Source organism: Diorhabda carinulata, chromosome 3, assembly GCF_026250575.1.
Source record: "Diorhabda carinulata isolate Delta chromosome 3, icDioCari1.1, whole genome shotgun sequence".
In the NCBI taxonomy this organism is placed as follows: Eukaryota; Metazoa; Arthropoda; class Insecta; order Coleoptera; family Chrysomelidae; genus Diorhabda; species Diorhabda carinulata.
In genome coordinates this window covers 21,078,434-21,222,612 of record NC_079462.1, presented here as the reverse complement: position 1 = coordinate 21,222,612, position 144,179 = coordinate 21,078,434, and the positions used below count along the sequence as shown (strand labels likewise).

The window sequence follows — 144,179 nt, the reverse complement described above, 5'->3', positions numbered from 1 at the left end:
ATATGGCTTTTCTAACAGTTCCGAGTTTCTAGGTTAAACTGACATTCATTCGATTTTTTCTAATTCCTCGTTGAAACTGTAAAATTGATTGAGCGATATAATATGATAAGCAATATCTTCGACGTTAACTTTTTAGAGAAAAGACGAACTATTAATTCTGCTGTTCTCTGAATTCATAGTTGTAAGCCGATATTTTTTACCCAAAATTCAATTATAATAACGAGTTACAAATGGGAAGTTGCATGAAGTGATCACTCATAATTTTGAGATTGGTGCAGGGAAATAAATAATTGAACATTTTCAACAGACGCAATTAAGTGTTAAAAAAATTACAAAACCTGGCTAGGAAATGACTATTAATGGTAACTATTTTCAAAGTCGTTTTTGGAAACTATGAAAAATTCGTTCAGCTGTAGAAGTATTAGAAATTCCGTTTCTAGTAGCTCCTCTCAAATCATATTTGGTCTTGAGTTTTTCTGCATAACAGTAATTTTTCAGGAAGCCCCATAAGAAAAAATCATACAGGTTTAAGTCAATTGAATACGGGGACCATACCTATACCTAAGTGGGCGAAGCCTTATACGGTAGGGTAGAGGGGGAAAGAGATGCATATAATTTAGGCAACTTCCTATATATCACCGAGTATAATGAGGTTATTTAATGTAATTACTTGAAATCAACATTTTATTGATAATATGAAAAAATAGATTATTGTAGAGAGACTCACTAACGGGTTACATATGATCTTTCGAGTATACTTGACATATTCGTAGTTTCCTGGAGAATTTTATTCAAACAGGTCATCTACTGATGTAATACAGAGGCTAAGGTAGGCTATAGGAAATATTCAAGAGTATATAATAGTTAAATATATTTTATTCGTATATTTCCATGGGCATTTGACAAAATTTAAATAGAGAAGCTGAGTAAACCTTCAACATATATGAGAATCCCATCCAATTTAATAAAACGGATAGAAATAACCATTGAAACTCAAATACTAGAGTGACAACACGATATGGAGACATTAAAAAATTTATAATTACTGAAAGGGTAAGGCAAGGCGATGTACTATCAGCCTAATTATTTATCTTGACCCTCGATAACTTATATCAATAAAAAGAAAACAATTAGAAATAGAAAGGAATAAAGTAATATAGTATGCGGACCATATAGCTGTAGTCGCAAATGTAAATAGTGTGATGAAAGAAATGATGGAAGAATTGATGAAAAACGGTGTAAAAAAAGTGGATCTAAAATGCTGAGATGATGAAGTGTATGAAATATAGAGAAAACAACGAAGATAGAACAGAAGAAGTAAGAGAGACGATACAAGCAGCGAATAGCACATACGGCGCAAACAGAAAAAATGAAAAGAAAAACAAATTTGAAAATATACCAACCAACAATTATGCTCTCCATGACTAATGCTGGCGAGACAATGAGTATGATAAAGAAAGATCGCCATGTGACATACCGGAAGTTAGAGGCACTCTTGGGCATTAGCTCCACTCGCATACATCCAACTACTGCGTGAATATTAGGCAGTCAAAAAGATTTGTTCCTGTTGGATACAGCATAATTGGACAATCGCTCAAAAATAGTCGTCTATAAAATCGTGACAGGTGACGAATCGTGAATCTGCTCATATAAACCCGAAATGAAACAATTACGTAATAATAATTACGTAAGAACTGTCCCCACCGTTCCGTAAAAGCAATGTAGAACCGTCAATTTTTAATGGTACATCAATATTTGTTTACCAGAAGTATTTGTAAAAATCAGTGATATCAATTATAGGAGATGAATCATTCTCCATCACGACAATGCGATCTCTCACAGATCAAACAAATAGAAACGTTTTTGAACAGTGAAAACACCAAATTGTTCGGTTGTCTGCCGTACAGTCCTCGATTGGCACCCAATGATATCTTCTTATAGTGGCAGATAAAATTAATTGAGGTGTTAACATTTTTGTACGTCCGAAGAAGCGATTGATACGTTCAAATCACATTTTTCGGATGTACCTCAATCGGAATGGAAAAATTGTTCAACAATTGGTTCAAACGCATGCAAAAGTGTAATAATCTCAATGGAGAATAATTTGAAAAACAATAAAGCCATATATAATTATAAATAATTGATTTCATTTATCTATCTCAAAGCTTAAGTAGCAAAACCCATATTCAATATATTCGAAGTAGTTAGAAGGATATTATTCAACAATCTCGTACTGAATCACTTTTGTAATACATTTTTTGATAAAAGTAGGAAACGTATTAGAGAAAGGAGAGAAAAGTACAAATAAACGGCAATACAGAGTTGCAATTAAGGAACTGAATGAATTCCAAAAGAAAAAGGAAATAGCATATTTTTGGTTAAATAAGTAGAATATAATAGAATGGTAACATTAGCATTGGAAATGAGTATCTCAATGATCATAAATCGAAGAAAATGAAAAATATTAATTAGGACAAGATAGGGAACAAAATATGGAGATGAATATTGATCAAAAAGCAAAAAAGAAGTTTCGTAGCTTCCGCTCAAGACCTTTTTGGAAAGATACAAAAGATACAAGTGTCCTTAGTCATAAAACTAAATGAAAGATATAAAGTGATTGCCTATTGTAATTTTTGTAATTTATCTTTACGAGATTCTTTAAGAAATTGCTATTATGGAAATGGATACTCATATGAATGGATCACGATCATCAATAACCTGTGAATTCATTCTACTAAATTTTATGAAGACACGAGATTGCGCAAATTTCGAGTTAAGAAGAATCATAAAAAAATCCTGCCAAGAGAATATCTATATAAAATAAAAATGTGAAATAAAATTTCGCTCAGATGTAACAAAAAAGAAGCGTATTTTAAGAAAATCAAAGAACTGATGTTCTTCACGGAAAACTCAAGAAGGTAGCTAATGATGAGGTAATAACACGCATTTCCTTGATTATAATGGATAAATGCTATGTTATTCCTCTTAATTGTTATCTAATCGAAAACTGTAGTATCTCTATCACTTTTAGCAACCATTAAACAACTTTTAAAGAATGTGGTTTCGCACAGATGAAAAAGACTATTATCAAACAAATAAAGAAATTATGTCATCCAATTGCTACTATATCTAGTATATTTTAACTCGGTCGATCGTAAATTACTATTTAATCTCTAGTTTTTGAATTGGTTTAACGTCAATAAAATTTTATTATGTAATTATTAAAATTACTTTTTTTAACGGTTTCACTATAAATGTTGATATTTGTAGATTTAAAACTTAATTTATGACTCTGAATCGGCATGACAATCTAATTAAATATAGAGAAAATAATAAATGTTTCCAATATTTGTGATGATTTGCTTATTGCCTAGATTTCTATCAATTTGATTCGAATATATGGATCAAATAAACAATCAATATATATATAAGAAACGGTTAATCACCTTTTTAAGCACTTTATCTAAATTAATACCTTCATTTATGCTTGCAATTTATAGAATTTCATATTAGGTATATTAATTATCCATATTAGAATGAATAACAAAGCAATTCGATCTCTATTCATGATTGTAACTTTACTCAGGTCATAACTGCATACTGCTGCTAAAGTTTGTCCAAAATTATTAAAGTAGTTATCATTGAATGAGATTCTCATGTTTGATTATTAGAGCCTTATTAATAAATATATCGCTTGGTTTCATTATTCACTAAAATTGGTTTACCAGAAAAGATTCATCAGAACACAAGTTTTAAAAATGAAAAGTTTATGACATGACATGACATTAGGCTAGATGTCGTGTTTCGAGCTCAAGATCATCCGAAGATCAAAAACTGTTGTGCCAAGACGGGATAGAAAAAAATTTTTTGAAACAAACGAAAATTTGAATTTTTTCAAACGATTTCGAATAACTAAATCCACATTTACGGCGTTATTGAATCAAATTCGGGATTAAATAGGTAAAACACATTATTGCCACAATTGATGAATTGTTATCTTATTACACTATGTCATATTATTATTTAACCTCGTAAAATCTCCTGCAAGTCGATTAGTACGAAGAATATGTGCAGTGGCACGATTGACCCGACGTTTATATAAATACCTCTCCCTTCTACGTTTCATTTTGTCTCTTTTTCTAACGACATATATTGGAAGAGGACAGAGTACTGTCCGTTGTACCTAACAACTAAATTAAAGGGACCGTTAATCTAAAGGAACTTTTAGTTAAAGTACCAGGGTGGGATTATGAAACCGGTCGTTAACGCAATAAACGTTTTAAACAATATAAGTGGATAATAGGAGATAAAAGACTTACCTTGTAGTTGTTCAGATAAAAATTAGGCGATATCAAAAATGATTCAGTAGCATGTATCAGTTTATCAAATCTTTATATAGAATATATCATTTTAACAGCAGCTGGAAATAGACGTATCTCGCTGTTCTATACGTATAACTTATAATCTACTGAGTGATGAAATCAAAATTTTGGGTCCTCATATACTTTCTTTATAGGTAATTGCTACTGTAACTTTAAAGGGCTATTTGAAAGGTGAGGAAGCTTTTTAGATTAAAAAAGAGGAAAGGGTAGAGGAAACAAATTTATCATATACATTAAAACCTCTATGAAATAGCATATGAAACCCACTGCAAAAAGAGGAGAATATGATTAGAATAAAAGAAAAAATAATTTTCGGGCGATCTGAGGTCGAGAAGGGAAAGGCCGTGAGTTTTTAAGGGTAAAAAACGGTTGATCTTGATTGCTGAGGAAAGTATAAGTCCTATGGAAAAAAAATTAAAAAACCGAGTTTTTTATTTTTAATTTTCATCTTTTACAAAAAACGAAATATGTATTTTTGAACCTCCCGTCAAGTCGGTGAGATTTTTGTTCGTTGAAATCTCTACTTCCTGATGGTATAAGAAATATTACCATCACCATGGTAAATTTTCTCAGAAAAGGCAAAAAAAAAACGAGAAAAACTCGCATCCGAAATTTTTTTTTTAATCATTATGTACAATTTGTAGTTATTTATTGACTTTTTCCACTCTAATTAGACGAAAAATATGAGATTCCATGTTAAATTGATAAACAGTTATTAGAGTCTATAGAGACTAGACTTTTTTAAAAAAAGCTGATATTTTGACGGAATAATTTTCGTTTGATAGTTAGGTTGCTTTTTTGATATTATGTCAAAATAAATATTTCAAATCCAATAAATTACAGTGTAGACGGGACATAAGGAGGTAAATTTTAAAAAAATTTTCGATCCACTAAGTTACAGGGAAACCGCAAAAAACCTGCAACACGATAGGTATCGAAAACATGGGCAACGTTGAAATATTCTAGCGATAACTGAACTGATATATCGTGCATGCAAACAGTCAAATGGAGATATTATTTAATTGTTTTTTGAATAGTCCCCGTATTTATTAACTAACCATTTAAGGACTTAACATGGTACGGAAAGTAGGCATAAAACTATAAATACCATCTTCATCAATCTAATTAAGTGAAAGTGTTTTCAATCAGATGACACTATAAATTGATATAATTAGATATCATTTTATAACGACGGAAAGTATTTTGTATACTTAACTGATTCTTTTCACACTGATTTCTTAAATGAAATCAAAAGTCCATTCTGAAATATTTTAATGGAAATAGAATACGATTTTTCATTCAACCCACCTATTACACTATTTTACACAGTTTTTATTTCCCAGATGAAAGTTACTAAGTATTGTTCATTTAGGTAATGGTTAGCCAGAAAAAATAATAAAAATATTATGTCACATTTAGCTTTATGAATATCTACTTTATTACTATAAAACTGGATCAACTTAATATGAACACTAACAAAATGACTCAAATGATAAATTTCAACCGTTATTCTATAGTTTTTCAGATAAATTCCTATTGATATGAGCCAAGATTAATTTCCTAGCATTTTTTCATCCCTATCTCTACTATCTCTACTGATGTTTCTCAAAAATCTTAAATCTTGATATAAACGCTATCCCGGCTCATCACTCTTAAGTTATGAGGAAAAAAATCAAATCTGAGTACAGAAAATTGTGACTTATTCACTCCTTGGAATTGCCATGATAAGTCTTCATAATTTTCACTTTTTTATTTCCAAAAACTCTATTTTGAATTACTTCCAAATAACTGTTTCATGAACAACTATAAGAGACTTTCAAATTTTTGTCAACTTTACGGATTTGTAAGTCGACAAATATTGTTTTTCCTTTGTTATATTTGAAAATATTGTTTGCGAATATCGGAATGCATTGAGATTCACTACTCTTGTTTGGCACCTTCATAAAGTTTTCAATAAGTCGAATTTAATGTGTAAATGGGGTGGAATAAGGCTTTTTAAGATCTGCAAAAGACATATTTATTATTCATTTTACCTGAATGGATAGGTCTTCATTTTTTTACATATTGATGCTCCCTGGCCATCGTAAAAAAGATTATTTGGTAAATCCACCACCCAATAACAAACCGATGACTTTAAGGTCCCATTTTACATTCAAGTTTTTCATACTTTATAAATTTCAATTAAATACGCATTGATTTATAGTTCTCTTCATAATTTACTGCATGTTCTATTCGTACAGACGGTTTATTCATTTCTTCAGAAAGTCCCGCGATCTAAGTACAGCTCTTCCAATATCAATTGTAGATTGTAAACATCCTTCCCGACAATTTTGTTTGATCTACCATAGGCGTAGATAAAAGAGATGCACTTAATTGTAGTCCTACTTGGAACTTAAGAAAAAATTATTATTATACCTCGTTAACTTGCTACAACTAAATATTAAATTATAAAACGTAAATAGGCGAGTAAAATGTACTTGCCTGTAAGGGCGTTTGGTTTAAACAGGGTACTAGACGTGAACTGAACCCTTTTTATACCCAATTCGTCTATTAGAACTTCGGTAATCTTTTATCTGACGCAAATAATCTTGTCGCCATCGAACTATCCTTGACGATTCGGTTATTGCCATCCGTTTATTCAGTTTTTTTTGTTTAAAACCACATGCTGATAAAACTTGACGCAATGTTTCGAAACTGGTATTATTGTATGATAATCTGCTACCTTTTGCTGTATTACTTCGAATATCGCAACCCTGTTCTCCTTATATAAACTATAAATTGTCCTACGTATAAAATCTTGAGTAGCTTTATTAAATGGAAAATTTTCGGTTCCACAGCAACCCCTTTCGTGACTACTCGGTAAGTGGAAAATTTGTTTACTCTAGTTAATTCAGCAATTGTTATTATGAATGCATTACCAGATTGCTGAATATTTTCTTTTTTTAAACATTCAAATATATTTAAAATAACTTGCTGTGTTTGTATATATAAATATTTATTATTCTTTATTCTATTATTGTCTATTCTCACTACACTGTGGCTTCATTCGCCCATGGTCTAAAGAACGTCATATTTCTATTTATTTAAAGAAACTTAGGAATTAAATAAATATCAACAAAAGAACCCACTAGTCGCAAACTTTCTCTAGCAGGAATATTTCGAAGAAATTGTGTACATACACCCTTCGACAGCTTCGGCCAACAGAAATTCATTAATGTTTACGAATCGATGTTTTCATTGGTAAACAGTGGAGATGAGAGACTGACGGTTTGTTAGATGAATACCGAGTTTTATACGGGGAGTACTTTATTTGGGTATGAGTGCAGTGCATATTCATGAAATATTAAATGAAGAACTATACAATAACCTTATAGCCCTTCTCTTTTCGGTTAACCTTAATTCACTTTCTGGACAAGAAAACTTGTGTGGTGTTAACTAATTCCACTATCATAAGTGAGATCCAAAAAGTTCTGTTTTAGATACTGATCATTGAATTAAACTTTATTAATTGAATGAGGAGTATTTTCTTGAAAAAATTAGAAATAGATTAAGCTTCAATATCTCTCTGGAATTACCGATACGAATTGAACATAAGACCTTTCGAATGTACAATAGGCTTAGTAATAGTCGGAACATTGGCTTCTACAATACTTGCTTCATTTATTATATTGATCCTACTATCTTCGTATGAAAAATGTAACAGTCTTTCAGTATTTTCCATGATTGCTAGAAACTATCCATTGGAGAACCAAATGAAAGGTATATACGTTATCTCCAGCTTCCACAAAACACTTTTCATGTTTGTTCGCAATATAATATCCAAAATATTGAAGATATGCACCTTTCAAAGAATCGATGGGTTCTCTTTTTTGAAAATATGACTTTTCCTCAATGACAACAAAAACGATAAGAGCTTAGGTAATTCGAAAAAAAATTTTCGATTGAAAACAAAATGTGACGTGATAGAGTATATCTTTTAGATTTGAAGATGGCAGGTTGACACATTTACAACATTCAGAATATATAAAAAAGGTTAAAATGCGTAAAATATATACTGTTAGTAAACAAGACACGAAACAACATATATGGTAAATATTTACTTTTCATAGTATTTTGTCTTGAGAATAGATAAACAGAATTTCCATTGAGTTGAAATTATATGGAAACGAGTTTCTTCTTGATTCATACCTGAAACCCACATAGTCATTTTTCCGAATAATGCATTTTCAAAAATTTATAAATTTCTTAAAGTCGAAAAATCGACGATTTTCACTAAATTTCGATGTTAGTAACTTTTGACCAACTGAATATTTTGTAGAATTGAAAAATCTTACTTGTTCTGTGAACCTTACTCTTCAAATTGGTATACTTTATTATTAGTGCAGGTCCGGCGTTTAGCACTTATCGCGATTGACAATTAAGCGCTTTTTCAACGTTATAGTGTATGGAGACAAGCCTCGATCACCGCGCGCCGAATGCAGGCGGCTCTGTTCTGGCTCGCATTTTATGTCGTTAACTTACTATCTCTGAGAACTTTTGAATTTTCATATTTATATCGAAATCCTGTATTAAATACTGTCATTAGTATTGTCCAATTTCCACACTTCCATGTTATAATGATTTTTCATTATTTCATATTAATGATTCGAACAACTAACATTTCCATTCAATTTCTCAATTGGATTAATGAATTTATAAAGTAATAACAATAAAATCAACTTACTTCTTAGAATAGGACATATTTGCATAAAATAAATCCGAACCGAAAAATCATTTGTTCATAATTTGTTTAAACAATTAGGTTTTTCGCAAAAACTGAGGGCATATTTGGATTCAGCGGCTCAAAATACATAGGAATACCATTGTTTTATCCCTGGCCTTATGATTGTATACGTCAGCATTGACCGCTACCGGACTAATAATACAATCGACAGATACAAAATTTTTCAACCATGCTATATTTTTTTCTGGAAAAGAGAATTCTATCTTTAGAAATATCGAAAAAAGGTGATTATCAATCAATTGATGGGCACTTTCAGATATCCATTTGCGGTGATACCTGAGGTAATGACTAATTTTGTCTATAACAATAGAAATCTATATAATCTTAGTTTCTCTTACAAGAATTTTTTGAATAAAAATCTAAATATTTCAGTTATGCTTTTCGCTTTCATTCAAATTATATAAATAAGGTCATTTTCTCCTAATGGACCTTACTAATGGGTCCGGGGATTAGAAGCAGATTTATGGTACATTTGTTATCTAGCTTATCGAATACCTTGTAGCATTTTAGAATCTGCTTTGATTCAATGTCCATGCTTTGGAGAGTCATTACTGTCCGTGCAGATACACTCACTAATGTTGTTATTATTTTGTGCAGCAAGATAGGCAGCGAAGAGTATGGCCACTTTTATTGAGATATAACATTAACAGCAATAAATAAAATGGAATGAATATCTCAAATAATAGTATTTGGATGGAAATAACAGAGAATGACCACCGAATTTAACCGAATTAATAGGACAAGAGAATCTCACCATGGCTATGAGTATAACAAGAATCAGCAGTTGAGTCTAGCATCTGGAACATACTCGTAAATACAGACATGGATCATTGGAAGAATGGACTCAACCGGTACACCACCAGCGAGAATACAGATGAAAATTACTGAAGAAGGATCGAGTAGGTAGAACAGATTTAAATAAAAAGGAGCTTGTGCTGTGACATAAAAAAACTGAGTTCAGATTTTTTTAAAATTATAGACCCATACATCAATCTGTTTTATTCTATTCGTTATGGTCCCCAATAAATAGAAAATACGAATTCACACGAAAATAATTGTACAAAAGATAACCGAAATTTTGTCAGTACAACATAAAAAACAACGGTAAAAAGAGAAAAAAGGAAGAAAAACTTTAGATAGATAGATAGAGAACGATTTAGCAACGAAACGAAACAAATTAATTTCTTCAAAAACTTGAATACTAGAATTAAAATAGTGACTACTGAGCCACAATACGTGAACAAAGGAATATTCAAAAGGTTTGAAGAAAAATGTAACAAGCCGAATGGCATGCTACAAATTTATAGATACGCCACTGGTCTCAGTAGCAGGGCACGCTTCTGTTACAACTCGTTGATCTTATTCGATGTTAATTTTACATCTCTAATCTGAATTTTTATGAAAATAATTAGAGTGAGAAAACGTTTTAGTTTCATATAACATTTTTATAATTTATCCCGTTGTATTTGAAAAGAGCAACTGTGTTTTGCTGTGGTGATCATTATTGTGTAAAAATCATTTTATTATCTATACCACTCACTACGCACACTAATTATAATAGAATTTGGACATAAGAAATTTATAAGAAACTCTTTCATAAAGTTTTCCAATAAGAGATGTTATTTTGAACAGCCCGCTATTTTGGTAAATGTCACTTTTCAAACTGTCATTTTTTGACATTTGACAAGTAGAAACCACGCCATTAATGAAAATGGAAAGATACACGCTTCAACAACGCATTGAAATTATTAACCGCAATACAGAAATTGGTGGAAAAATTTGAGCTGTTGGGACAAGTTAGTGATGTGAAGAATAAAACCCGTGCACGTCGCTCAAGAACAACTGAGAATATTGCTGCTGTAGTGTTGAAGAAAACCCAGGTTTGTCCATTTCTCGTCGTTCTTTGGAATTAGCCATTCCACAAACGTCATTACACCGTATTTTGCATAAAGACTTGGGTCTTAAGGCCTATAAAGTTCAGTTAACACAAGAACTCAAGCCAGCCGATGATCAACAACGTCGTGTTTTTGCTGATTGGCTCCTTGAAATGCACGAAAATGATCCGGAATTTCATCGAAAAATCATCTTAACTGATGAGGCCCATTTCCACCTTGGTGCATACGTCAATAAACAAAATTGTCGAATCTGGGGCTCGAAAAACCCAAGCGTTATTGTTGAAAATCCTCTCGATCCTCAACGCGTGACTGTTTGGTGCGGTTTATGGTCTGGCGGTATCATTGGACATTACTTTTTCGAAAATGAGGCTGGAGCAACAGTTACGGTGAATGGATTGCGCTATCGAGAGATGATTAATGATTTTTTATGGCCGGAATTGCCATATCGAGGACATAGGGCAGCCGCTTTGCAATTTGGTTACGGAAAATTTCATGAAAAGGATAAGGTCCTGTAAGCGCAGTCGTGGCGGTCATTTGGCTGATGTTGTTTTCCATTATTAACGACATACCTTCCTCTTTATAATGAAATAAACATACGTTCATTTATCTCAAAAAATGGCATTTTTTTTGAATATCAAAATAACACCTCTTATTGGAAAACCCCTTATAGACCTAAATAGGTGATATATTTATTTTTATAATTGAATTATTCATTTGCTTCAGATTTTATCGAAAATATATTCGGTTAGGTTATTTATATATATATATATATATATATATATATATATATATATATATATATATATATATATATATATATATATTAGGTATATATGAAACGATTTTCTGTAGAGTGCTTTTTATTTGGTAGATATGGAAAAAAAGTACTGGGAAAAGTTGTTAATAATCAAAGTATTGGCCCATATTCCAAATTTTTACTGTCTTGACAGTAATAAGTTATAATTGAATAAAATTAATCTAAAAACCTCATATTAAATGTAAAGTTTTTCTAAACGTTGTGGGAATCGTCCAATAGCTCCCCTACGTTTTCTATAGTAAGTGATTGAACTGCGCGAGTTATTTTGTTTTTAGAAATTTGATAAATTATCTGTTTCACCTTTTTACATACAAAAAAATCCATTTTTATAAAATCTGCACTTTTCCTCCCAAACCACCTTTACTAAACTGATATTTTATGTAGTTGTAGAATGAATAAGGTAGCGGTCTCGTTGAGAGAAATGTGTCTGTCGAATAGATAGTTAGAGAATGAGTAAGTATGCTGATTTTCTCATGATTCTCTAAGAAAAAATTCAGGTGATTGTTCGTATAAAATTAAGATATCTTCCTATAACAAAATTTCCTCAGCCCAACTTTTTCCGAAATATTGCCTTTAAAAGGTGGTGACTTTGTTAAGTCTTTTTTTCTAGAATTTCAGTAAAGCTAAAACATTGAAAATTTGTAATGTTCGTGAACTCGCTAAGGACTAATCACAGATATTTTTCCAATATTCCTGTTACATTAAACGGGAGTGAAATTAGCAACCCTTATTTTATTTCATGTCAAAAGAGATGAAGTTTAATTACATAAATGTTCGCTTTAAGTCCTTGTTTTATTCAAAAATATTTTTTATTCTGAATTTTTTTTTTCACAACCAATAGCTGCAGAGAAAAAAAAACATATTTCATAATTTTTTCAATAAATTGAGTTGTAAACAGTAAAGATGTAACATGTAATACGTTTCATAATATATGCTCAAAAGTAGGGGTTGATTATTTCACCCCCGTATAATGAAAGAGGAATATTGAAAAAATACTTGTAGTTAGTCCTTTGCGAGCGCCAGAAAATTACAGAATATCAAGTTTCAAGCATTACTAAAATTTGAGAAAAAAAATAAATACTCAATTTTAGTCACAACATTTCAAGGATGATATTTTGGAATATGGCGGTCGGAAAAAAATTTGTTACAGAAAAGAAACACCTCAATTTTATACGAGCAATCACCTCCTGAATTTTGTCGTATGAATTTAGTAACACCCTATATGTTTATAATTACGCTTCCATTTCTCAGCGGCAACCAATTAAATCAGTTTTAACTGAAGTTGTTGTATCTCTCTTCTCATAATAAACGCTTGCTGTCGTAAGAAATCTCTTGACATAATTTGAATCAGTATTTGTTTTTTGCATTATTGGGATCAAAGTAATAACCATATTTATGGTGATTTTACCATTTTGGGACCTCGAAGCACATAAAAAAGTTCTTTTTTTGTATAAAAATATAATATTTGACAGTTGATTATAACAGATTAAAGATTATATGAATACAGCTTTGATTTTCAGTGGTATCTTTTATTACAAATATTAGTCTTCGTTTCGTGAAAAAACAAAAAAAAAGTTATAGTTGAGCAATTATTTTGAAGTTTTGTATAAATGTTGATTGTTAACTACTTTTCTCAATAAATTTTTATGACACTGTGTTTTTGTCTATTTGCCACATAAAAGACACTGTGGTTTGAAATAAACTGTATACTCTAAATTAGATATAGATGGTTAAATGTGATTAGCTTATAAGTATGGAATCTTTTGTAACTGATCAGAATGTTGTCACTCCAGTTTTTATTTTATATTTTATCAAAGATCGCAACTTACAAGAACTTCAGCCAAATGTATAGATAGCATTGCGAATATTATTAACTATAGCCGTAGAAATTACTAATGACGCAATCTACAATATCTAGATTGAGATTGAGAAACCTCGTTAATCGAAAATTTAAATGCTTTGATTACTCATTAAAAAAGTTCGCTGAAATGAAATTAAAAGAATTATATTCCATTAGCATTCTAAAACGGGTATATGGTTACTTCAGCATGCTTGTTTTTCCGGTGTAGGTTTGGATAGCAGTTAAGGAATGCTTTCATTGAATGAATTTTGAAGATATATGAGGGCTTGTTCAATTGATAGAGATAGAAAGAACATGGGTATATTACTCTCTATCTAGCTCTACTCTATTCTGATTGGATAAAATACTAATCAGAACGGAATAAAGAGAAATATAGAGTGGTAAACTGTGGCTCTTTGTCAGACTTCTAATACTACAATACCACTTACATACCGCTTTCTCTATCTTTAATATTAATTCTATGAGTGCCGAAGAAATCATACCCGGTGTGCAGGTGTTGTTCAAGCCGACAATAGCTAAACCTATAGGAATTGATACTAAATTGATACCATTCATAAAATATTTACCAAATTGTTGCCCAGAACTCGATAACAGCAAGAATTTTTTTCCTAGAATTTATATTATAAACGGCTCCTGGAATATATCATAAGGTAACTGCTGTTGGCCTTAATTAATAGAGCATATCACATGCTCGTTTTTTTATAAAGGTGAATTGAAAAATTGACATCAATCTTCACGAATCCTATTTCTACTTACTGCAATATTTCATGGAAATTACGAACAGTACCGGTAGAATAAGAGAGATTTATTATAAGCATTTTCACTGAAAGTGTCTTACTTAATACGTGGTATCATCACGGTAGATTATGCAAATTATAATGAAATATAGAAACTTTCACTTTTGTCGTCCATTTAATTCTTGGTTTCCATGACAAGATTTTTATTAGAAAATATATTTAATGATGCCGTTACTTTGCAGAAAATGGTGTGAATATTATTATATTATTTCCCCATTCTTAAGCACAATACTTATAAACAACATACAAAAATTTCTTATTTTAATTATTGGGCATAATCAGATTATTGTGGTAAACACAAAATTAAATGAATGTACTTTTTAATTTATATTATACTCCATCAAATCTATTTTTACCTCGATATCATATCGAACCAAAACACGAAGTGGAACACTTTCCATAAATCTACATCAACACACGCCTAATTTCTAGGATACACAAAATAAATTCTACACTATTAATCATTCTACTTCAAGATTTTTTAAGTGAAAGATTTGTTAACAGCTCAAATGAAAAATTTGGTTTGACATAGAAAACTAATTAAAAAATAAAAAAAAATACCTGAAAATTTACTCTTCTTGAAATTATGGATATTGATACTACTTATTAGGAGCTCAACTAGAGAATGGAACATTTTATTTCCATCTAAATCGAAGATTTTTGTGAAAAATTTACACTATATAATTTCAGTAACATGGGATTCTGAGTGAATCCATTTCGTTTCCAAATACAATTTATAATAGTAGAATTAAGTATTAAGATAATGTCCTCGAAAGTACTTCACAGTCTTATTTATATAGGCATCGATAAGACATTTTTCACGATGACAACGCATGTTTACATTTTGAATGGAGCGTCTTCAAAACACCAGTCACGGGGTCTCCAAATACATATTATTTTTTTATTTACCTATGTTTGTAAAATTTATTGCATATGTTTCATTTGATTTTTGATGCAAGACTATCACATTCCCAAAAACTTATTGTTGATAATTATTCCATCTGGGGGTTACAGTCGAATATATCAATGTCTCGATTGATCTAATTTAAGACCTATGAGCGACAGTGGGTAGCATTACTTTCTCAACAAAGAAGAAAATTGTGATTATTTTGAATCTGTTGAGGATTGCAATGTCAGAATACACCATCGATGTTTCCACAGATGTGCGTATGCTTGAAAACAAATTATCAGCTTCGAATGAACGATTTTATAGGATATATCAGAAATGCTCGATAACTGTCAATATTACTAAAAATGACTGCTATTACCACGGCAAAATGAGTCTTGATAATAGAACCATATTGGGCAATTCAAGAAAACAGATTATTAATGTCAAAATGACGGCTTTGGGGCCAACAATTGACTTTCTCCTATATACCCATGTTAGTTTTCCTGATGTTTTTGATAGTTCCGTTGTTTTGTATTGTTTTTTGTTTTATGGTGTTAAGAGGACTGAGATTTCTGCAGTTTGTTTTATTAGTCTTCAAGTAAGCTTTCAAGTAACTTACAAAAGTTGGAACACAAGTTTATTTGCAAATTAATAGCCAGTGTTGCCTTCAAGTGTATAAAACATGAGTGAGTACTTTTTAATGTTACCAAGTAATAACCAATCATCTGGAAAGTACAAAGATAAACTTATACCTTTAGGTGGTGTTCACCCATTTCCATTAGATTAAAAGAGCTTTAGACAGATTTCTGCATATTTTCCACTCAACCAGTTTTCAATATACTTGCTTTTCAGATTATATTTACCGTGAGTCTACACGAGAAAAAACGAAAAAACCTCATTTCTGGAAGAAACTCCAGCAAACCACACAAAACTCACGCCAAAAGCATTTTGATAATTCCTTGGATTGCTCAATAGTTACATGGATTGCTACTTCTATTCTCCCGAGCAAAAGTAAAGTGGCAAATCTATTATGCCTAACTTCAATCCTTAGGTATTTTTGATTAGCTTTCTTAGAAATCAATCTAAATCAATTCATGTATTCCTATTAAACTTGAATTTCAATTATCAAATATAAACCTTATTTTGTTGTTTCTCTTTTTTATTTCGTTTTTCTTTATAAATTGATAATCGATTTCAATTAGTTGAAAATAATAAAAAACTTGGAATTTTTGGAACCGTTGGAGATATTCATACTGAACAAACCACCACTACACCAAGCACTCACAATTACACAGTCTGACGTGCATTTCGATAACCAAGTTATCATCTTCAGAGTCAGTGTAATTGTGAGAGTTAGTGTAGTAGTAGTGTAATCAGTGTGTTAAGAAATAGTTTATGATTATCCAAATACTCAAAATTCTCATCAAAACCAGCTAAGAGTATAGAAACCTGCATAGTCGCATAAAATCTTTTTGTCATTAGTCCTTTTAGATGTTTTGCTATTTTCTCGGCCAAAGTAGCAGTTTATGTAATTGTTGTTCTAAAATAGAATGTTGTTTGTCGCTCTCCTTTCAAAATTATAACGGCAAGTAAATATTTGTCATTACCGACATGACAAGTTAACATTTTATAAGAATTTTTGTCGATTCTCTATAGTTTGAATTGTATTTTGTTTTGATTTTCAAAATATAATGAGGATGAAAAACATATTTATGTTGATTAAAATTTCCAATAGTTGAAAATGGTTTTATTAAAATTATTTTGAATAAACCTAAGTGAGAAATTATTAAGTAAACAATTTCCCTTGAACTTTTTTTGGAATGTATTGAAACTTTCGTTTAATTATAGTCCTCCGGTCGAAAGATAAATTTTCTGTGAGTGAAATTGATTTGTTTCTTAAGCAGTTATTGATATATATAACCATTCATTGACAAATTAGAAATTTAATTTCGCTTTTAATAAAATAAATAAAAATAACCAATATTCCCAGATTTTGAGGTTCCACATAATGTGACAAGTACAACTTTTTTTAAAATTTTGAATAGAATTAACATAAGAAATTAATTACGACTCATATATACAAATGACAAAATGATATATAATGTGTCAAGAGCTACACGAGCTTTGAAGCGAAGTTACACGAAATTTTTGAGGTATATATGTATATAATCGAGAAACTTGCGATTATCGAATACGAGATTTCTTGTTAGAGAATGTTTACATTAAGATAAAATCTCGTAGCTTTTTTTCGAGTACAGAAGGTGAGCTTCCAAACAGTTAGTTTTTGTGGATTATGATATACATCAATATCTATATAGTCCGGTCAATTTATGTAAATTTGGTATAATTGAATGCTGAAATCCCTCATCGATTTCGTGCCTAGAAAATTCAATGTCAACAATTTCAAAAAAAAGGTTTTCACAGTTTCTAGGGAATCGATCATAAAATCGAAAATAAAATTTAGAATATAATTATCATTAAAAAATAACCAACAACTTTTCTTCCTTTTAAGATAACTATTCTAATACTTGAAAATTACACTACGTAATAGTGTAGCTAGAGCATTTCTAGAAGTAGTAGGTCTAATTAACAATCTATTATGATCCTATTCTGTTTAAAACTATTGAATAATGGAAAATAGTTGTGGGGAATGATGGAAGCAGTTTATATTTTGAAAATCTGGTGAAAATCAATCATCAGATCTATAATTACATAATCCCTTTACTGTCTCTTCGAATTCTTCTTGCTAGTTGCAATTAAGTCTTAATAGAGTTGTCGAGTTAATTATTGGTATCATTCTGAACACCTTCTGTTGATGTTTTAATATCGGAGCATAAGCGACTTTATCAACTAGTAGTACAAAGCAGTACATTTACCTTAAATTTTTGTTTCTTTCCGGCTCAAGTGGAAGTAAAATCTGGACTGGTTCGAATATGTTGTCGTTTAACTTCGAACTCATGAGTACTGGTTGAAAACCAATTCATATTCGAACATGATAATGTACCCAAAAAAGGTGTTGATGAGTGATAGTAGATGTTGGAGGAATTGCACTCGTTTTTTATTACGAGTATTTTTAAAGAAAAATTGAAAACTAAGCAAATTCCGTTAGCGATAATTTCTTATTTCTCCCTTGATTCTTGTTGCAGCGAGTTTCTGACTTTTAATTCAGTAGATTTTCCAAATGAATAGAATAATGATTCTCTTACCATCTAGCAATCTCCAACAATTTCCTCGATTTGTTATAGTAATTAAACTCGTACCACAATTATGGATAGTATCGTTTACATCTTTACATCAACAATTCTGTCGAAAGACATAATTCCTTGAAGGCTAGATACGAAAAATGTAAATCCGCTTTTAAGTTATATATTCTTAATGTGAAAGTTACCAAAATATCTGGGCCTCAAATTATTTGAATAGAATAAGGTTTTGTCGGAGATATTACAAATTTAAACATCTGTTGTTTTTAGTAAACTTATGCTAATAATTGGATTTGTGAGAAAGTTATTTTTTCAATTCTCAGGAACAACATTGTGATAAATAAGAACATTCTAACGTCTATTTTTAATTGAATGATGAAAATCGGTTTGAAAGTGAAATAGTGATAAAATTATAATAATATTGAAATGCTATGTGCGATAAAAATTTAACAACGAATTTGAATTTTTTGTGACGTTAAAGATTTCATAGTTAATTGGAATATATAAACAAATAACGAAAATTTTGCATTTCCTAATATTTGGTGGAGAATAACCCTAAAATACCAAAACATTTAGATTGATCACAAATCATAAATACGCCGATTGTTTGTGTTCATTCGCCCTGTTTATTTGTTTACGGTTGTAGTCAATTTGTCAACACACGAAACAACATATTCTTTTATTTTCCTCCTACTACCTGGGGTAGTTATAATTGGTTTATAGTTTTGTTGGTTTATATCTTGCATAATCCAGATTTTGGGGGTTAATTTTTAATAAGCATGTGAATAAGCTTAATATGTCATATTTGTAGCCTAGTTATATTTGCCTGGAGTGATCTTTCGCTAATTGACTAGGACCAGGGTTTCACTTCCGGTTTCACATTGCGTAGTTTCGATTTGGATGTTGGCCTCAGTTTTTATACTTTTGATTAAAGAGCTAGTTTAATATCGTGGTACACTACTGTTTGCAATTCACTTGCTTCAATAATAATTGATTATCAGGTGTTGTGATCAGCTTTTCCTTTCCATTGTTGGATGTGTGGGATAAAGTTGTCTAATTGCATAGATTGAATTAAGTGAGTCTGTCATTTTGAGGCATTTCTTTCACAAAATTTTTCTGATTCAAATAGATTAACTAAAAGTAAAAACATTTGTTATTTTTATATTTCTCTGAAGATAATCTCTTCTTAAACCTCAGTAGTAGTATTAACATCTCTCGTACAACTCAAAGTAATCGGTTTCCTTGTTTGTCAGTAAAACCACTTAGGATTTCAGGAAATTTTTAAGATAGCTCTTTAAATAAGATAATAAAGCGATAATTACACTAGCTCACAAAATTGAACTATTTTCTGTACCGCAAAATAAATGTATATAAATATGTTGTATCTACCTTCTTTAAACATAATAGTGTTTAGTTGAAGGAGAATTATTTTAGTACGTTACAATTTGTTTCCTGAAGCCAAATGTTTTTTCAACTACCTAACTTGGTGATGACAGTTTATTGTTTATTCCTTCGCTTCAAACGACAATTATCTTGTTTCGGATTGATTTAAAACGTGAATATCTTCATTATTTTTGATTACTTGTTGCAAATCAAGATTAAAAGTGGGTGCCTTACGTGTTTCGCGAAAGCTGTCTTACTCCAGTGGTCATTGGGATATAATAAAAATAATAAAGTAAGTATTATATACGACGAAGTTCCGTCTGTTACTAAGTCTAAATTATATTCGATCTATCACATCCAGTGTGTCACGAAGATTCGAGTGCAAATATACTAAATGACAATGAAAGTAATATTAAATTCAAATCGATTTTTAGTGATTCAGACAAGTTGATAAAGTATGAAGAGCATCAATGGACAGAGTGCGGCTACCTCAAGGTCATCGGTATGTTATTGGGATTGTAGGGTGGTTATACAAAATACTGTAAAAAAATGGCCTTTTCCGAATGAATATAATCCAAACACATAAAACACGAGCTGTTGATAGGTCCTAATAATATCACTCTACACTCTTTAAACATTAAATTGGAGTTCCTGAAAAATTTTGAGAAGCCGCTGGACAAAAACATTAATGCTTTCCGGTGTTTACAAAAATCTTTTCAAATATTACAAAGGGAAAACTGAAAGAGGGTATATATGTTGATCTCAGTTGGTCTTAGAGATTGCTAACCTTCAGTCTCTGAAGACGATAACTTGGTTATCGAAACGCGCATCAGACAGTATAATTGCGTGTGTTGGTGAAGTGGTGGTGTTAACAGTATATTCGGTACGAGATCTGAGATACAAGATTACCTGATTGATACAGTTGTGGAGCAGTGTACTAAGCTAACGATTATTATTACATACATATAATTCTTAATAAGTGTATTACTAAGTTGTAGAATGAACATCACTGAAGGACAATATTATTCTCCTTTAGCCTTTCAATTTATTAGCCGATTTACTGAAATTATATCAGAATAAATTGTCTCCGACGACCTACATTATATAAGCCAACTGCTCTCGGTTTAATCAATATATTTAAGTCTTTGTTCACTGACTGACTGACATACAAACCCTTACTCTGAATAAATATTATTCTGTTTGAAAACTATTTTAACTACATATTTAATATAAAAGTTTTGATATGAAATTGTGAAATTAGAATTTAAACGACATCAGCTGAACATTCCTAATTAATTTTCTTAGTATTTGAATCGACACATATGATATAAGAATACAGAATTTATTTCATTATTACTGTAGTTTTGGAGGTTGTCTGACCTCAAGAAATTTCGAATTGCTGGTTTTCAAGAAGTTGGATTGTCTATTCAAGAAAATGCTGGTAGAATTTATAGGATAGTGACAGATGTTATTAGGCATGCCACCGAGAAGGCTCAACATGAAGAATTAAAGACAAGAAACAACGGAGAGCCAAGCCCATTGTGTAAATTTATTAGCTCTCGTTGACAAGGGTACTAGCAACATAGTAGTTTGCAGAGTTCTATAAATGCGACATTAGTTGATGTTAATTTCATCATCTTACAAATCGCGTTCAGTGGTATCAAGATCAACTAGAGTGAAGTAAGGGATGAATCACTTTCGTCGTCGGTGATGAATCCCGGTGCGTCCTACGCATTCATGTAGATCGAGTATAAGTAAGGAGACGAAGCGGACTAAATAACTTTTATAAATATAAATTCTAATTGAGCTACATGCAGGAATTATTAATGACAATATGAAGGCACAACTTCTATATCTATGTTAGAAGAGGTTGGGGGTAAGTAATTAAGTATATGAATGGATATAGATAAATTTAAGAAATATTGGTACTTCATCTGATTCCCTACATCAGAACACTCGGCAAGACAATGCTCAACTATATGTAGCTAGACAAATATTGGACTATTTCATCTTCCATGTTTGCCCCTTAGATTATCTAATTTAGCTCTTTTTAAAATTAGTTTTTTTTAATAATTTTTGTAAAATAAAATTTGAACTTTCAACTTCTCTTCCAGTCTTCATAATTAACATCATTAATATATCAGAAGGTTTAAGAAAGCTATATATCTATTTATCTATATATAGGATATAATCGATAAGTTTAAGAAATTCAAAGTGTCCTTTCCATACCCTGATGATTCTTTGAAATGGCATAGAGGAGGCCTTAAATGATACTTGAGGAGAATATTGTTCACTGGACGCTTTTTGGAATAATTATGAAATCTTTGAACTAAAATTTTTTACAGTAAATATTTACAAAAATCTTAGTTATCAAAAGAATTTTCTATAAAAAATGAAATAAGAAATATCACAATAATTTCATTTTTTAACAGTTTTGACCTCATTATTTCTTGACAATTCTGAGAATAATTGCTTTATGGAATGAAAAATGACATGAATCGATGTCCATTGAAGCCAATTGACGTCTATTGTCATTTGATGTTGATCGATGTCTTATTAACAGGAGTTCTATTGGGGCACTGTCGCCTCAACAAACACCTGAAGACGCTAAACCTAGCACTAAATAATGCAGCGTGCAGATTTTGTTGCACAGAGAACGAATTCTCTATCCACATTTTCTCGATGTCTGGAAGACTAAGGAACTCCAGAGCACTACACCTAGGAGCGCTTGAAATAAAAGACGAAGATCTTCGGTAATTGAAGCCTTCCCACATTCTAGACTTTTTAAAAGGTATGGGATTAATTGATCAGCTGTAAACACTGGGTTCCCCAGTAACGCAGCATAAAAGGGGGACACAATAGATTCTTTGAATGGCAGTGCATAGTCCATAGGATACCCCAAATTTACAGAGTCAATTTATGTATGGAACGCCTCTATTATCTCGGAAACGGCTTGCAAGGGTCTTGGGATACGGACGGTATTAAGATGGTATCTACATTGTCAGATTTTTCCTTTTTCCGGAAAAATAATGAAATTCGTTATTTCAAATGGAGCACCTTATATATTTTGTGTTTTTAGAAATCCTCAAGAAATACTAATTATTTTTCATGTGATATTCTCTATACCTAAATGTCATAATTTGCGTTATCTCCGCCGAAGTTGAAATCATACATTTATGTGACTATGACTACCATAATAACAAATTTGACGTTTCAATAAATTAGTATTGATTATTGAAAGTCACAATAAATCGTTTATCTGAAAAAGAACGAATTGACATTTTAACGATAATAGGATTTGGTGATAGGCGTAGAAGTCAGTAGGAAACGTGTAATATCTTTAATAATTTATGTCCTACCCAAAATCCCATAACGAGATCTACTGTCAGTAAATTAGTAAAAAAAGTTTAACGTTAAAAGATTTATCTAAATGAGGACGCAGAAAAACTCTATCAACTGAAAACAAATCTTTAGATGTTTATGTCCTGCTAGAAGGCGACCCACACTTGAGTACTAGTCAAATATCCAGGAAACATGATATTTCGCAAACATCTGTGATGAAAATTTCACGAGATAATAAATTCCATCCATACAAAGTAACGTTGCTTCGAGAGTTGTCAAATGACGATTTTGATAGACGTGGAGAGTTTGATGGAAAAATGTTACAATCAAAACAATCCAAATTTTTCAAGTAATGTTATGTTTTGCGATGATGCTTCGTATTAATGGAAACGTAAATTGGCATAATTGTAGATACTGGTCACGTAACAATCCTCGTTGGATGCGTGAATTCCACACCCAATATCCTGAAAAACTGAATGAATGTTTTGCAATAATATGCGACAAAATAATTGGTCCCTTTTTCATTGAGGGTAACATATACATATAATATACATACATATTATATATATTTCCAAATGCAAGTAAGTATTTTCATTTACATTGAAGAAAAACCCAAATGACAATATTTGGCTACATCAAAATGGTGCTCTACCTCACTATGCGTGTGTGGTGAGGCAATACCTAAATAATGAATTTCTCAGAAGATGGATTGGAAGGCGTGGTTTAATTGAATGGCCCCCGCAATCACCCGAAATGAACCCTTTAGACTATTTCCTCGAGGAAATGGAGATGCAGTCACCTGAAAACATCGTTTATGAAACAAAACAAAAAAAGTATTGAAAATCTTGTTGTATTGAAGTAAATGCACATTTTGAGCATCTGCTGTAATCGCCTTTAGGTACTGTATGTTTTCTAAAATTTGTAATTTTTCTACTTCACACTTCTAACATGACACAAACATTTAAAGATATGTCTTCAGTTGTTGTAGGTTTTCTGCGCCATGATTTAAATAATTATTTTACTGCACCAATTTCGTTAAACTTTTACTAACTTACTGACACTAGATCTTGTTACTATATTTGTATTAGCACATAAATTATTGAAGAAGATTCAAATCAAACGAGTTTTTTTAATCGTAGCCATCTAAATGTACAATATTTATTGTAACTTTGGTGGAGATACTGCAAATTTAGCTATAAATCCGACATTATCGCATTTAGATATAGAGAATATAACGTGAAAAAGTTCATTATTTTTCCAGAAAAAAAAGAGATCTAACAACATTGTAGATACCTCCATAACACCTCCATAACACCCTTGCGCACAAAAATTTATAAAAATCTTACAAGCCGTTTCCGAGATAACTGATGCGTTCTATACATAAGAGACTCACTCTGTAAATATACACATACATATATGATGTTTATTGACTTCAATTGTTATCGATTCACGTTAATTCATGTCATTTGAGGTCATTTGCCAATGGGATTAATGGGATAATATTTTGGTTAATGGCTACATGCTTGCTGTGAGAAGATATCGTTGCCACAGACAGATGGATAAAAAAATTTATATTATTATCGGAAAAGAGTGAAATTTTCATCATTCACACGTCACATAATCCCTAATTAACCTCCTTAACCTCCATTAACATTTCATTTATAGTTTATTTCAGAAAGGTATAGAGTAATAAAACCTCATTAGGTATGCAAAGGGACCACAGAGGGACCCAATGAATAAGCCACTTTTATAGTTTGGCATTGATTTCATTCTAAAATTCTTTCTTTTTATCAAGTACAGGTAGTACCACCCAGGTTGGGGTCAATATATTATGTTATATATATATATATATATATATATATATATATATATATATAAAAATAATAAGTTTTTCATTCACTGAATAAACATCTTTTCGTTGGTGTAAATGTAGCCATTTTATTATTATTCTTATAATACTGTGAACAATATTTGCGGCTTAACAGCAAATACTGATGCGTTGAACTTAACAAATATGCTTATAAAGGTCTAAAAATTAGGCAGATGTACTAATAGACTAATGCAAAACGTAACTGTATAATCTACTACCTAAGTAATCCTACAAAATATTTCAAGACCTACACCTATGGCTGACACCAAAATTGAGCCGTACTGGACGGAATTCCCCATTTTATTACTCTATACCTTTCTGAAATAAACTATAAATAATGTTTATATAAAATCAGAAAATTAATGAAAATGTTTGTATACATTTTTGAAAAAATTGATTCCAAGTGAGAATCTGATCTTCTATATATATATTCTCTTAACCTATCCTTCATCACTAATCCATCACTGTGATTTAAATGCTTCGTTAAGAAATATTCATTACTCAAACTTTCAATGACTATTAAACGGTATTTGTATGTTATACTAAAATTCAGTTCGACCCAAATTCAACACGGTTACTTTTTATTCAATCTTGTTTATCTTAAAAATTCCTAACGTTAATTCAGCTGTTATATGATATTCAACTATAATAATTGTTACAAACTTTAACAAATGCGAATATTCTCACAGCCATTACTTCATAAAATATTACAGGAGAAATCTATAGCAGGTTTTTTTTGTTATGAATGTTACCTAAAGTTGTACAATGAAAAACCGTGACGAGAAAAAACCATACTTTGTTTTAGCACGTATTTGTATATGTTAAAATTCCAGCGACACGATCCGAAGCTCACACTAATTAGCATACAAATGAACACAGATATAGATTTTAATTCCGTTATTGAAATGTTCAGTATTTTCATTAATACTACTGATACTTTAGCTCAAAATTATCTTGGAAATGGCATGTACGATTTTTCTAAATCTATATAGTTACATTTGCATAAATAATACGAGGATTGTTTTTAAAGACTCAGTTAAATTACAATCACGAATTCTTCCGAATTAGTCTACATCTGTTTTCTTCATTTCAAAATGTCCCGTCTGCGAAGCGCGTATTGTAACATGTTTTCTTAACCCTGTTGTATAGGTATCTTATACCGCTATAGGTTCCATTTTTTGCCGCCATTATTGCTGTGGGCGGATTTGGGTCTTGTGGTCAGTCAGTCAGCGTGTTGGGCACACCGGCAATAGAGGGATACTCTCCGTATAGCGGTGAGTTTCCTTTTTCTTGACGGGGTACACATAATTTGCCAAGATTTTTTGAAAAACATAGCATTGTCTCTGGCCTATGACTTTCTCAAAGAGAGAGAGTTTGCTAATTCCCAATATACCCAGCGAATTGAATACTTTGATATCTGCATTGGTAAAAGAGTCAGAGGATTGTCGAACGCGAAGTAGTAGAATGAGATCGTCTCGGCAAATCGAAGAACAGCAACCTGCAGCAGAAATCAGTGGTTGACTCGATAAAAAAATGTGCAAGTTTTGCCCTTATTCACTAAAAAGGAAATCTTTCTACCAACGTATTTCTTGCTCAACTCCCATCCTAGAACATGCTAAAAAATACTGCAGCAACTGTAACAAGAAACATTGCTTTTTAGATTCCTCAATTTTTGTATATATTTGTTTATTATTTTTATTCTTTCTTCCTAAGTGACATTTGTCCAAAGGAATCTACAAGGACTCGAGAATTCTTGTTAATCTAGTCTAGAGTATATTCTTTTACTGCGGTGAGAAAATTGATACTTTGTGATTTGTAGAAAATGTAGGTACCTGGTTAGAGAATACTCGTAAACTTCATTTTTTTATTTAGGTATAACTGTACTAATTGATAATGTTTTACGCTGTATAATTTTACGTTTGTATAATTTTTCATGACTAAACGACATAATTACCAACTAACTTTATACTGCGGTTAGTAAGAGAATTAGTGATATTGGGAAAATGTAGGTACCTGATTAGAGGATAAACTTTTTTTTATTATGTAGGTATGACTATACTAATTGACGCATAAAGAATTGTATTTTTGTATTATTTTAAATGATTAAATGCCGTTTTCTGAATTTTTATTCAAAAATATGTTTTTGTTCGTATTATAAACTCAAATTTTTATCCCTACTTTACCCTTTTACATTTCTGAAGGCACAAGCCATCATAAAAAGGGCGAATGCATGAGATATTTGCGGAAAAAACACGACTTTTTACAATAGCGGTGTCACATACCGATGTGTTCCCTTTCCGGACAAAAAAAGATGTGTACACAGCAGTGTTTTAATACTAGAGGCTTCAAAGCAGCTAACATTCAATATATGATGATCGCATAAACATTCATAATGAGGAACGAAGTTATTACCGTTAACTTGATGCAATAAGAATAAAAGAGAGAAGACTATTTCGTTCTTATCTGAAGAATTTTCATGTGGACTACATGTAACGTTTTGCTTAAGAATAATGCCCGCTTACATACGGCAAATCGAACCCAAAACCTTAACACTTCTTTTTTGCTGGCAACAATAGAATCACACATCATAGTCCCTATCTAACACCGAGTGACTACCATGAAAAGTAAAGCATGTTTTTTCTAATGAATAAATCATTTCTGTAAAATATTCACTTGCTTTTTTTATTTTAAAATGCTATCGTTTCGTCTTCAAATGCTTTTCAATTTTATCTGATATTCCATGTACCTGTGAGAGTAGAAAGTGTTTCTCTGTTTATCCTAATAAATGATCTGAGATTATATATTTTTCTCCCTAAATCGGCTTATCTTTTCTTTTCAACATTTTCCCGAAGAAAATGGGCAGTTGTGAGAACTCGCGAAGAAGTGAACTTGTTTTCTGGTTTCCTTGCATACATGCTATAATCAACTTCATACATCAGAAATATGTCTCAGTCCTCTCATCAAGTGTCAAGTGTGTCAGCTTTTCTATAGGTCATAAACTGGTTATTTCTTGAGATTGATATTCTCTTTAATATTTGTAGTAACTCCTTTCGGTGTTGCTCCCTGTATATTCTGTATATGCTAATTCTTGGATATATCATTAAATTATATTTCTATTTCAAACTCATTAGGTTTGAGTATGTCTTCAGCGTAAGAAGCTTCTAGCCCTTCTTTCTTCACCTGCTCGTAGTGGTGGCATATGGATTGATGTTTGTTTGAGATTTTTGTCGCTTCCCATTTGGAACAGACTCGGGATTATTATTTAATCCAATCTGTATATTGATGAGGTATGATGTTGATGCTATCAACAGTGCTGTTCAGCCTTGTATTAGAAATGATCCTGAGAAGTAGTGGCATCCGAACCCAGGGCATGATTTACAATAACAAAACACAAATCCTTGCCTACGCAGATGATGTGGTACTTATAAGTAGAACGAAAAAAGATTTAGAAAAAATGTTTTGAAAAAAAGCAAAAGAATATGGACTGCGCTTAAATAAACAAAAGACCACATATATGGAGATCGGAAGGGATCTGAATAGCAGCAACCAATTGAAACGATGACAGAGCAAAACAAGAAGTATAGATTTTATAAAGTCGTTCGAATACCTGGGGGTGGCAATGACAAACGAAGGAGGTGAAACCAGGAAAATCGTCAGAAAACTGGTGAGAGGGAACAAAACGTTTGGAGCCCTAAGAGAACTATTAAGATCAAAACATATTTCAAAAGCGGAAGAAAATAAAATAAAGATATGGGAGAGAGAGGTACTAAGGAGGATTTTCGGAGGATTGTGAGAGTTAAACGAGTGGATAAGAAGAAGGAACACAGAGATCAAAGTACTGTACGGTTAAGCTGAGATGGGATATGTGGTCACAGCAAAAAGATTCCGTTGGATGGGGAATATAGCCAAAATGGACAAAGACAGTTGGATGAAAAGAATAGGAATAGACAACTGGCGTGAAGCAGCCATGAACAAAATAGATGGAGAAAAGCAGTGGAGCGACTCTAAGCTTTGTGCTTATAAGTTGATACCTTCCTCCATAAAACTAAAATATTAAATCTGGCCAATACGTGCCAGCAAAATAATATTTTTGAAAACACAGGTAATTAATGTATCAACCTGAAATGCTCCTACCATAATACTTCTTGAAAACATATTTATGTTTTATAATGGAATGTGCCTGGATACATGACTGTCAAATATCTATTCAGCAATCAAAAGATTTCCTATTTTCTTATATTTGTTTATACGAAAGCTCCAATTTTACAGTTTCCACTTAACTTAATATTGCTTCTGGAAATTAATCTATTTGTCAAAGAAAGAAATGAATAAAAAATGAATTCATCCATTACTTGACAATTTCCCCGTGTGATACGTAACCAAAATCTTTCTCTCGCTTTGTCGTTTAAAATTAAACACAGCACAATGGTTTCAACTAACAAAATCACCATTTTATATTATGTTCCTTCTCCCTTTTTTCCGATTAAATTCATCTCTGGATTGAACACGAGTGTAATTGACATTGTGCAATTGGAATAAAGGCTTTGAAGCTTTACCGTTTCTAAAGCTTCATTTCTCGACAGTTAATTAGAATGTCTGTGTGTATCTGTAAACAAAGTGGCCGATCACTTTGAAATTTGATGTACCAATCAAGATAAACGGAACACAGGTTGACACATCAAACAACACCTACTGCTTTTACCTATACAATAATAGTTAATTGTATGTTACAATCATACACTATAGAGAGAATAAGTAATATAATAATAAGGTTGTGTTCAGAGGTATACTGAAAATTGGGAAAAACGTATATAAAGACTTCAAAGAAATAGAACAACTAGGTGTCTGTAATTACGAAAAATATCATTTGACTAGCTAAAAATCTAGTTTTTTTGATATCCTCTTCTTTTTTAATCGAAATATATGATGGGAAGCTAGTACATAATATACTTATATGCAAAAATAAATATTGAATTTCTCAGATATATAAAATTAATTGTCAAAGATTGTACACTTTTTATAAACACAGGATATCCAATAATCTTCGAATGGCAATAAAAATCTTATCAAATGGTTAACGACAATCAAAATTAACAACTCTAGTCTAAACAGTAAAATACCTAGTTTTACTTAGTTGCCAATCTGAGGAATAGGTATCTAAATTATCTATCAGTAATTTTTCTCCACATATGAATATCTGTACCTTGTTGTTTGTGATGAAACTTTCAGCTGATTTACTTTACCATATATGTGTTAGTATAACTTTATAAATCAACTCAAATCGATTTCATGTCATTTGAAATCTATATAGTTGAGTAATATTTTATGGCATTCCAATTCTCTGTAGTCCAATTCATATCCCACATTCAGATTGTTAATTGCTCAAATAATCTGGGATTTCCTGTAATTCGAATTAAGGAATTACAGGTTGTCAAGTTGATCAATTGTTACTATTTTTTTACAATAACAATGTATCCAGATGGAAATAAATAGTTGCAAATATATACAAACATAAATCCATATAAAAAGACTTGCAACTAAAGTTCTTTGTAGTGGAAATTATATCAAAGTTTTGATAAAAGATTGTCTACTATACCGTTTTTATTTACGAACAACGCGTGGAATTCCATTTTTTGTAAAGGCGACATTTTTGTTATTAACATATGTCGGTTTTAAAATCTTTGTTCAGATTATTAATTAAGTCATAAAATACTCTTCAAAACTTGGTTTGTTCAGTTCATTCATTGTATTTAAATGTATTCAGATAACGTATTTTTTTTAAATAAACTCATGTTAATTAACATTTTGTGAAGAAAGTTTGCTTTCTACTGAAAAATGCATTTTTCTTTTCCTTCTTTTATCTATTGCAGATGTCGTATGGAGATGCTTCATATAACTACTAATTTATTTGTTCTGTCCCTGACCCACTTACAATAAAAAATTGACAAAGTTATCATTTTTATTTTTCAATGTAATCTATATTTAGGTTAATATATTGTTCTTATCGATGTTAACCATCACTCGTGTGACTATCTAAGAAAAACCCATTTTTTGCCAAAAATCGATTTTATTCATCAATGTAATCTTCAAGAGCAATACGATCATTACAACGCTTCTCTAACTTCTCTATGCCTTGCTTGTAAAAAGATTTGTCTTTTGCCTTAAAATAGGATTCAGCTTCAGAAATTGCTTCTTCATTTGATGAACTATACGGTGGATGAGGAAGCAATTCGAAGAGTGATTCGTTCAATTTAAAACATCGTTGCTATCGACTTGTGAATCGGTGCATTGTCGTAATGAAGCAGTGATTTTTTCTTCGATATATTATGAGGCCGTTTTTCTTTGATTTTTGCATTCAAACAACCCAATAACTCTATGTAGTATTCGCTATTGATTGACTTCCTTTCGGAGATAGTCGATGAACAATATTCCATGCGCATCTCAATTTACTGAAGCCATAACCTTCTCAGCTGACTGTTGTACCTTTGGACGCTTCGTACGTGGTTTACCGGCTGTAGTTCACTCAGATGATGATCGTTTTAGCTCCGGAGTGAAGTTATGGATCCATGTTTCATCCATTGTCGCAAAAAATTTGATTTAATACGTGTAAATATGGCCAAACACTGCTCTGAATTATCAAAACGTTGTTTGTGATCGACACACTGCCTTCTCATATCTTTATGGCTAGAGCCTTCTTTCGATGAAGCAGAGTCCGGATAATACTTTTGATGCCACTGATGAGTTGTTTACAGTATTTTTTTGATCAAAAGCAATGATAAATTGAGACACAAAATTGTTTTGAATCCATTGCTTTGAAGTTAACAAAAGCAACCTCACTTAAATGGCTGTTCCTTTTTCTGATTAATCTAAATGTCATGAAACTTTACACATAGTCTTCTGAAAGCTGGTACTTCATAAACGTCATATTGAGTGATGTTATATGATATTTCAAATACACCTTGAAAGGACCACTGATTGACCGCCTTAACCTAACTTAACCATTTAACTTCATCATCCAAAAAAAAATGAGTCAACTCGCCAAAATTTTTCAAGTTTTTAGAACAACCGGTACTCGTTGTGGGTCAAATATAGTCGATGCTCAACTAATTAGAAGCCTGCCTGAGCTATTGCGGTTGTACAAAGACGTACCTGCGACTGAGTGTATTATCCTGATATAAGAAATACCTTTGCGCAACTTTCAAATTAACAAAATAAACACCTATGATTGTTCCACTCTTTTGGGAACCATCTGCTAAAATTACCTACTATGGGTTACATCTTTATTTTTATTGGTATCAGTATCCTCGATGTTTTCGCTCCGTACTCTGCATATTGGTCTCTATATAGCTCTACGCCTCATCCATTGTTACTAAAAAAATGTTCACTTTGAATCCAAAACAAACAAAACGAATGTAGCAGTGAATGAGTTAACATTTATGGTACCGATAGTGTAGATCATTTTTCTATATTTAATTTGATAGTAAATATCACCTGGTATGAGAGACCACAATCTTCAACTATTTTGCAACAGGAATCATGGACTTTCTTCGCATTTTCATATTTGGTAATTCCATAGTCAGACAGGTCTATACACCACTATCTACAATATTTTCACTAGGTCAAATAATACTACAGACCAAATGTTCTCACCAAATATTTTTGTAAGTATCTGTATTATAGTCAAGTCTTTTAATGCAATTAACTGCGAATTGTTCGAGTTATTCGAGTTCCTAATGTAGGCGTTGTCAACTTAGGAAACTGTGGAAGAATTCATCTTGTAAGAAGATCTCTATACATAAGATTGGTTCCATAGAACGACGCATGTTATTATACTTAATGAGTGTCTTCGTTATCGTCAACTTTTCACAATTTTTCTATCGCGTGTAGTTACTGTTAGGCTCAAAGTAAGTACACTAATAAAAACACTGGAATATAATTATTCTTTTCAACCTTAAACACTACAATAAAAATAATTGTTTGAAATGCAAATGCTAAAAGCAAATGAACTATTCAAGTTGTTCAAAGAACTGATGCCTACATCCTGTATAACAATTATTAAAATATGTTATTGGGTTTCTGGAATCTATAAACACATTTCCTGAAGATGTTATTCCACTTACAATTTCAAATTAAACATTGCCTTTGGTAAGGTTGTATCTCTGATGTCTATTTATAGTACATATTAAGACCGTGAAACGAGAAAATCATGAAAACGTGTAGGAGCTATATTATCCTTTGCTATTCCCCAAAATTGAGAAATATAAGTATCTCAACTGTATATTTAATATACGAAGAATAAGCAATTATTACTCAAAACATCCAATTATGCAGGAATCGATTAAGCCTTTTTATATACGTAATAGATATCTTATTTTCATACATAATCATTTTAAAAAACTCTCTCCTCTACGTACGTTGTATGTACGTTGGTTAATGATATTCTTTTTGTATCAAAATATTTCTGATTTTTTAGACTATTTTCTAAATTCAAAGTTTGTCTTAAGTCTACTTAAGCACTGCAGAATTATAAAAAAAACTGGAACTAAAACTATGATAATTATATAATTTAAATAATGATTATCTAAAGCATTTCATCATTTTCTATTACTCATCCAAGAAAAAAATTTCAATACCTCGCAGTGGTCATTTAATGCCTTGATACTCAGTAAAGTCTATCAGTCCTATAATCCACCCAACTCTTAATTCATGCTGTTGCAGTAATTATTATTCATCTGTGATACACGAACGTGTTCTACACGCTCTTTCGATAACCTATGTTATGATCCCGGTGGTGTAAAATAGGTGATTCAACTGGAAAATATCGCTGCATTCATAATAAGTCAATATGTAATACGGTGGGTGTCTAATTGATAATTTTTGTCTCTACTTTCCGAGCTATCTAGTTGCTAAGGACGACTGAAATTGAATATGAATATATTATAATAGGATTTTATGCAATATGAGATATTTTGAACTCAATAAGTACAAAAAGGAGGAACTGCTGTCAGTAGGAAAAAATTTAATAAAAAAACTATCCAGTAGATACACTAAAAGAGTTAAATCGAATGAAAATGTTTCCATACTATCCACTGAAAAAAGAAATAAAGTTTATATCCGAAACTAACTAATTCAATGACAAAGTGATTACAACGAACTGGAAACAACGTAAGAAAGTTATACTTTATAAGAATTAGGCCGAGCGCCCACCAAAGTAACGTGACGTGTGGCGTGGCAAGTGAAGTAGCAAGTAGCATGCATCTAGCACGCTATTTTGTATCAAAACAATGTAATTAATAGATTTAACGCCAAATAAAGTGATACGACTGTGATATGACAAACTACATGTTACTTCGGTGTCATTCAAATGCAGCATGTTCCATTTTTTGCCACGTGTTACGTGTTTTTACCGACTAGAGTGACAAGTTTTCTTTTCATAATTTTCTAAGTTAAAAATGAAAGACGATCCAGATTTTAACATACATTTTGTTGGTGTTAATAGTTTCTAGATACATAGGTAGGCGTTGTGTCACACCATTCGTCATTTTGTTGTTACGTGTTTGCTATATCACTTGCCACGCCACACGTCACGTTACTTTGGTGGGCGCTCGGCCTTAGACATCAACATGGCAGCGAATTTTTTTCAAATGCAATAAAAAATATGTGTTAAGGACCTCGGTAACGCCGTGGTGCTTGGTGATTCATATTGTTTTGTTTGTGGTAATAATTGCACCAATCCATCATTCCAGCACGGAAGATATAATTAATAGAAATTTGAAAAAGACAAACTTTTTTATACAATTGTTAACACTTGTCGCCACTGTTTATTATCACAAGTCTCATATATATGTAGCTATAATGATAGACCGAATACTGGTCTTAATCACATTTTCATATGGGTATATGTACAAAAAAATATTAAAAAAACTTATTGAACTAAAACTTTATTCAATTTCTAAATAAATAACTATCCTACTGTAGATGCAATGCTGAATTTTTTCCAATATATGAAAATTAATGCAAATTTAAACGATATAATACAAAGAATTCTATGTCACTCGCACACTTCACTAATGTTCTACTTCTGAATCATTGTTTTTGATTTTTGGCTGGTGAAAAGTTTCGATTAATACTAATTTTTTTATTTTTTGTTTGCTCTATTCAGGATAATAATTTATAATTTCCGAACAGCTGTGTATTTGGAATCAATATCTAAAATTTGCATAGGATAACGAAAACTTAAATATGAATATCAATTGAGTTGTTCTTTATACATTTCATATCAATGTTAGTATAGATTCGATTTATGATAACAAAAAAAATGGAGCTGAGAATAAGAACTACACATTCAATTTTAACTCACTCAACAAAAAATTAAATTTGAAATATTATTGATATCCTTCAATAAACATGGAAAACTGAGATTTTCAATTCTTTCACCCCGAATTCTACTATTCAAATCGAAAAATTTTTCGTTATTTTGTACTCAAGATAATATAAGTGTTCTCCTCAAAATTAATCGAAGACCATATTAAAGAAAAGTATAAAATACAAATTACTATTCCTTCCAAAATAATATCCATTCTAAGATTCTTCTTCTTTTTGAAATAAACTACAAACAAACGCACTCGTAACTTCACGTACATGGAAATATAGATATGTAGACATATTGTTCAATGCATAAATTTTATAACTAGCAACCTAATTATTCATTTAGATTCTCAAAATAGAATCAAATGTTTCTAACTGCAGCCTACTCAAGAAAAACCGCTAAATATAATTATTATATTATCATATTTGTCATAAACATATAACAAAACTCCAAGCTCAATAGCTTCTTGTATCATATCATGTTTTCTTTCTGTAGTACTTTGAATTCGAAGACATTATCTGACAAGTTCAGTTCTTCATCTTCTAAGAACAACTTCCCAAAATTATATTGCAACACCCGAACCATATTTTGAATCCTTTCGACACAGCTTGATATGTGAAAGGAGTATCCAAAACCCATGTTGTGATGATTTTTATTATTAAATTGAAAATGTTATCTCCCTCCAGCACTCCCTCTGAATTAAAAGCAGCTCTTCGAAAATTTTAAATAGAAAAGGGGATCGTTTTGCAGCTTGTTGGAAAGGGATACACAAATATATAATATTTAAAACGTATTTTTCATTGTACTTTACAATTAAATTGAATGTTCAAAATGACCACCGTTCACTTGACCTGAGAGGTTATTTTGTTAATTTCTTCCCTTATCCTAACTTTTAAATCAGCAATATTGTCTGGTCTATTAAAATATACTTTAATATAATCAGGTATTTTCGTATCTGTTCTGCTGAACGTCAGGAAAAATCTTTGAAGATACTGAAATAATAGTCAAAAAACCAAATAAAAAATTGATATGAATCTAGTAGGTTTTCATTTAGGTATTTAGTTAGTTACTTAAAGATTTCAGTATAATATTTGTGGGCGTATTAAATTTAATTATGGTTTGTCTGAGGCTCAAGAAATAGACATTTTAATTATGATTGGTTGTGGTTATAAAACAAAATCTCAAAAGGAGGTTTGTGAAAATTTTAATAATAAATACCCTTGTTAAAACGTTTCGCAGTCTACAGTTAGCAAAATTGAAAAAAGTTCGTGAGAATGGACATGTAAAAAATTGAAAAACCAGGTAGAAATGTTCAATTAACTGATAAATAAACTAAGATGTACTTCCAGAACTCGAGAACTTGTTTTGAGATTTTAGCATAAACATAAAAACCAACACTTACAAAGTTCGGTTGGTTGATAGAAAGCCAGAATTCTGTGATTTCATGATGGACAGAATGAATGCAGATTTGCAGCTCATAAACAAAATAGTTTTTTTTTACTGAAGCGACGTTTCATTTTAACGGAACGGTTAACAAACAGAACTGTAGATATTAGAGCAAAGAAAATCCTCACTGGATGTATGAGGCTCACACTCAATATCCTAAAAACGTGAATGTTTAGAATGGTATCATTAACAATAAAATTATTGGTCATTATTTTTTTTTGAGGGGACAGTTAATGGTTTATCTAGATTTTTTGATTAACTTCTTAGTGCCTACATTACAAAGACTTTTTCCTAATGTTAATCATCCAAATGAGATAGATTGATCTATTTCCTACCAACAAGTCGGAGCTCCAGCGCATTTTGCTCGTACAGCTAGAAATGATTTAAACGAGGTTTCTCCCACTAGGTGGATTGGAAGACGTGGAACGATCGAACGATCGGCTAGATCCCCCGATTTGACTCCTCTTGACTACTTCTTATGGGGTTATTCAAAATCTAAAGTATTTTTTAATAGACCAGATAATATTGCTGATTCAAAAGTTTGGATAACGGAAGAAATTAACAAACGTAACATACAAAATGTTGTACGAGAATGACAATAAGGCCTCGGTTTTTGCCAAGAAGTGAATTTTGAACATTCAATTTAATTGTAAAGTACATTGGAAAGTACATTCTAAATATCATGCGACAATATTATCTTCATTCTACGTAGAGTTTTGTAATAGAGACATTATGAAAATTTTACAAATTTAAATAAAATGCTGACCAGAGGACAAAAGTTCCTCGAAGTTCCAACGAAGTGCCACACGACTACCTTTCTTATGTAAAATTTTCGAGGGTGTTTACAATTCAAAGGGAGTACTGAAGGGGGATAATATTTCCTTACTGTAAATTGTCATTTTAAGAATAAAAATCGACCTATCTCAGTTTTTTCTTCAAATACTACCAAATAAAGCTAAAATTTAATCTATTGCATACATACTGTATACCAACTTAATATATTGACAAGTTAATAGATGTTCCAGAAAAGCAAAAGAAATTAGCTGCACGTAATAACAGATCCTTGGAATTTATGATACCAAAATAAACCATGTTGTATTGATTTAAGTTTGAGCAAACATTTTCAACTGCTTTTTAGTAGTTCTATAAATGAGTTTCATATCACTTACATCAAAGTGGTTTTTACACATAAAAACAATTAAATACACTATAAAGCTCTTTGAGTCTCTCAGAGCGAATTATAGCCCTATCTTTTTTTGACTTTAAAGCTTTGTTGTATAATAAACAGATAGTCTAATGGCATATGTAGATACATATATGACAGTCTACACAATAAATTTGGAAATAATGATAATTCACTTTATGTTCACTGTTTTTTTTGTGTTTATATGAACTTATTCACTAGCTTAGCGTAGGTCGAACCAAATGTAACTTGTAACAAATATCAATGTATTTATTATAAAATATGTCATAATTGAAACATTTTAAATTGCAATAGTCTATAACAAATCTAAAATATTTGAATAATTGTAATTTTCAAAAATTTACGTGAAATTCTTCAGGAGAAAGTTTATAGGGAAAACGTTTTCAATATATACACACATATATACTAATAATAACCGATTACAATAAAAAATAATACCTCAAAGTGAAATACGTCCTCTGTATCCTGAAATTGACCTGAAATATTCACCGCAGCCACTCTTAACACAAAAAAATTAGCACTGAAAATTTTAGGTTACTTTCACAATCTTGTGGAAAAGTCACTGACGCTCCCTCGTATTATTTATTCGAAAAAATCAGCGCTACAAGGAGATGCACTTTCTGATTAAAAAATGCGTAGCACGTACCGATCTTCTACGACTACTACAAGAAGAAAACAAGAAATGGTTACTCGTGCGGTACCAAACAGCTAACCGTGACTGCCCTGCTCGATTTCTTGCTGAAGATAACCCCTACTTTGTTTTCTTCACGGTACTTTATTGTGAGATGATTGTTCTACAATTTCATGTAGTTACTTCTATGTTTACTGACATTTGAATTTATTATCGATGCTCCACAAATTTATAATTGTTGTACCTAAGAATCCTAAGCCAAATAGAAATCTGTAGGAAATAGGTTTTAAAAAATATCATTGTAATATTGAATCCCTCTGTATCGTGATAACTAACTTGAGACTCCAAAAACTAAGTAGACAGTCTTCGAAATAAAAAAAAAACATGTAAAACTTTATTGGGAATTTATTATTTTGAAATGTATAATGGGTTTTTGGAAAATATAACCCGGTTTCAGATACATCACCTATTATATATTATATATAATTCTCTGTGGAAATTTGGAATTTAAAACATGATTTACAAGAACTTTTCATTTTTATTATTTTTTATGCGTTGATTCAACTATGATATTTATTTAGTTACATAATAGATTTTAGATGTCTAATCATTGTTATTGGGCAGTTATCAACGATATACCCAGTCACATGGATTTTGAACAATATTCAAAAAACCATAGACAAATGAAACAACTCATCAGCTAATCGAATTTATATACTAGTCCAGTCTACCAGGTTATAAAAGGTTCTATCATATTAATACGGCCCGATTAACTCGATCAGTTTCCTACCAAGAGAATGATCGGATTAACCCGATCATAGTTTCCGAGAAGTCCTATAGTTTCTATGCAGCAACAACTACTTTAGTGAAGACAGATATTGAATTACATCTCCATCGACATTTTTGTAGAAATCTACATCCCTCAGGATTTGCAATTACAAGGAAATGAGCATAACCGCTGACCGGTTTCAACGTTATTGTGCCTCATTAGAGCAACACACTCACACACTACTAATTCAAACAGAAAACAACATCATTCAGGGCTACTATTTGGTTCGTTTAGTTAAACTCTCTTTAGTGGACGCCATCTCCAATCGGGTAAAATCGATTCCTAATCGCCGAAATAATGGAATAATTATCTCAAAAAAAGTTATTGTTTTGATCATACGCAGTTAGGTCAAAACCGGTCAGCGATTACACTCTTCTTGTAATGGAGAGCCAATAGGGTTTTCGATATCGATAAAAAGGAATGGACGTTATATTCTTAAGAAAAGATGTAATTCAATATTCGTTCTCTTTTGCAAATAATAAAATCCCAAACAATTTTAGTGTATCTGATTCTAGTAGAAATCCATATATAGTGAACGGAGGAAAATTATCTGCCCATTAATAATCACGAGGGATATGAGTTTTTTATAGGAAAATATTGGGTCGGGCACGGTACGTACGAATAGGGAAATAGTGGATATTTTATTATTGTTTAGCTCTAATTTTTTTATTCCTTGCGTTTTATTTCATATTCTTTTTGGAAAATACGTAAAACAGATAAAATGCGAACCTTAGTTGGTAATTGATTATATTTTCCTTAACGACTATTTATAGATTCCGATTCTATTTCGATTTTATCAAAGATACAATATGTTAGGTTAACTAAGAGATGCCAAGCTCGTTCTCAGTCATAATCATGATACAAATTAAATAATGTTACAAAATGTATCCAATAATAAATTGTTGGATCCATTGAGAGTGGTGATTGTAAGAGCAGTTTCAATAGGGATATAGGATCAATTCCTTAGATTCCACAATCCAATTGATTAGTTAAGGAATGATAGTGAAATTTCCCTTGAAAAGGTTTTCCCGCTGGAATTATTCTTCATTCATTATTGGGAAAATTTAGTATGAAATAGATACATCGAGTTAATGCGTTTTAGTTCACATTGAGACCCATGGAGCATTATATCTTCTTCACTGAGGCTGCCTGGAGTCAGTGGAGTATGCCACGATAAAAATCTGGCGCCCGAGGCAACCCGATACTTGAATTTTGTCGTCAAACCGACTCGTAGTGACGATAGAGCGTTACAGTTAGTGAATAGTTTAAGGTATTTAGTAATTGTTTATAAATAAATTACGTAAATAAGATTTATTATACGTATCAGTTCACCCCACGGTTTTGTTATTGAAAACTGCTCAAAACGCATAAACGTTGAATCAGAGTAATTGATATATATCTCTTTTTCCCGAAGTTTGTTTTGAAGGATTGTATATAAAGGATTATATAGTAAGGACAACATTTTGTTAGAATGAATCGTATATCGTATTTCTCCATCTCTATTTCCAAAGTAACCTCAATCTTTATGAATTTTATATTATTCATCTCTTTCTATCGAACTTTATCAATGCTTGTTGTTTTGATTGGATTTGTACAAAATCCTTCTACCAATTCTTGGTAAACCTTATTCACTTCTTCTTTAACATCAGGCTACTACCTTTTACTTAAAAACTCTGGATCTGGACCTGAATGTTGAGAAGGTTCTGCTCCTGTGAAACTAGCACGTTTTCAGTGATTTTTCTTTTACACACATTTGCCTCGGTCGAAACATCAATGAAATAAAAAGAATGGAAATCTCACAATAAAAAGCTCGATATTCAAATTCAAGTCCAAGAAATAACAATAATAATCTCTGTTTATATATTTTTATATGTGGAAGAGACAAAATTTATTTATCACAATAGTAACGTTCGCGTTATATAATGGTTATCAATAAGGATATTTTTGTGAACAACGTTAGAATCTGCCAATAACAACTCTGTTGAACAGCTATTATAATAATGTCATTCATTTGCGAGCACTTATTTTAAATTCTTCATAGTTCTGACTTCTATGAATGCCTATAACCTTCAGGTAACATCTCAATCTCTCTATTGTAAAATTCTTATGATTTCATGTAAATAAATTCGGTGAACATGCTCTTGACGCACTCTATTGAAATGTTTTTCAATACATTCCATTTTAACGTAGTATTCCCGCCGTGATTCTTGCAGCATGCGAGCGTGCGCTATCGTGGTAAAGAATTTCTCCTTTTCGGATAATCAGCGTGGTTTTTTTCTCTTAAAACTCGGTCTACCCTTTCCAATTGTGCTCTATACACTTCACCTGTATTAGTTTGGTTAGATCGTAGGAGTTCATACGAAAGAGTCCGTTTAAAATTCCTCCAAACACACAACAATTACGTTGTTGGCATACAAATCATCCTTTGGCTTTACACATTTTGTACCCTACCCAGGCGACCGCAATTTATTACAAATAGTTTTTTTGTAAGTAGTTTGAAGTTGTCATAAACTTATTTCGAGATTAATGACCAATTTAAACGAGCACAAAAAAATTAATTATTATTAGACCTATTAGTTTGGGAGCGATGCCTCATCTTAATATAATTGATTCCTAGTTTGAACCGTTAGTTGTAAGAATTGATTTTGAAATTTTTCAAACAAGTCATAAATCAAAAAAAAAATCAATCAATCAAGGTGAAGAATTTCTACTCAAACCTCGAAACACAGGAAATCACCAAATCTTTCGATGAGCCACATTATTAGGACCCAAAGGTACATATTTCATTCCCCGGGCAATTAGTGGATTTTGATAGATATATACAATGATTAATAAACACTGTTTCTACTCATATGTTATATGCCTTTTGAAGTTGCGAGATCAGAACTTATATTTAAGCATATTTTCTACAAATTACTATCTCAAGGTCAGGGGCGGCTCAATCCCAATGGTTAACAATATGTAACTTTTACAGGGACAATCTGTACAATCTAAAAATAACAATTTTTCAATCGATTTTTTAACAAAAAGATACTGTTTCATTAATGCGATGAATTCTAGGGCTTAGGAAATATGTATATTAGGTCGTTGTACATGCCAACGAAACCGTTCACCATAAGGAGACATTCTGAAGAAAATTATCATAAAAAATTTGAAATATTTGAAACACAATCAAAAATTTCTTGGAGAAGTAATGAATATATAAATAAACATTTGTACCACATTCTATTGAAGATCATATTACTGACATAAGGAAAATGAGAAAAAGAGATTAATAATAAAAATATAGAAAATAGCATTTTTCTAATAGGTGGATTGGTCGGAAAGGTCCATTTGCATGGCCACCACGTTCCCTTGAAGTAAAGTATGATGGGTTAATTTTTATGGCGACAAAATAAACTTCTATTGTGACGCTATAAGTAAGAATCTTTGAATTCTCAGAAAGTTCAAAGAAATATCCTCCGGAAGTGTGTAGATGTACAAAGTGCCCACTTCGAATATTTACCATGTTCTAGGCCAGGGGTTCCCAAACTGGAGGGCGTGAAGAAAGTCCAGGGGAGCGTGACACCCAAATAATAAAAATATAAAAATAATTGCCTCAAATCATTGTTTATGAAAAGTTTTAATAAAGTTGTAAACTTTATCAAAGAAGGCTACAATTTTTAAAACTACAAAACAAACAAGAGTTCAAGGTTCTCAAAACCGCCCCCCTCCATAGAAGTTACTGTCAGATGCAACGGCCGTGTGTACCGAAACCTCTGTATGGCCTTGGTGTGAGTGCAGACAACACCGTAAAACGCTGAATTGATGATATGGCTGAGGACATTAAAAACCAGGTGATTCAATCAGTAAAAAAATCCCCGTTTTTTGCTATCCAGCTTGACGAGAGTACAGACGTAGCACAATGTTCTAATTTGATTGTATATATTCGTTACATTGAAAATGAAAGAATGAAGGATGAACTGATATTTTCTACTGAGCTGGTGACCACTACTAAAGCTGTAGATGTGATGAAAGCAGTATCAGACTTTTTTGAGAAACACGAACTTTCTTGGCAAAAACTTATTGGTGTATGCACAGATAATGCTCCTTCAATGCTCGGTTCTCGCGCAGGCTTTGTGCAGCTGATCAAAGAGAAGAATGCTGACTTGGTTGAGATTCATTATTTTATTCACCATCAAGGCTTGGCAGCAAAAGCGCTTCCAAACGAGCTCAATGCTGTTTTAAAGCTATGTATTACAGTAGTCAACTACATAAAGCACAGTGCATTAAATACTCGACTGTACAAAAATATTTGTGAAGATTTAGTAAGTGACCACAAAACGCTGCTATTTCATACAGAAGTACGATGGCTATCAAAAGGCAATATGTTGGGAAGACTATTTGAGCTTCGGCATGAAGTGATTACGTTTTTGGCACTGCAGAAACAAAACGAGATTAGTGCAGAGTTCAAAAACCCAGTAACCAAGTGATTTTGGCATATTTATCAGACTTTTTTGACACGTTAAACAATATAAACTTGAGACTGCAAGGTGCAGATTCAAATATAGTAACACATCGGAATGCCATCAAGATGTACGTTGAGAAACTATAACTTTGGATAAGTAAAGTATCAATGAACCCCAGCAATTATTTAAGTTTCAGCAAAGTATTGTCAGTCTCAGAAGAAACATGTTTTGAGGATGTTTTTGAAGGACCGCTTTTGAAAAACTTGATAACTGACCATTTGAAGAACCTCAAGGAGGAGTTCAGCAGGTACTTTTCTAACTTGTCAGAAGAGTTTTACAAACTATCAACCCACCCATTCAGCATGGACAGACAGTTGTTGCTTGAAGAGTTGCAAGAGGAAGGAATAGAAATAAAAAATGACTCTGCTGCAAGATACGATTTTGAAAAAATGGACAAGCCCTCATTTTGGTTAAATTACTTAAAAGTTTACCCCAGTGTTTCAGAGAAAGCTGTTCGTATGTACTTGCCTTTTTTAACATACATGTGCGAAAAAGCGTTTTCAACTCTTGTAGCGATCAAAACCAACTACCGCATCAAACTTGATGTCGAAAGTGACCTACGCTGTGCTTTGTCTCAAACTCAACTTATCCAGAACATGCAACACACCCATCTCACTAAATTACATTTTATGTTTTGTTTTTGTAAGTAGGTAGGCTTATTGCTTTACTTTCCTTAAATTGAAAATGTATCTGTGTTATAATGTTAAATTTTGTATCAGGAATTATATTCGTTTTTCATGTAATACTTGTTTTAATTTTCATCATACGTACAATTATTGAATCTTTCTATTCTGCGTTACCGCATTCATCGTATCAAGTAGGCATATACTGGGGAGTTGATATGTAAGTCACCGCGGAAATAGGGTATTGCAAAATGAAAAGCTGATATTTGTAGGGGGGCGTGGGGGGTCTCCAAATAACCAGAGGGGGCGTGGTACAAAAAATTTTGGGAACCCCCGTTCTAGGCTAACCAACTAATTCGTCTGCGTTTCAATTTTTACCTTATGTAAGTATGTTTGACAGTATGTACTTAAATTAAAAATATTTGATGTGTTTTGATAGCTCCTGAAAATATTTATAACTAATAATTACAATTTATAATATTTTTCTTCAGAATGTCTCTTTATGACGAACGGTTTCCTTGGCATGTACAACGAAATAAAAATCTACTGTACCATAAATTTTATCGAGTTAACCAAAGAGTACCTTTATGTGAAAGAATCGATTAAAACATGTTTGCTATCTTCAGATTTTACAGGTTTTCCGTGTAAAAGTTACGGATTGTTAACCATTGGGCATGAGACGCAGATAGTAGTGACGAATTATTTATTCCTTCAAATACACAAACACACACATTACGTAATAATCTATTAAAAATTCAAAATGTTCGAATGTATAATTTAGAAAATATACTTAAATATAAGTTCTAGAAGAAGATCAAATGCCTATAACTCAGAAACGAGAGATCGTATGAGAAAATTTCTCTTCTAATCACTACATGAATATGAATTCTTCAAACAAGTATCGAATAGCTTTATGCAACTACATAATGAAATTTTCATAGCTTAGTTATTTACTGAAGTAGTTACGTATTGAATATAAAGTATGATAGAGTTGATGAATTACTTATGTGTCAAAGCTCATACTTAAAAAGAAAACTTTTAATATGGCTTGGGAGAGTCTAGAAAACTTTAACTTGAAATTAAGAACCAAGTTTTCTATGCTCGTTTTCTGCTATCTTTGATTTTCATTTGTCGTAAATGCTTCACGATAGACGCTTCTTCCAAGAAGCATACGACATTAGTCTTCGATTTTCATATTTTTTTAACACTCACTGATTCAATACTTTGTAACAAGTTTTTATACTCCATAGACTATCTATCTGGCTCGCCGCCAGAATAGCTCTCTTTTTAGTAACATAAGTGTTTTTAATAAGTGGTTTTTGCAAATAAAAATGCTACTAAAGAGAGGAGAAGCACTTACACGAATGAGAATAAGAGTCTCTTCTGCTTGACCTCAAATTCCCATGGTCACTCTTTGCTCTAAATTTTGAAATTAGACAAATTTCTACCACGAGAAAGGAAAAAAGTAAAAAATAAATTTCACTATCTACATTTTTGACTTTTCTGATCGATATTTCAATAACCAAGTACCAAAGGTGAGAAAAGTATTGATTTAAATTTTAGAGCGTGAAAAAAGCAACAAAAAAGTATTGACTCGTATCAGAACGGAAAACCGGATTTAACGGATAAACACCTCAAATTATGCTGACACTAATCATACACCCAAATTTAAAGCATTCAAAGATATGTCAGCAGAAAAAAAATTGGCTAATGGAACCGGTCTATAATACATACAAGTAAAGTACTAGAGCTACAGCGATATCTATGGTTATTGTATGTGTACACTAAACGCTGTTACGCGCTACTATGTATAAAAAATGGATTCCCCAAAATTTCTGCCTATGGTGATGGAATGAGATTCATTAACTTTATAAGAAGTAGTTGTATGAAATTAAATAACATCTAAGAAGTATATTCGCTTCGGAGAAAATTGTTTTAAACGGGAGCTTTAATTCTAAAAACAAACTATCTCGAGGTACTAGTTTTTTTAATTAAAAAACATAAACTAAAGTACCCAGGCTAGGTAAGTATGACTACTGTTCAACTCACATTTTATGTGTATAAATGAAAATTTTAATAATTATGTGAAACTGTATTAACAATTAATTTTTTTTAATTTGTTTAATATCAATATGAAAAAAGATCAATCCATTATAAAATTCATAATTATAAATTTGTTTTTAAATCAAAACTCATCTGACAAATTGATACAGCGTTTACCATTTAACAATTTTTTCCTCTCATAGTTATCAAAATCCTAAATACCCATTCTTTTCGGATATTTCCTGCATGAAAATTATAGGTCATGATTATGGTTTCATTCATCAATTTTTAACAAAGGCTCAAAAGAGATGTATCCTATATATTACAACTAAAAAATTTCGACTCTAGAATTAAGAGCAATACTTGAAAATTGTGAAAAAACCCGCAAGACCTCATGAGTTATGCACTACTCAATCTTGGTCTTGTTCTTGCGGACCTAAAGCTGGTCTTGGTCTTGCTTTTTTGCAAGATAAATACGTTACTAGGAAAAAATTATGAATGATAATCATGAACAGAATTATAGCTGAAAATTCAAAACCAAAACGTATCATATGTGTTAGCAAATCATTATCCTATATGATTCAAAACTAGAGATTTAGGATTTAGTAATGCATTAAGCTATTAAAAATGTGATAATGTGACCTGTTAACTTGTTTTAACCAATTCAATCAAACATCTCATTTATGTATGAAACCAAGTTCCTTTTAGAATAACATTTTTATTGGTCCGTAATTGCGACAAAAGTAATAATAATCGTTAACATAAAATTTTGAATAAACCCCTTGAATCAAGTTTACTATTATCTTTCGGAACACAATTTTTTTCTCCAATCTTTAAATTCAATTGATTTAACGTTTGTTAGCACAATATCTTGGACGGTGAAAATCCCCCGTGTTTCAAAAAAATTCAGTTACAGTCCTTTATTCAATTTTCTAACGACGCACTTAATCATTCAACGACATTGCGTTAACGATGTTACAACAGAACTGAAGAAGCAGAATATAATCATGCAATGCAGATAACAAAGATAATAACAATACATGTAGTTATCGTGATAAAAAGAGAAAAGTTATTAGAGCCCCCCAGAGTACAGACATTTGGTCGGTCGCACTGAGACAACCAAACAGGTTCGGTGTTGAGTGCGCAAACCAAACAACAGTTGACCGACTGCTCTCGACCTGTTGGATGGCTGATAATCGACTTTTGACGAGAGAGATTGTTGGTATGATATTATCAAGAAATATTATAATTGCATTGATACAGTGGAGGAGAAGGGCCAAGAAGAGAAACCGAGAGTATTGGGTGCATCTCATCCACAGTGATAGATTATTGCAGGGAAAATTATACACATTACAATAAAAATTACTAGATTTCCCTGAAAATTTTTTCTCCTTTTATCGAATGAGCATAACCAATGAACTTGCCATATTAATTGGAGCAACAATAGTAAAGAAGGATACAAATTTAAGGAGAGATTGAGTCTTACAATACAGTAAGACAAACTACAAATACTTATTCATTAACTTTTTCTACTAAAATTAAAGTAACAAAGTATTTTAAGAAATTAAGATGTTTACAAATAACCCTGTAATTGTTGTGATGATGGCAAGCTGGTCCCTCGTTGATATGATAGCGGCTCCTATGTGCTGTAGGTAGATGTTGATGTTGATTGAGAAGTATTGTGAACACGCCTGGCTTTTATGTTTAAAAATGACAAGATATAAGACAAAGGCAACTGGTATTACTTTGAGTCAATGCTTTTATTAAAGCTGAATCCAATCCGTCAGCTGTGAAACATTAGTCCTCTCCTTCCGATGAGGAATAGTTGCGGGAATGGAAGAACCAAAGTCTATCCTATTTTATGTGTCGAGCATCAAAAGTCTATTGATTGTTGCTACCTAATTCTTATTAATAGACTTTTTGGGTTATCGCGATTATATCGAAGTCTTCCTCGGTCATACATCATTGGATAAATGGGAAAAACTTGCTTCGTTTGTATATTTTGATGTAATCAATTCTTTTCAGAAATACAGTTGACAAAAAGCTCGGAAACTTGCTCAGACATCTCGCTTTGTGCTAGTATCTGCAATCAGCTGTTAGCTGATCTACCTGATTCCGGATCATAGTTTCCGAAAAGTCTTGTAACAATATCTCATTAACCATAAACAATGAGTCATTCTCTTATTAAAGTGCTGAAACAATAATATTCCATTTTAAACGTTTTAGATGTCATTCAACATTTTTAATTAAAAAGAATAGCGCTTTTCATTATATACAATGAGTGAAGTGTTAAATGGATGTTTCTCTCTTTTTTAACTGTTCCTACGTTCTTATAGTTTAAGTTTCTGTTGAATATATATAAGAAAAATAATCGGAATATGATAAATTAAGAAGTTGCTACAAGAGAAACAATAGAGGCTGAAACATAATAATAGATACGATACGATAATTTCAATTTCAATACAAAAATATTAATTTTTTACAGTAATATTAAATATAACTTTACTCATCAAGCAATAGGAAAGTTCATTATTACTTTACATTTGTTTACAAATGTAATTATGCCACAACTTTCCTTTATGCTAAATTTTATAAATGGAATTATACTGCCATCTATGTATTCTCAACCGAACTGACTGAGATTTTTAAATAGGTTTCTACATAAGAATTGCATTTTATTGTAGTTTTGTACAAAGATGATGTCAATACTTTTTCACTTATAGATTGGATACAATAAGTATCAACAGCACTATCTTCACATTCTTAGGTGAACTAATAAATAATCATTAGAATGGGTTTCTATGTAACAAAGGAACCTAGTCTAAAAAAATGGAGAAGTACTTAAGTCCTTAGCAATGAGGAAAATAACATCAATTTCACCCATATATAATCACAATAGTAATTTATTATCACAATATGTAGAGTGTCAATAAATCTACTGTATTATTATGTATGTTAATGGTAGTGCCATCTATGTATGTGAAGCCAAAGCATTGGAATGTTTTTAGTAGATCTTCACACAAAAATTCTCTTTTATTATTAAGTACCGTAAGATAGTGATAGTAATGAATATTAATATAGATATATAATCAAATTCACAAGTACCACATTGTGGTGTGTGATCTAAGTCTTAATCTATTATTTTTAGGTACTTTTTAGGTATTTCAGCAAAGATAGGGAAATCAAAACAAAGAGTAACAGGAACGGAGTCTAAAACTCCAGAAATAGGGAGAAACCCTATGACAGAGAACAGGAAAAGGAAGAGGAAATCAATAGTTTAAATACGAACAATTGAAACTCAAACCGATAGAATTCTAAGCATGACAGAAACAATACACAAAAACGACGATAACGTGAGAAAACTCATCGAAAAGCAGGAAGAGCGAATGGAACAGGAGAAGGCAACAAATAAAAATAAAATGGAAGACTACCCTAAGAAAGGAGATTATGTGAAAGTGAAAAACAAGAAAAAAGGAAAAAGCCGGAGGGAGAAAGAAGAGGCAATGCACCGAGGAAGAAAACACAATGGACAAACAAGTTCAAGAACAATGAGGAAAGATAAGAAGAGAATAACGAAAGAAACAGACAAAACCGGAGAGAAGGCCACCTCCGATAATACTAAAGTCTCCACTCATGTGGACAGCACTACGAAAGCAGCTAGTGCAGAATAAAATCAATGCCCAGTGTAAAATGGGAATACACGCAGGGAAGATAACGACGGCGACAAAGGAAAATGTCAACAAAATGAAGATGCTCCTGAGGGTGAACAAAGAGATTGAGTGGTATACACACCTACTCAACAAAGAAAAAGAAAGGAAGCTAGTCATAAATGGACTGACAGTAAACACCCCCACGTCGGAAGTAGAGAAAGAACTGAGGGAAAATGGACCAAGACAAAAATATGGTAACTAACGAGCCGTACTCAAAAAAAAAACGATGACTACACCCGAAAATTATTACCGATATACATTATAGTAATAGAGCCCGCAGAGGAACAAGCATACAAGAAGCTGAGATACTTACGCTACACCAAAATAAGGGTGGTAGAACAAAAAAGGCATGTCGGACCTGTACAATGTTACAGATGCCAAGGTGCAGCATGGAAGTGCACTGTGTAAAATGATCAGTAGCGCACAGAGCGGCGGATTGCAACTTAAACAGGACGGTAAAACTAAATTGTAGGAACTGCGGAGGAAAGCAGCCTGCAAACTATAGGGGGTGCCCGAAACACCCAAAGAAGACGGAAAACAAACCAGCCACGAGCACCATACAAACAGGACTCAACTGTGCACTAGCTGCTAAGAAAACGACAGAACAAAGAAAGCTCGAGCTACTGAGTGTGCTGTAGAGCATGCAGACACTCACCATCCCCCTGTCGAAAAGACAGGGGGATGGTGGAATGTCCTTCTTCGCACCCATCCGTGGATTTATCCGGTATTGGATGCTTATAAAGTGGGGTCTCACATGCGCACGTGTGTGTGTCTAAGTCTAAATTTAAGTACTTTATACAATTTTTTTCTGCTCAGTTCTGTTTATTAGCTCTTCTTCATGTCGTGCCTCTTTTCTCAAGTATAGTAGCAATTACTTTATCCCATATCCCAGGTTTTCCTCTTTTTAGCGCATTTTTTATAAAAAAAATTTACTGTTTTGTCAGTCCGTCTGTCCGTCTCTTTGTTTTGAACTACTTACGATTAATCATTATTCGAAATTGAATTTTATTCCATAAAAGGTTATTAGTTTTTAACTAAAAATAATCAGCCAATTTAAAACGGAATTAAAAGAAGAATTTGCTCCAGTGGCGTAAAAAATAGGGGGATAAAAGTAACAACTTTTGATTTAAAATTTTGAGCACCCTATATCTCAGCAACTAGGCTCCGTAATGATTCGTATTCCTATATCAAAATGAATCATTTATTGAGATCTCTCTGTAGTAGAGCGTTGTCGGTAGAATATAGAAATATAGAAAAATCCTGTATATGAATTGATCGAAATCCGTTTTTTCTTCGCAAACAGATACAGCTTCACAAGATGTATAATGTTTAAAACATTATTTCATTGAATTATGACTTCGTGAATTTCTCCTTAGTTAATGAACAGTAGACAGTAATCAAAAACATCACATTTTGTGATCAATGTGATCAATTTTTGTTTGTCCCTATTAAATTCCAAATTTGCCTCTTGCTGATTAAGATCTTCAAGAGAAGCAGATTTTTCATTTCTTTTTTTGGAAACGAATCCTTTGTCGTACTCTAGAACGACATTCTTATGTAAATTGATTTGCTTATAATATTTTTTTGTTCTTTTTACTGAAATATTTATGATTCTTCTTATTCCTAGTTTAAGTTTCTTTTCTTTGTTCTTTAGTTGTTCTTCTTCTTTTAATGAAATCATCACATTTTTAATTATCGAATGATTTTTTGTTATTTTCTTTCACATTTTCTAAAAAATCATTCTTTTCATTGATACTTTCGTTATTATTTATTATAATATTATGTTCCTCAACAGTTTTATTTGTTTCTCGCAATTCCTTCTATTCATTGTGTTTTTGTGTTTGAGAACTCGTTATAGCTTGTATTTTTTTCTTTGGTAATTCTGAAAGTGAATTAGAACGGAATTACGTTTTGCTACAAATAGTTTCATCGCATTTGGATATTTGTTTTCCTCTGAATTCTTTCGTTTTCGTTTTGCTTTATATTTTCATTTCAGTAGTTACTTTTTTATACATAATTGTTTTTAAAATTGTTCAAGGTTGGCTGCAGAAGTAATGAAACTCACATAAATTTAAGTAATAAAGCCTTCTATTCAAACATGAATATTACAATTAAACCTGAAGCAGAAATTTTTTTCCTTAATCTAATTAAAATTAATAATAAAAAAATATATTGGTAAAAAACTAAAGCGTTATATAGAGAATAATCTGGATTTCTGGTTTGGGGTTGGGTAGCTATATTATCACTGACTCATGCTGGCCCATTTTGCTGATAAATTGTGCTTACAGATCTCTCATCAGGTTATCTGTGTACAATTCATCTACCGGTACCGATTCGTCAGCAATCGACCGATCCATCATTGTCTCATCCTATGACACTTCTGGAGTATGTTAAAATTTGCTCGCTGCCTGAAGTAATACATCTTCTTTCTTCATTTTTTCCTAATTTCCAGAGTCCGACTTTGGCTTATGAAGTAATGGAAGAATATAGAAAGCTCTTGAGGTAAAATGTTTGCCCTGAAAAAGGAAAAAAACCTCAAAATGAGGTTGTAAAGAACAAAATCCTAACAAGATCCTAAATAAAACTAGAACCAAATTAATAAAACTGAATAAGTTTTGAATTGAGGTAAAATAAATTTGATTTTTTCAATTATACTCAATTGTCTGAAATTGATATGATTTTCAAAAAAACAACTACAATTATTGAAATACTGACTATTTTTTAAATCATAGATAATGCTCAAACTATCAGCCGAATTGGCAATGTATCCTACAAGATAAAGATGGTAGAACGTTATGTTCTAGGTCAATATCAATTGAATTGTTTCAGTTTTTGTTCAAAACAGATGTTTAAATACAGGTGAATCATATTTTTAAAAACTGAATTCAGATGATAAATAATAGTAGATTGTCTGATAACTTACCCAACCGGAGGTCGATACTATTTCTTTGGATGAGGCTGATTTCACTGTTCCAATTTACAAAATAAACAAACTTTCACGACAAGTGTGTATTGGAAACTGATGGAGGTTACTGTACAAGGTTTAAAGAGATGATGTGGCAGATAATGGAACTTAAATAAAGGCGCTAAATTTAAACAAAAAATCAGGGAATGTCATGTATCTTTAAGATACACTGCCAAATTAAGACTAGACAGGATACTGTATAGTTTGAATTGCATTCTTTTCTTCTACATTAGAAGACGTTTTTTTTTAATTTTTATCCAAATTCCTTTTGTGTTGAGGATTTTACGGAAATTATAGTCATGTAGGTTGAAATTATGAACGCTTCCGGTGGCATCATTCACTCTTTGTCGTAATAAATGGTTTTACATCCCCTATTAGATTTTAAATCTCTAATGAAGATAACATCTCTTATAAAACCAAAACGGGAGAAGTTTCTGACATATCTTGCTATCTATAAATGAGTGGATAATGGATAATTCATTATTTTTTTGAGGTGGTCCTCAAATTAATAATAAGTCGTAACATTTCTGCATAACACATTTGAATGCCTTCCAGATCAATCCTTGATCGCATTAAGAAATCGAATCGATTCATTAATTAATTTCCCCAGTCCAATAGATTTATTTGTTTCCACACTGTATAAATTGTATTTTTGACCTGATTCTAACACAACACACTTCAATATCATTATAATTAAACATTTTTTTCGAATTCTTCATCCGTATTCATCTATTTATGATATTGTTTTTGCTATAAGTAAATTAAAAGGTGTCTCTAAATTGTTTTTCAGTTATGTTTATTTCATTAAAAATATGTAGAACAAAATTATAGCTGACAGCATGCTCGGAGTATCGGTTCTTGTTATTACTGCCTTTTTATTAATTTGTTTGTGTTACTGGAATTAATTTTATATAAAAAAATGAACAAAGTTCATTTTAGAATCAGTGTATATCAATGCTCACCAGACCATTGAAAAATAACACTTATTAGTCATGGAACGGTAAATTCTGGCAAGAAAAACCTTTGAGAAAATAAATAATAAATTCATCATTGAACATTGATGTTATTAGATGAAATATAAAATTATAGAGGTTCCCGTTTTTTCTTAAACAAAATAAAATTATTTCACGATTTATAGAAATTCTCAGGTATTTGTTAGTATAAACAAGTTTTAGTGATCGTCAATACTAGTCTTCCGATTAAATGTACTTAATCTGTTAAGAGACTTTGGAATGAATCAAAACAGTTTAAGAGTTTCTTCATCGTCTGTAGAATATACTGCGACATTTATAGATGAAACAACATAACAAATAAATAGCAAAAAACAGACAATGTCTTTAAAAGACCACAGCTACAACAACCTCAATGACTTGACACGCCTAATAATTTTTTGCATGTAGCAACCGTGGTGAATAACTCTCATTATTTGCTTCTATTTCATTAATAACTTTGTTCCAAAATTCGGGCTCCTCATAAACTTATTTCCACTCATTTCTATATCATCAACACGAGAGGCTTAACTAATCATGTATAGAAAGTTATCGCAAAAGGAAAGGAGCAGTAAGAAAATGATAATATTAATAATAATAAATAATTTTTCTTATGGTACTGCAACATACTATTTTTTTCCAGTTTTCAATTCAAAAAAAGATATGATTTACTATAAAGGTTTTGATGTAGGGATAATATTATCTACTTAGATGAACAAAGCACTATTACGAACAAGTCCGCGATATAGCCCTGGAGTCGGTCCTGTCCGGTTGTAGTAGCATGTCTAAAATTCTGTGGAGGCGCGGCACGTTTGATAAACTTTTTTTACACCCCCGAATTCAATTCATGTTTGTTTACATTCTTTGTTATGAACTAATTTCTAGGAAGGTCTATTCATATATTTGTTCTATTTGATTATTTTCTAGTACTTTCGAGAATTTTTTATTGGATATATAAACAAGTTTGTTCAGCGTAATTTAGTTAGTTTATAATAAATAGTGAACCAAACGAAATTTAAAGTAACCGAAGAATTTAAATAAGTTAGTCAAGTATTAGTAATAAGTAAGTTAGTAAATTAGTTAAGTGTTGTGTTAAGTATTTAAATAAAGTGTGTCAGAGACAGAGTTTATAATTTCACCCCCTACCAATATAAATAAATAAGAAAAAGATTACAGTACTATACAGAAAAAATTTAGATAGGTATCGGATCATCAGGTGTTCCAAATTAAGGTATTAATGATGGAATTCAAAGATATTAATAGATCAATAGTTATTATTTTGCTGAGGTGAAGTCTGCGACGAAGTAATAGGACTGGTTCAAATTTGAAACACGTAGTACCTTGTAAGTGGGAAAGTGCACGTTTGTTGTTCTAAAAATACCAATTTTTTTTTACAAATTATATAAGAAATTAGATCATCTCACTCACTATACGAATATGGAAAATTTTAGTTTGTAGTTTATTTATAAAAATTAATCAATTAAAATAAAAAACGACACCAAATGGCTTTGAATTTATATTTGTTAGCTATTTTTGTAAAAATATTTGGATATTCCAAACATTCTTAAATCTTGTATAGGTACATTCCTTAATGATGACCTCACCGTCCTTCTTAACTCATATCCTATAAATTACAGACTATAGCATTTATCTACCTGGAACATAATTGACAAATGCCGTAAAAATTATAAAAGGTATAATACACCTTATACTATTTTTATATGCTCTTTGTGCAACCCCACTGAAATCTTCTTCAAAACACACGTAAACGTAAATATAATCACCTGTTATTATCAGTGCGGTACCAACTCACCATGACAAATTTGCGATGTTGCGAAGTTTACTCCGATATTGTCTCTACTTATATTTCAATTATTTAATACTGTAATAATACCGAACTCAAGCCTACCACACAGTCGAATACTATGATGAAAATGTAAAAAAAATTACTCGGAGGACTGTATTTAGTAGGTGAGCTCAAAAACTCGTAGGCTAACACATAGATAGCGCCATCCATATAATTTTCAGTTACTCATAACCTTCAAAAAGCAGGTGTTTAAATTTTACAGTTGAGGTACAATTAGTTTGTGATTAATTTTGAGAGCATTTTGAGAGTAGCAATACTGGTTTCTTTAGGTTAGGTAATTTTGTGTATTCCTTTTTGGCAATATAGAGCTACTTGAGCCTAGGCTTCATTAATATACTTTGGAGTTTACTCCGGAAAAATCAACTATTGAGAATTAGTTAGATAAGTTTAATCGAGGCAAAATTAACACCGAGCACTATGCACGCAGTTAACACAACAAATGTTCTCACAATAAATTCGTATAACAGGAGATAGGAACTGATTGAGATAACTGAGACCCTACAGATATTAAAGTAACGTTTAGGACATGTCGTAAATGAATATTTGGGAATGCGAAGCCCATCTGCTGTTGGAGCTCATAATCGACCTAACAACAATTTGATCATTCTTAACGATGTTTGAAGATGTTCAGTAATAAATTTATCGATATGTAGTGTTGGATGAAATATGGCTGTATAATTTCACACTGGAGGCCAATAGAGAGTCATTCGAGAGGATAGCACGTGATGAACCGACGTGAAAAGACGTCGTAATCAGTTTCCAAGTTTATCGCATCGATATATTGAAATGCGAATTACATAATATTCATCGGCTTTCTTAAACTGGGACAACCTATAAACAGCGACAATTACGTAGCGTTATTGGAGCATATGATAAACAAAAAAGTGCCTGTTTTGAGGAAGAAGAAAGTGCTGTTTCTTAAAAACAATGCATCATGTCACAAATCAATGGAAACATGAATTGAGCTTCGAATTGCTTCTGTAACTACTTTCCTCTCTAGGTCGAGTCCCCAACGACTTTTTCCTGTTATCAGACCTCAAAATGATGCTCGCAGTACCGAAATTTTGCATCAAATGAAGAGGTTATCCCCGAAACTGAAAACTTTCTAAATTTCTTATTATAAAAATGGCATGGAAAAATTTTATGACTTCTATAATCACTGTATTACTCTCGAATGCAATTATATTTTCCATGCTATAAACAATCAGTTTTATAATTTCATTCCATATATGTATTTGATCTTGAGTAGTTTGATTTGTATGGTCATATGGAAATAATTAACTATTCTTAGTTACGCAAAAAATATTCAATTATAACTATCAAATGTGTTTTATAACATATTAAGCAAAATAAATATATAAAAGTTTAATATTTTTTGTTTTTTTAATTGTCTTATCCATTCATAACATTTATCTGTTGCTTATTATAAAAACGATATCATTTGACAACACCGCTACAGTATCCATTTTCTTGGTACCATTCCCTCTCCATATCACAAAACCTCGTCATTTACCTGCCAAGAAATATAGTTACCTGAGACCGTCGCGTTCTCAGACAACTAAGTGTCTACGTCACAATTGAACTTGGAAAGAATTTAACAGAAATTTTACCTACTTATCAATAAAATTCGGTGTCAGTGTGCTCAAATTCAATCCCTGAGGGACACCCTAAGAAAGTACGTATTAGAACAGTGAAGTAGACTGGTTAAAAGTGATTGTTGGTTCAAGTTATTGGACTCTTGTGGAATTTTTAGGTGTGTTTGCGGATAACTGTGTCGTGGTTTTCTTTTTTTAATTTTTGCCGAACATTATTGTAACAATATTGGTAAGTGCTGATGTACCTTTTCAATGTTTTCAAATTTATGTATGAGGATAAAAATAGTTATGTTACGTCAATAGTAAAATTTGACATGTTTATTAAAGTAAAGATCTGCTGCGTTGGTAATTGAGGTACTGTTAGATTTCCAGCTGTTTTGACCAGTCAATGACCAATACAAATATTTTTTAGGTAATTTAAATGAATTAATGCATCTAAATGTTCTTAATTTTAGCTCTTATTTGTTTTAAAATTAGTTTTTTAATAATGATATTGACACTGACAATATCATATTTTGATAAAGACTTGAAGAAAAGTTGAAACGTCAAATTTTATCTTTAGATATCAAAAGGTGTAAGAGATAAGAAATTTAAGATATTTAAGTGAATTTCGAGATTGTAGTGTTTTTATATATAGAGATGAGATGTAATAAATTGACATTTTGAACACTATAGTTAATTTAAACAGTAATCGGTTCCTTTGAGGTATGAAAGAATCTTATTTTGAGATTGTGATAAATTTATTTTGAAAGAGATGGAATTAATAACAATCTATAGCTAGTTTTCTAAATCTCCCCATTTAGAGAATTTTATAATATCGATGGATGGAGTGTATAAAATATTTTTCTGTGATTAAATAGTGAAACATTATATTATAGCATGACTCAGGTCGTTCCATCATCTCAATTCAAAGTTTCAGTCTGTCGAACTATCAGTTTTTTCTGGTGTGTAAAAAGATAAAAACTGAAAGGAAACCCAAACTCAGACGGAGAACTGACACCAGTTCTAAGACTTCCTGTGTGTAGACAAACACATCAATTAGCAACTCCATGTTTGTGAAACCAATAAAACTCAAAATATCAATGCAAATATTAGGGAGGCTGAGTACGCATCCGTTGTCTTCTTTTTTTAGTTTCCTTAGCGTTAAAGCTAAAGCTCCTGCAATGAGCCAGTCTTCATCCATAACGTTGCGAACTAATTGTATAATATAGGTGGTATTTGTAATACTAAAACCTATTTAAATGCGATTCATTTCACCCCAGTACAAGAAGTGCAACCCAAGGCTGAGCATAAACGAACAACAGCACTGATTTGAACTCTAACGGATCGTGTATGAACATTAGTAAAACGGGCAGTTCAACTGAGACTGAAACTGAACTGAGAACTCACATGACCGTATGAAATTTCCTTGTGGCGCTTGTATTAGTTTTATGTCATTAGATAAAAAACATCTTCAATTGAAATAAACATTGATTATATTTTAATATATTCTTTCAATATTCATTCACTTTGAAATGTTTTAAAAGCTAGAAGAAAGGTCCAAACTGCCATTAAGGGTGCAATCATTCCAGTTCATAGAAAACTTATAAATTTGATATATTATGCCTTTATAGTTCGTAAGATATTTGAGTAATCATGAATATAAACGAGAACTCTAACTAGAGAAAACAAAAATAAACAATATACTAGATATATTTTTTATTATTATTTAAGTACCGTTTTGCGATTCCGCCGCCGCAACCCCAAGGTCGGCGTTCCGCACATGCGCTCTGGTTACCTACATCTCTTGTCTACGCACTGACGCCATTACAGTCTGATTCTTCATTGTGTACGTTGTTTATTGAGTGTTTAAGCTGGCTCCGACAATCGTGAGTCCCGCCGATTGTAAAGTACGGGCTGTTATACGATTTCTTAGTGCTCAAGGCGTAAAACAGATCGATATTCATCGTGAGACCTGTGAGGAAGAAGAAACAACAATCCATGAAATGGCGGAAAAATCATGTGCACAATTATTTGGTTAGAAAATGAGTATTGCTAGTGGAGTTTCGGTCTCGTAATGAGACAATCAATGCAGTGTCTTATTGTGAGACATTGAACAATCTGCTAGTAGAGTAAGTAAGAGTAAGAGTATCGTTTTACTGTGGCTAATCGGACCAAAGATCTCATCAAATCTTTTCAATTGGAAGCTGTAGATCATCCTCCCTACAGCCCTGATCTGGCGCCCAGCGACTACCATTTGTTCCTGCACTTGAAGAAATACCTGGGCGGTCAGCGTCTTCAAGACGATAACGAAGTCAAAACAGTTGTGATACAGTGGTTAACAAGTCAGGCGGCAGAATTTTATGAGGAGGGTATTCAAAAACTGGTGCCACGTTGTGACAAGCGCCTCAATATTCATGGAAATTATGTAGAAAAGTAGATTAAGGTACAGGCTTTCATGTAAAAATAAAATTATTGCGATATCTTTGCACTTCTTTTTTTTTAATTCCAAAACGGTACTAACTTAAAAAATATGCCTCGTATAATCCAAATTTACGATCCAACATCAAATTATCGCGGGTGCAACCAAACTAATTGATGTGAAAATAATTTAATTTATATAGGAACAAAATGAGAGATCAAACAATTGTCCAATTAATATACTTTTGTCTCTTTTATTCCTTATGTTTAAATAGGCATATTCTATTAACGTCTCATTTTCAACAGTTTTTTTCTCTGGAGCTTCCAATTTCTCCATAATATCTTCAAACTGCAAGTCTGCAGTGTCTTACAATTCTGTGGAACGTTTTCCATCAATCCTCGTCATAAATTGTACTCTGGTTTCTCCATCTTTATCCATATCGCTCTGACATACCTCCACACAACGATATTGAGTAATTTTTTGTCAGCTTTGCATAACATGTGTACGAGCACATATAAACCAGCGTAAGTTAGCAACTTATACAGTAGCAGCCGATTGAATTTCGTCACTCATAAATTAATTGTCCAAATCACGGTAAAAAACGCGCAATTTCTTTTTCAAGGCAATTCAGAATTCTGATACGTTATTGAAGCCAGAAATAGATCAGGACACGGAATTTCTTCTCCTATTTTGTGATTCTTCATCACTATAATCACTTTTTATATTAGTGATGATTTTTAGCAAATAATTTGCATTAAAAATGAGATAGTGAGATTCGCACCACAGAAATACTACGAGCCTCCTCAAATTGGAAGAAATTTTTTGTTTTAATCACTGTAGTATCTTGTACATGTTTACTTAATTAATCTTTTTCGCTGCCTTCTAGTCTGCTCGTATATCTTTCTTTCATTACTTCTCTCCGATTCGAATCACGTGCCATTCATACATACCATCTAACAAAGGGTATTAATAACTTTTGTTATGGAATCTTCGTATGATTTCAATACTGCTTTAGCTAGCACACCTTTATAGTCGTATGTCGATGTCGATAAGTCCACACATGAACAACAGATCTGTTTGTATATGATCCACATATGATCTTCATTACCTAATGATGACATCATGTATCATAAAATTTGCAGAGAATTTAGTCTAGTTTGTTTACATACGACTATCGTTAGTAAATCTAGCAATATTTGTTTTTTTTTATTCGTGTTTGACCATGAAAAAGATGAGATTCTATGAATTTTTGTGTATTGCTGTTTATTGATTCGTATTCTATTAATATTATTAGTTAAAATTAGTGGTTATGTTAGGTCAGGTTAGGCTAGGTTAGGTTACGTTACACATGCGGAGCTATACTATGATGTATAAATTATTTTTCTTTTTTACTTCAAAGTAAAACTTTTAACGGAACCGGAGGGGTGTAACCTAATCTTGATAATTACCTTCTGTTTTTTTATTGAAAATCTTTGACACGTTTTTTCTCTCTTATATACCACTTGTAATTGTTTAATCTACAGCTCCTTTAAATTCCTCCTTTGTTATTTTTTTCTGATATTCAACTAACTATTTTTGTTTTCATTAAATCTAATAATAAACTTGGGTTATTCGATTTGTCTTCCATTGGCCTGTTCAAATTTCCACCTTCAAGATTTATGCAATAGAGTGTTACTTGTAATTCTCATAAATCTTCAATATCTTTATTTCATATCAATTATAAAAACTTGGTTTCTGTTGAAATAATAAACAACAATTACACAACCAGATATTTGGATTTCAAGCAGAACGACATCACATTGAATAGCTTATGACGTTAAACAAATGAATTTAAGATGATGATAATTTATCCAATATAAATAGATAAATTTATTCAGATATGTCTCCGTTCATTACGTAAAATGTACATATCATTAAATATTGTTCTTCATACCAAGAGCAAATGACAAAGGTCAAGAGAAAAGAACTAGAATTAATTTTATAAACTCTGATCGATTCATTCGATGTATAAGAAATGAAATAATTCCTGATCATCCGATGTATGGAAGTTATTTCTACCTTCATGAAATTTTGGAACTTGTAATTTAATAATATCACTTGTTGTGTTTTAAATCATTTTTTTTCAATGGGTCAGTTTTAAACTACAGTTTATTTATTTGATAAAACTTAAATATATGTTTTAAATCTAGCCTACAAAATGACAATTCCGATATCAATTCGCAGTTCATCTGAAATTAACTTACGTCACCAACCGCCAATGTTTCATAATGGAGAAGATTTTTTTAAAGTTCAACGTGAATCATGTACCATATTTTTTGACAGAATAAAAATGTTTCCTTACGTAAATAGTCAAACATTGCGAATAGGGTCCTTGCAGTGTTCAGTAATTGGGGTATTTAATATATTTAAAATTGTATATATCACTTCTTATTTATGAATTTAGGTTGAATTATATTATACTATAACTTAAAATATTATAAATCGCAAATATAAATTGATGATGATTCTAATAATAACTCGTGGCAGAAAACATATTTCTATTGGTTACTGCGATTGTGACGTAGAAAGTAAGTAAATACTGAAACTTGGTTGCCGCGTGTCGCCTTTCAAACGCCATTCTGGTGTTGAGAGTACAGGTAATTAATTGTTTAGTGCGGTTTGTGGTTTTGTAAGGATTTCAAAGACTATTCTAATTGAAATGAGGCCGAAATAGAATTTATGGAAGCAAGATCGGACAATCTACCTAACGTAGATGCATTCATGATTGCTACGTTCTTTGTTAATAATCAATTATTTACTTCGGCTGAAATACGTTGAGTAAAAGCAGTACTACTAATTAGACTTTCTTATAACGTCATTATCATATTTACTTACTTGATCTTAATGAAATGTAGTCATAAAGATGATAGCTTCGAAGGTTTTTTGTTGTTTTAATGCCAACGGACGAGGTGTTTCACGAAATGCCCTTTTCTGGTCTTTCTGGCAATCGAATATAGTAGGAACAAAACAGTAGAATATTTTTGCATTGTGTTAGTTCCATATCATATAATTTTCCAAATCTGTTCCAAGCTACAGTAAAAAATAACAATAAGTTCACATGTTATAAATACCAATAGATAAAACTTACATTCAAATGGTCTTCACAAACATATACTGGGCTGTCAGGTTTGACGCTCGCATAATCCCTTCTTATAGCTTGAAACCATTGTTTTCGTCGCTTTTGCTCTCGAGGGATTTGCACGAAAACTTTATTTGGTGTTTTTATACTAGTGTTTGTATATTCTGGTACAATGCACCAACGATACGTCATCTTGTATTTCACAAAATTGAATACTCACAGCCGTGCGAGTGTTTTTTAAAAAGAATCCCAGCAACTCTGTTTAAACTATTTACTTCTATCCTCACTTAAGTCTGTTTACTTACTTTCTACGTCACACAATGTCATACTCAGTCATGTGACAACAAATGCGTTTTGGCGCGTAATTTAGGTATTTAAATTTATTTATTGTTTTAGAAACTTATATACCGTTCAAAAAAATTGAAAAATAGTGTGTGATTAAGAACGATATACTAAATGTTTAATGTTAACAATCCACAATCAACTATATACTTGGAAATATATAAAATTGGAATAGGAACAAGAATTAAGGCATTTAACTTGATTAAAAATTATTCTAAAAATGGTTAGCAATGATGTATTTTGTAAATACCTTATCTTTGTGAAAATTGAAGCTAGAATAAAGAGTTACAATGTTATACCATGTCTTAGAAATGATACGAGTTTCTAATCGATACAATTTTGTCAAAAAAAGCAATAACGAACCTCTAATTTCTTTGAAATTAAAATGCAATTCAACCGTACATACGAAAACTTTCCAAGTGCTAAGTGATCGGAGCTGAAGGAGCAACCACTGATAGATGAACGAAATGATGGAACGATTAAAGTACCAATGAAAAAGTCAACTGGAAGAAAGCCCATTCAAATAGAGGGAACTATAAAACAACTAATCCTTACTTGTTATTACATAAGTTTTATAACACACCATTTTGTAGAGCACGGCGAGTGTTCCATTCTAAATTGAAAAGTCGTTTGAACATTGCAGTAGAAACAAACTACATGAACAATTGTAAGTTTAAAATTTTTCATTTGTTGATAATGTTGATAAAATAATGCAATAAAAAAATACAAGAACGAAGAATTTAATGGTATACCTCCAGAATTACTTAAATTGGCAAAATAGGCCATAAATAATTTATTCCCAAAAAATTCGCGAACAGATTGCGAAAAAGACTATCATTCGATTATAGCGCGATGCTAACAATGTACACAAAATAGCCGAACATTTTATGCTTGCTTAGTTTGAAACTCGGAGTAAAGATTAAAAATCATCCACCTTGAGGTCTACATATTCGAAGTTGGAGGCCTGCTTGCATGTAGATAAAAATGTTGACATAAAATACACAATCAGAGCTGAAATTTTGAGGTTAGGTACAAAGGTTTCGAATTTCGTTGCCGGCTGCCTCTACTATCTACAAAGTACGTATTTTATTCAAAATCAATATACTTTTGATGAATTCGGTGACTATTCCACTTCGTGGACGAGATCATCAAGAAATACTTTTTAACCTTTTTTCTTTAACGCATAGTAGTGACAGGTCGTCATTGCCAACATTAAAACTTGCACTAAAATTTTGCATATTGTACTGGAGCCCAGTACGTCACACTTTTGCGTATCGTACTTTGTTATAGGTGTGAAATAATAAAAAATATTTCATTTTCATAAAGATGCCTCGTTTGGATAAACTTTTAATTAACATTAACGAAAAAAAAGTCGCTCATAGACTCATAAGCAATTTATTGTTGGAGAATGTTATATTTAAAGGATATTATAGGTTATTATAGATTATAGATATTATTACTAACGAATTCTGTGATTGTTATGAGTACAACCAATTCTATTTAAGAGACCGTTACCTAACTTTGAAAAAAACCACGACTCTCCAATTGTATAATATCCAAATAAATAGTGGCACAAAAAGAATTAGGCAAAAAATAACTATAGCAGTTATATACACAACACTCAACGACATTAAAGAAGTGTTGTGTAGATGACATAGCAAAGAACATGTAGTTACGGTATTGCGGTTACCACCTCTTCACTGTAAAGCTAACCTCATTAAACTAAATAAAGGAATATGTCGCATATTACATAATACTCACATCTGGTTAACGAAACTTCTGCGAACGTTGGTGCAAACTCAGCAAACGAAAGAAGTAGGAAAACAATTGTTTTTATTTTCAGTTTGCTATCTCTATTTTTATTTGTTGTAAATTTTGTTCGTTTGAAAATTTAAAATTGGCGATAAGTTTTTTAAAGCAAAATAGAATTAAATCTTGAATCAACCAATAGAACAATTTGAGTTTTAGATATTCGTCAACTATTATATGATTTCATATAAAAAATATGATAAAAATCTTTGTAAAATGCTATAAAATATGCCACACCAAAAGATAAGAAGTTTTTGATATTGCTTTGTGTTAATATTGTGAAGAAAAGAACCAACTATTATTTCTGTGGAAAGTGAGGAAACAGGTAATGATGACTCCTTACCGTGAGAAACAGACTCATTTATTGAGTCATATGACTCCATATTAGAATTAAATAAATGTTCAGATCAACTACTCAAAATACAAATTTTATTTTACAAAGATATTTTTCAGTTTAGGAGTAATTGAATATGAACTTTTGGTGTATATTCATTATTAACTTTCCTGGACTAACTATATTTTCATAAACTTCAATATGGATATTGATATTTACATTTTAATATTTTTTAATATTATTGGTTAATCCCTTAGGATTTGCTTATTAACATTTTATGAAATATTCGAGGTTTTCTGTTCTAAACATACTACGATTTAGGAAAAATTTAGATATAATATCAACATTTACCTTTTTTCCTGTTTTACAATTTTATATTATTTTGCCATAACAATAACTTGCCAAAAAATGATTGAATCAATAGAAATATACATAAATGTGGAATCTTGAAATTAATAGTAAAATCTCTAGCGAAACAAAAAATTAATATCATGTCGCAGTATACATCAAATTATCAATGCGAAAGCTGGATCTAGCTGAATTAACTAATTCTTAAACTGGATATTATTCATCTGAAGTTGGATGTGCATTTTTGCACTTTGTACCTTATAGAGTAACACCAAGATATAGTATTAAGTACGAATTCAAATTTCAACAGAAATATATTTTCTATTAATGAGTAATTTGCTTTTTGAATTACTTCTATATCAATAGCTTCTTCTTTAATGTTCTATCAAATCCGATTCTCTTTTTAAGTACCGCCTCAGCTACTCTCAACTATATTCCACAATACATCTCTTTCCCTCTACTTTGCAACGATATGTGCCAACCAACTTCTGATGAGCATTAATAGTAGTTTGTTTTTTTTTCTTACAATAAATACAGTTAAGGCCGCGTAACATGGAGCAAGGCAACAAGCAAAACCATTATTAAAACTGTGTATAGCAGTGGTTTTGAGTTAGTGAGCAATTCTAGCATTTATAAACCTTTTAGTGAGCTACCTAGGAATATTAGGCCAAAGAAAGTGCACAAAATGGAATTTAAACTAGTTTACTACAAACGATCAAAATCAGTTTTAAGTTGTGAAACTAAATCAGAACTCATAGCTTCAGCTCTTCGCATCACTGTATTAGCAGAAAGCTCAACATATTTAATAGCAGACATGATCTCAGCTTTGTTTTTGAAGTTATCAAATTATGTATCTGCAGCTTCTAAAAATACAGTTTTAATAAACCCACCATCTTCTTACGGTTTCCTATGTTGAGCGATGATCTTGGAAATCGGGAATGACGCCTCGGTGGCTGCCTTGTTCTTCTCTAGTGTTCTAAAACAAGTTGACTGTTGTACATTTAGCTGAGATTTTAACTGCATCACCTTCTCTCTTTTCAGTGCTGAATTCAGCGGATAATCTTTTTCAATTCCACTGTGAACTGTCTTCAAATGACACTCAACATTTCCTTTCTTTCCGACAGACACTCACATTACAAAGTAAACACACATATTCATCTTTAACTTGCGTAAAAAAGTAATCGGTGATAGTGATAGGTTTTCGGCTTTTTGCTTGAACTAGCAATAGTAAAAACAAACAAGGAAAGAGCTTTAACGAGTACACGTGTATTAAACACATACTAATCGGCTGCAGCGCTCCCAGACACTAATTGTTGCCAACCCGCTGAGCGTCACCGCGAGCTACCCAAAATTACCTCGCAAGCCACATGTGAACATTATAGCAAAATTTTTTTTTCTAATTGTCGGTCTGATTGATAGCTTCACCTCTTGTCAAGACAAGTTCAATCTTATATTATAATTTTTTTTTGGCTTTTTTGTGAAAACAACGGAACATGCAAGCAAGGATTCAATTTCATATAGGGTTGTTTTTGTTTTAAGCATCATCACAACTTCATATATCATAACAAAGAACTACTGGAATCGACATTGTAGTTATTGACACTTACTTAATTCTTTATCCTAAACTCCCAAGGTATTTTTAATTACTAGATAATATAAATGAGAGGATTCAATATATCTTGAGAAAAACGCGTAATTTGAGTTTTCACATCAGTCTATTATTTATTGTATACATACACTTTACAGGACAAACATGTTTGTCATATATCCCACCTGCGCTCTAATAGTGTCATAAGTCGAAAAACTAGAAAATCTTTTTTATTGTAGCATTGTTGCTAAAAAACTTGTCATGTAAATAGTTACTATTGTAACTATTGTATCTTCGTCAATTTTTCAGTTGATACGAAAAGTGAAAAATGAAGGTTAAATTAATTTCAAATGCTTATCACTCGATACTTTGTTGTTTGACTTATAAGACTCTTTGAGCGGAGATGTCATATGTCAAGCGTCTTTTCACTTTGCTCTGGAATATAAAGAAGCTATGAAATAAGTTATTGTATTCTTTCTTCTCATTCCATTTAATCTTCATTTTAAATGTTGTGTGTTGAGACATAATAAATTGGTTATTTAACTATATTAACAAATTGACATCCTTGAAAGTGAACGGAGCAATCAAAATTTAATTAGTTGCAACATATGAATAAAATCAATTTTATCTTTTTCCTGTCATAAATTATATTTATAACTAGACAATTGAATAATATAATTATTTACCAAGCAACAACTCTAAAATTCCAAGTGTTGAAATTAATTTGAAATTTTAGGTTTGTTTCAACAAGAAATCCCAGATCGTTTGAAAAGTAAGGGTCGTTTTTTTTTACAATTACCCATATTTGAATAGTAATAAAACAAAGAAATATAATATAAATGAAACGGTTTCATTTCCAAAGTTTTTGAAGCATATTCAGCCGTTTTTCGCTAAAAATTATTTCGATGATGATTTCCATGAGTTCAATACATGACCCTAAATAATCCAATGCATCAGACATTAATAATAAGGATTGTTTTGCTTGTGATGAATAAAATGTTAAATTCCGAGTTACGGGCATGGAAAATGCAATAAAAAAGAAGAAGAGTCAGCAGTTATTCTATAGGATACGAGGATAGTCCCAGAAGTACCTAGCCTGACCTAAAGATTTGCTTGAAAAATATCACTGTAGAAAGTACACAATATATACAGCATACGTTTCAATTTTGAAGAAGCCATGTTGTTTATTATTTGTTTGGCAGCCATCAATAGTGAACGTTTTCATTGAAATTGTTGAAAAAATTGGTCATCATTGTGTGATACGATACTTTTATTTGGCATTGGCCCAACAAATATGAAAGATGAACTAGATTCTACTCTGGATGAGACTGCTCCTTTGTTATCAACAATAAAATATTGAGTAGCAGAGTTTAAATGAGGCGACCTGCGAAGACCAGCATCGCAGTGACCAAATGAGGATATGACAACAGAAATGTTGAAGAAAATCCACAAAGCGGTACTGAAATATCATCAATTGAAAGTGTGTAAACTAGCAGACATAATATATTAACATATTAACTAAAAATTTGGACTTGAGAAAGCTGTTCGCAAGATGAGTGCCGCGTTTGCTCACAATGGAACAAAAACAGCGGTGAGAAAATGTTTCCATCGAGTGCTTGGGAATGTTTTACAGAAATAAAGCCCAATTTTTGCACCGTTTAATAACCATGGATGAAACGTGCGCTCATCGCTTCATACCCGAAACAAAAGAACAATCAAAACAATGGACTAAAAAGGGAGAACAGGTTCCAAAGAAGGTAAAGATCGTTCCATTTGCAGGAAGGGTTATGGCGTCGTTTTTTTGGGATGCGCGTGGAATAATTTTCATTGACGACATTGAAAAAGGAAAAAATATCAACGGCGAGTATTGTGCGAATTTAGTTTTTGGGCGAAGAAATCTAGCAGTGCATCAGCTCACACGTACGTTATCGCAATGGCTAAAATTAATGAATCAAAGTTTGAATTGATACCTCATACACCCTATACACTAGATTTCACCCTCTCGGATTATTTTCTGTTCCCAGACTTGAAAAAATGGCTCGGTGGTCAAATATTTTTCAAAAATAAAGAGGTGATGTCATTCGAATAATAATTTTTTTTTTCATATTACGAAACGTTTACTAAGTTCCACTCTCGTTTACAAGTAACGAGAACTTTTGAGACATCAACTTATATTATTAGAAGAATAGAAATAGAGGGTTTTCCCAAAATAATTTGAAGGTACTGATAATTTTTAAGACAAATAGTTTTGGTGTTTGATAAGTCGTGTCGTTGATACATTACAGGGTGTTGAACTTTTTATAGTACGTGAAAATTAATCGAACTATCTTCTGATGTTACTCTCTAATGTTTCCTTGGAATATGGGTAATTACTGTATCAAACTTTAAAATCCATTTATCAACGATGCCTGCGTTTACTAATGATGAAATCGTTCATTAAGCTTTACTTTCAATCACAAGTGAAAAGAACTTTAAAGATATCAACTAATGTTATTAGAATATTAAGAACTGCGAGAAGTTTACAACTGGAAGACCGGATTTTTTAAATTTACAGCGCTCAATAAGTATACGTTACTAAAAAATCCTGCTGAGTTTATTCTAAACTATATCTATAGCACGTTCATACTGGATAATTACTCGCTTTGCTTTGAAAACAAATTCCATTTAGCTACCAATACTATGTCGACCAGTGAATTGTTGAATTGTTTGCTGTGCAGTGTGTGACGATTTATTATAGTAATGCAACTGCAGCTTACGAATATTGACTGACTCAACAAAAACGGGGAATCATTTTGTGATGTACCGGTTTGATGTAACTGTACGTTGATCAAGCATAATTTCTTCGACTAATCCTGTACCACGGAAACAAAACTACGTATATAATTTTCTTGAAAAACCTTGGCTTCTTCTCCATTGTTGAAGTTGGTGAATTTTCCTGAATCTACACAGGTCTCTGCTGGGAAAATCATAAAATTATATGTTTGTTTTATCACCTGTTATTATTTTGTGTGTCCCACAAGATTCGTTGAAGTTCCAATGCTTTGGATGGATGGCTTCAATTAACCTGCAATCAGAGTCACAACAATCTGAGATAGCAACAATACAGTATTGACAATTCTCCAGATTCTTCGCATACTTTAATATTCAGATCATATAATATACTAATTCTGCAGTTATCAATAACAATATCATTAAAATTGATTTTCTATTGAGAATTGGGTTAAATAATTTCATTTTTCGTACGAATAGATTACGTATATCTAGACCACAGATTAATTTTGATAAAAATGTGATGGTTACTGATTATCTGATTATTCTGCTTACGAATATATTATATATAGAGAGAAGGAAATTGTTAAAAGCAAAGAAAATTGAAGAAATGAAATGAAATTTATGATGTCTGTAATAAACTTCTGAATGGTGTTTGTAGAAAATGGTTATTGTTATACAACTATTCGTTTCTTTTAAAACAACCAAACAAAAGAAACTGAGAAACATCTGCATCCGAAAAGTTTTCTGTTAAACTAACATCCGGTTTTAGCACAATGAGCAAAACAATACGTGAGGTCTTCCGTTTTAATGTTATTATCATTCAAACAAAAATTAAAAGAGAAGTAGTAGCACTTTCTCAGTACATTTACAATATCCTTATCTATGTTAAGTATTTGCTTCATCTCTCGCCTAAACTCAGAAGGAAATAACTTGAACTTTGATTTATTACCAACATCAAACGAATATAGACACTAAATAAATATTGTGATTAATGAAACCATATAGTTCTTCCATTAATAAGATATGTCGGCATCTTCATTGGCACCGTATGAATAGCATAGACGGAGATTAAGAAATTAATTTAACTATGATAAAATTTGATGATATCATGCATAAGTAGATCAAGTGCTAATTTTTATTAAAATTTAATACTCGTTACATCACTCAATAAGACGTGTGACTGACACATAGATGGCGCTGCCATTGTCAAATCCATATGACGTTTATGAAGTACCAACTTTCAAAAGACTAAGTGTAAAATTCATCACTGCTTCTTGATGAAAGAAATGCTGTACAAGCTTAGGACTCTGTTTCAGCGAGAAGAACCATTTGTTATTGATTTTTTGAATTTAAACGTGGCCGTACACAAAAAAATCATAAAATCATTAAAAGTCCACAAATTGGTTATATCCAATCGTAAATTGATTTCGATACAATTATGCATGACTATAAGGAATCTTTTTCAAAGTGGATGCGTTTACTCGGGGTCTATCAAAAACAACAACGTGTTCATGATTCATGTTTTCACGTAGTAAATCGGATTTTTTGCGATAATGGATGAAACATAGATCCATCACTTTACTCCGGAATCAAAACGATCATCATCTGAGTGGACTGCAGCCGGTGAACCACGTTCGAAGCGTCCAAAGGAATAACAGTCCGCTGGAAAGGTTATGACTTCAGTACTTTGGGATACCCATGGATTATCCATCGACTATCTCCAAGAGAGACAATAAATAGCGAATACTAAATAGAGTTTGAATGCAAAAATCAAAGAAAAACGGTCTGATATGATGAAAACAAAAACCACAAGAAATTCCGCTCAACTGAAAAGTAAATGCTGAAACTGAAGGTTATTTTAAGGCAAAAGACAAATTCTTCTATACCCACAGTATCGAGTAATTAGAGAAGCGTTTAAATGATTGTATTGCTCTTGAAGGAGATTACATCAAACTATTGATGATCATCAATAGTTTGTAAAAATAAATTATAAAAAAACACGAAAAAAAAAAAAAATTACATACTTACTAGTGTACTATTTAAATAACGTACCAGACCCTTTCGTACAACGTTGCATATTGTTTTATTACAATAATTGGAATATTACAGAATAGCCGCTAATGATATGATGCGAATATTAGAAAGGAGCGGTGCTACACGGACGGTTGCCGCACCGATTAGAGTGTACTATCGGCACCGGTGGTACACAGACGGTTACAGCACCGGTCGGCGTTATACTACTAAGCTATTTTTTTACAATTCCAAATCAAGTTGATGCGTTGCCAACCACAGCCTGACAAAGGTAGAAACGATACGGCTGCACTGGGCGTACGTGCAGTGTGACTGCGGTATAATTAGGTTTATTGTATTGACCAAGGAGCGACCGAACTTAATATTGTAGACAGTGAATAAAATAATAGAAAAGGCCATGCGCGTTACGAAAAACAATTACAATAGTAAGAGAAATTGTCAAATGAAGATGTTTCAATTTAATTTTTAGGCTATCATAAAATTAAATGGTATTAGTTTCTCCAAACCTGATTCATTGTTAACTTGGGACTAAAACAAACTATTTAAACTTCACAATTTTAGAAACATATTCAAAGTAACGATAAATATAGAAAGAAGTAATAACAACTTTATTCTACTACTAAATAATGATTTAATTTGCAGATTAATTTCAAATACCTTTCGAAGTCATCATCAGTGCTAAAATTTTAACATTTTAGAAAACAAGAGAAAATCTATTACGTCATTTTAGCAGTAGACATGACTACAAAAGGTAGTCGAAGCTAATCTGCAAATGAAATTTAATTTCTTCAAATAAGATATTAGTTTTTCTTTGGTTTCCCTTAAGACTCTAAAACAACGAGCATTGTAATAAAACAGTTCATTACAATTTCTTTATTGTTGTGTTCATTTTCACAATATTTTATACACTTCGCTGGTTGTTCCTTACATTGCGGGCAAACTGTTATCCCACGCCTGATATCCCTTGAACATTCCATAGTTCCTTTGCATTTAGAGACATTCTGCCATTTTAATAAGACGTTTGTAGTCTTCACCATGAATTTTAAAAACTCAATTTCCCATTGTTGGTGGATATACCAAGCATTGACGATTGACAATCCATATAACAATTTAATAATAAATTTTTTGTACCACTCAATAGTTTTTTCGAATACGTGATGATTGGGTACACCAAAGATTGTGTATAGCTGAAATCTAGCGAAGATGGCGTACAGCTCGCCAGGATAATGTTTGACGAGGGACAAACAAGGCAGCGGAATGTGACCAGACGAAGAAATCCTAACTCTTATCTTAACCTTACATAACCTATTTTTTCCCCAACACATGTGGTCTATATAATTTATTTATATATTTATTTTAATATAATTTTTAAATATTGTAACTGCTGTATTAGTTAATTTAGTAAATAATACAGTAAGTGAATTCTATGTAATTAGTAAGAATTGATTTGTTGTATAAGTCGAATATTTCAAGTCAACAGCTAGGTTTGGTACTTGGAGTGTGCGCTGTCTCATCCTCGTAAAACATCCCTCTGGCGGGCTCTTTCGTTGTGCGCAATCTTCGCTACATCGAAAGATCAACTCTTTTCTTGGCAGTTATTATCAAATACAATACTGGGCTTTCATTTGCCGTTTTGCTGTTTTTAGCTTCTGAAGGTTAATGCTTTCCATTCACTCTAACAGTGCCATAAATATATGTTTCCTTGTCTAGTAGATCATTAGTTATTTGGACACAAGTATAATAGTTCCCTCTAAACAAAATTCGCCCTTCCTGAGACGAATCACCTGCCAATGTGCATTCCTTATAAAATGACTGTTTTTCCAGGGTAGAATTTTGAAATTATGGATGTAAACAACTGTGAAATATTTGTGCATTAATGATAACTCATATGGTGTTTCAATCGAAACCAAAACAGCTATAGATGTCCGTGGAAATTGTTGACGGAAAACTGAATAAAAAAATTGTGCGATGTTTGTCAACGTATTCGAATAAATCATTTCATCATGTTAATCAGCAGCCTGCTCTTCAATTTTTTTAGCAAAAAATATTAAAAATAATGTTATAAAATAGTAAGCTCTATAATAATTTTTCTTACAAAAACAATATTGTCTACCAGGCCGTGTTAAATCAAAATTACAAAAATAATAATCTTCACGTATATTATTAAATAAACAAATCGTGACTATTGTTTTTAGGATGGTTATTTAATAGAATACATGTACGATGACGGAATATAATGATTTTATTCAATTGCTACCAGAGCTGGACTCAATCGTGCTCAATATCCACTTATATTTTCAAGAAACATGAATATTACTATTAATCAAAAGACAATTCCATTCTTCAGTTCGACAATATCGACAAAAGGTCGATTTACATCACGCTCTTCAGAGGGGTTGTAATTCAATATTCGTAGAGGCATTAGCCAGGAAAGTAGTTGTTTTCCCCTTTGAAGAATGGCGGAATACATTTTCGAAATATTGATTTTCGAAATAATTTCAGAGGTGTATAGTAGAGTATAGTGCGGGGCACAGATAATTCAGAATAAATTAGATTTCAAATTAAAAAAAAACTTTAATACGTACTTTTTCATACTGTTTTTGGTATATTATTCAAATAAGCTTCTGATTATACATGTCAATATATCTACTTAAGTTCTTGCTCGACTTGTTTTTATGAAACATAAATCATTCAAAATCACATTCAAATCCGAAGTCCTACTCTGATATATTTATATATAAAAATTATGTAAGATGATGTGCTAGTCCAAAAATATGTACGATTCATCTGCAACAACGACTAATTATAAAAAGTTAAACAACACCTAGCAATAAATAACAATTTCATAATTATTTTATACAGTAACAATGAAAACGAAACTATTAATTTGTAGAAAGTTTATATTGAGAAGAGAATACGTCTCGACTTTATTAATATAATTATTGACAATAGAGGTGAAAAGTTCATAGATTAGATTCGATTCGGGCAGGAAAGAAATAAAAAAAATGTATAAATAGATAAAAATGTAAATGTAACATGTATATCAAGGATTATGGTTATCAACTTCCTCGATTTCTAACGTGGAATTTTACGCATAATTACCCATAAAAAATATATTTTTCTCACTATAAATTATTTTATTCACAACTATAACATAATCTATACATTACTCGAGCAATATTGACAACTCCCTCAAGTTTCACAGCCATGATATTCTTATTGTCCAATATCTCACTTTGACTCTATCTTTTCCTACATCCTAATCAATCTCTGGAATTGGTATCGTTTTCCCCTTATTACATGACCGAAGTGTTCTAATTTGCGGGCTTTTATTGTAGTCAATAATTCTCTTTGTGTTACGTAAAACTTCTTCATTTGCGATTTTATCTGTCCATGATATTCGTAGTATTCTTCTCAATATCCACATTTCCTGTTTTATCATTATTGTTCCGAACAGAAAGAAAGGGTATATGTAGTATTTGACCATTTTCTTTTTCAATTCGTTAGTCAAGCTTTTACATCGAAAGAAGTTTTTCATTTCATAAAATGTACTACGAGCAATTTCAATTCTTACTTTTATCTCGTCAGTACTGCCATTTCTCAAATTAATCCTAGTCCCTAGATATTTGCATTTTTGTATTTTTTCAATGTGGTTATTTCCAATATGAAACTGTGCATTCTGATCTGGCATTTTCGAGAAATGCATGTATTTAGTTTTATTCAAATTCATTTGTAGCCTGGCTGACTACCTTTTCTGTAATTCTTTGAAGGTCTTTTATATTCTCCGATATTAAGACAGTGTCGTCCGCATATCTTACGTTGGTAACTGGGATTTCATTTACTCGAATCCTCGCTTCCTTTTCTGCCAGTGCTTCCTGGATAATTACTTTCGAATACTCGTATTTATTAAAAAGTATTGGTGATAATCTGCAACGTCTGGCCAATATACCTGTCAACAAAACTGAGACATCTACATATTTTACCGGGTTGGCGAAGTTGACAGACACCATACAAATATGTTTCTAAAAAAAGGTGCAAATCTACCTTAGTTGACGGATACTACATCGACATCAACATAAATAACAATTTATAACGATAAAGGAAAATTGTGTAGTAATTTAATGTGCCATTCACAGTTTTTACCATATAACTTGTGTACCTACTACGGGAGGTACCCCTTATAATATGACGGATACAGAAAATCCTGCTATAGTAATATTTCTATTAATTACCATGTTGGCAAAAAACAATAATATATTGTGTTTATTTCCTGATAGTTGTAGACAAAGTATAGTATTCTTTTCGCTATTACTCATTCTAATGGAAAAATTATCCTCGTGGCTAATAGCCATTTTTACTGCTTGCTGAATAATATACTTACTGGCTTTTTACGTTCAGAACCAATACTGGCTACTTGGATGCTTATTATACATCTAGTGATGTGACTAAATCATGTAATTGGGTATTAGTAACAAGGTAGGTACCTACTACAAAAGTCGCAACACAAGCACTATAAGAAAAATTGATAATGTTAGCAACTACTCACAAACAATAAGCCTAAGAAAAGATTTCATTATTTAGAAATAACAATAGAAAGGTAAGGTAAGAAAAAGCACAGAATTTAAGCTCGAACAGGGCAATGAAATAAGATCTCAAGCATAATATCAATTTTTAATTGAAAATATACTTTTCAATGTAAGAAGAAAATAAATCTTTAATTATTTCGATGGATGTGGATGACTAGACTCACTCGGGTCGTTTTGAATTCACTGGTAAATTAGGTCAAGGGGTAGGTTAATTTTCAGTTCAGAAAATTGGTTGCTTGGTTTTATGATGTGTTAAGAATTTGTCATGTACTTTACAATGCTTAGTTTTAGTTCAAATTTCTATCATTGTTTTTGACCTTTTCAAATTTTACTGTATTTATATGATTTTATACATTTCTGAAAGTATAAATTTACGTATAACGTACCTATCTGACATCTATATGCTTCAATTCTCCTTAAATAATTGAAATCTTTTTATAATATCCAATTCAGTCCTTTTGGTTTTAAAATAGAAATCTGAAAAAAAGTTTACATGTACTAAGTTGGACTTTCTGGAACCATTGGAGATATACTGACCACACTGTTTACACTACCACACAGTGTGTTTAGTGGGAATTTAGAGGTACAAATATAGCATTTCAAATATCTCTGGCCTAATTTATCACGCCAAAAAGTTGTCTATCTGCTATCAGGCCGAATTTACTACCATCCAATTATTTTAAGTTTCACTTGATGTTAGTAATTTCCCATATTTCAAATTTTAATTACTCCTAGTTGTATTTCTTATTTTTGCACATCTGCTAAATACGAAAATATTTTAGTAAACATTATTCTAAAGGTATCTGTCAAAATGGTAAGATTGAGAAGGTAATAAATACATTTTCAATAATTATAGCTACAGCAGCGGCAATAAAACCTGACCAAACGATTTCACGATATATTGAACCTATGACATAGATTCCTCAGCGTCGTAACGCGTTTTAGAATGTGATCATTTTTTTTACAAATATTTTCACCAGTTTGCTTATAATATTAACCCAATTCCAAAGATCTTGTTTCATTCATTTATGAACTTATACTTATTGGTTAAAAAATTGTGTCAAAATTGTTTGTGAAGTAACCCAATTAAAAATATTACGGATGATAAACGGAGCAAAGAAAATAAATGAAGTAGAAACGTGATTGAGATTCTATGAAAAAATTAATAACTTTTTTATCAATATGAATTGAAAAAATGAGTAAATAATCTTTGAAGATGATATTTAAGAATTGTGCAATGTGCCAATAAGAAAATATATAAAAAATCAGTGATTACGATGTGTAATAATAATACGATTAATTAGTTTATTAAAAAGTTAATGAAAAAATCTGGCACTATTATTGGTTACTAATGAATTCATCGCAACGTTGATTCTCTGACAAGAAGCATATTTGGGGGCTTCTTTCAGAATGGCTTCCTCTTCGACTTTCTTGATGATAGTAATGGTGTCAGAACATCACCTTCTTAGCAAATTTAGCCAGTCACATGTAGCTAGACCTGGTAAAAACTCTGTTTGAATTAAGCTCTCACAAAATAATTACTATAACTTTGAATTTTGATTTTGATCGAAGACCCTTATTAGGGAGAGAAGAGTCATTGCTCTTCAATTGAGAACTGAGACGTTTTGTTTCGCCTGTGGAGCTAAACATTATCTTTTGTGTCAATAGTTAAAAGTCTCAAAGCAAATATGTTACTCACAAATTTATTTGCAAATGATCTGTTGAAATAATTTGCAACCGACCAACACAAAATTTAAAAATCTAAGCTCTAGAACAGTCAAATGCTTGAACGAACAGGTTTGTTCATTGTTTGCATCTTTTCATCGGGTCAAGGGAGGGACATTCCGTTCTTTCCTCGTCTTCGACTGACTTGTTCCAGCTTTTAATCATATCATTGGTAAATGGTAATCAAATCTATTACAGTAACAACATAGACAGATTTTTAGAAATACGAGTTGTAAGCATTATTTGCACGTTTTTCAACTAACTACATTTAATGTTGATTCCTTGTTGAAGATCTATGAAGACAGATACTCATCAAAGCGGCTATATAAACTGATATATCGGGAAGGGTTCGATATTTCTCACTACTTGTTTAAACCCATGAGGGTACGAAACAAAAAGTTCGATAGTTACAATAGTTATTACAACATATTACTGCTCTAAAAATTCAGACACCGTATGTTTGATAACGTCTTGGGTTTCTCTAAATACTTATAATTTATTTATAAATTTGCAGAGAAATGAATTTGCGTGACTAGCAAAATCGAAATATGATTATTTGTCCAAGTTTTATTAAAATATTATCTTTGAATATTAGTTTTTCCCTATTTCTGTGTCGAACTATCGATTCGAACGAGTTTAGGACCTTTTTGTATTAGAAATTTAGTTACTAGGATAGTAAGTAACCGTTTTGTATGTTTGTATTGTATTTTTGTAAGTTACTAACTATATAGTAGAACTTCAATAGAAATAGAAATTTTTCATATCAATTCAAGGTCAGACTTCGGCAATATAATATCGTAAAGGGTATACAGTAGATTATAACGTAATGCTTGAGCTGACACAGTAGTTTAAAACAGTTATTGTAACAATTTTTTGTTTATCCAAAAACATAAATTATTTTGAATTGTCGCTCTATATTTTCTGAGAAAAACGCGATTTTTGTAATTTTATTTAATGTTTTTGTTGACTTATTTTTAGAAATCATAAATAAAAAATCCAATCAATTGCAGACTTTTTTATGACATACTAGGATGTCCTTCTAGTCGATAAGTTTGACGTTTTCGATAAACATATAAAATTATTGTCGTGAGCTATTTATATAAGATCATAGAATGAATCTAATGGGACATTTCGATTTTTGAAATAAGAGGTTTTTAATGTTATATTAATTATGACATTGACATACATAAAACTTCTGATGACTTGAGAAACTACCTATCTTAAGCAATTGCTGATGAATTTTGTTTCAAAAAAATTATAATTGGTGAATGAGGATGAAGTGATTAGGAAAGAAAACGTTATATTATTGACTATTTTAAAGAGGAAGTCATAAAATATTTGATGAAATCACTTTGGTGGTGTTAAAAAGAATGAATATAGAAGAAGAATGTGTGCTTAACACATAAATGTTGTTTGTAGTTTTAATTTGTTCCTATAATGAATAGTACTAATTTTTGAACAACTGTTTCCTTGTAAAAAAACGAATTTTCGGAAATATGAACAACTAATTCTGTTTTTGGAAAAAGGTAGTTAACAACTTCTCTTCTGTTTTATATGTGTAAAAATATATGTTAAATTCAATAAGTTGTCATAAATAATCAATCATTAATTATATTTGACACTATATCTATACACTAAACATAATAATTGAATTAGCTCGTCCAAAATTCATGTCCTAATAACTCGATAATTAAATGAGCAATCATAATTAGCAATTAACCTTGATTTTTCATCATATTCTGTAGACGTAGAGTATCGATTTAACTTAAATTAAAAATTAGATATTTCATCTCGTTTCTACTTAATATAAATTGATACTCTTTTCACGGTCAGTTTTGCCATTCTTTTGAGAGAGATTTTGACAAGAATTACCTTCTTTTTTTCTTCGTTATTTTGCCTTTCAGCTTCGTCGCTCTTCTGGCCGTTTATAAATTGAACGGTAAGATAAAAGTCTATCAACCAAGTATTCTGTTTACATGTAAGTAATGCCATAAATTTTACATTACTCTCTGCCACAGAATTTGATGCAAATTCGCCAGCTGGTAATGGCTTATTAGATTAGGAGTGAAAGTTAAAACAAATCTATACATTGTTTTAAGTTTAGCTAGTTAAAAATTTTACAAAAAGTATTTCAATATAATCTCTGTTTAAAAGTATATTTTCAAGCATTTATATATTTCACACATCAAAGTTTACGAGAGATACTATATTATAGACCAGCCCCATTATATTTAGAAGTTGATTTCTAAGGATGCACAAATTTATATATTTACAATGCAGTTAATTTTGGATAGAAAAATTAGAAGCATCAAAGATATTTAAATCTAAGAGTTTGCGATCAGAAATTTCTGGTCGAAAATCCTTTCTCATTTCTTGTAATGTCTGTATTCTCTTGAATTATTGCCCTTATAAATATTTAAATCTCTTTTCTTCTTTGTAAAATGTTCCTTATTACCGCTTATTTCGAGAAAGGATTCACCTCTTTCCGTGTTAAAATATAAAATATACAAAACACCAACACGCAACGAAACTTCGAAAACAGTAATTTTAACACCACCCTATAAGTATTTTAATATGAGACTGCATCATGCCGAAAAGATTGTACAGGAAAGGCAAGCAAGGAAACAACTGCTGAATCAAATGTAAATGGTGTCACTTCATATTTTGGAGGATAATGAAAAGAGAAGGATAAGTATTTTTACAAACGCCCTGGCCTTCATTTGACAATAGGCTGATAGACTATGTTCTGCGCCAACTGTTCCTAAATTCATTCTTTTCTCAGTCCACGTACTTTACGAATAGAGTATAGTACCTATTCTTCTTATCGCTTGTCAAGTCGACATCAAATATACACTTCGAGCCTATAATTACTGGGGTAAATTTTAATTACAAAAAATGAATGCAAATAGAATGTACACACCATATTATAAGATAATTAGTTGGTATTAGAAGATAATAAATTGAGGAAGTTGGTTAATAAGGCTTTAAGGCTTTAATGACCGTCCAGTAGTTTCTCCGGTCGGGTAGTTGTCACGAAATATAATACAATACTGGAAGAAAAAACTATTTATAGGTATGATGCACTTATTGAACAACAAATCACGAGTTCCATTCGATAATTAGTATATACATGTTGTTTTTGAGTGAAAGAAAAATTTACAAGAACAATTTACAGGTTTTTATGCAAGAGAAACTCTGCAGACGTCACTATACCAAAATAAAAGTCATGTCATGATAAATTTATCAGCTCTGCCTTTCTTTCTATACAACTGATGATATACCAATTGGAAACAAGGCTTCACAATAAATTTAGGATCATCAAATTATGCAAACTTATATGTGAGGTAGATAGGTTCCAAGACAAACTTAATGTCTCTTTAAAGATGAAGATGAAAGTATGTGTTGTATAAAAAAACAATTGGAGACGATAATGATAATCAATATTTTGGTTACTATACCGATTAGCGAAATATATACAAGGTCTGGCTATTAAATAACGAGACTTATTACAAAAAAGGGTTTTATTATAAAAATTTGTTTGGTGAGGGCGTTTAAGAGCTCTGCCGTTTTCTGCTTTACCGCTTTCATCGACCCAAGTCCCTTTCAAAGCAGATTTTATAACAAAAAAAGTCACACGGTGCCAAATCTGGTGAGTACAGCGGGTGTTCGAGCACAGATAGCGCGTTATGGGCAGGTGCGTTGTCCTGGTACAAAATACTCGAGTTGTTCTTCTACAACTTGGGCCGTTTTTTACGAACTGGTTCTCGCAGTGTTGCCAAAACTGACAAATAGTGAGTCTGCTTGTCAGTCTGACTCTCTGGAACCCATTCGGTCATCACAATACCGTTAATGTCGAAAAAAACGATCAACATTGCCTTGAATTTTGATTTACTCTCTCGACCCTCACTAAAGCACTTACACTTATTTAATAGCCAGACCTCTTATATATTGTGTCAATTAACAAAAGATAAACAGGAGGTGATGAGTGCTGAGGACTCATAGATCTGTTGCTTTCTATCATTTCAAACTTTAAAAGCGTTGCAATAATAAAAATAAAACTAATAATACACATAAAAATAGCATGTTATGGAAAAATGATTTTAAAAATATCATAATTCATTGTATAGCGATATAAAGCGAATTACAACACGTAGTTGAAAAAATAGCTGTGTTTGTAAGCATGAAATATATTTTAGCTGACGATATGAAACTTTTCGAATATTTGCATTCATAATCAGGGTGATCAGCTGTCGCTAAAAGAGACTTTAGAAAGTAATTATTACCAGCTGTCGCTTTTGAATAATTCTTGACCTTATATATGATAACTTAAACTCGCTATTAATGTCGATTAATTTTATCAATGAAAAAGTTTTTTTTACAACTTGCTTTTATTAGTTTCACCTGTACGTTTTTTTGCTTGTATGTAGCTGTACACAACCTTAACATGAAACGTATTTCTTGCCTTGGCCGTTTCTATAACAAAGGTATCATCACCCAATAATAATTATATAATATATAAATACTTGTTGGCATGAACTAACATTCTAAAAATTTATAAAGGTGTTCCTTTCTTTGTTTTCTCTGCTTAAATTATATAAGATTTTCTATCATTTTGGTCGATTGGAATTTGTTTTTTCCTTCACATACATTTTGAACATTCAAATAAAACATTAAAAAGTAATGAATTGGGTTTTTTAGCGCGTTTCAATTCTCAATTGTCTAGCTGTTGATCTGGATATAATATTCACGACAAAGTTTGAAACGATTAAAAAAATTTCCATAGACTACTAGTCCCAGAGCTGGCTACAAAAAACAGGGTCGATAAGGTGCGCGCCATTTCAGCTTGTAAACTGGCGGCCCCAACTTAGTACATCACCAAACGCCACTTCTTAAGGTCAGCACAGGTCGAATATGAAAATGCTAGCCGGTTTTCCCGAATAAAAAAATTGACCGAAAAACCTCATAACGGGCACGCGAGAAACTTTTTGTAATGTGGGGTTTAAACCTCAAATAAGAGCGGTGTAATAGCGCAAGAAGTTTTGCAGGCCGGAAAACCCTCGTGATAGAAAGTGCCGGAAAACTCATCTGAAACTCATCTTACTTGAGAACCCAAAAACCTAATAAAAAAGTTTCGCGCGCGCACGTTACGAGGTTTTTCAGACGAGCTTTCCGGCACTTACGATCAATTCTTAGGAAGGTTTTCCGGCCTTAAGAAACTCACCGAGAAACACTACCGTTTCCGTACACAGCCATTTCGAGCTTATTGAGAACATGGGGGAAGAAAGGATTAATAGAAAGGGAAGTCCTAAGCCATGAATAATTGTCAGTAATCGAAAAAATCATTGGGAGTGTTTCTGGACTGGAAATCAAAACACCCTACGCTTTTATAATAATGACATCAATTTTCTCATCAGTAATCTTATTTTTATGCAATATATTACTTTTCAGTTAAATTATTGCTCAAAACATGATTTTTATTTTTTTCAAACTATATTTTAATAAAGCTACTTAAACATTGATAAATAAATATTATCGAAATATTTTATTTCGAAATATCTGATTTAAAGAAACCGTCTTGGTTCAAAGGAACGTCACCCCAAGGTTATACGTCGAAACCCTAGTGCAATGACATATTTTTATGGGAAAGTGATATTATGTAAGAGTCAATTAATTATTGTGGTCTGTCGATAAAAAATATGGAGTGATTAAAATCAAATACTGAAAAAACTTTTCGACGTGTTTTAATAATTGGAACTTTGGTTCATCGGTATGTAGTTTTTGAATTTTCAATTTTTGTTGTAGCAATTCGAAAATTTGTATGTGATGGAATTATGAAGGAAAAATATGACTTTATCTGTTTAACCAATTTCCCTCTTTATAGCCTTAGTGTTCTATTCTGTAAAAATTCAAAGTAGCTCAATTTTCGGTGGGTTGCGAGGGGCACACGTGCATCTAGCGCACACTACCTGTGTCGAATCCGAAAAAATTTTGATCCGCCGAAGTGAGTCCTAGAGATGGGCAAAGATAAAACGAGAATCCATCAGCACAATCTAAGATTTGCCAAAATGAGCAAATGTTCAATATTATATAAAACATTGGAAAAAAATTGATTGAAAAAATTATTTTTTCTAAGTATGAGAGCATTTTAGGTATTAGGTTCAAAATAATTAAAAAATTGTGCATTTTGAATTTTCCACACAAAAATCTTTTAATTTAAGAATGGTTAGGTTAGGTTGGGTTAGGTTAGGTTAGGTTAGGAGACTATGACTATAATCGCATTGATGAGAAAGTATTAACTCTTTGTTACTCTGTTGTTAACTCTTTTATAATTTTTCTTCTTATGTTTACTGTAATAAACATTTCAAGCTAAATACAGGGGTTGAAGATACCGTCTTTAAAGATGCAAATGTGCGCTCGATGCATCCCACGCATTCCAATTTTCTTAGTTTCTATAGTAAGACGATTAATATGTTCATAAAATTATTTGTTCGCTAATCATAATAATGGTTAGGTATTTTTACAATTTGTATAATCGATTTTAAGTTAAATTTCGTTACTGCACCAGTTATATACAGTAGCATTATATGGTTGAAATAATTTCATATATACAGTACACTGTACACTGGTGTTTAGATTAATTTTTTTTTGCGGGCCACGGAAAGTATAAAATGATGTTAAATCCAGACATTTTCATGATCATGAAATGAGTATTGGATCTTTGTAGTTGGCCACATGAATGTTCTTAAACTTCCAATACTATTTAAGCGTTTTTAAGAATTCCGCTCTGTTACCAAATTATTCCCTCCGATTCTTAAGTAGGAAACAGTTGCTCCAAATACTGAGCTACCTCGAGCGGTATCTTTTCTACATAATTATGTTTCTTATGTTGATGTGTAGTCAACAATTCTACAATTAATAATATCTTACTATACGTCTACAGACTAACTTTCGGTTTTTTTCTTGAGGTTCTACTTTGGATTCCATGAGCTGATGAAAATTGCTATGACCTATAATGGTTCTATGTCCTACCTCTAACACATAGTCCAAATTTTTATGAAGTTGTGCAAGTGGATTCAAATGAAATAAAGTAGAAACTTCCATGTTCAATTATCGTAATACTACTAAATAAAGGAATATATCAAGATTTGATTTTCATTCCAGGCCTTTTTCACTTGTTCTTATTATTTTTTACTTAAATTACAGAACAAAAGTAATTTCCATTTCACAATATATAGTTATTGAGCTTGTCATCTGGTTCATGAAAATTGAAACTCGATACTAATCCTAATAAAAGATAGAACCTTAATTGATTTCTAACAAATTTTTTGTAAACCATTTTTTGGATGTCTATTTGTTAAAATTTATAGTGAAACCCTAATCAACCTTATATTAATTATAAGATACTTCATTTCTGAAACATATTTCGTTCAAGATACAAACTTACTGTTACTTTTTTATTTTTTCAAAAATTTATTTTATACTATTCTGAGAAATTGTCGTTTAATCTGTTTTTATACCTTAGATCCAGCCTTATTTCCTCCATAAACACAAATCATATATAATTCAACATAACTATCTATAGGCATCAAATAACCCGTTTTCCAAACCTGATTGTATCGATGTTGATGATTACGTAAACTATCAAGAATCTTTGCGTATCGTGCTATTCCACCAGCATATTTTCATTACATAATTCACTTTGATGGGATATTTACGAAGCGATAGGATATTTTTTAAAAGTAAATAAATATGTTTGTATTTTATTATTCAATTGGGTGAAACAAGGAAATGTTTGTATCGATCCAATATGGTTCTAATGATGCATCAACAAACGATAAATTATCAGGAATATGTTTTTTCTACATTCCTCAGTAATATCTCAGTAGGTAGTTGATTCGCTTATATATTTCTCACAAATCATTGCAGGTAGATGTGATAATGTGATAAAGCAGATTGACTGAAACCTTTAACACTTTGTGTGGCAAATTATTATACAGGACGTGTCAAAAGAATAATCAGATTTTATTGGTTTATATTTTCAAAATTAATTATCATATGGAGATGAAGTTATTTTTATATTAATTAGATACCATCTACATGAGCTCAAAGTGGCACCACTTATCTTTAGCCGATACACAAATTCGTTACAAACATTAGGTCAATGTTTTTCAACCTTTTTTGTGTCATGCCACATTCAAGCCCTTCTAAAATTGTTATGCTCCATTATGTTAAATAGACATAATTTTTAATATTAAAAAATTGAATTTTTCTATTAAGAACCTTTATTGATACGTTTTGTGAGGAAATCATTGGGAAATTGTTAACGAAACACAGTAAGAAAATTTTCAAAACATATAATGAAAAACTAAAATGCAAATTCGAAATAATATTTTTTCTATAATAATTCATTATTTTGAAATTATTCAGATCCCTGCGTAGGTTGAATTTTGTTAACTTCTTCTTGAAACTGCATATTTGATATATCAGACAAATCCACTAATATTGGATGCAACATCCCTGCTAGCTACCATAGATTCTTGACGAGTCGCCTCAGTCTTCCCTCTTCATTAATTTAAGTTCTTTGATTTGCTAACAACTGTTTAGCGAGATTTTAAAGCGTCCAGAAGTCCACTTAGAGCCTACCTTCTGCCATAAGGGAAGTAAACTTGAAGACGCCAAATTCTTAAATGATATTTTAGTCCCGTTAGATAGTTTCAATCTTGAAATTTAGCATTGCAAGGCCAAGAGCAAAAGGGTAAACTAGTGTCGAGTCCATTTTCGAATTGTCCCTCTTTACAATCAAATTGCATGAGGGTGTGAGGCATGAGTCCCACGTTGCGAAGCACGGCATTAGCTAGTATATCTTGAGGGTACGATTCGATGACTGCTCTAATACGGCTTTTCAGTTTAACTAAGCAGTTTTATTTATAAACCCCCCCAAAAAAGTCAGAAATACTAAAGTCTGGTGGTCTTGTAGGCCAGTGCTGTAACACAGAATCGTAAAGCCCAGTACGGGCAATCCATTTCTATGGGAGTCTGCCATTTAAAAACTCTCGAACATGAGGATTCCATTGTCTTCCGGTGTCTTCGATATTCTCATATTTTTGCGGTTAAATTTCACAGTCAAATGGAAAGCTGTTATTAATTGTAATCTATATGTTTTCATACGCAAACGTCAGGAATAAACATGCCAGACTGATATCCAAACAGATGTTGAGGAATGAAAATTATTTACCTTTTGCAAAAGTCGTTTTAACTATCCGAAGACACATTACTTGGTATACTCAAATATGAGTTATACATAGTGAATTTTAAGTATTAAATGTAAAAATTATATTGTAGTAAATATATCTGGTTGGATATTGATATAAAATTCTTGACATATTTTGTGTACTTTGATAAAACAAAGATTCCAACACCGCCTCGATGATTTGGGTCGTTGCTCATGTTCACATAATGCGCAATCTGGCTAACAATGTTCACTTTATTGTTTATTGGTAGTCTTGTGAAGACCAGTCATCGCTTAGTAACTTCCTTTAGAGACGTTAGTTGCAACAGTTCTTCGTGAAAGGTACTACCTTTACAATACTAATCTGCACGCCAACTTTCTGATTTGATCTATATTATAGAGTTATTTATTTCAGATTTCCAATTTGTCTGGAAAGATACTTTAGATGGATTTTTGTTTTGCTTTCAAACCTCATAAAAATATCGAACATTTTTCGTGTGAAGTTCTCTATACTTAATTAACATAAATTAGAAGCTAGACTTATACGAGGTTGTAATGATCTAGTTAGCTTAGACCAGTTCCATGCATAAACAGAATATTGCGTTACCATAGCAACGAACAATAACTTATTAGAAGTGTCAGTGTAAACTTTGATGTCAAAAAATTAAACCAAAGTTACGCAATAAATTAAAAGAAAAAAGAGTCCACTCAATATATCCTCGTAATCACAACATATCCACCAAAACTTGAAATAGAAATTCTCATTTTTACGATAAGAAGTTACACATAATAGAGAAATGATTTTATTGGAAATATTTTAACTATTAGTGCATGATTAATAATTCATATCAACACTTATTCATATTTTTCTTTTTATGTGACATCTTCGAATCGTCACCTGAGAAATTTTGAGCTGAGTGTCTCTAATAGTACGTTTATTAGAACTTGTCAAAGTAAACAAAGTTTTAACAACGAAAAAAAATCCAAGTTTAAATGAAACCTGTTTTTAACCGGAAAATATATAGTTGAAACAAAGGCTTAGTTTATCAAGCATTATGGATACTCTTCTCCAGTGAAATTAACCATCATTGATTAGTGTGTGATTTAATTCCAAATGGATCCCACAGATTCTGACTCAGGAATCTGTTTGAGGTCTATTAGCTACAATAAACAGAATTTTTGGCATCAATATGTGACCAATGCTAGAATCTGTATTCATCACTACACACCTAAATCCTAGCAGCAGTTTCCTGAGTGGCACCACAAGAACTGTCCTAAGCAATAACGCAACCATCAACAGTGAATATTATCTACATGATTGGACCCATTGAGGGAAGTAAATGAAAAATCGTTATGTAGAAATAGGGTAAAAGATTGGAGTAACTCTGGAAATGGACTGAATATGGGTGAAAATTAGACTAGGGAACTTAGTGATCGATATTCATCAGTGTAGTTAGATTACGAACCTTAGAACGTGTAACAATTTAGCTATAATCTAAATTAAATATTGGTAAACGATATTTAACGAGAAGTTCACCTTTTTAGAATACTCCTGATCATGTTTGAATTCTACAAAACTTCAACAATAGCCTTCACAAAAATATTTTTTCACTTTCTATCTTGTTCATGTGAGTGGAATTTCATTATCAACTTCCGGCTGCTAATTCTTCCTAAGTAATTTTGTATAAGAGGTAAAAAGTACATCCGTGCGAGCTAGATATCTTCTTGACACGAAGAGTATTTTAATGTTTGTTTCATAATTATTACACATTAAACTGTAATTACTATGATTAAAACTATACACAATAATTCTCTTGACAAAAGTTAAAAATTTATAAATGACGCAAAAACTATATTGGAAACATGCTTCTAAAATGAACAATCAATGTCGAAAAATTCTTAAGATTGATGGATTTCTTAGTCGATGCTCCAAACCACGTTAAACACGTGTAGATATAACTGTGTTAATTTGAATTAAATTTGCGTCTTAAAAATAGAGCACTGACTTTTTTAAAAATAAGAAAACTAGAACCAGAAAATGTTTCAGTGTCAATGACAATATGAGTGGGACAGAATAAACCAAAAATTTGAAATAACCAGAATCATGGGATGATAGAACGATTTTTTATGTCTCAAAATTGTCCCCTGTTGCTTGTGATAACTCCTTCATTTAATTCAGAACCAGGCCAGAACAGGTCTTTCATTAAAGCATTTTTCTTAGGTTCAAAAAGAGTCGCTAGTCGATTGGGGCCAAATCGAGAGAATGGGGCGTGGAAAAGCAATTCTAAGCTCAATTCATTGAATTCGATTACCTTTTCCATTGATTGTGTCAGGGTGCACTCTCTTTGTAAAGGGTATTTTTTTCTTGTGCTTATGGGATAGTTTTGTTAAATCCGTTCGATAATATACACTATTAATTATTTTTACCTTTCCCAAATTGTTGCTTTGGACGGCTTTCGCCGAGTCCGGTTCATTCAAATGACTACCTTTTTGTTTTTAAGTGTACAATGGCTTCACCTACTGTGATATTTCGATTTAAAAAACAAGAAATCTTCTTTTTTGCCAATATAGCTTAACCTAACCTAACATAATTTATTGTAAGGATCAACGCCTTTTCATGCTTAAATGCTTATGTGAAGTGGTATACAAACTTCCTGTGATATTTTCCTAATGTGTACTATCTCTCTTTATCACATTTTGCAGTTACAGATCACGATTTTTATGGCTTTCTTGTGTTTTCCGGAGTAATAGGTTCATTTTGTATGTCCTGGTTTATTGAGTTTTGTTAGAGCCTTGTACGGGCACGTTTTAATCCAGCTTATCATACATATCCATGTACAAGGCTGCTAACCAAAATAAACCGCATGCTTCTGCAGTACCTGGGACATATAGCTAGAAGATCAGGAACAATAAAACGATCAATCATAGAAAGGAAAGTAGAAGGTAAATACCCAAAAGGCGGATCTCCGACTAGATGGGTAAACCAAACAAAACCAGTAGGGAGGATCATACAATAATGATCAAGTTTCCTGGAAAAAAGTAACCATGATAGTTTTCAAGCCGTAATGGCGTTTTCTTTGTTCACTTAACATTCCAACAAACGAACTACTGGAAGGTATGATCTAAACATTTGACATCTCTAGTTTGAAAGATACTTAAAGGAAAAATGTGAAGATGAGATGTGTCAATTCAACAAATTGTGATAAATTATTATTTAATTGAAAGTTTAAATTCTAAATATTTTCCATATTTAGGTGCTCAATACTTCAACGAGGACATTATAATATTCAGTCAATTTTACAATGAAAACGAAACCCATATCATGATACTCAGAACATGAAATAATTTCACAGTATTTATTAATTTTATAAATAACGCAAGGAAAACTTATGAAATAAACATTCAGTTATTTATTTGTAGAGCCACTCCCATCTTTAAAAGTCATCGACTGTTTTCTCAAGCTAAAGTCGGTCATACTCATTAAGAACATTCCTATTAGAATATAATATGCTAATTTCTATAATATGACCTTTACCTTGCCTTCATCACATTCATGTTCATTGCAGGCCGTTCAATTTCTATTTTCATTTTGTTAAAAACTATTACAAAATTCTGATTTTTCTGAAGTATAGGTGGTATTAAGTGTTTGCGAACCATCAATTACTTCGGTGATATTTTGTATTATTGTCTGGTTATAATTATCATTATCTTACCTATTTTTTTATTTCCCTCTGGTATATTAATTGGAAATTGCTTAATATTACGAACATAATATATCAACAATTTGAATTTTGGGATGCCTGAAAGATATAGTTTGGAAAAGCAAATACCAAAAGTAAGATCAAGATAAATAAAACGCACGTACATAGGCATCAGAAACAAGACAAGATACAGATGATGAGAAAGGAATACGGTAGAAAGATATTAAACAGGAAAGTGAAATACAGGACCTAGGAAGGTGGGGTAAGACAGAGACAGAAAGTCTGGAACAAACATATAAAAAGAATGGAGGACAGTAGACGAAATAAATATGAATACATAAATCATTGAAAATATTAAATATTTAGAAGTCAGATTTATTTATTGGATATTAAACAAATAAAATGTAAGTGAACCGCTCTAGTATTTATAAATGTAGTGGTATTTGTTGATTCTATTTGGCATTTATTTATAACTATGAACTTGAACTTTGTTTTATAGAGTATTACTGATATGTGTGTATCAAGGTCAAAGTTTGTCATCATATTAAAAATTACAAGGATTCAACTTTCAAAACATTAGTATGTGACATATGTAGACAATAATAATTATTTTACGAAAATTATATTACGCTACTTCATTTAATACAGAACAAAAAGTTTGATTAAATTTTTTGATGACAATTGAAGAGAGAGATGTATATGTAACACATATTCTCTGAACGATTACTTAGAAGTAGGATATGCCAATATGATTCTTTTCAATCACCGTTAAGGCTATTGTTCGAAATTTTGAAGTTCTTATACAATTTATTTGTATACATAGCTTTACAAATATATGAAGCCTTAGCTAAAAGTATGGGAAGCACGGAAAGTATGACAAAAAAGCAAATTTTATGCTTACAATATGTTACATATTACATACATATAATTTTATCTGAAAAAGTAGAACAATTATTATCCACGCTGCTTTATTATCGATTTTTATTCTTTCATTTATAACTTTCTCAATAAAACAAATGAATACAATAGTTAAATTATTTTTTTTATATACTGTAAAGTCGACTTTACAGTACTAATTTGAGTCCGGAAAATGGCACTTTACGGTATCCTTGTACTTTACAGTACACTTTAATTCTCCCAATCCTAATATTTCCAAAAATTCAATATGTCTGCCTTTGTTTACAATGTCTTAGTGACTTATGTTAATTTTTATTTTTTTAAATAATAAGAGAATAATCAATGGAGCTTTTTTCAGTTAAATTGTCAGATATGACATTTCATATTTTAATATAATTTTGCTTTTTATTTAAAACCGAAAACAGTTATTATTAGGAATTAGATATTCTTGACTCGGCTCCTTCGTCGCCTCGTTTATAAACATCTATCTCGTACCCTACTAAATCACTTTCCGGACTTATAACATCAATAACTATCACACTTATCGGAAAAATGACATGAAAAAATTCTATCTAACTGAATGTAACTCCAAAATTTTCTTATAAGCACCTATAGTTACATATATTTTTTAATATAGTGAGGTATACCATTAAATTCTTTACTAGCTGTTATAAGAATATTATTACTGTACATATAGAAAACCTGACAAAAAAGTTAACCTCTGCTTAGTTTGTCATTAAGTCAGTGTCTGAACAGCTCGATTCTCGTACTGCTTCAACAACTTACTACTCGTTATTCGCATCGCATCTTAGGTATGGTTTGATTTTCTAGTGGTCTTGTAGTTTGAACCTCTTCGATTCTATCTTCAAGCTACAAAATAGAGCTATTCGTTATATTTATGCTTTGGGTAGGTAGAACACATTCTATTTTAAAGAACATAAAATTCTAACTCTTCCCGCTCTCTTCATTTTAGAATCTGTTTTTTGGTTCTCAAACACTGAGACCCATGCATATCTACCCTAAGTACTAAGAAAAAAAGAAGTTGGACATTTACTTGACTATACCTACTTCTGATTTGGTGAAAAATACCATTATCTTCAGTGCTAAAAAATTTTTCTATCAACTACCTTCTGAAATAGAAATGGCAAAAACTTTTAATAAGTCTCGAGGTTTGACAAAGGCATTTCTGCTTGAAAGATCTTAGTATTCTATGGCTGAATTCTACAATTTACCGTAGACCCGACAGAATGGTATAATTCAATTTGTGATGTAAGATATACTATATAATCATTATTTTGTATTTTTATATTATGTATTATAAAATTATGTAGCTTTGTCCATAAAATTGTAAAAATTTTCTAGTGATAATAGAGCTAATCTATCTCTAGACTGGCCTGTCTAGCCTCCACATCCGAATTCATAAAACATTATTAGGGTTAATTAAAGTCATGCACCACACAAATACTAACAAAAAAGGAATGAAACGCTAACTATGTCTGAAATGAAATGTAATTACTGATAAAAACTTCAGAAATCTCATAATATGTGTCATTGAGGCACCAAGGGCAGACACAAAACACAAAATGACAGTATAGTTTTTCCAATATCAATTACAGCAGACAATTATTCGAGGAAAAATCAATATTTCATAAATACGCACGGCATTCATACCAAATTAAGAAATGAAAAATTGTTTACTCTCTATATAAAATTCGGTAAACATCTAATGAACCGTCAGTCCACGTGGATTCATCATCTTCACTGTTTACCAATGAAAACATCGAATCGTAAACATAAATGAATTTCTATTGGTCGAAGCTTAGAAAGGCGCATGTACACAATTTCTTCGAAATATTACTGCCAGACAGTCTGCGATAAGCAGTGACGTGGCTTGGTGAGATTAATTTAATGCATAAATTCCTTTAATTGAATAGAAATATGGCGTTCTTTAGACCGTTGGCGAATGAAGACAATGGAATTGCACAGTGTAATGAGAATAAAGATAGGTATGAATTTAATAATAAAGATTTAGATATAAAAACACAGCAAGTTATTTTAAATATATTCGAATGTTTGAAAAGGGAAATATTCAGCAATCTGATAATGCAATCATGATAAGAATTGCTGCATTAACTACAGTAAATGAATTTTCCATTTATCGATTAGTCACGAAATGGCTTGCTGTGGATTATCCACAGAACCGAAAAACATGTAAAGAAAAACTGAAAATAGTTGACAAAGCTACTCAAGATTTTATACGTAGGACAATTTATACTTTATATAAGGGGTTGCGACATTTAAAGTAATACAGCAAAAGGTTGCAGATCATCCAGAATACAATTATATCAGTTTATAAACATTGCGTCAAGTTTTGTCAGCATGTGGCTTAAACACATCAAACTGAATAAATTGATGGTCATAACCGAATCGTCACGGATCGTTCGATTACGACAAGATCATTTGCGTCAGATAAAAGACCAACGAAGTTCAATAGGAACAAAATTTATCTAGAAGAAACATGGTTCAACAGTGTAACTATGTAATAAATTTCGGTTGGGTTGACAATTGTAAACATTGCTGTTCGATGGGCGATGTTCTAAAGGAAAATGCATTATAATGGTACATGACGGTTTCGTGCCAATTGCTTTATTAATATCTGCTATAAAAATTAGAAACTGTACACTTGATATGACAGCAAAATTTTTTGAAAAGTGGTTTAATGAACATTTTTTACCTAACATTTCACCACAATCAGTAATCGTTAAAAAAGCCCAACGAACAAAGAATTGCTTACTGTTGTTATAGGTTTCAAAGAGGAAATTTATTATATTGACAACCTGTGCAAAGAACAGGGTCATATGCTTCTCAGACTACCTCCTCACTATTGCATATTTAACCCTATAGAGTTAATATGGGAAAGCGTAAAATCAGAATTACGAAAATCTAATCAGTGTCCAGAACGGAGTAAAGAGGTTGTAGAACTCGTAAAGAAAGTAGTTTGGAAAAACTGTGTTGAAAATGTTAACAAAGAAGGAGATGAGTATGTGGTATCACCCTCTTCATAACCCATCATAAATCAATCAAATGTTGACTGTAGTCTAGACCATTTTGACTACCATGATTATTTATAAAGATACTTTGGAATTGAAATATTTTTTTTTTGTTTTGCAAAATTTATTTTCCCTCGTAGTTTTTGCTTTGAAATTTCGATTTCCACAATAGAAACGAATGGGTCTCAGTTCACGTCTGGTACCCTTTTTAAGCCAAACTCCTTTACAGGTAGGTACATTTTACTCGTCTATTTACGTATGATAATTACAATTAAGTGCATCTATCTAAATAACGGCCGTTCTATTTATTACGATTCGATTGCTTTTTAACGAATAGTTTTTCGCATAAGATATACATATTTTTAAAAGTATTTATAAAAATAATAAATTTATAAAATGATGTATCTACGCCTATGGTAGATGAAACAAAATTGTTGGCAACGGTTTTTATAATCTGTATTTCATATTGGAAGAACTATAATATAAATCGTTAATTTTTTTTTGATGTGTTACTCTTCAAAAAATTGAAGAATATGAGTACTCAATACTTTCGTTTTGGGTAAAATTTTATTTACTGAAAAACGAAGAAATCAGTCGACAGAGCATATCCAATCGAATTAAAGTATTCAGAAGAATCATTATGAGAAAAAAGTACAGATTAAGAATGAATTACAAAGTGAATTACTGTTAAAACCGTTTACTCGGCATTGTTTTAAACAATTCATTAAAGAAATGAGAGACTAGGAAATATATGTAAGAAATAGTCATGTTGTTTGAATAATGTGCACCTGCAAAGTTTTTTAATGAAATTCTTCATTCCATTTATGAATAACATAGGTGTGATTGTTTCTCAATCACTATTCTAACAGAATTTATGTTCTTGTCCATAATTAATAAGTAGTTAAACACAAAAAAAATTATGAGAAATGGAAAATTCCAAACAATAATAAACAAAAACTAGACAGTGATAAAAGAAACATTAGCAACAAAACATCGTTTGGCCTTCAAGTAGTTTAGCAAAAAAGCGAACTATGTTTAAGTACATGGTTCATAATTTTCTAGTAAACGCACGTTTCCAAATCTATATAACGGTGTAAACAATAAATTAAAACATTGGTGATAAAAATGAGATATTGCTTTTTAAACATTTATTTCTATTAATAGCTAATAAACCATCACACACGAAGCTAGTGGTCAAATAACTGAATGACTAGTATATTTCTTACATGTAGGGTTCACAATATTCTCAAACAAAAGCTGTGAAATATAAACGGTAGTCACAAAATTAAATCATTATCGGTACACAGCCGGTGATTTGAATATGCGAGGGCCGTTTTTTTTCAACCTCCGATAAATAAAAGACAATTTTATATAAAATGATAATTTTATTACCAAAAGATTGGTACACTTGCCGTTAGTTTTCGACATAATCACCGATGAGATTGAGACATTTGTCATATCTTTGGGTGAAGTTTTCAATACCCTCTTCAAATAAAGTTGCCGCCAATGTAGCCTAACTGTTCAGTAACAATAGAGTACAAAACAGACCTTGAAACCGTAGACAAAGCAGTAATAGTGAATCTGTGGTTTCTTAAACCATTCTGTCGTTGAACCAACTCATCTGAGAAGACAGATTTGTGTCCTTGGCCATCATACACATCATTACGGCCATCTTTAAGCTTTCGATACCATTAACTCAATCACTCATGAAGTTTTTCCCATACACACGACTCATTCTCTGATGGATTTCTGCAGCACTATGGCTTGTAGAAAACAAATCACACTTGGTGGTAGCATAAATAATGGTGAATGTGAACGTGAATGTCAACAATGGCAGATTGTGTAGTGCGAGAGTAGTGTATGCACGGAGCGATCTGAGGTTGAAAATAAAACGGCCCTCGTATAATTAGATTTAGCTGTTTAGTATATAGAAGAGCTATTTAATTTTAGGTACAGTTTTTCAGTTTGTGATTTTATTTTGAGGTTGGTGGATAGAAATAAACAAAACAATTTCAAAATTTTTTTGTTACCTATAAATTTAAACCAATAAATTTGAAAATGATAATAATAATAGTGAGTGTTTACGAACCACAGAATTAAAATCAAAATTGTGTCACGACATTGCATAATCACTCATAAATAAAAAGAAGTAAAAAAAGAAGAGAATTTTAATGAAATTCATCGCTTAAAAATGACCGAGAACCAGATAATCGTGCTAGGGAAAATAAGCATTGGGAGGACTAGAAAAATCTGGAGAATGAAGATGACTAGGAGCAAAAAATAAGAAGGAAATTTATACTATTTAAATTGAACTCTAGTTAGTTTTATATTATGAAAATATAATTTTGAATTAAGATGAGATTCGTCATTATCAACGACTTTAAGCTTTAAAAATTACTGGTTTGAATTATGATACAATAACGATATTTCCTTAGGTATATAATACTAAGTATCGTTTGAGAGAAGTAAAATCTTTTGTTTATAATTCCATTAAGTTATGATTCAAATTCTTGATATTATACTGGTTAATAACATATATCTGCAGATTATCAGATCAAGAATTATATATTCCACCACATTAATCTTAATTTTTCATACAAATGTTCCGTATCAACATCTGCTCATGTGTTTTCTTATCTAATTTATAAGAAGCTGTTTTCTATTTAACACAGTTATGTTACACGGATAGTGTAATAAAAGTTATGTAAATCAAAACAATGAAAGTCAGTGAACTCTGAAGTAATAATATAGATTACTCTTGGAAACTCACAAGTTATTCTCTAAAATATTACAGCAACAATATGTTCCGGAAATTAATCTATGATATGAGAATTTGGGGTATTGACACAACTTTCATCACAATATTTTCATGGAATTTATGAAAATTTGAGCTTGAAGTGACATTAAAAATATGGCTGACTCTTATTTTCTGTTAAAAAAACATATATCGTCTTACTAAACCACCTGACGTTTAGGTCACTTATATACGAGTATTAGAAGGAAGCTTTCATTGTTACAATTTATACTTAGTTTGTAACTATCAATATTTGATGCGATGTCGTAGATTTATTTATTATTGTGCCCGAGGCACCACCTAGAGGGTCTCAGCACGAGTCTTGGCGAGCGAAGGCGACAGGAGGGCCAGCCATCCACACTCTCGATTTAATTTATATTTAATATAATATTTATACGATTCAACGCGTCAATCACTTGATTTTCATCCTCACGTCCTTTGACTTGCGCTCGAAAAACCGACACGGAGCGAAGCGACAGAGAACATGGCGAGGGAAGACGAGAGAACACGAGCGTTCATTCGTGTAGTCTCGTGGCAAGTGAATTCTAAAACATATGTATTAGTTGTGCTGGTTCTTAATACTGTTTCCAAAGTTTCAGTTTAAAGGTGATTAAATTATAGTAAACAGCCACAAAAGTCGAGAGAGTAATTGATTAATTTCTTATATGTAGGAAAGTTTTGTTCAATCTCTAGGTGATGTTCCTAGGGACGGATAATTGCGAGGGGAAGACGTATGAACGATTATTTAACTAAAAGGTTCGGTTTTTGAGATAAGATCATAATCCGAACAAAACATTTAATCGAACTTATAATGTACTTTAGAGAAGTACGAGTATTACTTGAAAGTTTTGATGTATTGAATGGAAAATATTAGATAAACTTTTTTTTATTCATGTATATTCCTTATCAGGTGTATAATAGCAATATTTTCTTTGCAGGTTCTCAAATTAACAATGCTAGTCATCACCGCAGACCTGAATCTATTCTAGTCCATTGAAGAAAATCTTTTATTCTATTCGTATTCTCAATATGTCTGAATCAACACCAATCTGTCGTTGTAGAGTCCTTTACCTAGGTTCTAGTGTACCTCAACAGACCAAAGATGGTTTGCAAGGAATACAGGAACCACTTCAAGAACTCTATCCAGATCAAGGTGCGACAGGGGCAAAAGGGATAGACTCCTGGTTAAGTGTATGGTCAAACGGAATATTATTGGAAAATGTAGATGAAAACCATAAAAAGATTACTAGGTTTTTCCCAATTGAGAGTCTGCATTATTGTGCGGCTGTAAGGTAAGCAATATTTTTTTGATATGATTAGTTTTTTGTAAATCGAATATCAGATTACAGTTTGTCAATCATAACGTATAAAAATGAAATCACCACAATTGCTCCATTTCAATCAAACATCGCTAAATAGAAAGATTGATGAAGTGATTATAATTTTTAGATTTATAGATATAGATAAATCATCAGATCTTCTGCTACAGTCACTTTACATTCAAGAACTAGATAGTTCTATAGATTATAATAAAGTATTGATACGTGTTCTAAAAATGAATACAAGTATACATTGTACGCTTCCTCGTCGGGTAAATGTACTACAAAAAGTATTTACGTATAAAAAAATGTGAAAAATATTCCATAGAGGCACGAAAAAACTACTCCTTCGAAAAGAGGCAACTAACGTGAATAAAAAACCAATTTTTTGTGCTCTAAACTCATTGTTATCGAAATGGTAAATCCTGCTAATTTTTTATGGGGTCGTGTCTGGCATATTTTTGAAATATAATACATTTCTTGACTTCATCTCATTTTAATTTGTTATCGTACAAAATATCACTATCACCTTTTTAATAACTAACCAATCTAGTACTATATTTGTACCTTTTATATATTTCTTAAGCAGTTTTTAAACTCAAAGGTTAGCTCTGCAAAAAAGTAGCGGAAATTATTCATCAAATTCATCAAAGCAGACTTTTTTTGTAAAGGTCTGTTTAAATGGTATCTCCAAGTCAAAGCTTCTGAGCACCTTGGTCACACAAGCTAGCCTTCACAATCTAGTTGTACATAGTTATCGATTGGACGTCTTCGTAAACGATATGTTTGTTTAGAGTGTCTTTTTATATTAGGGGAAAAATCTACAAATTTAAATTAATTTTTCTTCAGTATTGGCAAACTCAATTAGATTATTACTAGTGGTGAAACAACTATGATGTGACAGACTACTCGTACACAGACCTCACAGACTGTGTGACGCAGTCAGTACAGAACGGGCATGCGGTGATTGTGCAGCAATATATTCAACATTATATCTTGTTTCACCCTTTAAACTGATTTAAACTGCTATTCAAAGTATACCAGTTCAATGGTAAAAAGGTTGAGTTCAGTATGTAAAGTCATCTTAGAGGAATTGGCTCTCTGAGTTGTCATATAATATACATTATTCACTATTCGACAATTCGGTTTTTAGCCACTACAAAAATGAATAGGCTAGTGGATTTTTATGATCATATTAGCTTTGATGGCGTGTTTACTTTTCCTTGGAAATGTGATTATAAATAGTGTATCTAGAAATAATCAAAAGATTTACGGTGGCAATTAAGGTAAATTTAGTACTATATTGTAGTTATTCCAGTCAAAAATACACTAGAGTTAAGAAATTGTTTCGTAATATCGTTTTCACTTTGTGAAATATCCAATTTTTCTAGTCACTATCTATGCGTTTTGAAAAATTTTTCAACTGATTTACATGTCACATAAAACGACACTATCGTTTTATTGCTCCAGATTCTGTTCTAAAAATTGGAAGCATAAGATAGGATCTTCGATAGCATCTTTTGGTATGCGTATAATTTGTAATTTTTCGCTCACTAATTATTTAATTATACTTAATGATGACAGTGATTTGCGTTTTTGAAGAGAAATTTGTGTAAAATTTCAAAAAGAACGATGAAAACTTGTTTATGAACTACCAGAAATAAATTGTGATACCAATTTTGAAAGTGTAAATAGCTTTCATGTTGTATCTAATTAATATCCATAATCTTGACGTGGGAAGGTTTAGGTCTTAAAACAAAAAATATGTAGTTAACTGTATTAAATTTTAGCAATGAGTATTGATAACACTGATAGATAAATTAATTTCAAAATTTTGTGATTTGGTTCTAGTGATAGTGAGAAAAGGAAAATCTATTGTCATTAATGTAACGTAGGAATTAGAAAATGAGCGAACTACGAGCTACAAATCATTTTGTATGTGTAGTAAAGTAGATAGTATTTTCTTATATGTATAACTGATATTTCAGTTCCAAATTACATTTTTAAAGTCATTTCCTTGATACTTGAAACCTAAGTTTCTCACTTATCTGATGTTTGTCGTCTACTAAACGTTCAAATCTTGATTTAAACCAATTTCTAGAAATTTTTTTCTATTCGGAATCGTTTCTATTCCGATGTTGCGTCGGGATATTATGAGGTTTTGTTCTATTGATATTTTATCTGCATTATAAAATGACAAACCCATTTTGTTTTCTTCAGTCTACTCATTGTCATGTACAAACATTCGTTAGAAATATTTGTGCACAAGAATTTACAATGTATTAGTGGCTTGAGGTGATTTATATAAAAAGGATCGGACTTGGCTCTTTCTTGATTCCACTTTTAATAAAAACAACTTATAATTTCGCAAATAAATAAAATAGTTCAAATTTTTCCATAATATAAAAAATCTCACCTGTTTGGAGTATTCCTTTAGTTAACAATATAAATGGATTGATATATTGCTACATAATACGAGGTACATATGCCCACTTGTAGGTTTTATGGAAAAAACATGTACAAAAATCTACAACTGTCTCCTTATCACAATTTATTGTAATGTAACTCCTGATCTACTCACGCTTTTCGTATGATAAAACTGAATTTGCCAGAAACAGAAACAAATAATGAATAACGAAATAAAGAAGAGTAAAGAAAAACTCTTTTTATAGCCGTAAACGTTCGAAGAGAATCAAGTTTATCAATATCTATGAAATATTTGTTTTTCACCCAATTATCTTCGTTCATCATTTTTTCATCGTTATTTAAGTTGAGTATAATTTATCTGTTTCTGGTTACATCTCTGTAGAAGGTAAGAGATTGTGTGATAGCATATAACCTGTTCTAGTTGATTATGCAATTCAAAAATTCCCATCTACCTCTTAACTAACTTTTCATTAGTGATTTCTCACAGTTACCAGTAACAGGATGGTTAAAAAACCGATTCTCTCAACTGTAAACAGAAGGACGCTCATAATATTTAATAGCAGGAAAATCACTCAGAACATATACTGTGATGAAAATAAATAGTTCTGGGTTTATGTTATATAAAGTTCATCAATTAAAAGCAAATAGAGAAAAACTAAAAAGTGAATGTAAACTTTTGTCATTACTCAATTCTTGAGCTTCGATCTTTAAAAATTCGTTTTCAGAGATCACAATCTTAGTTTATAAAATAAATTATATTTCAAAAATACTTTACTCGAAAATTTTTCAGTTCTGCGGCATTATAATGAGATGTTGTCTTAAGTAAGATTATGAGAACATATCGGACAAAGTGTATAAAAAGTATAAAATGAAAAGATGAAGAAGTATGAAGGAAGAGTCAGAACTCTTAATCTTATAAAAACGTCCCTGCAGTGAACCCTCGTGTTCAATCCGAATAAATATCTAACACTTTTGCAAGATTCGATCAAGTCGCCCTACACGTTCCCCAGAAGGGAAGTGCATATCGGGGATGCGACTCAATAAGAACATAATAGACTGTTAAGAAAATGAATAAGTTCAGTTCTTTGGAAACTGCGCAAAACAGGAGGAACTTAATTTTTCAAATAAGGCGGCAATATGTAACTCCTATTTCAAGGAAATGTCCTCAACAAGCACTAAGAATTTTACAGATTGAACGACGTCAATGGTGGTGCTATTTAATAAGAAGGCGTTGAGACAAAGAAGATTAGAATCACATCATGATTAAAGGTAGATATGGTCCTCTGAAGGGCCGTGAGATCAGGGTTGTACCAAGAGAACCTAGTGTCGTCTACAAATAGACATATTTCACTACTGATGTCTAGATACGCGATGCCGTTTATAAACAGAAGAAACAAAATAGGGCTTGGTACTGAGCCTTGGGGAACTCCACATTCTATTGGCTTGCAAGAAGGCATCGTAGTATCATCTCTTACAAGCTGACTTCTGTTGGTAACGTATGACTAAACCATATGAGAGGTGTTCCCCCGAAACCGTAGTACTACAATTTGTTCATTAAAATATTATGATTGACACAATCTAAAATCTTAGAAAAATCACAAAAAGTTGTTGCAGTGGAGTGATGGATGTTTTGGTTATAGTACACATTATTAAGGAGGGAGAAAATAGCATCATTTGTGCATTTGTTACTTACAAACCCAAATTGATTGGTAGTAAGTCTATAATATTTGAACCGAAATGATAAGACCCTCTTTTTCACCAATCTTTTTATGATCTTGGAACGTGGAAAAGAGTGAAATTGGGCGATAATTCGAAGCTTGATTTTCATCTCCTCCTCTATGCAGAGGAATAATTATAGCCGTCAATTAGACAATTGGGAAAAGTGCAATCGGGCAGACTCGAAAACATTTTATGTCCATCAGTTCCAGATGAATATTTATTTTTAATGTCATTAATTGTAATGCGAAGCTCTGCTAAAGGGCATAAAGAAGAAACTGTGTAAGTTACCATTAGCATCAGGGAGTTATGAAAGCGGATCATGAGATGGAGATATGGAATTTGATAAATTTTTATAGTTTTACGTAATTTTTGAAGAAGGTGCTATCCGAGAATTTCCTTAGGTGAGATAAAGTTCGCATGTTCTTTGCAGATATACGTAAACCTTTAGTGGACTAGGCTTTATTATGCTTATTGTTAATACGCCTGGTAGTAAACGTAATAGAAAACTAAAGTCTGCTTAGAAGAGACATTTTAACTCTTGCTTCGATGAATATTCCATTGGAGAATTTTTATATATACATTACAGGTTATGCCAAGCAACCATGTTTTATTCACACTACTAGTATACTTAATAATATTAACTGTGAAATCAAAGCCTTTAATTTCAACTAACGAATATATCAAATTAGAAGTGTCTAAATTATAGCTTATTTTTATTAAGGTAGTTGGATTCACTTGGATAACAACATCTAATGAATAACCAAAATATTGAAGGAAAAACCCACTAATAATTTATAAGAATCGAGTTAGAATTTAAAACATATATACAAAAAATTTTGAAGTTATTATTGATGCAAGTTAGAGGTTACAGCTTATGATGCTTTTGGAAAATCCAAACAGAATTTTCATATCTTGTTCACAACTATATTTAATATGTCGTTTTGTTAAGATACGGATGTCTGAGATGTCCTTTCTCTAATTTTTTTTAATAATAAAAAATTCAAATGATGGTGGTATTATAATTTTTTATTATTTAGTATTCGTTCACTTTTATATACTTCTGAACAATTCTATTTCAATAATAAAAGATATGATAATAGGTATCAACGGTATTCTCAAGGTTAAGAGTCAACATTCTTTGTACGCGCAAGCAGAAAGATCAGAACAGGACCGTACAAGGTTTAAAATAAAATGTTGGAAAATAGAAAAATCAAATAGTTAAACGTCAACTCGCCTTCAAACCTTAGTCACATGGAATATAATTATAAAGAGCAATACCTTTTTTAGGATAATCCAATTATAAAATAATGGAGCTATGAAAGGGTTAGTTAAATGTATTTTCAATAGAATCTATGAACGTTTAATGATGTTAGAGTTAAACTTACTTTTGTCATCCAATTCCTTCCTCATATCAAAAGTGGTGAATAATTAAATTCCATAAGTGCATTTATTATTTATTCTATTTTTCATAAAAATGACAAAATATTTTCCAAATTGTTGGATAAGGTAATAAAAAAATAAAGAAAAAGTAATGAATTTGTTGAATGATAAATCTTAAAATGTAATTCGCAGTTTATAAAATCTCGCAAGAAAAAAAATAAACAACACTTTTAGATATTACATAAGAGTAGTGGAGAATTCAGTAGGAAGTCTCTGCAATACATTTGAAATGAAAAAAGAATGTTTTATTGTTTTATTAGCTACCCTGTAGAAATTTCGTTCAAGATACTAACATACTTGTATCAACAAATTGTCCAAAACTTGTACGTTGTAGGAAAAATATCAATTCAACTTCTTGATTTTATTTTTTGTTATCTATAGTCTATTTCAGAACTATAAAATGTTCCAATAATTCTCCACTATCAAGTGAATGAAAAACTTTTATTTTAAATGTATACGATTGCATAAAATACTATTACCCGAAATTTACTGTACAATAAACGATGTTCCTGAATGACTGGAGTTGGAGAGTCCACCGTTTTTAAATTATTGCGGGGGAGAAAGATAGCAGGCCAAGTGGAACCTCCCAAGAAAAGTACAGGCAGACCAGGGAAAGTCCTTGATGAAGACGCCGAGAGAGTAATTCGAAAAAAAGTTCACTCTTTATATTTTAAAAAAGAAATACCCACCCTAGATAAGGATGACAGTATTCCGTTGATAACTAAAAAACTTTTATGGACCACTTTGAGAAATATGGATTTTGCCCGCGAAAAGCATAACCGTAAAGCATTTTTACTGGAAAGCGATGAAATTGTTTGCTGTTGATGGAAATACTTAGAAGTATAAAGCAGTACAGAACAGAGCAGAAGAAAATCTTTTATCTTGATGAGACGTGGATTAATGAAGGTTATACAGTTGCAAAAATGTGGCAAGACAAAAATATAACCAGTGCCTGTCAACGGGTATTAAGGTGCGTTCAGTTAAAGGGAAAAGACTAATAATCGTCCATTATTGGAAGCGAAGAGGGATTTTTAAAAGAAGGTTTGCTAACCTTTCAGTCGTGCCATACGGGAGATTACCACGAGGTTATGGATTCGGATGTTTTTGAAGACTATTTTGGTGAAATGATAAAATATCTTCCGACTAATTCAGTAGTAGTTATGGATAACGTAAGTTATCATTCTCGATGCATAGAAAAGACTCCAACTTCATCTTGGAGAAAACAATAAATCATTGACTGGTTAACTACCGAACCACCGAAAGTAATGAATTTAAAGATAACTTGATAAAAAAAGAACTATTCTAGCAAATTTACACAAACATAGTTTTATGAAATATGCCGTGGAAGATATAGCACACCGCTATATCATTGCGAACTAAATATTATAGAACTTATATGGGCGCAAGTGAAACGATTGGTAGCAAGACACAACACCACATTCAAAATGAAAGACGTTAAGCTACTGTTTGATCAAGCCATTAAGGAGGTGACACCAGGGAACTGGAGAAAAGCAGTCCAGCATGTCATTAAAGAAGAGGAGAAAATGTGGGATCTTGACTGCTTATTCGATCGGACAGTCAACCCGTTAATTTTAGAATAAAATTCTTTCCTTTTTACGAGTTTCCTACCGACACGCCCTCGGCACACTATTTTCAATGATTGTAAATGGATAGCAATAGGCTTAACTCATATATTGACCCCAACCCGGGTGGTACTAACTGCATTTGATAAAAAAAATTTATAATGAAATCAATGCCAAACTATGAAAGTAGCCTAAATATTCGTTAGGTCACTCTGTGGTCCCTTTGCATACCTAATGAGGTTTTATTGATTTATACCTTTCTGAAATAAACTATAGCTGTATTCATTTTCAATTTAATCTGTATATAGAATATCTAAGTCAATGATAACTCATTTCGAATTTTCACATTGTTTCAGATATGTTCTAGTCCCAGAAAAAAATACTCTACATAGTCCAAATCCTAGATTCCTTCCATTAGATTCTCCTTTCGCTCGCACTCCCAATCCCACACATCCTCCACTTTTCGCTGCCATTTTGAGAAGAACGACTGGGATAAAAGTACTCGAGTGCCACGCTTTTATTTGTAAGAGAGAAGTTGCAGCAAATGCTTTAGTTAGATGTTGTTTTCATGCTTACGCTGATTCATCGTACGCAAAACAAGTGGATACCGCAGGAAGCATATATGGAACCCTTGCATCTGAAAGATTAACTAGTAAAGAAAAGGTATGACTTATCTTACAATCAAGAAATATCGTGTTACACATCAATTTTTTATTTTATGAAATTAATACAATTCACAATAATATTTAATTCAGTACTTTTGAGCTGCAAAACCTACAAAAATTAAGTATTTCAATCGCGTGTCATCAAGATATGATTGAATTAAATTATTTACATATTGTGCAGCATGACATGTAGTCGGTTCAATTCTCTTTATCCAATTACCTTGTCATAAATGACATTTTTTATTTTTTATCAGGTACAAAAACAAATAAAGCAGATGATTTACCGACACATAAACATGCCACTTATAACTAACCATGAGAAAAACATGGATTTTTATGATGAAACTACAGACAGTCAAGGATTGACCTCGTGATGGAGACAAAACGAATCGGGTACTGATATGGTGTATTCGTTGGGATCTTTCGAATTCTTCTCGGAATGACATCCTCTTATCCCCAAACGCAATGAATTGCAAAGTTTTGATTGATTTGGATTTCGAAGTATAAAGACTACTGAGCCTGCGTTTAGTTCTAAATTCATTTGGATGATTCGTGTATTCCTCTTCGTTTGTTACTCAGTCAATATATTTGAATGAATGCAGAGTACCAACGATTTGATCCTAAGCTATCCACATCTTCATTCTTAACTATCAAAATTACTTCTAACTATTTATTATTTTTGCGGAAAGCCATGATATATGGGAAAACTTTTCTGATGAGCTCGTCTCACGATGAGATGTAATTTGGGAGGAAATGAGATCAAACCAGTCGATCCGTCGACAAATGTTTGGAGAAATCCTCAGTAGGTTGATAAACAACGCAACTTTCTTATTCGTTGTCAGTTGAAGTTTCCTTGCCTAATATCACAAATTTTATGATTTGTGGCAAGTGTTAATTATAATGACAGAAATCGATTCTGAAAAGACTCGCATTCCTTGGAGGGAAAGGCTTATAAGTTAATAAAATTATGGTGCTACCAAAAATTTTCGATACGTTATTTCATGTTTCAATATTCACTTTTTGTCTTTATTTTATTCTGCTTTTTTCTATACAAAATATGAAACGCTGAAATTTTTGGCATTTGATCATAAAACATAATTAAGAAAGCATGAAGGATTTAAGTATAAGATAGTAAACTAATAAGAAGCCAAAGTATTTATTGAAAATGTCATGTAGAAGCTTTTCTCCTAAGTGTGTTTTAAATTCACTTTATCCTTTAGTAGTTTTATCTTAATAGAGTCAGGTTTTTAAAGCACATAGTATCATAATTATATTTTATTTTCACAGATAGATGAATGGAAGATGAGTAGATCTCAATCAGGTTCCACAATGACGTTAAATACTATAACAAATAACAATCAAAAAGATGATATCAGTATCTATAATGGAGATGAGAATCATAAAGTATGGGCAGGTTCTCAAGACAACTTAGATGGTATATATGACGTTTATTCTACTAGTACCATATCAAGACCTACTCGTCCAAGACAAATTTCTCAACCTGTTGGTAAGACAATGCTACTGAATATTCATTGACTTCTGCTACTGCATCAATACTCCTAATTCCTCTGCTTAATACGCAGTTCGATAACCAAGCTATCCATATCTGAATACCTGTGAGTATTGGTACAGTGCTAGCAGTTAGTAGTGTTCAGAATAGATATCACTAAATTCCATGTTAATTTATAATTAAAGCTGTACCGCCTCCTCCGGTAAAAGATAAAAAGAAAAAAACGAAACAAAAATCTTTGAGTGGATCCAGGGAGGATTTGTACCACCCAATGATGAATGGTAAAGCTAGCAGTTTAGCGGGTTCAGTGGTGAAGACACGACAAATTCAACCTCAAATGAACGTAGCACCGCCTCAACCTATATACATAATGACTCCACATCCTGGAACTCTCCCAAATCCAAAATTCTTCAAACATCACGGTAAGTGAGAAATAGAAAGAACAAATTAATTCTGCATGCGCTCTCTTTTTATCCCTTTTATTAATCCTATATTATAAATCTAATTGGTTTTTGAAAACATTGAATTTGCAACCATCTCTTTTCATTGGATTTCATGCAACCCCTTGAATTTCTTTATAAACGAAAGTGTTCAGTTATTAAGTTCAGTAATTATTAAGAGTATACAAATTATGCTCGAGCTGAATCATTATTACACAAAAAAATATGAAAATATCAGTGACCTTAACAGTAATGTTCTTATTTAAAAATACGAGTATTTAACGATTAAGTTGATGAAGCGCTTATTGCAAATGAAACCTTGAAACTGCGTCAATACACGAATACTGTTTATTTGTTTTTGAACACCTACCATTAAAAGTAAAAACAAAAATACAAGAAACTAACCATCCAATTATACAAAATGAATTTTGACTTTATGAATCTACTTAGTAAGTCTCTAGAACGAAAACCCCACAAGCTGATTAAGAACGTGAAAAATTCTACAGAAAGAAATCATGGTACTGTAAATCTATCTAAAGTAATTTAGACAGAGTAATGGCCGGAGTTTTTTGAGGAAGAGACAAGAGTAATATACGTCTTTTTGGAAGTAATAAGAGCTGGCCGAACACCAACTTTATAGGTGTCAGAAATTGGTGCAACCTCAGATAAGAGGTGGGAGATTCACCTTTGAGATAATCGTTGGAAAAATAACTGAGAGGAAAGAGTTGTGGGACTCTAAAAGTTGATACGATACAAAGTCGACGGGGAATGAGAAAGAGAAGATGAAATAACTTCCAAGTAAATCTTAAAAAGTGTATCGCAATATTGTGGACGTTTACAAGAGGTATGAGCATTGAAAAGAGTGTGGAAATAGTAGAAATGTTTCAATTGTGTGTAAATATTTGTCCGTATTATAGATTCAGTAAAAAAATGTGTTGGCTTAAACAAAAATTTCACTATTATGTCTTAATCAACAGTTTACTATCTCGTATTGATCTTTATGCACTCATGCAGATTCGAATGGTCAACTTTGTTACTGGAGATGAAATTTAAATCAATAACTTCACCTCTAAGACAAAAATTCATATTTCTTATCGGAAAATTGTGACTGAAATCTGTGAATCCAAATTGGACATTAAGGTCTTGTTCTTTGCTTTCCTTATATTAGAAATGTTAGACTAAATTTAGAAAAAGTTCTCTTAATCTTTCAAACAAATATTAATCTAATTGGGTGCAATATTCTTAATTATGGATAACTGATTTGTTTACAGGCAATACCTATTCCCATAGACCAAGAAGTAAAGTTCTGATACCAGCAAGACCCGTACCACCGCCGTTAGTTCCCGTAGCACCGGTGATAATACCAACTACAATGCAAAAAAACAAAAAGAAGCATAAACACGTCGAAGAACCGATTTACATGCCGAGCAACAGAGCGTTAAGTCCAGTAGCCAGTTATCAACCTGTAAATTTTCCCCACGAAGCTTATTTGATGCAACATTACGCAACAATGGAGTCTCAAGGAAAGCAAAGGAGTAAGAATAAAGAGAAGAATTCAGATAAGGCAAAATTAAACAAAAAATTAGGGCAAAGTATGAATGGTTTAGACGATCCTAATGTAATGAATGATGAGAGTCCTTTTAATACGGGGATTTATAAGAAAAAGGGGCATTTGAACGAAAGAGCATTTTCCTATTCGATCAGGCAGGAGCATAGAAGCAGAAGTTACGGAAGTTTGGCGAACTTGAAGTTTGCTTCCCCAATTCCAAACGGCCACGATGTGAGTATTATCTATTGAAAGATAATTAAGGAGTAATTAAGGAATTACATATTTGAAATTATCAATTCTCTTGCTTAATACATTTCCTGATGTAGAAAAATTGCTTCTTAAAAATATTAGAGAATGATTTAATCTACACTAACAGAAAATTTGAACACACTGATTTCTATTAAAATTTTTCGTTTCATAGATTTTAAAAATCAAAATGGGAGAACTTCCATTCATTTCAAAATTTTGGAGGTATCTTAAAATCTAAACTTACATAGCTGGGTGCTAATGTGGAGAAGATTTGCTTGTTGAGTTGACAATGAACGAGATGTCAATGATTTTTGTTATTACATGACGTTGTTTGAAAAATTTTATCATATAATTTGTGAGCTGGAATTTAATAGTCATTTGAACAGCATACTTACTTTGTAATACTGTCCGTTGGAAACTAGATATAATCTCTGATAGTTTTTGGGTATGAAAACGTGATTGCTGAATATTTTGCAGAGAATCGAGAAACTAACATACATATCAAAAGAAAGAGTTGATACATCTTTGTACAAGCGGATACAATTAAAGCTGGTTTCTAAAGAAAATTTTACGAAGTGAAATTGAAACTCGTTAATGGGTTGTTCCATAAATGGCCATGCCTCCATTTAAGCTGACGAGTTACCACATTAAAGATTCAAAACACAAACAGGATAAGTAAAAAACGAATAACACATTTATTAATTGTTGTCTCGACACCGGAACTTACGAATGAGCATGTGAATTATAAATTCATAATCAATAATTCACAAATTACTTTTATACAGGCCGGATTAAAGCCAAAATAAATTAATTCAAAGCTAATCGATGTTATTATTCAATTATAAGGTGACTTATGGGTTTTACTCGATATTTTAAACTAATGGAAGAATTAAAAGAAATTATACGAAATGGGTGGTGAAGTTTGGAGCCAATACAGATATGAACAAATATGAAGATATTGGGCTAGAAAATTGTTTTTCAGAAAAGGATTATGACAAACCTCAGAAACAGAACACATAAATAAAAGTTATTTGGAACATAGTTAATAAGAAGTATTCATTGACCGTGGAAGGTAGATAGATCTTGTTGGGATAGATCAGTCCTTTTTGCTTATTTCCCGCCACAACTTCCTATTTCCTGTCTTTTATTGACAGTTTTTAATTCTGCTCATGTCATCCTCCATTTCTTTCAATGAGCTGATACCCTTATACTTAATGCACTCTTGTGGATCAAGTGAGTTTCTTGTGTATAGTGATAATTTGTCCAATTAAACATTCTTTTCGCATCTTTTCCTCACACCATATTTTCCTAATTAGTTAGTGTATTCTTTCTTATGGTTTGGTAAAAGTTATTTGAAAGATAAAATTAATAAGAAGTATCCATTGATCGCAAATGGTCAAATAGTCAAAAGAAAACGTTGATCTCTCGAACTATTTTATACATTTTTTTTGGGGTCACTATCGCATCAGGGTTCTATATGCTTTTATAGTGTCGGTATTCTTAGGTATACATTTTTACCTCTATTAAAGTAGATTGTTAATCTGCCTGCACTGATCGATGATGCCATTTTATGCTCTTTTACTGTACAACTTGAATGATACCCAGATGTGATTTTATTTAGATTATTGATTTTTTAATTTTCTAAGACTCCAAAAAATGTCGTAGTTTTACCGACACCCTAGTCTCTGATATCTTTCCTCGAAACACCCTCTTTTCCAATCACCAATCACAGTATATTCATAATTACTCCACCCACACCTATGATTCATTTTTGCTGTGACAATATAGATCTTAAAAACGAAAGAGTGAGTATTTCTTATCGATGTCGACTAGAGCTCGCATATCGAGACACGTTAAGCTATAGTCTCCTATAAACGCCTTCAGCTGCGTAGAGCGTCTCGCCGTACGCCGCGTCACGATGCTTACTATGGAAATGTACTATTTCGGTCTCTTTCGCATGCTGACGTTGGCGCCATTCAAAAGCTTTACGCTGCGTATCTAGTTATTTCGAACCATTGCAGCGTAAACGTTGTATCTTGCGTCAGCACAAAATGACGAAATTCTATAAAGAAAAAGAAGAATCAGTCCAAAGTTATTATGTGTTATATAATAAAAGTGACAAGCAACTTTTTCTTCAGGTTATATGGGCTTAGTATGATGGCAGTTCTATTATATCTTCTCACTCAAGTTCTAGGATATGTTTGACACGGAAATATTTAATAAATTTAGTATTACTGTCTTTTAAGTGTTCCATTAGCAAAATCTGGACACATCCTTCTTTCTTCTTCTTCATAAATAATCGGTTGCTTGTTTATCAGAGTTTTCTTCGTAAGAGGTCGTCTTGTGTCTCTTCTTCAAGTAACACAGCTAAAAATGTCGAATTTTCTATCAAATGACTGCACGCCAACATTGTGTGTCGTCTACTGTTGTGAACGAGACGTCGTCATTCGCGTATGAGTTATTTTGACCGCTGATGCTGTGGCTGGCATTCAGACGCCATTCAGAATATTTACGCTTAACTCGGAAGCCGCATGAAGCATTCAATAAGAGGCTTAGGCCTTAATAGAACAAAACTAACTTGTAACTAAAATTCCAAATAAAATTAATTAATAACTTGCAATTAGTTTATTGAGTTAGTTTCACCAATATATTTTGAATCTCCCTAATATTTGACGGCTGATATAAACCTCAAAATATAGATGTAAATATCAAATGACAAAATAAATTCAACATGTCTGACCTCTTGAAACTTTCATGCTACTTAATTGATAATAATTTGTGTAGTTCGAAAGTCCCCAATTGCCAATAATCAAATTTTCCTCACTAAACGTTCAATTACTCTATTGGAAATCTTTACACTCACACCCTAGTGTTTCCATTATCACTGGGGTATAGTTGGATTATTCTTTCCACGGACCAGTTAAGAGCTGGTTTTTTAGCCCTACCATTTCTTCTACTCCTGTTTTGACTGGACTTATGAATTTCCATTTCGCTCCTGCTTGTAGCATGGATAGATATTCTGATTTCCAATGGTTCCAAAAACGTTAGATGACCTGCTGAACCTATTGATAATGAGGCAGGTTTCCAGATCGTATTTGAGTAATATCTTGTTGAGGTATGTTATTCAGATTGTCTCCAATTAGAAAAAGTGACGAGGGTTGATTTATTTGAACTGTACGTTATGGGAGTAAGTTGTCTAGAATTTGAGAATAGCTTCGATAGTCAGTAAAGATAGATAAATTGAGAAAAAGAAGAGAAAACAAAGCAAGCAGCTTCTATGATCAGAAGCTAATAATATATTATGTTAGCAGTTTTCCTCAAAACTTTTTCCCTGCGTTCTTTTATTTTTTATATAATGTTAAATATTCATTTTGAAGGTTGAAGACCGTGAAGATATGAAGAAAGAAAGGGAAATTATGCAAATGGTACAAGATTTGGACCTCTCCGGAGACGAGCTGGAAAGATCTGAAGTACCCAGAGGCATGTACGATACTAGAGCTGGGCCTCCAGGACCTGTTATTGTTACTGCTCCCCAAATAAATGGCAGGGGTCACCGACGATAAGTCTAGGTAACAATATGAACTTAAAGAAGAGAATAATGACAACTTAATTCATTTTAATTCATTTTTGTTTTCAGGAATGGTGAAATAAATCTACAATATATTTCTTCCGAACGACAATTACTTTAGACGACAGAATCAACATATATCTTCGAAATAAGAGTAGGTCATAATCAGATTTTGTGAGTTTATAGTAGGTACAGTTTGAACACAACGACTTACGTTCATGAAATGACACTCAGTTACATGAGTATCGTCATTAATGATAACTGACATTTTTGATAGATTATATCATTCAAATTTTTATCATCATGAAGGCCTGTATTTTTTGATTTGTCATAATTGTATCAACTCAAATTTTCCAATGAATCCCAAGACTTCTGTACGGCAAGTAAGCATTGTAGAAGACTATACAGAACTTCAAAAAGCAATCATTTGGAAATCAATAACCGTAGAAAAATGTAGAAGAGACTTAATTAATTCATTAGATGTTTGGGAAACTCATCTCGAATATGGAGATTATGCGAAAGAAGTTCTGATGGGATATTTGGTTTTAACAAAAGGCGAATCAAAAATACCTACCGACTACTCGTACATCAGTGAACTACAAGTTAAAGAAGACTTTCCAAATTTGAGCAATTATCAGAAAATAATACGGCAGCAAACCTACATGTATCTTCTTTTAGAATCGGCTGAAGTGATAGCCAAAGAGGAACACGAATCTTCTAAAATAGCAGCCGATTACGAGTCGAACAGTTTAGTTATTCTTAAGCGATTTGGATATGAACAGGAAGGACAATTATTGTCTAAAAAATTAGAGAATATTGGGTTTTTGAACGTTTTCAAAAATATGGATTTGGCGTTTGATGAAAATAAGAGTCTCATTGAGAATCCACTCGATCCTGATGCTGCAGAAAAAGAATGGTTGAAAAATTATGACGCAGATTACAGACGACACAGACTTTTGTAAGAATCGAAAATATAAATATTACACTTTTTCACAATTAAGAATTTATCAGTGAATATTCTTTTTATTACAAAAAAAGTGATAAAAAACTTAATATATCTTGAATTTGACAGGTTAGTACTTATTGTTGTTTAACTACTCTTTCAATACTTTTATTTACCCCGAGGGCTATTTAGAAAATAAGTTACCTTTCGTAATTAGAAAAAAGCAAGAACAATTCTTCTTTCGTCACATAAGGGTTGATTCTCACTATACACTCCATTCCGATCCGCAACCATTACATTTCCAGACGTTCCAGTATAATTCAGTCATGTTGATATAAGGTTCGTTTCAACCCATCAAAACACCGTCCTTGGTATGGTGATGATTCTGCGAATAGAGATTACGTGTTCCAACCTGGCGGTTACCGTTATACGTACGATTCTTATTTGTGTTCCAACTAACTTAAATATCGTTTGTGAACCGCTTCCTGACGATCTTTTCGATACTTGGTTGATAGCAAGTACTGTTATATAAGAACCGTGTATAGAGATTGCGGAGATTGCGCTGAAAATATCTATACCGTTTTAAGTACGATCCCGACTAGCAGGTTGGAACAAACCTCTAGAAATCAGCTTGAAATGTGATTAAAGATGTTTACAAAGATTATTTCAATTCTCCAATAGGGGCTGACGACTGGCAAATGGATGTAGTTCAAAAGTTTAGCCCCTATTATTATAACATATTAATTTTATAAGTACTTTTTTGTTTCATAATGTTTCTGGAATGAAATAAATATATATAAATATTTTTGTGCTTACACAATGCGACGTTTAGCTCTTTTACAACTGCTTGTCTTTAAAGTTATTGTCACTATATCTACTATTTTCAAAATCATAAAGGGTCTAACTTATTTAGCTTCTCGTCATTCATATTTAAATCACTCCTCTGTAATAGATTGTATAGAACTGATACGCATTCATGTTCACACTACCAATACCGTTTCCTGTACGTTTCAGCCTCTCCGGTAAAAATAAGTTTCGAATGATTTTTAACGGATTGGAAAAGGAACATATATGGAACGGAAGATGTTTATACACACATTATTTTACATTTAATAATATTTGATGTAAAAGAAAAGGAAGGAAAATGGAACGTATAGTGAGAATCAGCCTTTATTTTTCCTTCTTCGATCTGTATCTGTGATGCAGCTAGTTGTTGTCATTAAAGCGTTGAGTTGTTACACAGTTCTTTACCCTTTATGAAAGTATTCATCACAAGATCAGTACTATAGTACCTTATGAGCAGAAAACTCACATTTGAATAAATTGGGGAGCTCTTGACTGTGACTTGCAGTGTGAGCTCAAGCATTGAAATGCAAATATGAAAATTTGAATGTCAATTGTTCCTCGACCTTTATGTGGAATTTCTCACAGTAAAATTTTTTGTGGCTCCAAATTCTCAAATTATGAATTACAAACACATCTGGCTTTTCATAGAAAACAGTTTTTTTTTAGAAAAAGCTATGTGCCTCTTGCTTGTCTATGAACTGTAATTTCGTTTAGCAATTTACGTGTTGTAGGCGTTCGGAAGTATCGCTAACATTTATGGTAGTCTGTAGGCGATTTTGCCAACCATTATTGACAACATTTATGTTAGTATAGTTTGATTATTTCAAACAACAAAGAGCATGAAACTTGTTGAAAATGGAGCAAATGCGTGAAACAATATCTTGAACTTACCTTGGCTGTCCAATCATCTCTTCATCATAATCGTGTGTTTTGTTTCCAACAAAAATTAAATCACAGAGAGTCATGATGATTGCACGCCGTCTAAGATACCGTGTATGCATACCCTAAAAAATACGTAATCAGCGCTCCTAACGGCAAATGGAACGATTTATTACCTAATAAGTAGTCCCTGTATTATATAGTCATCACAACTGTCTATTTTCCTTTAATTCATTTAACGCATTTTCTATATCAAAATGAATGATTTTGATTATTTGTAAGAGTCGAATTAAATATTTTCCCTCAGTGGTATAGGTGGTATAGTGTATGTTTTATCATATTAATTATTTAAAAAGATCCTAATACATTTTTTTATTACCTTCCCATGTTTTTTTTTTTCAAACTTGTTGAAGGGGCAGATCTTTTCTCTACTTAGTATCTACGCACTTAATAATTTAAAGGTGAATAGTTTTTGAACGGAATAATACAAAAAATATGAGAATTGAATGACTAATAAAGGTTAAGCAACTTGTTAAGTTATTGGAGACACACATGTTTAATAACCAATATATAAAATTGGATATTTTGAATATTTTTGATCATTAAACAATATGATTATTGTTATGTTATGATAGCGACAGAGATTCTTAGGAAGGAAAACAAATCTATCCCTACAACAAGCCTCTGGTATTAAACATTTCTTAAAGTATCCTAACGGTTTGCCAAGTTTTAACAGAAAATAATGGAATATTCGTAATTTCTCGGAAATGATAAGTATTTTAAATAAACAAGTTTTTTTCGATTTGTGTTCTTATTCTGTAACAAATAATTTTTTAGATTTCTTTCTTCTGTTACTTCGATTGAATTATTTGATTCTGTAAATACGTTCTAATACTTTTTTAATCATAGTAATATTGTAGATTATGAAGTGTAAATAATATCATTGATAAATTCCATTATAATATCTATATTCTAAATTTGCTCAAATTTTTCGCTTGGGATATTACAAATTAATAGTTTATTAGATGAAAGATGATAGAGATTAATTTGAGAAGATGTTTGAGTTGCATCGACCGAAAAAGAAATTAGAAATAATGAAAAAGGGGTAAAACATGATATATGTTTCAATATCTTAATAACATATATATAGTTTCAATTTTCGTTTGTAAATGTTTTGTGGAGCTTCTATCTCATTGGAATATATTAAAAAAAAGTAGATTTTGCTTTATATATACCATGAACACATTTTTTAAGATATGAAATGAAAATAGATCTTTCTTTTACTTAGTTAAAAACAAATATTCTGGTTGTTTTGATTGAAATTTGGAGGCATTATTTTTAACAATTTTGTATTATTTTCTTTGATTACTCCTCATTATTGTCAGTCGCAGAGTTAATGTTTCTCTGTTTAGACTCTATGTCTGAAACTACATACACATCATCCAATCAACATTTTCGAGGATATGATCTTGATAGCTTATTTATATAAAAACTGTTTTTTCATTTTATTAAGAGGAAACTAATTTGTTTGGCATATGTGTAATTTTTATTTGATAGAATCTGTTGTTGTGGTTTTCTATCCATTACACTTGTTGCTTGTATTTCAAAGACCGCTTTAGTTAAATGATAAGGACTGTATTTAGTTTATATTTTCTTTATTGATGTTTATTTCTAACGATCGAACTAAAATTGGTTACATATTCTCGTTTTTACGACTACCCTAAATTACAAGAATTTTGTACATGCCGCCTCCTTGAGCTTATGATGAAAAATATCTAATTCAAAAAATACAAATAGTAAAATATGTAATAAATAAAATTCATAGATAATTCCAATACGAATCGGATCAATACCCCTAGGTTTCGAAGCAAGTTGCGATATAATTATTAAATTGGATTGAATTTTTCTAAATTGTAACATAAATGTTTTGTCCTTTGTTCAATTACACTGGTACTAGGTATAATACACACCTTTTTGACAACCCGTTTACAAACACCTTTCATTGTTTTTATCGGAACTGTACGTACTATATCAACACTACCTGGGTGAGGGGCCACAACACATCCCAATTTTCATTTTAAAGGTGGTAGATTTCCTTGGTTAAAACGACCATCGTGCCGATGGTTTGCATCTTCTTTGTAACTGGTTTAAATTTTCTTTGTACCATCTCGCTCAAAAATGTTGCTGGATTTGTAGAATTCGCTGCCAGCGAGATAATCTGCGATAAGGTTTATTGCGCAAATCGCTTTCCACAGGATATATTAACGGTGCTTCGATTAGAAAGTGACCTGGGGTTAGTAGCTCCAGATCATTAGGATCCTTGGATATAAGACAAGCTTCAATGCATATTAGCTAAGTATAAAAGTAAGGTAGAGAAGTCTCCAACTACACGGCGAAGATGATGTTTAACACTTGTTGGTGCACTATCAGTCGTTCATTCTCAAAACGCTTTTTTAACAAAATAATGAAGTTTTCGTAATTGTGTCAGATTTATATCATCGTGTACTAAGGCCCTAAAAGAATCATAAAAAGAGAACCAAATACTATACTTACCACAGAATGTTGGTAGAGATAAAGGTTTTAAGAATGTGCTGCTTTCTGGATCAGTACCGTTTCTGTTTATATTTATAACGATTCAAATTTCAAAAGAGGGAATTCCTGCGACGTTAGAATTAATTCGACGGAGAATCTACTTTATATTTAAAACGATTGTTTGATATTGATTTTCAACCTGTTGTCTTTCCCTTATTAGCTTCTTCTTTCAAAGCAATAGTTTCACCTTGTTTTTGTATAGGTGTAAACATTAACCATTCAATATCAGTTTGTACCGAAATATAAGTTTTAAGAAAAGATCTAAAATTCACGATTCTAACGAGAAGTTATTTTCGCCGTCCCTAAATTGTTAACAGCTATTTCATGTCAAGTAATAGTACCTTAAAGAGACCGTCTTTTGTTTTTAAGTTCTCATAAACTTATTTTTAGTTTAATTTGATATCAAAATAAAATTACGGTATGTAGCTTGTCTTGGTAGGAAATGGTAGGAAAGTAAATGAGCCACTAAGCATAACTTAAATTGCCGTCGACTTCTTAGTTGAGAAGCTGCTCAACTGTTGATTCTGGGGTAGATGTCAAAATACTCGTCTTTTGATTTTTCAGAAAAGATTTTCGAATAAATTGTTGGTAGCGTTATTTTCGCTGATTTTAATATTTTTCACTTTTAAGTTGCTTTAATCCGGCTCGAAACGGGGGGACTGATTTATTAAAACCATAAGGAGTTTATTTAGTTTCTATTTTGTTTAGTATTTTCACATGAATCGTATGCTAGTGTCAAACTAAATAAACCATAATTTATTAATTGTTTTAAACATGATAATAATGCATTTACTTATCAATCAAGTAAAAGTATCTGTATTTTTTAAATTAATATTTAATTATTTCCGTGCAAATATTAGTGATGTACGAACAAACCTTAAAAGTTGAAAAGTTTCTAATTATTTCAAATAGATTCACATTGTTGCTTTCGTTTCTCATTTCCTAAAGATCATTAAGATTGAATCAAATGAAGTATTATTATACAGACTTATTATTCTGTGGGCTTGTGGATTTCGATGTGAGGTGGGATTTTCAAGAAAGATCCCAAATATTGGTACCCTTCAAACAATCTAGTATATAACAATCCAAATTTCGAGCTATTTTGTTAACAGAATAATACGTTAAATATAATTTGTAATATCCCAAAAGCTAGTTGTAAAGTTAATATTATTCAATTATTATACACTAGTATAAAAAACCCTTTAGTTTAAGTAAGATTATTTAAATTAAGGTAATATATATTGTAAATACTAATTATCCCTCTATTATTATAAATATGTATTTTGTTGTATATTTACTAACAATTATTTCATCGTTTGTTTCATTCAAATATTTTGATAAGTGCCATTAAATTTACTAAGTAAAACCGTAATGGTTTCATCTGAAGATACGGCATTTTCTATTTTTTGATTTATTAAAATAATTGACAGAATGTTTTTTACAATAATTTATCTGTAAATAAATACGTATCAATATAATGATCTTAGTTTTTGTTATATATTCCCATAGAAAACCACTTTCACATTAATTTTATAACAGATATCAAAACCTGTTAAGTAAACTGTTTTTCAAATACTGGTATTTGAAACATAGATGAAAGGAGAATTTTGGTAATTTTATACTTTTAGGATCCCCTTGTTTTTTGGCATTTTGGAAACAAAAAATTGAAAAATGTTTGTTTATTCATTTTTTATCTCTAACAGTCAAGCTTAGTAGGATACCATTTTTTTAATGGTAAAATGGTGAAAACTTCCAATTTTTCAAAGTTAACTTTTAATATCGTACACTTGATTACAATAAGTGATTTTAAGAATGTTTTTGTTCATATATCTTTAATTATTACTCAATAAAAAAGATGCAAACGATTATATGTGAGAAAAGGTCAATTTTAAGAGAAATTGTTATTATTTTTGATTGTAAAAACATGATAAATCAACATTTTTGTTTAATTTTTTCTTCAATTTGTTCGTTTTTTGTGTAGATAATAAAAAACAATATAACAATTTCATTTGATTATCTGGAGGAAAGTTATCAACAATTACACCCGAATGAGTCCATTTTCAAGAATATTCAAAGCCAATATAAGTTTTCATTTTTTTCCTCCCATTTTTTTTTCCGTAAATTCGCCGTAGAAACGAAGATTTTAATAAGAAATTCATCGAAATCGGCTGTTTAGGCGAGCGGCAAACCACCAAAAAGACGCTTAAAAACACGAAGAAGTGTCCAGATTCGTAGTAATGGCTAAAAGTGGTATAACTTATCTATATGTTTCCGAGGTTAATGAAGACAAATGCGAAGTTAATTTTTAATTGAATTTGGAAGAATCTTGTCAAAATCGAATTTCTAGAAAAATTTTCGATAAGTCATTATTTCTTGCGTTCAACGTCAGTCAGCGAAAAATCAATATTTCTTTAAGAAAATTCAATAACATATTCTCTAATTATTTTATGAAGTATCAAAAACCGTCCAAAATTTCCACAGCATTTTCCGGCCGAGCGGCAAATTTTGGAAAATTTGTTTCATGGTATTATGACTTTACACAATGGAACGAAAAAGTTGAGTTACAAAATTTTTAATTATCCATTATTATATATACAGTCTAAAATTACATAGTTCAAGCAAGTTTTTCACGAAATTTCAGCCCTTAATCTTGATTAGAAAAGAAGAAACCTTATTTTCTTTAATAAAAAAATTGTTTGATTCACAAGAAACAGGGGTAATGAGAAAAAATTCCCAATTTTCGGATTGGCCGATAAATTTTTCGGAATATCCATCTGCTTTGTAACATTATATTGATATTTTTATGAAAAATGTGAAGCTTGCTTCCTATAATTTTTTATTCAATAATTAATTAATAGACGTGGTATTAGTGTCCTTTGCCTTTTAGGGTACAATTTTATAACGATTTAAATAATTAAATTATTTATAATAATTGAAAGAAATTTTTTACATGAAAAAAAAAGATGTTTATATTCGCATTCAGCAAGTGTAAATACACAGAAAAACTTAAATTCAATTATCCCGCAAAGATGACTAAGTTTATTTTCTTGTTTCTCTAATTAGACGTCTCGAAAAATAGACAAAGCGGTTGAATAATCCACGAAGACCCTATGCTGTTCGACCATACTTAGCATGTTTCTCATTTGCAGCGGCCTGAGCTATACAGGGCCAATACTGGAAAAAGTAGGAGGCAGCGTCAGTATTTATAAAATGAATGTCGAAAAACGCTCGCATCCTCATTTCCCAGACCCCTTCCACTTGGATATCAAAGCCGGCCCCGTTGCGTCTGTTTCACGCAACATTGCACTAGTTCCGTCACAGCACTTCCCCAAGCTGTTTCGACCAACATGGCTGTGTCAAACGCCGCCGTCATGTCCTCTCTTGAGTAGGCTACTTTTTGCAGTTGAGAGAATCAAGCGGATTGTTCGGGGTTAATGAAAGTAAAATGTCCTATTCCTTATGGAAGAGTCCTTATGAAGAGACAGCAAACTAGCCATGCTTCAACAACTTTTATTCGTCTGCGTCGTGGTCGAATTTACACCAGACATTGATTTGTCCTGCATAGCGTACAATTCCAATTATTGCGATATATAAATTAGCCAATTTTGTCAAACACTAAAATGCCTAACGTGCTACCCATTAGGAAAAGTTGTACTGTTATCTCTTTATTTTTTACTGGAACTTTTCAAATACCTCTTTGCAGAAGAAATAGACGTTCGAAATATCTTTGGTGCAATTAGTACTTGTGGATGTTCAGAATTAAATTCTAAATTCAATGCCAAGTATGTGACAAGATCAAGATTCGGCATCACTGATCAAAATCTGTTATTTGCCCACAACTCTCAATCAAAAATTTACCAAACACAATAGAAGTATGTACAGTAAAGTTTTTAGCTACTCTAATGTAGAATTAGATGAATCGCTATTCGTTAAGCTTAAATACTATGTTGATAGAGAACTGAAGCAATAGTGGGTGCTCAGTGGCATTTGCAGAAAAACAAAAAATGTTTTTTGTACGCTGTGGAGGACAGATCATTTGCTCCACTAATGCCCATTTTAATAGACAGCACTGCTCATGTGAATGAGTGACGAGAACACAACGGAATTGATAGATATTCGTACAAAAATGACGACCACCTAACTGTTAACCGCTGCCAAAACTCAGATCAGATCAGAACAGTGGCGCTCAATCAAATACTGTTCACCGAATATGGGAAGTGACTAAGTCCAATTTTCGGCGTCGTTTTGGTAACAATCCCCAATTGTTTAACAGGTACTTGTTTTGTTTCATGTAGCGTCAACGATTTCTTCAATCTGCAAACGTATTTGAATCGATATTTGAGCTATTTTAGCCTCATCAGTAGTCACTTTAATATACGTGTGTTAGTGTGTGATTTAGAAATTAACATATTGTAGCATTTAACAGATTTTGACCACTAACGCTACTACCGCCAAATCCATAGAATAATGAGAGAATATAATAGATGAACACTTTAAACACAACCACATGAAGCTGGGTCAGTAGTTTTATATAAAATGTTATACAAACGATATAATGCAATTAGAATAATAATAGCCCCTCGATGACAAAGTTATGAGAAATTCAATGAATGCATTACATAATAAAACTCATTCCGGTATTAACATTTGTTTTACTGCAAGTGTATACATATTAATGCTTTAAAATCCAATGATTTTACTGTTAAAATTATAATGATTGCATAATATATAAAGAAATATTTTATCATTCATGCATTTACGACATTCTTATTTTCAGATGAACTAAATTATAGCTTCGAAATTTCTTGAAAATTACATTATAATTTATGGAAACAACAATTAAAATAGAAATCGCCGTCTCACGGAGTGAAAATTAATGTAGGTACATAAGTCGTAGGTAAATTAACAATTATTTTTTATATTGATAAAAATCTTTCCTGCCTCTATTTATCCGATTAAGTCAATAGACAGTTGATAGTGAGTCAATTATTGCGCATAGGGGAATTCAAAATAAGACGATTGAATTTATCTCTATAACTTGCTGATAAGTTATAGGGTCTCAAAATGGGGCACAAAATTTCAAAATAAACTAATTTACTTGAAGCCTTTTAAATTAAAAATAACAAATTTGGTATATTGCATAAAATTGTTATGGGCATTAAGTAATAGTGATCGAACCATTCTGGGGTATTAATAAGGGTTGACCTAACCTTTAAATTTCACGAAAGTCTTTTATGTTAGTTGATTTTCTTCTCGTACTATCGATAATTTTATTTGAGAACTTGTAATTTTTTATAAAACTGTGTCATTTTAAATTATATGTCGAATGACCGAAAACATGTATTTAACAATTTTATTTTGGAAGCCAATTATGGGCTATTAATTCACACATCAAATTTGACTTCTGTTTTTTTAATTGAGTGGAAAATTCTCATTCATTGAACAAGTGGATATGTTATTGGTTTTTTTAGGAGGAAACTGTATAAGAGGCGTAGAACAATATCTTATGAGGTTCCTCGAAGAGAAACATTTACCAGGAGTAAAGCAAACCTCATCAAAAAATCAAGTATTTTCTTTTGAAAGCGAATATCGCAACGTAAAATAAATCGACTGAACCAATTCTTGAGGTAACAATGATAACAACTTTTCGTCTGATATGGATAGCGTAAATTACGTCTATAGTTTAGTGTGCAGATGAACTTGATATGCCACTTTATCTATATAAAGTATATAAAGTTCTAGTGCTAATATGCTGTTGATCATAAATACTATCAAAAAAAGTTCTTCATCCTGCATATATATTTGAACAGGACGATTTGGATTAACACTATAAAATTTTTCTGTTCCTCGAGTCCGCCTTTTAGGATTAGGAAACCTCCTCCGTTATTCTTCCACGCTTCTTCTAGAGTTTTATTCCACTCCACTTGTTTTCTAAATGAGAATTCTCCACTTATTAAAAACAAACAGTTCAATTACTAGAAGAACTGAATTGCAAATAGTTAAATTTTACGTATAAAATCATTGTTGAAAGCATATCTTTGGTTATCCGACTCTCCTTAAAAATTATAAAGTTTTATGAAAATCTACAACAGTAAACATAGCTTATGAATAGGTATGAAAATGAAATGTTTCAAATGAACTGAACCCTCCAGAATGGTTCGATCGCTTTCAACTTACTATTACTTAATGCCCTAAACAGTTTCATACAGTGTATCAAATTTGGTATTTATTTCCCTATAACTTTTCAGGGATGTATAAATATAAATTGCCCCAAGAGTCATATTTTGGGCTCCCCTATACGCCTCTACTCTGTGTCGGTTCTTATGCGAAACCTTGTATATATAATGCATCCCCGATTCATGTAAGAGATTAAAAATTCTCGTTTTCACTTTTTAATTGCTTGACAAATTACTAATTTCTAGTATAATTCAAATTTTGTAAACTATGTAGGGCTCAGGAATTTTATGAGAAAAAATTATAAGGAAATCAGCTGACATGTATAATTCTCAATTTTTATAATAAATTTGGCACATTACTAATACCACTGATAATTAAATAAAAGTGAATTGATTAAATGTAGGACTCCACTAATCCTCCTCCCATATCCGCGCTCTTTTCAATTCGATTTGGGATTTGTCCAAAAGCAGCCTGCACTGGATCTCTAGCAATGTATCAACTGAGCTTGTAATTCTGTTTCACTATCATTCGGAATGTATTCTTATTAAACTATTTGCTCCCAAAAAATTGTATGGTCTTGGGATAAATACTCATTCTCCCAAACAATTTTTCACCAAACTGATTGGAAAGCCGATTAAAATCCTTTATGTAAAACGAGGGCAATCGTCATGTTGAAAGAAATGAGTCTGTCGAATATTTAAAGGAAGATAGCCAATAAATCTTCGCAGAATATATAAGCTGTTTCCCTTAGTTACGTAATGGGGATTTCCTTCACTCCAATCTCGGCAGCTTTAGGAACACCATTTGTGGTACAAGTACAAAATTTGTGTTTTCCAAAATTAGCTCCCCTAAAGAAATATAGAATTGCAATCACCTTGCTCCATCACCTTACTTTTAAGTGTAGCAAATTATGACTTTGTAAGAATAAATTGTGTTTGCTTTATAAATTCTCTGTACACGTGTTTTATAATGACTGCAGTAATGCTTCAATTTTTGCCTGACATTTAGGGATCTGCATCTACTGAATTTAAAGCAACTGAAGTTCCTGCAACAGTTTGATTTTTTTGTATCTTTCTTCTTATAATGAATACTTTTCTTTGTTGGAAATCTTTTGATTAAACTCTATCAATACTTTTGTTCATTGCAGTATTTGAATACCTTTCACTGAGCAAAGCAATAAACATATTCATTAAACTTTCCCAAGTTCTTTAATATTTAATACCATAAACTTTTTCCTTCAGTTAATGTTATATTTAAGTCATATTTTGATAAAAACTGAAATAGGTTTAAGCGTCAACCTTCTACTTGCTTTAAAATCTAATTTTCAATCAGAAGAGACCTTAAATAATTTTTCTAAATGTCAGCATGAAATGAGTACATAAAATTCTACTTTTAACAATATTTATTTGAGTTTTCCACTGATGTAGATGATTTTTTCAATTATTTTGAAATTGTATTTCCGTCCTTTTCAAGCATATTGCAAAAGTTCGAGCAGAGTAATTTGATAATAAACAAATAATTACAGTTAGTTAAGAATTTCGTTCTGTTAGCTGCTCGTTACTCGATGACCTTCTATCGATCGCCGGCGGATTTTGCCCTTTTGCAAAATAAAATGTAAGGAATGTAGTTGCCGCCAGTTGCATAATTATTACCTCATACTATCAGAATCAGCCTAGATTTACAGTTTACAAAGATATTAAATTTAACATTTATCTAGTTTCACTTGAAATTAGCTTATTTTAAATTCCGAGGACTATTTGCGATTATATTGTAGAATATTTTTGCTTTAATTAATATTCATTAATATCACCAAAAATCTGGAAATATTTTGGGAAAATTCTAAACTTATAATTCATAAATATAATTGATAAAATGGGGTTCCGAATAAGCGTTGGTGTTAGCTCTCGAATAGTTTGTAGGACGTGATACGGCTCATATGTTCTTAGCCTAAATTAAAAATAAATCTCATAAATAAAAAAAACTGTGATCACTTTTCAAAATAAATATTCTCCCTTTATTTCCACACACTAATCAGAACGTCTGACTAAAGCTTCTATGCTATTATAAAAATAGGATGCATCTTTAGAGTCAGATTATTTATACACCTTAACTCGACCTTGAGTTGCGAACAAAAAATAGTCGGAGGGGTCAAATCAGGGCTTAATGGAGAATGTTCAATCTTTGTGAAGCCACATTCGTGTGCAGTAGCCTTGGAAAGCGAAGCAGTGTGGACTGGAGCATTGTCATGAAGCCAGTGCACAACTCGGCTGATTTTGACGCACCTTTTTTCGATATTTTTATACGCAACCGCCTTAATAAGTCAGAGTAATATAACGTGTTCACAGTTGTATTTGAATCTTTAAAGTGAAACAAAAGGATACTTGCAGTGCCAAAATCTTGTAGCCATAAATTTTTTGTTGCTTTTCGTGACGCTTGCTTTTTTGACACGGGCTCTCCACTCCGTCGAGAAGTCGGATCATTGTATCAGACCATAGTTTCATCACCCGTTATAGATGATCTGATTACACTTTCTAGGTACTCACAGCAAAGCTCTGAAAATCACACAAAATTCTACTCCACGCTGTCTTTGCAATACGCTAAGAATTCGAGGCACCCACCTTACAGTAATTTTTCTCATAATCAAATGCTCATGTAGGATGATTGCAATTTCTTTTGTTTTTAGACGCCCGTTACTTAGAACAATTTCTTCCACAAATTTAATGTTTTTTTGTTAGGTATCCTCCGTTACAGGACCTTCCATATGTGGGCTATCTTAATCCAATAATCCAATAATTCTCGTCCCCAGTGAAACAACTCAGACCAATTTTTGATTGGATGATGGACACAATACACTGTAAACAGCCTCCATTCTGTTTTTGCTTCGTGTTGCAGTCAATTTGAGACATTTTTCTCAAGTACAACGAAAAAATGGATCGATGGAGCATGTTAAAACTGTGTAAAGCTTGTTTAGACTTATCATTGAAGCAGACATAAACATTTTTACGAACGCATTCTATTTACTATAAAATGCCAAGAACTCATGGACCGCACTACGTGAATGATGGTGTTGTGCGTGATTGGTATCGAAAGTTTAGATATGTTTTTGATGAAGGGGGCCAAGGATGCAAATCTGTCGTTTCAGATGACCTGGTTCAACGAGTTGACAGAATGGTTACAGAAAACCGCAGATTCACCATTTCTCCTTTGTCTACGAAATTTCCAGAAGTTTCAAGGTCTTTTGGTAATAAAATTATTGTTTCATATGAACTTGTCTTCTATTTATAGTCTAGCGGAGATTGAAAAAAACAGCATTCGTAATTAAGATGAATCCAATGGTTGCTTACTAAATTAACTTTGAGTGGCTATTGTGTATGAGACTCAAATGACTGATACAGGTACAGAAATTTATGTCCATCGTTTAAGTATTCTATAATTCCATAGTTTCCATCAATTTTTAGCTTATATATACTGCATATCATCCACTGCAAATTTTTTGTGTTCTTCATGCCAATTTTTCTTCTAATAAATCAGTTTTTCCGGGTTGTGGTCGAATAGTTAAATGTCACTTGTGGCTAGCAACATATTTAGATCTAGCCTTATTCTTCTTGTACGTTTTATTAACTTAGAGATTGAATATATCACTTAGTTCTTTACCAGTCGCTTTTCTATGCGTGAACTGCACGTTTGTTAAATTTTCCCGTTGACGTAGCTTCTTTCTGTCATCAACTCTGCATAACAACTCCTACAACAACCCTATTAAGCTCAAATACCGATTGAGATTATAATTCTCTTGATAGACTCACTAGATTTCTATTATTTCACTGCTATTACTTATCTCTGTTACGTATTTTGGCGATGATATTGAGATAAACTCTGTTTGTATTTGACCTTGTGAATTCTTCCGCCGTAAATTAGAGTCATTCTACTTCATACGAGTAGAGATCAGATTTTTGTGAATGCCCTCTCATCAAGGAATACAAGGAAATGAAGATGCTGACAAACACGCAAAAGACACGCAAATGTTCAACAACAATAACTAGACTAAGAAAAGGTCACACTAAAATTACGCACCAATATTTACTATGTAGAAGTAACACACCTATGTGTACAAATTGTAACCGAGAACTTACTGTAAGACATATACTTTTAGATGTACATTATACGCGTCGCAAAGACAACCACGTAATTTTCTAAATGACATGGAAACCGTACTCGGACAGAATCATGACGTGGTTAATATCTATAAGTATCTGTTAAATATGTCTTTAGTTAATAAGTTGGAACTTATATTACGTTAAATTACCAAATCCATCGGTAATAACCAACGTTGTCACGAAAATATTAAATAAACCATCAATAATATAAATTTCAAACTATCAATAAATAATTTTATTCCGTAACAGAATTTTTTTATATTGTTTATTTATAAATGATTGAAAGCTTCTTTTTCTTCAGATTCTGATTTTTTAAAATCATACATATTGACATTAATTAATTGCAACATTTTGGTTAAAATCTTATGAATGATCCACCATTCCGTTGCAGATCGGGCCATAATCATATTTTGTAACATTTCAATCGATAATCTTGAAGACCCATTTGAAGACGATAGTGAATATGGTTCAGATGAAAACTGTGAGCCTAGCGAAATTTCTTCTGAATCCTCTGAATCTGTAGAAGAACGAATCTCATATGAAGAAAATAACCCAAGTGACACGCAAAATAGTGATCTTGATATTTCTTCAACATCACCAGCACCACATCAGCAACCCTCCGATGAAGAAGGGAGTGAATGAGAACCCAATTCCAGATTTTAATTTTGATGTTATAAGCAATCGTTTGAAAATTGATCTTGAGAATTGTACACCTCTGAATGCTTTTGAAAAGCTCTTTGTGTCTGATATTACATACAGAAATACATAATAGAATTCTCTAATATTTACGGACGCGCTTTATTCAACATTAACAGGCCAAAAACAAGATACAGTAGGAATGCAACATTTCGATCAATTTCAGTGGAAGAGATGAAGCAGCTTTTGGGTTTATGCTTGCTTCAAGGGTAGATCTCCACAAAAAATATGAGACATTATTTTTCGTACTATGATTCCCAATACTTTCTTCCTATATTTAGCTTTGTTATTTCGGCAAAGCAAAGAGCAGATTTTGGGGGTGTTATGCTGCTTTCCTCGAAATGCCAAACAGAGGGATAAAGTTAAATTTTACAGTTTCAAGGTTCAAGGTGCTTATAGTCCCAGTAAAGAACTATCTTTCGACAAAAGTCTTTTGCAGTATCGAGGTAGACTTGGGTTCAGGGTTTATATAAAAGGAAAAAAAGTAAATATGGTATCAAGTTTATTGACGTGACTACTTCTGATGGTTATGTCCTGAATATGGGAATGTATAGTGGTACCACACATTTATACACTGATACTACTAAAATAAAAGCTTTAGTGTTAAGACTAATGAAACCTTACTTGATGAAAGGATAAGTTATTTATGGATAACTATTACATCAACGTTAATTTATCACAAAAGCTGAAAAACATCAAGACATATACCACTGGAACACTCAGAGCTAATCAAAAAAAAAAAATCCCAAGCAACTTGTTCAGAGGAAATTAAAAAAAAGGTGAACATTACTGGGTACGAAAAAGATAAAGTTTCAAAATGGAAAGTCAAAAGGGACGTTTCAATGATAAAAATTAGAAATCGTCCCCGTTCGTTAACATCGAAAAACCGATTTGGAAAAGAACAGATTAAACCAGAAGAAGTCGTGACCTATAACGAGCATATATCGGGAATTGTTTATATACAAAGTATATGAACAAAACAAAGTATACCCTTTTAGACTTCAGAGATAGATCAAATATTTAATCCGCTTGCCGGAAAATATAGAAGGAAAAGATTTGGTAAGAAAAAGCAGAAAAAATAATTTTAGAAGACATGCATATGCTGAACAGGAAGGTAACGCTATTCCTAAAAAAATAAAGATCACTGGCCAAAATCTTGAGATAAATCGATTTTTTTGATGATACTATACAAAATCAGCGCAGGGAAAGTAACTACAGGTGCAAAGGATGTATAGGGAACCCAGCTTTATGCCCCAGCTGTTTTGAGGACTGGCACGAGAGAAATGAAAATCCTTAAATTTAGGTTGCATTAAGAAAATTTTTTTTTATTCGAATAAAGATACTTTTGAAACTTATGTTTATTTAATTACATAGCGCTGATATACGTCTGCGCTAAGTGGCAGTTAACTTATTCATGATATCATGACAAAACGCCTATAACCATAGGATGCATTACGGCGTTATGTTAAGGTTTCAGTAGACAATCTCCTTCAAATATGACAAGGCGCATAGCTGCGTCGAGTAGTGGGGGATGACTAAAATGTTATCTCATAGTCTTCTAGGTATAAGAAAACCTATATACATAAGGATAGACTTTAATGCACGGAGACTCGGAGATTCAAAATCATCTACCAGGTACTGTCCAAGAACGTGATAAAAATCCCTAAACCATCGCATCCCACATTTTCACCCCTAAAGTTGAGGGGAAAACCCCTAGGTTGGGAACCCTGTTACTAATGTGTATATAGAGATAATCCCATATTAGCTTCGATAGTAATTGAAACGCCTTTAGATTTCTTCAATACATGCTTCTAAATCTTTCAACGTCTTTGTACCGTCCGTATATCATGTTGCCTCAACTTGTATCTGTACACCTACCTTCCAATCTTCTCTATCTAGTGTAATTATTCTGATTTTGTTGTTAAAACCTTATCATTAATACGTTGTACCATCACGTTAATTTCAGCCCCGCCATGTATCTTCTAATGTTCCAGACTATGCATCTGTTTTATATAGTATTAAGTTGTGTGTTACAGGGCTAGTCTTGTGAAAAAATCTGTAGATTTAGATACAAGATTTTCATTGCAGCTGCAAAAATAGTAATAAAGGCCTCCGTGAAGCAAAGACAAGCTAGACTTTAGAAATTAATAGCCTTATAAAGTCTCCATTAGCTGCATCTTTGTTCATAACACCAACAACCTATAGGTGAAAATTTACGCATGTCTACTCGTGAATACTCGTGCACTGAGTACAATTTGATTGAAGTTGGCGTCGGCCTCTAATCTGCGATTCCCAGTTTCAAGAGAACTTTTCTTTATCTTCTCATTGAAATATATGTGTGAAGATCTCCTCTAGTTGTTTGAAATATGTAATTACTTACTTCCAGGCTACGATCCCGTTGCTACTACCAATTTTTTTGAATTCATCCACCAAACTCGAAATTGCTGCTACAGAGATTTTTCAAAGATTTTAGTATATGAAACATAATTAACTTTTGATATATTTTGTCTCCTTTACCGTCTATATGTGATCAAAATAGTTACATGAAATTTTATCTATGAAATATATTTGATAAAGCTGTTTTACACAAATTAAGAAAATATAAAAATTTGGAGTTGCAGTAATCTGACATTTATTTGCCAGTTTACGTAAAAGGAACGACCAAAAATTACGCTCTTTCTTTTCGATGATGAGGCATTTTTACCGACTATACTTTCTATTGGATTATTGCGTCGTCGATGGCCGGAAGAAATGGCGGTAGTGTGTGATGATCATACAAGAAGAAATAACCCACCAACCAACAAGTCAAAGAAAGTCAACAGACATGCCGAATATAATTTAAGAGCCTACGAAAAAAACTTATCTAGACATCGAGTGGCCTACTTATTGGCGACTTACGAGACCACTTTATACCAGTGTCGTCGTAACGGTGACACTCGATTATATTTCTTACATATTTAATATCGATGATATAATTAGCATTTCAACATGAACTTTTTTCTTCACTCAGTAATGATTGTAATATCACAGTTCCTTGTGCAGATTTTACTACTACTTTTTACTAGATCTTTGATTTGTTTGAATCTACTTTGGTAGTCTTCGTACAGCATTGTGATAATTAAACTGTATAACACTAAAAAGAACTTTGAATGTCAATGTACTCGATGTATGAAAAGAGAGGAAATCTAATGATGTAAGATCAGGTGATCGCACTGGACACTCCATTGATCGCTAATAAATAACGAGACTGCGCGCCTAGAGGGCGCCCTAGACAGGTGAGGTAAAAAACGATTAGTGCGTTGGGTATCTAGATATCTTGTCTATGCATGTCCCAAAACACGTTTCCGTCACTATTATAGTATTTGTGCAGTAGCGGTTTGAAACAAACGTGTTTTTTTCTCGTGCCGAAAACAATGTGTGATGAAAAACAGGAGGAACATATCAATCTCAAATTGCTCGTCAAATTGAAAAAACTCCGAATGAGTGCTATAAATTGTTACAGAGACCTAAGGGGACAATTGTCTATCTCGTGTGCGTGTAGCGTGTAGCTCTTTAGTGAGGGCCGAGAGAGCACTGACGATAGCCAGCGCTCAGGTCACCCTGTGACTGTTTCAATTGCGGAAACAGTGACCAAAATTAACCAAAATGTGCGTGCAGATCGTCGAATGAGCATCCGGATGATTGTCGAGGCTGTAAACGCCGATTAAGAAATGGCTAGAAAAATTTTACTCGAGGAATGACAAGTCTGTGCGAAATTGATGGCGAAAAATCTATATATTTTTATTTTTGTTCCCAGGATTATGATTTAGATTAAAATAATGTTCGATCCACATTAAGGACAAATTATCTACTACACTGGTAACTCGCCACCGGCATTACTGGTAAAGTCAGGCGCGCCGACCAATTAGGTATAGAGAATTTTGATGATGACGAATTTTTTTTCTGTAATGTGTATATGACAAGAAGAGCGAAATTAAATTCACAAGAATAAACTCACAGTTATAAAACCACGTCATGATACGTTTGCAAAATCTTATTTTTGCCAAATATACTCAAGATAATTAATATGACCTCTATTCTTGATTTCAGTATTTTATAGTGAAAACACTTCTACCAATCGAAAAAATTAGAATCCCTCATTAATTATACTATTTTGAAAATGCAAGTTTTATTGCACATATTCTGTAATTATCTATATCTATACCCACGCTTTTTTATACAAGCGGTATATGGAGCCTCCACTTTCTATATGAAATAGTAAACATACAAAATATCTAAGAATTACTATTGTATCTGCAAAATTTAACAACTGCATATATAATTAGCTCAATTGAACTGCAACAACCTGCTATTGGAAATTCTACGTTGATGTGAGCAGTTATTTTTCTTATTCACATATACACTTGTTTGATGTCTACAGTTTTGATTAGGGAAGGTTTCTATACATACACCAGAAAAACTGTTAAACTTGTAAATCATAATACAAAATTAACAGAAGATTTTTTTTATATAACAAGTGACATGGCATAGAAAAAAGTAGAAACAGCTGTAGAAAAAGAAGCCCACGTAGAGGGTGTAAGGAGTACATTTAGACTTGGTGCTACAAATTAAAACACATAGCCACCCACTAAGCGTGGTAGAGTAGGGCGGTACGTGAAGCATCTTCAGCTTGTGCTAAAGAAGCTGTTTCTTTTTAGGGAACGACCGACAAAACTCTCTTGAAGCAATAGTACCCTTTTAAAACATCCGCGAATTTGTTAAAAACGTTGTGTGTTACATGTAGCAAAAACTATTTAAAATCTGCCATGATTGATTATTGCACAATCTTAATAACAGTTATTATTTGAATAACCATGCATTAAATCCCCTAAATAAACAGTGAGATGGTATTTTAGAGACCTCTACATAATGGAGAGTAAAAAACGTGAAATATGTCAACAAAAAGTATAGTCAATAGACTTTTGGATTGGATCTGGTAACTGATCTATCAATTCATACATTTATTCAACAAATGAAATGAAAATATAAAAAGTCTAAGAAGTACAATTTTTGTCGGTCAATATAATTATCTGATTTAACTATTCGAATATGCAAAGCAGAATTTATTTATCATTTAATGAAAGTAAACATATTTAACATTTTTGTATTGTTTTTTGAGAAACGTTATTAACTCAATCTATAAAAATAAATTGAAACTAATTCACTTTCATTTACTCAACTTTTACATTCAGAAGAAAAAAGCAGCAATACGTGAATGTTCAACTGTATTATTAAAACTTCTACACTCAGAAAAAAAGAGATCTGTTAAAATAATAATTTAGATTGAATTTCAGTCATTATTTTTGTTGGCAATAAACACTAAACAGGGACGTTGGAACAGTTTGTACTAAAAAATAAATTCGTTAAACCACTGATCATCTTAACAAAGCTGTTCTTTATATTTAGTGTATAGTCTATCAAAATATTACAATTTTAGTACCCTTACGTTGCGGTTTTCTGAGGATGCAATTTTATTTTATCGATGTGTGGGGGGGTCAAGGAAAGCTTAACTCCAAGATTGTGGGCTTCCACCCCTTGTTCCCCGGCCGCCATCTTAAATAAAGGGGTGAAAATCTATTTTTGGCGATAACTCGCCAACTATTGTCCCTACAAAAAATTCGTGAAGACATATTGTGGCAAATTGCATTGCCTAATTTTGTTTATGACTCTTTTTGCAATTAACCGCGAATATAAAAAGTTATGAGCAAAAAAGTGCAAAAATTCTGTCAACAATTTCTTTTTTCTCTCAATAAATAACTTTTGATTTTACAATAAAATTACCTCAGAACAATCTTTTAGATCGTTCTTTGAGGATTAATTTTATATGTGGATTTTTTGAGCACATTCTACCAAAACCAAAATATTTGTTATCATTCACATTATTTTTTATTTTTCTTTTCTTCACAGATTTTTATGAACATTTATATATAATTTATTATTTTTAATCGACTGTTTTCCCTGCCACCTATGAGGTACAGTCCGTAGGCGCGCTTTTTTACGTGGTATCCCCAGTAGAGGTGATTTTATTGAAAAATCAAAAAATAAAAATTGAGCGAAAAAAGAAATTATTGACAAAATTTTTGCACCGTTTCGCCTCTTTATTTAGGACGGCGGCCCAAACTTGGGATTAAGCTTTCTTTCACCACCCCACACATCGATAAAATAAAATTGCGTCCTCAGAAAAACGCAAGGTCCAGTGTAATATTTCAATGGTCTAGTATATTTACACAAACTTGCGATTATAATATACAAGTAATTAGCATACGATACTTTTTATGAGTGTTAGAGGAGAAATCTGCGAACAAAAAACGAATCTGATAGAATAAGGATGCGATATAATACCTACTAGATCATTATCGAATAACACAAGTGAAGGTGAAATTTCTTCAGTGTAATTATTCATGGTAAATTAATTTTAATAAAAGACGATCAACTCCGACATTCGTTTATTCAGGAACGTATTAGATACATTATGATTAATTTAGAAACCAATAATTACTTTTTATTTTATGAGCGTTTTACATAACTTTTTATCCACGCAACTTTCGAAATGGAAACACGTTTTTCTGGTATAATCACTGGACACGACTAAGGCTGAGAGTAGAGAAGACTGTTGACAGAATCATCCCGTACAATATCGTATACAGACACGATTCTGAAAGGGAAGAAGATTGTTGTCTGACTTTATAATGTGTTAGATTAAGAGCTAAGCCCAGTCTTTCAAGTCTAGAGTCTCCTACGTGGGACACTCCTATAATTCACCAAAATCGATATTCTAAGATAGGGTCACAAAATTAAAGGAAGAATTGACATCAAGAAGTAGTTTCGGACGACACCTAGAGCTAGACACCCAGAACCCACATCAGCTGTTCGCGTAATGGGGTTTAATGAGTTTTTTGAGAATCGTATGAGTTATACGGAAAAAAATAGAATCCAATATCACCAAATCTATGAGGATACAAACATACTAGCTCAAGTTTCGTTCACGATGTAACGTTGTAAAACAACGAAAACTTATAAACAGTGTACTGGATCAAGAAAAGAATTAATGAACAAATTCAGGATAAATGAGGCACAATTAGGCAATTCAGGGTTTCCCAAAAATATTATTTTAACTAATTTATATCCTATATTTAGAATAATATTTTGATTTGTTATGTGACAATGCTCTCCAAAGACGGCAGAAGAACTTTCAAGCTCTTAGAATAATGAATTTACATAATTATAGTTTTCAATTACTATCCCCCCTTTTCTATATTGACATACTAATTTGATAGTTGATCTCTAATTTATATAATTATGAGAGTTGACAATGATGATATTTTGATAGATATGGAAATTATTCTATATCGAAATGTTTCCTATAATTTCATTACTTATTATTCATTAAAAGTTGACGACATTGTATAGCCGAGATCTTCATTATCTAAGCCATCTGTCTCAGAACAGGGGCATATTATGAGATTCCTGTAATATTTTTCTCCTTTTCTTCGGTTTTTAATGATAAATACAATATTTATAGGACTATATAGATCTAGATAATGCTGTTTATATATCTTGGAGTTTTTGCCGTCTAAGCCCGGTTCTGTGTGAAATGGTTTCTCAATTTAAAAAGAGATAAATTCCAAATTGTATTGACCTTCTTTAATAACATCCTAGATGTTTTCAATAATGACGTGGTTTATACGAGATAATGATTGAAAACTAAAGTTAGATAGATCGAAAGTATCTTTAGGACATTTATTCTATACCTACGCATAAACTTGAATATATTTTAGTCAATAAACGTAATAAATTTAACCTGTAGGACCCTTAGTCCGGGAGGTAGCGTAGAAAATAATACTGACGTTTATGAGGATTGTTATTTTGTATGACTAATATATAAATCTAAGAACACTTATTTCAAAGTTTCTTTGGTGAAATTTTTCCGTGATTATTGGAAAAATTATATGACTAGCTTCATGAGCTATAGAAAGATCTATATTGACTACAAGTTTTGATATAAGTTTGAATTACAAATTCTTGGAGCAGTCGATCAAAATTTTTCCTCTCTAGTTCTCCAAGAAGCTAATTCGAAAATTGCATTCCACGCTAATGAGGCAGATTTCGATGTTAATGTTACTATCAGATGCTCAGACACAACATAATGGATATGGATGCTATCTATATTAATGCTTATAAAATATCATTCAATTTTCATATGCTCTTTCACCCTCCATCGTCTACTTTTGTCTACTGACTGGTTGTGATACAAAGATTTGATAAATAAAAGCATTCAAAATTTAAAATTTTTGGAACTGTTCTTGTCCGATATAACTGAATAATTTAGTACATTATCACTCTAAAAGTGGTTTTGTTGAATCTAATGCTAATGTTTAAAAAAATCCTTGTACTGGTAAGTAAAAGTTACTAGGTCCAGCTCGATTAGATGCCCGGTCACTCGGGTAATAAAGGCAGTGACGAAGACTATTCACTCGCCAGGCTGAGATCAGCAAAACAACCAATGAACCCAGAACCCATTCTTGGTGTAGCTAAAAGGGTAACTATAATATCTCTGATTAGGCTGTTCTCAAGACTAGACGTATATAGTATAGCTATTACATCTGTGAGTAATCTGTTCTCGAGATAAGCTCTGTGAAGATCGATGGGAATACCTAGCTTAAGTCAAAGTAAGCTACCCCTCATCAACTTAAACAGGCGCGAAATCCATCTAAGATGCCATCCCCAAGCTATAGGCATCATAGATAACTCGGAAAGTTGTTAAATCTAGTGCTAAAGTTTAAAAAAATGTTTGTGAGAATTAATTACGAATACGAATTAATGGTAAATTCACTTTATTTGCGGGTGACACCAGTTTAACCTGGTATGGTCCAGATGTAACATGGGCAAAGTTCTCTTTACTATTAAGTCCTGGTCTGGGGCGAACGGTCTCTGTTTAAACACTGAGAAAACTTCAGTCTCATCTTATTTTATATATTTGCAATCTCGAAAGCTCAACAATGACTTGATACGATCATTAAATTGGATCAAGTTTCTTGGTCTACATATTGACGGTGCTCTTCAATGGTCTGTACATGTAGAAAACTTTCAAAAAACCAAATTTTAACTTTACTTGCTCTTTTCATTTTGGAATCCGTTACTTTGCTTCGCAAACACTTTCACAACTCAACTGAAAGACCCATTCACAGCTACCCTACTAGAAGAAAGAATTTGGACATATACTTAACCATACCCACTTCTGATCTGGTAAAAAATTCCATCAGCTTCAGTTTCAAAAAATTATTCAATCAGCTACTTTCAGAATTAAAAATTATAATCATTATCAATCCAAATTGTTATTTTATATTATCTAATATAAAATTGTGTCGCTTTGTCCATAAAATTGCAAAATTATCTAACGACAATAAAGCTTGTCTCTCTCTCTTTCTCGCTCTATTAATTACTCATAAGTAAGTCCAGTAGGTCCAGTAGGAGTAGAGTTCATAAATTATTTTCAATCAATTATATGGTTTTTCCATATTTTTTCTAGATTTTTTCATTCCGTTTCATCACTACTTAAAAAAACAATTGTCAGTTTTGTTATAAAATACATAGATAAATGAAAAAATATTGAGAGTTTGTACAAATATACAGTGCTTTTCAGATAAAAGTATCCACCTTTAATAACTTTTGTAATACTGGTATTTAGAAAAAATCCAAAAACACGTCAATTTATGTTGGAAGGGGCAAGTATTATGGCTTATTTAAACTTACTGGAAAAGCCACCCCCTCACCCCTAGCAGCATCCCCTTTATTTTTTTAAATTACTTTTCATATTTTTTATGTAAAATTTGGATACTCCTCTTTGAGCTGATTTCAAAAATGTTTAATACTTGTAGGTTAAAGTGGTTAGTTTATGAGATAAACAATTTTTCTTTTAAGAGCACAAATTTTACTTATTATTTACTTTCACCTTATTTGCCTGTACTAAAATGGGTTGTACAACAGTTCAAACTCTTTAATCTTTTTAACTGTGCTATTTATTCTACTTAAAAAATCCAAACAACAAAAAACTCTACTTTTTTTAAAGTTTGACATTGTCAACTAGAATTTGTAGTCACTATTGATAGTGTAATTTGATACATTATTTATTTTGTTTCTCTGAAATGGTTTACTCTTTGCAGGAAAGAATTGAAATTGTAGGTTTATACTACCAAAATAATAATTGTGCAAGAGCTGCTGCTAGAATATTTAACGAATTACATGACGGAAGACATGCAACTCATAAGTATGTAATTCAACTGATGGAGAAATTTACCACAACAGGGTCTGTTTGCAATAAAGTGCATAAGCGAGAGGGACTCGTAAATAACGAAGCAATCCAAGTGGCAATTTTAGGGCAAGTCAGCTTAGAGGCTCAATAACCCCAATCGTTGTCAACAATAAGTAGAGCGATCGGTGTTTCATCTTCTACAGTTTTCCGAGTTCTACATAAATTCAAGTACCACCCATACAAAGTTAAGTTGGTGCACGAGTTGAATGAAGATGATTTTGATCGTCGTCTAGAGTTTTGCGAATCAATGACGCAAATTATCAATAACAATCCACAATTGTTAAACAATATTTGCTTTTCTGATGAATGCTCATGGTCATTAAATGGCTTAGTAAGTAGGCATAATTGTAGATATTGGGCTGAAAGTGATCCACATATTATGCGTGAATTCCATACACAACATCCCCAAAAGTTAAACGTTTGGTGTGGTATCCTAGGTGACCACATTGTCGGACCTTTCTTCATCAACGGAAATTTAAATGGTGAATCATATCTTGACTGGGGTGACCCACGTATTACAACAATAATAGAAAATGATGATAACCTTTCCGAAGATTTACTGGTATTTCAACAAGACGGAGCTCCCCCACACTATGCTATGCCTGTCCGACAATTTTTAAACGAAACATTCCCCGCTCGTTGGATAGGTAGAAGGGGGCAGATGATGGAGTGGCCACCTAGGTCACCGGATTTAACACCCCTAGACTTCTTTTTATGGGGGTATTTAAAAACAAAAGTTTATGCTACCCAACCAGAATCTCTGGATAATTTACGAGAGAGGATAGAAAATGAATGTCGACAATTAAATCCAGCCGTATTAAGCAATGTCAGAGAGGCATTTCAAAATAGATTATACCATTGTATGGAAGTGAATGGTACTCATTTTGAACACTTATTGTAACTTCATAATAAATAGCACAGTTAAAAAGATTAAAGAGTTTGAACTGTTGTACAACCCATTTTAGTACAGGCAAATAAGGTGAAAGTAAATAATAAGTAAAATTTGTGCTCTTAAAAGAAAAATTGTTTATCTCATAAACTAACCACTTTAACCTACAAGTATTAAACATTTTTGAAATCAGCTCAAAGAGGAGTATCCAAATTTTACATAAAAAATATGAAAAGTAATTTAAAAAAATAAAGGGGATGCTGCTAGGGGTGAGGGGGTGGCTTTTCCAGTAAGTTTAAATAAGCCATAATGCTTGCCCCTTCCAACATAAATTGACGTGTTTTTGGATTTTTTCTAAATACCAGTATTACAAAAGTTATTAAAGGTGGATACTTTTATCTGAAAAGCACTGTATAAATTTTCATTTCGCAATAAATCGATTTAGATCTGAAATTATATTCATTTTTCGATACTTCATGTATCAAAATATTTTTTGAGTATTAAAATGAATATGACTTCATCTTGGATCATATGAGTTTTTCAATATGGATTGTTGAAGTCTAACACTACAAATCTTTCGCAATTTTAGAGAAATAAACTAAACAAATATCTAGATGGAAACGACTCTGACTGTCGATTACTACAAATACTGTTGCTGTCATCTATTAGATATTCAAAACAATCTATCTAAAACGGTTTGGATTACAAACATCTGGTTCGTCCATTGTGTTTTTAGTCCTCCTCTTTCCTTTTTTCTCTGTCTACTTAATCTAACTGTTCCTGATAATGATTATGGATTATTTAGCCTGTCATCTTACGCGTTTTAATTTTGTTAAATTTTTTCTAACCAATTCTTATAAATTAATGATTTTAATTGCTGCTTTACTCACTTCTTGGCATATGCTATTACACTCTCAGTTCCATTATCTATTTGTTGTGGCCTATGATCGATATATTAAAGTATTAAATTGTTGATTGGTTGGCACCGTTTGAACCCATTTTTTTCTATTATGATTATTACGATAATCTTTCTAAAATGTTTTCTAGTTCATTTTTTCCTTATTATTATATCTTTCTACTTCAACTCTTTTATCATATTTTCCGTGATAAAAACAGATATCAAGAAGACCTGACTGTACCATACATTATTCATAGATAATATCACACAAGAGCAGAGAATCATTTCATTTAATCGATTTCACAATCTACCATAGATTCAATAGATTGGCATAATTCAGTTTAGTATGTATTTAGTATGAGGTAAGATATGTACTATAACAATTATTATTGAGCCGAATTGTTATTTTATATTATCTAATACAAAATTGTGTCGCTTTGTCCATAAAATTGAGGAATTTTCTTATCAAATTATGCCGTTGTTTTCGGAAAAAAATTTTCAAAACCTCAGGCACCATTCTCAAACAACTGACTGGAATATGCTCTCTAGGCTAGACTTCGAA

General features: G+C 31.8%; 1 protein-coding gene and 1 long non-coding RNA gene across 3 annotated transcripts; one reads left to right on the top strand and one right to left on the bottom strand.

The window, feature by feature from the left end:
* The first annotated feature begins 57,905 nt into the window (after positions 1–57,905).
* LOC130891295 (uncharacterized) lies at positions 57,906–121,930 on the top strand. 2 transcript variants are annotated; one of them, XM_057795938.1, is made up of 9 exons: positions 57,930–58,078; positions 58,157–58,227; positions 99,662–100,015; positions 107,568–107,874; positions 109,164–109,383; positions 109,572–109,808; positions 111,098–111,606; positions 115,002–115,193; positions 115,262–121,930. In XM_057795938.1, the coding sequence occupies exons 3-8, from the start codon at positions 99,753–99,755 to the stop codon at positions 115,185–115,187; spliced, it is 1,722 nt and encodes a 573-aa protein (XP_057651921.1). In that variant the 5' UTR covers positions 57,930–58,078; positions 58,157–58,227; positions 99,662–99,752; the 3' UTR covers positions 115,188–115,193; positions 115,262–121,930. The 2 variants fall into 2 exon arrangements, with proteins under 2 accessions (XP_057651920.1, XP_057651921.1); XM_057795937.1 differs by having other exon boundaries at positions 57,906–58,227.
* LOC130891297 (uncharacterized) lies at positions 68,047–73,055 on the bottom strand. The gene is made up of 2 exons (XR_009058876.1): positions 72,739–73,055; positions 68,047–71,002 (listed from the first exon to the last, which is right to left on the bottom strand). It is a non-coding gene; the product is annotated as an uncharacterized LOC130891297 (long non-coding RNA).
* Positions 121,931–144,179: the final 22,249 nt, after the last annotated feature.

Coding starts and splice junctions, on each gene's coding strand:
- LOC130891295 (XM_057795937.1), top strand. CDS start 99,753: ATGTCTGAATCAACACCAATCTGTCGTTGTAGAGTCCTTTACCTAGGT. Junction 109,809..111,097: donor AAAATTCTTCAAACATCACG/GTAAGTGAGAAA, acceptor ATTTGTTTACAG/GCAATACCTATTCCCATAGA. Junction 111,607..115,001: donor CAATTCCAAACGGCCACGAT/GTGAGTATTATC, acceptor TTCATTTTGAAG/GTTGAAGACCGTGAAGATAT.